This window comes from Eublepharis macularius, chromosome 18 (assembly GCF_028583425.1).
Source record: "Eublepharis macularius isolate TG4126 chromosome 18, MPM_Emac_v1.0, whole genome shotgun sequence".
Lineage (NCBI taxonomy): Eukaryota > Metazoa > Chordata > Lepidosauria > Squamata > Eublepharidae > Eublepharis > Eublepharis macularius.
The window spans coordinates 3,123,564-3,245,459 of record NC_072807.1 but is presented as its reverse complement, the minus strand read 5'-3'; the positions used below and the strand labels follow the sequence as shown (position 1 = coordinate 3,245,459).

The window sequence follows — 121,896 nt, the reverse complement described above, 5'->3', positions numbered from 1 at the left end:
CAGCTGAAATACTTAAAACAATCCCTGCTTTAAATTATTGGGGTTAAATGATCAGATTAATAAATCAGATTTTTTTTTTTTGCTTAGGCAAGGGTTTGAAAAGCGGAAGGGATGATGTTGCCTGCCTCCTCTTTAGCTAGGGTGGACTGAAATGGGGAGGGGAGATGTGTGTGGTGGGGTGTGTGTGCTGGCTTCTAGTAGCAGATGAAGCTTGGAGGGCATTTAATACAAGGACAGAAATAGCCTTGCTTTGAAGAAATTATTCCCTTTAAATACCGGCAAACTAACCACATTTAACCCTGATAAATCAGCCAGTGAAGTATTCTCATGTCTGGCCCTTTCACCAACATACTTTTAAGTAGTTAAGTTAGTGCAGTAGTTTTGTGCTGGGTCAACAGCTATCCTAATAAACCGGAGTGAAAAAGGCCAAATGTCTTAGCACCTCAACTGTCACATATCTAAATAACTGCAAAAACTTTTCTAATAATAAGACTTTTTGTTTGTTTAATTCAAAAGTCTAGCAAGACAAAACATGTACACAATTCCTGTTACATATAACAATAGTAATAATCTTGTTTTTAAATAATAAAGCCATTGAGTAAGACTGTCGAAGGGCCTCCCTTCACTCTGTCCTGTGTGGCTTCTGGCTTTGGGAGAAAAATAAATTATTATTCTGTGGGGAGAGCAAGGGCAACGCAAGCGCCCAACAGGAGCTGGGGGGGGGCAGCTATGAAGACGGCCAGCAGCAACACCTTAGCTGAGGTGGCCGGCAGAAGTCTGATGCGAGCCGAGGACCTCGAAGCACCAGAACGGTGCCCAATACCGTCAGTACCAGGAGCCCTCCTTTTCCCTTTGGGGACAGAAGCAAAGGCTGGTCTGTATGATGCAAAATGACCTTTAGTCTTTACATATTTAAGCAGGTTTCAGATGGCAACACAGCAGGCGCGTTACTGGGGAGTATCTGGGCTGGAAAAGCCCTTTCTGAAGTCTGTTTTCTGCAGCCTGCTCTCCAACTTGGCAGCTCTCATAGGTGAAGAATTTTTTCCAGCACCAAGACAAATTATTTGCCAGCCTGAGCTGGCTCTGGAAGTGCTTCAGGTGTCTTGTGGGAGAAGTTCTAATGCAAACTCCAGGTGAGTAGCCATGCTGGTCTGTAGCAGCAAAGGGGCATCTTGAAGGTGAACAAAACTGAGCCGCAGCGCAAGCTTTCATGAGTCGGGAGTGCCCGTCTGATGAAGCGACCTCTGGTACACAGGAACATATGGCCGAATAAATGATGTTAGTTTTAAGGGTGAGCCGAGACTTCTGTTTGTTTTTCCAGTGTAACCTAATGCTGACTAATCAAGCAGGAGGAAGCAAAAAAGGGCAACAGCGTTCACTGTCCATTCAGGCTGAAGAATCCACAATCAAGCTCCACATCCCGGCTGGACCAGACATCCCTGTCTGCTTGTCCGGTAGGTGGGACTGCTTGAAATCATCCTCCTGTTGCTCTTTCCAGGGCAGTGAAAGCTGTTCCTAGTCCCACCACCGTCCTCCAAGATGGGACGCCGCAACCAGAGGATCTACACCTCGCCAGGGCTCCTCTCGCCTCCAGATTTTGTGCTAGAATCTTGACCTTTGGTCTGAACCGGCCAGTGGCGAGAAGGAGATTCCGTTTCTCTGTTTGGTTTTTTTTTTAAACTTCAGAGTGGCTTCCAGTGATGCTGCCCAGGGGGAGCCAGTTCTGTCTACGGTGACAGATTTGTTTTCCACTGGTGGCACAAACTGGCAACTTTCCAAGGTTTCAGGAGCAGCATGGAAGGTCTTTACTCTCCTTCTCCCATGGCTTAGAAGACAGGGATCCTGTCTCTCCGCACAGAATCCAAGTCATCATCGAGAGTCAGCAGGACCTGGAATGAGCAAGGCAGAAATAAAGGTTAATCCTCAAAACAAAAGAAAACCAGAAAAGATTATTTCATGAACCTGAAGGACTATCCAGGGCAAGACAGCATTAAGATGGTTGCCCTCTTTGTGGCATTCCAGCTTTAATAGTCCTTGCATATTTAGGCCGGTCTCAGGTGCTAATGGAGCCCTCTTTTTTACTAAAACAAGCTTGTGTACGCCAGAATAAAATTCAGTGCCCCAAAACTTGTTTGTTGTAGTACTGGGTGTTTTGTCTTTATAGGTATGGCTATACTGCAAGCATGATCCTAACTCTTAACAGGTGCAAGAAGAACTCTCTCCCAGGGGAACGGCGCAGGGGCTTCAGTTTGGCTGAAGCATGTTCAAGATCGAAACAGGATTCAGGCCTGCACCTCTGTTGCTTGAGGGCACTTCCAGCTCTCCGGGAGAATGCAAAACGGTGAAAGCAAAGGGAGCGCACGGAGAGGGGTTGCACCTGCTCCTTTTTGTGCTCAAAATGCAACACGTTTCCACCCAGCCCCACCTTATGCTTGCATAGAACTGCCTCTATCATACTTGCCTTGGCTGCCGGCACCTATGGATGAATATTATGAATGTGGGTCAGAAAAGGAGAGAGTAATCTTGAGCCTGATTGGAACTGTAGCGAGTGAGGAATCTGCCCCCACTGCCCTCACACACACCTGCTGCCTCTAGTGGAAGAAAGTTATGATGACAAAGGGGGTATTCAGATAAATCTCGGCTTGGCTGATGCTTTTTTTCCTTCCACAGTTGTTGTGCAGATTCCCAGTCACTGCAAACCACCGGATGGACGGGCAAGCCAGCAAATCAAATACTGATACAATCAGGGCTTTTTTACGGCAGTACTCACTCGTCCTGAATACCAGCACCTTTGGGAGGAGCTCTCCCAAGTCGTGAGGAGGTGCATCCGTATCCATGAGTACCAACTCCTTCCTTCCTTTTTCACAACGAACGGCACTGGACATAATGGGCTACCTTGACCCCCCACCCTGCATTGGACAGGCTGTTTTCTTTCTAAAATTATTTTTAAATACCGTTATGTATATTTGCTCAATTAAATGTACATTTGTTCTGCCTCACTTCCCCCCCCCCCTTAAAGTGGAAGCAATATTTTGTAAGTGTGGCAGTGGGAGGGCCGGGCTTTAGTTCTTTGCTGTGCTTCTTTTCTTTAAAAAAAAAAAGAGGTGCCAGTACTACATGTCGGCATGCGCCACTAGGAAAAAAGCCCCCGTTCTTAGTCAAACCCTGCTGTGCTTATCCGTTTCCGCTGAGAGCAGTAAGAACAGGGCCCAAGTCATAGCAGGGCCAGTTCCAGGTTTTGAAGACTCCTGGGCAGAGAGTGCCCTGGGCCGCCCTCCTCTCCTCTGCTTGCCACTGTGCTCCCCCCCCCCCGCACACCTCCCTGTCCACATTCTCTTCCCCACTATCTCCCCCACTCACTTGCTCATTTGCCAGCCCTCCCAGCGCTCTCTCACCCTTCCCAAACTATGCTGTAGCTGAAAGTGAGGCTGGACGGAGGGCTCACTACAAGGGGGTGGGTGGGTGGGTGGGTGGGTGGAGGAGGCAACAGTGGGTGCCACCGGAAGATCCGGGGCTCAGCAGCTGCCCCACCTCAGGGTATGCCGACGCCAGCCCTGCGTAAGTGCATAACTGCGTATTTGACCGAAACACCGTGAGTGCACTTCAACAGCAGGCTCGATCGGCAGCCAACTGCACCCCACAGCCGGAGGAACCATTCTCTGTGTTCGGTCAGGTACCTGGGAAGAAGGCTGGTGCTGCCTCCTGCTTTTCTGGGTTACCTGGGGGGAGTGAGAACTCTCCTCCCGTCTGAGATACGCCACAGGCAGCAGATCCGCTCCCTCCCATGCGCAGCTTCCCAGGAAAGCAGGAGCAGGTGGAGCAGCCTGCCTTCCTGGGGCCAAACCAGACAATACGTTTCCAACCAGGTATTGCCATGGAGTGGGGATGTTTGCGCCACTATGGGCCCCCACAGAGGGCCAAACTTGCCCTCAATGACTATTTTGCCTTGAAATGACACAGGAGGCTGAAGTTCCTCCTCCCTCCATACTGTCCTCTCAAGTCAAATTGGGCTCCGGCACACTTGGGAACATTTGTTCCCCAATGTCACCTATGACTGCAAATTGGGTTGGTTTCTTGTGACCCAACTTGTGTCCAATATATCATCTAGTTCGGCCCATCGGAAGCTGATGGAACAGGAGCAGGGCTGTGGGACACTGAGAGCCAAGCTACAAGTGACGCCTAACACAGGTTGGACGCTTGTCAGCTTCCCTCAAGTTTTGATGGGAAATGTAGGCATCCTGGTCTTGCAGCTGTAATGGAGAGCCAAGCTGTAAAACCAGGACGCCTACATTTCCCATCAAAACTTGAGGGAAGCTGACAAGTGTCCAACCTGTGTAAGGTGTCACTTGTAGCTTGGCTCTCAGTTATCCTTCCTCGGCTGGAAGAAGATGAGGCAAGGGGAAAGGTGCTACTCTTTTAAAAGAAAAGATCAGGCCCTCCTTTGCATTTGACAAAGGAGTCTAGTGGAGCAGGGTTAGGGCAGGCCCCATCTCCTCGAGGTAGCAATCCCTTCCCTTCCTAGGGAGCCAATGTTCCCATGAATCTCATTACAAAAGTGCTTTGAATGTTGCAGGAAATCGCATTGAACCTGCTGAGAGGTGCAGCTAGCAGAAGCACGCAATGGATGGCAGGAGAATGGAGATATTAGGAAAAGCCTCACCAAAAAGGAGAAGAACAAGGCCGTGGCCGAGAGGAAGTGCCAGACATCGTGGTCATCGAAGAACCCAAGGAGGATGCATGGACGGTTTTTCTCTCGGGATTCTGCAGGGGTTTCCTGGTAAGAAAGAGGACAAGGCTCATGGATTTCAGCTCTCTTTTAAAAATCCAGGCCATTGTTTGTGGCAAAGAAGTCTGTGACAGCATCAGGCCTGCGCCTTTTGAAACTTAGAATGCAGCACTGAAGAACCTTTTTACAAACTGCATCTCACGATTTCTCTGGAAGACAATCACAACTTTTTAAAGATGCCTTTGTTAATTTTTTTTTGAGTACATCCCCTTGGTACCACCAGAACTCAAAACCATTTGGGTTGAGTAGAAAGGAGCAGCCTGGCACACAGCCCTGCTCGTCACCAGGTCTCAGAAGCAGACTGGCAAGATTAATTGCTTTCTTGGGTTCCTGGGCCTTTTCTTTTTGGGTGGAAAAGAGAATGTGGGTAGCCACAATTTCTTCTGCCTACCTGCATACGTAGAACTGGACATTACCCCTCCCACTTCACATTGAAAAGGGTGGCATGTCAACTTCTGAACAACCCACAGAAAGATCTAACAGGGCCATCCTAAGCAGCTTTGAAGCCAATGGCTGCAAAGCCAAGGGTGTAACTGTGCTTAGGGTATAACTATGCGATATGTAAGCTACTGGTTTGAGAAGCTGTCTACGACCCAATTGTAAACTTCATACTGGGCCAAAGGATTACCAGGAATCAGTAAAGGGGCTGGTGATGCTCTGGCTACATAAATCATGGTGCTGGTGCCCTCAAGTCATAGCTGACTTATGGCAACCTCTGGTGGGACTTTCATGGAAAGAGACACACAGAGGTGGTTTGCCATTGCCTGCCTCTGCCAGCCCTGGTCTTCCTTGGAAGTCTCCCATCCGCTTACTAACCAAGGCCGACCCTGCTTAGCTTTTGCGACCAGGGCTCACCTGGGCTATCCAGGTCAGGGAACATAAATCATACAGCCAGCAAATTCCCACCACTGACCTTGGATTCAACGATATACAAAACAGGCACGGCTTCTATAACTGACTTAACTGGAGGTTCTGGGGAAGGCATCCTCAAATCCCCACTTAACTGTGGAAGGGCGACCTCGGGCCAGCCACACGTTCTCAGCCTGACCTACCTCACAGGGTTGTTGTGAGGATTAAATGGAAGAGAGGAGAATGATGTGAGATGCTTTGAGTCTCCAGTGGGGAGGAAGGTGGGATATAAATGAATAAATAATAATAATCTGTGTGATCTCACATTCACTTCCCACTGGCAGAAAAATTTATTGGGGGATGGATGCAGATGGGTGGAGTAGATGTGCAAATTCAGGTGCAACAGGAACACACAACTGAATGTGCACCAGACTCAAGGCAAATGACAGCGTCACCCCTGGAGATGCACTCCACTCACTGCATTTCACACTCTGTTTGTGCCCTCCACTCCTAAAACTAAGGATATCCAATACTGGAGCTTTCTCATGCTTCTCAGAGTTTCTGCAGACATCTGAGCCCATGAGGCATTAAAGTAGAAATAAAAAAATATTTTACATGTACAATACAACTGAATTTTGTTTCACATTTTGAATTTTGCAGAATTTGAAATGTTAAGTTGGACGGGGGGGACAAAGAAGGGAGACCTTGAGGTCTGAACTAAGAATTCAGTCCTAGGGAGCAGGGCACAAAGGGAATGCTCTGAAGGGCAGAGGATTCTTCCCCCGTGCTTGCAAACCTTTCACTGCAGTCAGGAAGACTTGCTTTTAGAGACAGGCAAAGAGATGGAGTCTCAGGAAGCTGAAGTCCGCGCCATGCTCCATTTGTACATTTTTATCCTGCCCTTCCTCCATGGAGCTCAGGGAAGCAAACATCAGCCTCCTCCTCCATTTTACCCTCACAACAACCCTGTGAGGCAGGTTAGGCTAAGCGCATGCGACTGGCTCAAGGTCAATCAGTGCACTTCACGGCACAGTCAGGATTTGAACCCAGGTCTTCCAGATCCCAGCCCATCCCTTTAACCACTACAGCCGATCAGACAGTTTGTATAATGTGGTTTGGGGAAACGCTACTCAACTGAGAAAATCACACAATGTCACTTGGAGGCAAATGAGACCACCTAGCGGAAAACTGCCCCCTCGGCCTGCTCCTCTCTCCTCAAGCCCAGCGGTCTCTCCCAGCCCTGCTGCTCCAGATCCTTGGACTGGAGGAGCCACAGATCAGATATGGGCAGGATCTTCCGCATGCCAAGCTGATGCTCCGGCTTGCAGCCCCTTCCCCTTCGTGGAATTCTCAGCTAGGTGGCCCCCCGCATGTCCGTGACCAGGGACCTTCCCCCGCATCAGTGGCATCAAGCAAGCTCAGCAGCCTGAAACGCCAAAGGGAAAAAGGGGGCAACCTTACCTCCCAGCTGCTAAGGTTTTGGAAGAAGAAATAAAGGGCTGCAGCCCAAACGACTGCTGTGGCCACGATGCAGAATAGAGGGATAAGCAGCAGCCTCTCTGAGCTACGGAGCTGGAAAGAGAAAAAGGAAAGATGATGGAAAGGAGCTCTGAACCCCACAAGTAAATGAAATGGCAGCGGGCTCTTCCCAAGCACCCCATGGCAAGAAACTGACTATGCCTGTCCTGTTTCTTGGAGCCAAACTACATGAGACGCCCAACAAGTGTTCTTCACATGTCGGGTCCTGCAAGGTTCCCTGGGTAGTGTAGTCTTATAAAGAACAGCCGCTCTGTGCGATTCTCCGCCAGGGGAAGAGCGGTGGAGGGGGGATTCTCTCCTCTTGAAAAAGCCTCTACTTGGGTTTTCCTCCAGGAGCTCAAGGGCTGGGAGGTGGTGGATGTAACAGGAGGCAGGAAATCTAGGGCGGCTTTTTGCAAGAGAAAGGGAGAGAGAGAATCCTCCCTTTGGTGGAGAATCGTATCATGGATTCTCTGTCTCTCTTGTAAAAAGCCACCCTGGATTTCCTGCCTCCTGTTACATCCACCACCTCCCAGCCCTTGAGCTCCTGGAGGAAAACCCAAGTAGAGGCTTTTTGCAAGAATCCCCTCCACTGCTCTTCCCCTGGCTGAGAATCACATGGAGTGGCTGTTCTTTGTAAGACTATATTACCCAGAGAAGCTTGAAGGATCCGACACACGCTTGAGCGTCTTGTGTAGTTCCCCTCTTGGTCCATTCACACTTTGGTTCAGGCTTTTCTACCTAGCTAGAAGCAAAAGGAAGACTTGTCTGAGAAAGTGCCTTCAGGATGTTACTGCCACGTTTCCAGATAGATAACCAAAAGCAGATGAAATCAGACCGTATTTGCTGGAAGCTATCTTTTTTGGACTGTCAATGGGCAGACTGGGCATTTTAACACTGCAATCTGTTCAGATCTATAAAGAGCAGCCAGGGGGCATAATGGGGTGTCAGTGAGATCACAGGCTTTCTTCTCGTTTGCTCAAAACGATCCATATAGCACCCGATGACTGGTGGCCTTTCCACAAAGCACTGCAGACAGAACCCCCGAATTCCAGTGGGAATGCACGAATGTGAACAACTATTACAGGAGTAACCCATAAAGCAAGCATCTGCTCTGCCCCTTGGTTCATCTGTTCTAGCTGGATAAGTTCTATAGTTCCTATCTATGGCTCTCCAGAGCCTTCCCTGGCCCCACTACTTGAAAGCCTTCAACTGGAGATGCCGGGAGTTGAACTCAGACCTTTGACATGCAAACCATGTGATCTCACCACTGAGCCATGTCCCGTCCCTTTGTGGCACTTGGAGGACCTGTTGCTATTCTCTTGAGCTGTCTCTGGACAGGCAGGCCTAGAGAGCAAACCCTCATTTGGAGAAACAGCTTCACAAAGCCCCCTCTTCCCTGTTCTTGTTGAGAAAGGCAGGTGTTTAAAGTTTGGCAGTGCTGTTTTACCTTCATGATGACATAAAAGGCCAAGTACAGCAGAAGGTTACAGATAAAGATGCCCAGCAGGTAGGAGGCAAAGTCCTTTGGACGATACACCAGTCCAAAAATGGCACTACAAAAGTGGAAGGATAAAGACTACATAACCCAAGATGCAGGTGCAAAGCCACGCCCACATTTTTCTGGATTAATTATTCTGACTATTACTTTCTAGCTCATAATCACAACAATTGCTTTGGTTTTAAAAATTATTTTAATTGTTTCTGTTACAATCATATGTCATCTTGTGTAGCCATTTTGTCAAAAGGCAATCTAGAAGTCAACCAATATACGAATAAAATCCTCCCTTCTCCCCCAAAGGGAATGATAGAGTGAGATTCTTCTGACATTCTTCTGACACCCACATTATGAATCCTCTGGGGGGGGGGTTCAAATCGTCTTAAGAAGTGAGCACGTTCTGAGCCTGCGTGCGGGGAGAGCGGGATACAAAGGCAAATAAATAAATAAAATAATGAAGCAATCTGGAGCTTCAGTGGCAGCAGTGGAAAAGGATCTTAGCCTAGGCCCAAACTGGATCTGCTTGATGGTGGCAGCGTCGAGTCCTTGAAACAAAGGACTATGTCCCAGTCATGCCAACAGAGTCAGGGTGGGCAATCCAACTTTAAATGCCAAAAGGGGTGCATGGATACAGACGATGAAAGCCTCTCCGCCTGTCCTGACTTAGCTCCCCACAGCTCTCCTCTTTCTGCAGGCACTTTTTTCCCAGGCTAGGATTTGATCCCAGAAAGCTAAAAGTCTTTGGGAGAAGGGGCTGCGGGAAGATAAGCTGCAACAACAGGGAGGGTTTGGCCCAGAAGCCGTGTAGGACAGGCAAAAAAGGAGCAGGGTCTACATGGGTAAAATGGAAATAGCCCCACTGCTAAGGGCTGCCTGTTTGCCCCCTGAAAGAGAAGCAGGTTCTCACTCTAAGACAACCCTCTTCAAAATCCAGCAGCTCTTCCAAAATTAATCATGGGCGGGGGGGAGGGAAGGAGGAAGCAACAAAAAAGAGAAATTGGGGGTGTCAATTTCTTTAGAAAGGGGTTTCTGGCTTTCGAGGCTGCTGGGAAACAGAGGCCAGGGACAAGGGGGCACTGCTTCAGATGGAAGAAAGTACTTTTGGAATGGATATGGATTCATCTCCTATAGGGCAGCATTTATGGCACACTCCAAAGCCCCAAGAGTGCTAAAATCACACGCACACACCCCACACATGATCAGACGCTCCCTACTCACAAAGACCAGTTCACCAGGTTCCCAACTACCAGGAGGACCATTCTGTCCTAGGGAAGGGAAACAAGAACCCCCGTTAGCCACCCAGAGATACGTACAGAGTCCCAAACGGAACGTTTCATCATTGCAATTAGAGGGTCAAATGCTGAAGGCACACAAATCCAGCCATGTGGCACGTTCTGATTTTCAAGGACTGTAAACTTCAAGAATTGAAAGTTATGCAACATTTCAAGCCTGAAGGATTCCCCCTAGGAAATGGGTAAAGGCTTGTTCTCCACCGACTCTAAGGGAAGGACTCAATCGCATTGGCTTAAGTTACAGGATGAATGTCTGGAGGTTGAACAGTGGAAGCAATTAGCTCTCCTGAACTGGAGGATTTCAAGCACTGGCCACTTTGGTCAGGATGTGCTAGCACTGGATTTCCGGAATGAGCAGTGGGTTGGACTAGATGGTCTCTAAAGACCTCTTCCAATGCCTGTGCTCTGTAACAAACATGCATTTGAATCAGAAGTTTACAATGCTTAACTTTGCCCTTAAAATTTAAGGTCCCTCTGTAGAAGCTTTAGAGATTTCAGCACGTATTAATTTTTGCTTTAACAACTGTAATAACAAGTGGGGGACCTACAAGGACTTGCAAGGGGCACCTTATTTTCTCCCCCCTCACTATTTCCACTCTCCCTTCCCTGAAGGGCCCTCACAGCTTTCCCTCCTTTTTCTGCTTCCTTCACTGCTTCCCACACACCAACCAACCTACCTTTACCTCCCCCAGTTTTCCGTCCTTCACTCCCTTGGCAGTTTCTCCCTAGGAAAACCGGCTGAGTTGCATGGAACTGAGCACCAGGCCAGGATCCCACTGTGTGGTGGGGAACCCATAAAGACGTGTGGGGGCTCAACCTCACTTTCTCCTGTATCCCTTCCTTACACTATTTCCTCTTTCCTTCCTCCTGGTAACCCCCCATATCCTCATGTCACCTTGTTTCCTACTTTCCAACCCACCAAGCAAGCTACCCTTTATCTATCCCCCTACAGCAATTATTTATTTACTTAATAAATTTATACCCCACCCTTTCCCCCAATGGAGACCCAAAACAGCTTTCTTCATTCTCCTTTCCTCCATTTCATCACAACAACCCTGTGGGGTAGATTAGGCTGAGAACGTGTGACTGGCTCAAGATCACCCAGCAAGCTTCCATGGCAGAGGGGGGATTTGAACCTGGGACTCCCAGATCTTAGTCTGAAACTCTAACCACTTCACTGTGACTGCTGTTGAACAGTAGAAAGCAGCCAGGCCCAGGGAAGTCACAGAATCACATGGTAGCAAGCTGCCCGTGACTCCTGCTGGTCTGACCCAGTTGGGTCCTCCCTCAAAAACTAAGACACCCCAGGAAAGGGCCTTGCCCCCTCCAACTGCCTTTTATTGACAGAATCCTGTCAGTAAAAGACTTGCAAGCTGGCCATACTGCTGTGGTTGCCTAGCAATGGCCACTAGGGGCAGGGATTTTTTTCAGCGGGAACGCGGTGGAACGGAGTTCCAGCACCTCTTGAAAATGGCCACATGGCTGGTGGCCCCACCCCCCGATCTCCAGACAGAGGGGAGTTTAGACTGCCCTCCGCACCGCTCAGCGGCACGGAGGGCAATCTCAACTCCCCTCTGTCTGGAGATCAGGGGGCGGGGCCACCAGCTATGTGACCATTTTTGCCAAGGACAACCCACTGAATTCCACCACCTCTTTTCCCAGAAAAAAAGCCCTGACTAGGGGTATTCAATACTTAAAGCTACAGGCAGCCTATCTATTACGGGGGGGAGGGGAATTAACCTCCCTATTTATTTATTTTTTAAGATTTAGATTTTTCTGCAAACCTGGGTTTTTCTCAGGTTTGCAGAATGATATGTCCTGTCTGTTCATGGATCCAGTCTCTGGATTTAGGTATCCACAGACAAGGCTACATTAGATTAGATATATATATTAGAATTAGATATATGGATCGGGTTGCCAGGTCCCAATTACCTGCCCAGCGGGAGGGGGGACCTGGCATTTACCTTTCGGATCCTCTCACACACGCAACAGGGCGCGATAACATCACTTCCAGAAGTGGCATCATCATGCCCAGGGGCGGGCATGCTCCTGCGCTCCACAGGAGCCAATCTGGGTCCCTGCGAAGTGCCCGATCATGCCCGCCACCACTGGGAGCGATGTTATTGTGCCTGGTGGGAGCACACCTGCTGCGCGCTCGCCTGAGAAGCTGTGAGTGGAGGAGTCAGAATCTGTGAGCAATTGCTCAGTTGCTCACATTAGCAGGATACTGCCCAACCCACACTGCTAGATGGTCGAATAAAAATAACGCTACTAATTTTTGCTGACCAGTTAAGGCACAGGCACCACCTGCCCATGCGCACGTTTACCCATACTCAACTGGGAAAGGCAACTGGGGGTGAATTGAGGGAAATGCTTACCATGTACATTGGCCGGCTGCACTGCTGGATGCAATCAGTGTACAGTACCATGAACGCGCGTTGGAAGATCCCCAGATCTGCCAGAGACAAAAGCACGGATGATCTGGCAAAGGAACCACAACGTCATGGTCCACTGCCAAGGAGGCAGGCAGCAAAAGAGCACACTGAGGGCCAAACAGAGCCCTGTGAGGACAAGAGTTGCAGGTGAAACTAGGAAGGGGGATGCTAATGGCTGGCTGCTCAAGAGACGTTCACATCTCCTTTGGAACATCTGCCTGCGGGTGGGACCATTCACGTCTGCCCACCCTTGGCACACAGCCCCACTTCCTACGTTTATCATCCACTGATCTCTTTCCTGACACCTGGGCCGTTTCCAGACGGCCCCCCGCCTCGCGAAACGTCGCGCGTTGTTGCGCAGAAAACGCGAAATATCGCGTTTTCTCGCGCGAGTTTTGCGCGACGTCGCGCAAAACTCGCGCGAGAAAATGCGATATTTCGCGTTTTCTGCGCAACGACGCGCGACGACGCGCGACGTTTCGCGAGGCGGGGGGGCCGTCTGGAAACGGCCCTGTTTGCTTCTTTTCTCCAAAATATCTCTTCCCTGAAGCAAATTGCTAGGCCTGGCTTTCCTCCACTTCCCTGGAGCAGAAATCATAATTGTGTCTGCAGGGAGTGTCCATTCAAAGACAGCTGCCTTCATCATAATCGGATGCTCGGCTTGCAGAGTGCCGACATTCTGTGACTGGCCCCAGCACGCCACAGTGGCCATTTTGTGGCAGCGCCCACACCCCAGCCTCAACAGCCCAAAAGCGCCCACAGGATCAACTGTGTAGTTCAGGACCCCTGTACTACAGAACACTTCGCTATGTCTATCCTGAGAGGACATGGCCACCTGTGAGGTCCGAGCAACGGACTTTTCGCTCAAGGGCCAGGTAGGTAAAAGCTTCCTGTTCTCCCTGCTAAAGCCCCTTCGTGGTCAGCCCAAACCTTGCCCCCCCCCGGGGGGGGTTAATTCGAGATGCTTGTTACCTGAGTCAGAGACATCTGAGGCCAAGTGGAGCAGGAAAGAAAGGAGAAAAGAAACTTATGAGGGGGTTTTCAGGCGGGTATCTGGGTTGGTCTGCAGTCGATGGGTAAGATCTGGGGCCAACAGCGCCTTGAAGACCAACTAGATTTCCAAGGTCTGAGCTTTCAAGAGTCAAAGCTCCCTTTGCCAGCTTGGCAACATGGGACTGGACTGTGCTGGTCGCTGAGGGTGGCTGGATTCCTACAGGACGCAAATGTGCGTGGGTGCACACCCCACCCAGTCCTTCCCTGAAATCCGACACCACCCGGAGGAAGGTAAGCCACGTTAGACATGCAGTGGGATTCTCCCACGAGGATCAAAAGGCCTGGAAGGAGGAGGAAGAGCCAGGCAGAGGAGCTCTGAGAGGCCTGATGGCAAATATGCTTTTGGCTCTGCATAATGTGAGAAAGGGCCATGAAATACAGTACATCGATAGATCAGGTACTCTGTGTTTATAAATACTTGACAGAAACAATAAAATATAAACCTGTTCAATGTGAATTGAGGTGAGAAGCCTGTTTTATTGTTTGGGAGGGAGGGAGGTAGCAAAGAGTTATTTGGTAAGAAGGTCCCGAAAAGCAGAGTAAGCTAGAAGCGAATCTCACTTCCCAAAGTCTGAGAGCCACTGCTTGGGCAGAGATGACAGCAGCATCTGTGGGGGGGCAAGGTGCTCTTCTCTAGGGCTAAAGCTCAGGACCTGGCAAGAAACCCTCAGGAAAGCTGACATGAGGCCTTCAGGTGCCATGTATAAAACAGAGGAGGCAGCAGGAACGGAGCGGGTTCTGTTCTCTCTCTTAACAACGGCTCTCCTACATGGGAGAAGCGTTCCATCGATGTGCATTTGGTTCACAAGATTTACTCAAATGCCAGAACAGGTTTTTTCACAGGTATGCAATCAAGAAAAAGGAGGCTGTCTTACATTTGCACACAAGTATCAGTTATCCTGAATAATATTTTTTTCTGTGTATGTATAACATGTTCAAGGAGATCATCTTACTTTCAGATTTGCCTTCAAGTAAATATGGTACCTCCAAGAGAGATGAGGGGTCCATTGCCAGTCAACCCTTACCAATTTTGAAACGGCCCATGTAGTAAATCTGGGTGCTAAGACCAAGCGAGGCCACCACGTGGACGATTGAGAAGAGGACCCAAAACCACACTGCATTTTTACCAAAAACCTGCAAGCAATCAACAAAAATAAAGACATTATTGCGTCCAGCACTAGAACGTGTTTTTCAGGTGTAAAAAAAGTTCTCTCTCCCCACCGCCAAATCATTAAAGGCAGTTCAAGTTTTCTAGACTTAGATTCTTTCAAAAACTGACTTGCTTAAGGAATGGGTTGGTTTCAGTGGGTTGGATTCAGCAGGCAACGTTGCTGTCCTCAAACGCAAGAGCCTGTGGCACCAAAGGAAGGCTCCTTGCACGAGAAATGAAGACTCGGGAGGAGGTTTGGATGTGCAGCCAAAACAGTCGCATGTATTCAACTATCTTCTTTTCTGATCATTCGAAAATAGTCTAGAGCTACTGTGGTGCAGTGCTAAGCCTGTCAGACTGGGAGCTGAGAGATTTAGCTTTGAATCCACACTCCGTCTGGAAGCTTGCTGGGTGACCTTGGGCTAGTCACACTCTCTCAGCCTCATTTACCTCACAGGGAAGTTGTGAGCATACAAACAGGAGGAGAGAATAATTTCGTAAGCTGCTTTGGGACTCCTTTGGGGAGGAAAGCAATGAAGATCATCATCATCATAACAACATTTGATTTATATACCGCCCTTCAGGACAACTTAACGCCCACTCAGAGCGGTTTACAAAGTGTGTCATTATTATCTCCACAACAATCACCCTGTGAGGTGGGTGGGGCTGAGAGAGCTCCTAGAAGCTGTGACTGACCCAAGGTCACCCAGCTGGCTCCAAGCGGAGGAGTGGGGAATCAAACCCCTTGCACATTTTGGGGGAAACAAAACATTTGTAATGCTGCCTCCTGAAATGACACATATTCTCATTCCAGAAGTTTTCATTCTATTGAAGTAAAACTTCTGGCAGTTAAAATCTTACAACCACGAGTTTAGAAGATCACAGTTGCAGCGTATCAAAATGATGTCGTGTGGTAGGCCTTCCTCCAGTCTATCCCACATGGAGGGGGCATATAATGGTGGTACCAAGATGGGCACCTATCTGCACAACAGCTCTGATGCGCAGCCCATCTCCGTCTCCAGTGTGTCCCCAGATCCTGGCCCCCGATTCTAATCATGCCACCACGCTGACTCTGGTGTGCTTCTTCCTGCTGAGCGAACGCAGCATTATTTTCTTTAGCCTGCTATTACTTGAGAGGAAAGGATGATCCACCTAAGTCTGCCAGACTGAGCTAGTCTTCAAGGCCACAACTGCAGAGCTGTGGTGAGCCAGGGACAAGGGCAGCCAGAGTCATAACCTAGTTAAGATAAACTAGCCACACATAATCCAAGGTGGGCTCCCTTTGACTTCTGCCTGAGCTGGTGGCTTTCCTGGCTTTTACCACTCAGCAGCTGCCGAATGAAGCCCGCCCCAGACGCTTGAAGAGGGCTGAGAGAGCCTCGTGGAGATTACGCACGAGTGTTGCCCCCCAGCTCTGCTCTCCATGATCCTCCCACATGCCCACCCCAGGCAAGGTGCAGTGCGTGTAAAAGGCAGCCATACCACTCCAAGGACAGCCAGGCAGATGACCACCGCGAAGGACGCATAGGCAGAATAGGCGCTGGCGTTGATGTCCGGGTGGCGGGTCTGGTACAGCTTCAGCATGCAAAGCCCTGCGATCATGTACATGAAGGAGGTGTCTGTCGAAGAAGCAGAAAAGAGCGTCTGCCGCCTGCCTTCTCCAACCCTGAAAACGTCATGCATGGGGATGGCGCCAGGGCAATAAATAATGAAGGAAGAGAAACACAGCAATCCCCAGTCATGATTCTCCTGGGAGAGAAAGCCTTTTCCCCACGCTAGATGGTGCTCTTGCTACTGCTATTATCAGTAGCCTTAAAGTGAAGATTCTTAGACAGTTGGAAGCACAGGTCTGTTCTGGATCTCTGAATGAAGCAATAAATCATACAGCAAGCGAGGGGGATACTGCTGTGAGCGCACATCAAATCAGGGGGACGCTGCTGTGTGTGTATGTGGGGGTGTGCACAGCTCTGCACCTGTAGGCAGGGTCTGGTGGGAGGGAATCCAGTTTCTGGGGAAGCAGAAGGAAAGGTGAGGCAGGAAGCTAAATCATCCCCAAGAATCTGTGGCATATGGGAGATGGAATGCCTAATGTTGTATGGGCCAAAGTCGACATCAATGGTTGTTTCTTCCAACAGGGGCAATTAAGGTTAGCAAACAAAGTAGGTGAAGCCATGAAGCAGAAGTGTGGGGTTTTAAAGAAGTTAGTAATGAAGTAATCCTAATTCTCAGATTAAAATCAGAGCCCTATTTGGTAGCAGACAAACTCTCTACCGGGTCTGCAATCTCAACACTTTGTAGGAACAGGAAAGGAGAGAAAGAGAGAGAACGTCCACATCACACACACACAGAACAAGTTCTCAAAGCAGAATTTTTTCCAAGTCACAACAGCAGGAGAACTTCCATATTGACTAAACATGAAGAGATGATTCCGAGGTGTTTGCCTCAAGCGCCATAAAAACTGAGGAGGGCCACTGAAACAAGAATCCTGGTGACCCTGCCCGGGAGACTGGATGACAAAAGCCCCCGCACCAGATGTGCACGGTCTAAGGACATCCCTACCTCCTGAGGCTGAAGGAGACCATTCACTTACCGAACTGGAAGTTGGAGTAGTTAGGGCAGACGTGATAGCAAGCACTGAGAACGCCTTCCATCATCAAAGCAATTCCCATGGCGTAGAAGAGGCCGAAATGCTTGGGGATCCCGTACTCCTGAAAAGGAGGCAGGCAGGCAGGAATAAAAGCGTTCATTCACCTGTTCATCCATTCGTGCGTATGGTAAGCCTGGACAGGGTCTCCTCAGGGGTCCATTAAACCCTTGCAGGCCATTAAAAGCCTGTCAAACTGAAACCTTCGGCAAAGCCCTAATTAAAAAAGAAACCCAAGCTCTTTTGCAATGTCAGCCCTCGTTTGAAGAAGGCTCCGAGTTGCAGTCTGTGGATGCCAGCGTGCCAGCGTTGCTGTTCAAAACACGCAAAAAGTTTCTACAGCAGAAAGGACCACGGTGTTAAATGCAAAGCTAACAAAAACTACAACTGTGTAATGAGAAAACTTACAAACAATGCACAGGGTAAGTAATCATATAATTGCCTAGTAACAATCCTGTCCTTAATTCATAGAAGCACATGTAATCCACTGTGTACGCAATCAATGCAACTGGTCATATGCAATCCAAAATAAATACAATTTATTGGCAAAATTCACATCCAGTGTAAAGTCTTATATCCAATCCAATCCACAACAACACAAAATCAACGTGCTTCTGGTTATAAACCACATTTCGATGGAAACATCTTCTTCAAGTAAGGATTGATCAAAATTGTGATGGTTACATGCAGGGCTTTTTTTCAGCGGGAACACGGTGGAACGGAGTTCCAGCACCTCTTAAAAATGGTCACATGGCCAGTGGCCCTGCACTCTGATCTCCACACAGAAGGGAGTTTAGATTGCCCTCTACACTGCCGAGCGGGCAATCTAAACTCCACACCCCCCCCAATCTGGAGATCAGGGGGTGGGGCCACCGGCCATGTGACCATTTTCGCCAAGGGCAATTTAAACTTTAAAAATCTCCCCCCTTATTCCAGCTGACCCAAAGTGACATAATTGCGCAGTCTTGAGTTCCACCGCCTCTTTTCCCAGAAAAAAAGCCCTGGTTACATGTATTTCTTCAACTCACAGTTAAGTAGACTGTGCTACGAAAGTGTGAAAACAGCAGTGAGTAAACTGTTTCCCTAGTCAAGTTTAATAATTAATTACAAACATAGGATATTAAATAGCCCTTACCACTAGTTCTCAATTTGTACATTCAAGAAAGAAGCAGCTTACTGTATACAAATAGTAAAAAGTCCAGCAGCACCTTTAAGACTAACCAACTTTACTGTAGCATAAACTTTCGAGAGTCACACCTCTTTTCATCAGATGCATCTGACGAAGAGAGCTGTGGCTCTTGAAAGCTTATGCTGCAATAAAGTTGGTTAGTCTTAAAGGTGCTACTGGACTTTTCACTATTTTGCTACTACAGACTAACATGGCTAACTCCTTTGTATACAAATAAGTTCTGATCTGGCCACATGGTGGATTGAGATGACTGCTATCCATTCGACAGTTGTTAAAAAGCTCTCTGTGTGGCATGGACGGGCAGCTCTTAGTGACACTCTGGCCATGTGGCCAAGATGAACACAGAACGATCTCACATTGCTGCCTGGAATCCAGTGTGGCAGGGAGGGCAGCATCTGTCATCTCACGACTTGACTACAGTGGTCCAAGCAATGGTCACCTCTAGACTGGACTACTGTAACGCACTCTACGCTGGGCTTCCCTTGAGCCTGATACGGCAGTTACAACTGGTGCAGAATGCAGCGGCGCGAGTTATTACCAGAACACCAATATGGGAACATATAACACCGGTACTGCGCCAGCTGCATTGGCTACCGGTGGAGTACTGAATCAGGTTCAAGGTTTTGGTGCTAACCTATAAAGCCCTAAGTGGACTGGGACCGTTGTACCTGCGGGACCGCCTCTCCCCATATGAGCCCCAGAGCGACAAAATCTGTTAAAGATCCCTGGCCCTAGGGAGGCCCGCCTAGCATCGACCAGGGCCAGGGCATTTTCGGCCCTGGCCCCAACCTGGTGGAACGCTCTGTCTTGCGAGACCAGGGCCCGGCAGGACTTGTTATAATTTCGCCGGGCCTGCAAGATGGAGCTGTTCCGCCAGGCATATGGGTGGTGCTGGGCGGTGCCCCTCCCCCCTAATGGGGGGGTGAGATTCTGTGCCCTCCCGCCCAAAGTCATCTCACATCTTTATATGATCGCTGTAATCTGCTCTATAGACGGTGATAGGTGAATGTATAACGTGCTGCTATGTTTTTATTTTTGATAGCTGTATTTACATGGTGCTAATATACGTTTTAAATGAATATGTATTATTTATATTTTCAATGGCTACTGCTGGTGATTGTGTAGTGTGTTTTAAATTGTTGTGATCCACCCTGAGCCCACTTGGTTGGGGAGGGCGGACTATAAATTTAAGTAAATAAATAAAAAAAGATCTTGAGCCACTTGCTTCAGGGATGGCGGAATCAGATCCCTGTCCCTCCACAGGGTCAAAATGACCACATGTAAACTTTTGAACAGCTGTCAGTCTTGTGTTTAGCAGTTCTCTGAATCCACCCTGAAGGACTACCTGTGCTGAAGTTCTAGGAAGAAGCATGTCCCTTGAAGCTTGACAGTGCGGACAGGAGTTGGCATAGAACTAGAATAGTCGGTTCCTGTACATTTTCTCGATGGCCCCTCAGAGTCCTGAGCCCTGGAGATAGGGCCAACGAGATGCTCCTGGAATGCCTCCTAACGGCGCAGGTCTCACCCCCAGCATTTGTTGTCCCTGAACAGGCCTTTGGGGGGAGGGAGAGCCTGTGCACTTTTCACAAGACATTACAGCATATATGGGATCCCCACAAGGCATCTGCCGTTTAGGGACAAAGTTCCAAACTACACCTCTAATTTTTTAACAAGTCAGATTTGATTCTCTGCAGCTACACGGAAACAGCAGGGATCTGTTTTTTTAGAGGACCGCAGGGGCCCGATTCAGCTTGGGATTGTCGTGTGGGGTGAGAAGGGGCTTCTGCCTCTCCCGCTGCGCTGTTCTCATGAGTTGAAACTATTGATAATTATAGCTGGCCCGAAACCTATTAAAAGGCATGTGTAACTGGGCCTTAGCAGAGTAGCCTCAATTGCAGAGAAAACATGATGGGTGTTGTGAGCGTGGGGGCTGGTGTGAATGTGTGAGAGAAAATAACAAACTTACACTCAACTGATTTAGAAAAGAAATAAGAGTTCTTTATTATAGGAACTCCAATACAAAAGAGATAGGATTCCTATCTACCTATCTAGTCTAAGGATGGGCGTGGATTGCAGGACAAGTCCTGCATCCATGGTGCAAGATGGAGAGAAGAGATAGTAGTATGACAAAGGGAGGAAGAGAAGGATGTCACAAGGATGTCACAAATCCTGAGATTAGCAATCTACACATCAAAGGATAGTTTAGGGCAGCAAGGAGTGAACAGATGCCCTGACCACTCTATCTTTCTAACTTTCTGGTTTTTCCCCCTCTAAAACCTGAGGAAAGGGACAGCATTATCCGTTGCTTTGAATATAATAATAATAATTCGATTTATATACCACCCTTCAGGACAACTTAATGACCACTCAGAGTGGTTTACAAATTATGTCATATTATCCCCAAAACAAAACACCCTGTGAGGTGGGTGGGGCTGAGAGAGCTCCAGAGAGCCGTGATTAGCCCAAGGTCACTCAGCTGGCTTCAAGTGGAGGAGTGGGGAATCAAACCCGGCTCTCCAGATTAGAGTCCTGTCGCTCTTAACCACTACACCAAACTCGCTCTCTGTACTCGTATATATTGCTTGTGCTTCATGTTGTCTAATGTCAAGTGCAGAATTAGATCCAGTGGAATTAGCCATGTTAGTCTGTAGTAGCAAAATAGTAAAGAGTTCAGTAGCACCTTTAAGATTAACCAACTTTACTGTAGCATAAGCTTTCGAGAACCAGTTCTCTTCAACAGATGCATCATCAGCTTTCAAGAACCACAGCTCTCTTTATCAGATGCATCTGATGAAGAGAACTGTGGTTCTTGAAAGCTTATGCTACAGTAAAGTTGGTTAATCCTAGAGTTGCTTATGTTCTGTTTCAGCAATCCTTCAACCCTGTACTGGATCCTTGCTAATGCTCTGTCTCTGTAAACTTGTATTTATCGACCCTGTGACATGGTTTATGGAAATGTTCCTGATACTGTATGGAAATGCCTGCCCTTGTCGTTGCTACTGATTGTACTCATCTCACACTATGTAATCCGCCTTGAGCCTCAGTGAGAAAGGCAGACTATGAATGACATAAATAAAATAAATAAAGTCCTCCTCTTCTAACAGAAACAGTCCCCTGGGGGGTGGAGGTATTAGCCCCTTTTTGGAGCAGTGATTTCTAAAACAAATGCACAGCAACCAGAGAAGAGCTCTTTGCTCTTTCCCCTCTCTCAGTTCCTTGCATTTGTCTGTAAAGTCAGAGGCGGAAAAGAGCGGACGCTCACGACCCACAGGCCTTGCCTGCCTGCTTGGTCCAAGCCAGGGCACCTGCCGTACCATCGTGCAGAGGTCTTTGGTTTCCAGGGAGCGTCGATGGAGAACGTCTCGGCGCAGCACAATCAGCAGGAAGAGGAAGCCCAGCAGCACGTGGCCCACATTGCTGAGGATGTTGTTAAAAGCACTGGAAAGGAGGAGGAAGGGCCCATCCATAAGGGGAAAGGAGGCTCCCGCACCCCAACCCTGGAAGTAAGCCAGGCGGAAAGAAGCGCGGGAAAAACCTGCACATGGTGGTCATTTAAACTGAGTTTAAATACTCTAGGCATAAAAACCTCATCCAATTCAAGCCAGAGGCAAGAGTCAGTCAGTGTCTTGGCCACACAAAAGGTGGGATCCTGTGGATCCATTATGCTAGCAGAGGTGCTTTCCTTGAAGTCGGGTGCCAGACCTTGATTGGCAGATGGCTGCGGACCCAGAGGGAGCAGAGACAGGAGGGAACGGTGTCATTCAACACTCCTTCTGGCTGTGTAACTAGAAACGATGTCACCGCATTTTGTGATGCTCTAGATTTCCTCTGAAACTCTATGGCAAAAATCTCAGAGGAAGGACAGGAAGCAGCCAGGCAAACCTCTGCCCTGCCCACATCCAGTCCAGCTGAGAATATCTTCCCTGAGACATTCCCTGCACTGAATGTTGGGTCATTTGTATTGCATCTAGTGACTTCCATGGGTGTGTTTTTATGGTAGAAGGAAGAGATCTGCAATTGGAGACCATTGTACTAGGGTTGCCAACTCCAGGATGGGAAAATCCTGGAGATCTGGGGGTGGAGCTTGGGGAGGGTTTGGAGAAGGGAGGGAGCCTCAGCAGGGAGTCCACCCTAGGGGAACTGATCTTGGTCGCCTGAAGAGTTGTTGTAATTCAAGGAGGTCACCAGGACCCTCCTGGAGGCTGGCAACCCTATCCCAGTCTCTCGTGATACTTTCATACAACTATTGTGATAACCCAATGTCTATGCCGAAAGCTCCCCTCAGTGCAATCCCAAGAAGAGTTACTCCAGTCTAAGGCAACTGAAATCAATGGGCTTAGACTGACATAACTCTGCTTAGGATTGCACTGCCTGTTACCTTTATTACCAAATCAGAACTCCCAAACCAAGCATGTGCCCTCACTTACAAATCTGCATACAGAAGGACAAAATGCCCCACCTTCTGAGCACACCCCTTCACCATTTTCAGCTTCCAAAAAAAGAAGAACGATTATAAAGCTCATGTGACATCCCAGGAGACACCCACACATACCTCAGGACTCCCAAGGGATGAGCGCAAAGGAAGTTATAATAGCAGATGTCTTGATTCCCCGTCACATTCACCACCTAGAAAAGGAGGGGAGAGAACAGCACAAGCCAAGGCAGTCGCTCTGCATCCTTTCTACAGCATCTCAGCTGTGATGGCCAGTGAAAAGAGAAGCAGAGTGCTGCAGTATCATAGTGAGAAAAAAAACCGGCAAGCCAAAAAGCCACTGGCTGTTTTCACACTGCTTACTGGCCATGGAACATGGTGCTGAGCTCCCAGAACGATGAGAACTGCAAAATCGTGCCAGGAAGATGCTGTCATTCTGGGAGTTCGGCACCATGTCCCATGGCCAGTAAGCAGTGTGAAAACGGTGTCTCAAAATGAACACAGCCCTTGAAAGACACAGTAGACTCGATTTCTAGTCCAGATAATATAATTCTGCTTCTGCAGACAATTATTTGGAACCATCCTTATATTCAATTCTATCTGATATTTTTTCTATTGAAAAAAATTAAGCTGAATTTGCAAGTTCTAGTCCAAGGGAGAAAAACAAGGTCTGTATGGAGAAACTCTTGCATAGGCTAGCCATGGGGTTTAAGATGCATGGAGTACACATTCAAATGCACATATAAATGAGCATTCAAATATACTTCCCGATGAAAACAGTCGGATGGACAAACAGCATCCTCTTTTAGATGTGCATTCTATTTATGCTTGCAGAAAGGAAATCTCAAATGTTCTGCAGTTTTTCTGTAGACCATGAAAACAGAAAGCTGGAAAAATAGAGAGGTTTTACACATTCTTCCAAAGCAAAACTAGTGCAAACATGGAATTTGGGGGTCTGGCAGTCATGCCGGAGTTCTTGAGTATCCTGCTCTTTTTTCTAATGCAAGGGAGAACAGAGGAGCTAAAAAATAGAAACAAAAACAGAAGACGTGAAACTGAAAAGCACATAGAAAAGGAACGAGGCCGAGTGAGAGTCCGAGAGAACGGGGTAACTTGCCCGAGAGAACGGGGTAACTTACTGTCTGGTATGTGATCACCAGCTGGATCACGGGCAGGGCGTAGAAGACAGCAATGGTGATGATGTTCCTGCAAGGCCAGGAGACCATAAGTGGGTTAGCTGTTCAGAAGAGGAACATCCTTTGAGCTTCAGAGGGCTCTAGTCTTACTGAAATGCCCTTAGAAAAACAAAACATACCCGTGGAGAAATGCCAGCGGCAGAAGGGCACAAGCACTGCCCACATCCGAGAAAATACACCCATCCCTAAGAGCTATGCTGGGAGGGTTTATAGAGCAATTCTGAGGTGGACACACCTTTGGAGGGTCAGGCAAACCGTGTTCGTGTTCCTCAAGATATCTCTTAAAATGCTGTGTGTCTGAAGGCTTGGGGACTTTGATGGTGTGTATGGAAGTCTCTTCATCGCTGGGGCTGGACTTGGTACTGCCAGAATGGCAGTCCTTGGAAGTATGACCAGACTCAATATCTATTGAAATTAATGGAAGCGTAGAGGTAGGGGGAATTTCCCTGGCACTCAGCTCCAAGAGTGCTGTCCTCAATTGCACCCATCTATCAGTAATAGCTTGCTGATCAGCAATGCCCACATTCAATCCTATTTATCCTTCTATGGGATAAATGTATCACCATCATATCCTTCAACTTCTAGGCCATCCATCCACCTCTGTGTTGCACTAGGAAGATCATCCCTACCTTAAAGCTAAACCAAGACAAAGCAAAAACATGCAGGACTTAACCCACCCACCCCCACCCAAGCCCCTGTATTAATCTCCCTCAAAACCCATACATTTACCTCAGCACAAAATGTAGACCATGTTGACAGTTTCTCATATACTTCCCCTCCTAAGACTTAGGAGCAACTGAATTCTCTCTCTCTCTCTCTCTCTCTCTCTCTCTCTCTCTCTCTCTCTCTCTCACACACACACACACACACACATACTCACACACACACAACCACCCAACTGCAATTCACAATTGTCTTGCCCAATCTGAGGTGAATGGGCCTGAAACACATGAAGAGAAATTGGTTCAACCGTCCACTTGTTGGCACTGTGTTCATCATAAGCCTCCCCTTGGTTACGTGGTGTGAAACCAGCCCACTCCCTCGAAACTATTTTGAGACATTAAGTAGTTCACAGATGGTGTAAAGGCCTCCGCAGCTCTTCATTTTCAAGTCACATCAACCTCGTGGCCAGGGATGCGTAACTGCTAAAGTAGTGATGATATGCAACAGTTTATAGTACAGCGTGGGTGTCAGAGCTGTAGAAGAGGAATTGGGAGACTCGTGTTCAAATCCCCACTCAGACATGAAGCATGCTGGGTAATCCAGGGCTGACCGTCTGACAGCGCTTCTTCACACATTTCACAGGATGGATCTGAGGCCCCCACCCTGTCTCAGATGCAACACAAGCAGGCATGAGTTGCATGCTCTCAATTCTCGTGCATGCTGCGTGCCCCGTTTGGGTCAGAAGCTTGGTGCACAGAGAAAATGCATTTTAACCTTCCATCCTAGGTCCATTTCCTTGACTTAACAGGCCCAGGCCTATTTGGAGAAAAACCCAGGTTCCCTGGGACACACACAGATTACCCCAGCAGGCCCAATAGTGGCCCCTCTGACTCTTTCAGGCTCGGAAAACAGTGTGTACGTGGCGGGGGGGGGGGGGAGACTGAAGCCCTCGTGGTCCTAACTGGGCACCTCATGCACAGAAACTGAGGAGAACCTACAACTTGTGTGCGATTGTGTTGTCTGACAAGGGGGGGGACCCCTGATCCAGCCTGTATAACGTGTGAGGAAACCATCCACACAGGTTTCTTGTGAGGACAAAATCTAGAAGGGGAGGACCATGTATGCTGCCTTGAGCTCCCAGGGAAAAGGAAAGAGCAGGACAAAAATGGACAGACGGGCTTTTCAAAGTGTATTTTGGACAGGGTATTAGACATTAAACAGAGGCAGGTTTTTTATTGACTGAGAATATACTGGCCTCGTTATATGGAGAAAAAGCATATTAGGATTATGTGCTTCAGTATTATGTGTTAAGTAGAAATGGTGCATTTGGGTTATCCCTGTGTGAATTTTTTGAACAATCATGTCAATGCTGGCTACTCATCAGAAGAATCTGAAGGAGCGGGCTGCGACTCACGAGAGCTCCTACCCGACCACAAATGTTGTTAGTCTTATAGGTGCCACTGGACTCTTGATCTTTTCTACTGGATACCCATGTTATTGTTAAAAGCTTTCTTGACCTACCTGGAGACGTGGTAAAGTGCAGTCAGGTTCCAAGTCAAACTATTCCTGGAACCATGCATTAACTATCACTCTAGGATTAGATCCAAATCTTAGAAGGAGATCGGCCCCAATTGAATCTCAGAGAACACGGGATGGTTCTAACCAAAGTAGATATTTGCCATATGAGTTTGCTCCTTGTTGTTTGACAATGTGACATTCTCTTCTCAGTTATCACACTGGTTCCCAAGAAACTGTGTTTTCTTCACACTCACACTGCATATATTGAATTGCAATTTCAACTATTCTAATAACATTTTGAAAAGCAACATATAATAAATGCAGTATTTTAAGAAGGGCTGAGCCCCGAGGGATCTTAGCCGGAGGTGGCTGTCAAGTACTCACCAGAAATAAATTTTATACTTTTTGCTGACAATTCTCCGGTCTTTCCTGGATAAATCCGAGAGATAGAGGAATACCTAGAAAGAGACAGACGTTCGTATAATTTGTGATGCTTTTAAGGAATGGTAAACTGCCTTGAGAAATGCCCAAGACCAGGAGGACAGCAGGGACTTTTTAGCTGAGAAGTCCCCCAAGATGCATGTGGGAGGTAGAATCGCCTTCCTCTAAGGAAGGGGACGTGATACCAACCGCAAGGTTCAAGAAAGCTCCTGGTCTGTGCAGGTGCAGACGCTACGAAGAAGCTCAGCTTAAGGCCTACACTTGCCCCAATCACTTCTTGAATGGATTTACTGCTTTCCAGTCTTTGGTAACTGACATTTCCTGGGGGAGTCATTCAGGAAAATCATCTGGCCTTTGAAGTCCTTTATGGAACGCACCCATCTAAATTAGTGGCCTTCAGTCCATGAGACAGGCCCTCAAAGGACCGCCATCTGCTGGGTTGGGAGTCCCTCTAGACACACCTTTTTGCTGCCTTTGGGAAAGACCTCCACCCAACTAAGCCCAAGGCAGCGGCACCAGCCAGGCCAAGAAAACCAGGAAAGAAAACTGCAAGCCACTGCTGACTAGACATCCAAAAAAAAATTCCGATTCAGCCGTTCGTGGATCTGGGCTGCTGCCGAACGCAGGCCACCGATTCTAAACGATCAACTCTCGTTTCCGGTCCACAATCGGGAATCGGGGAGGCCAGCGCCCAGGGCAACCGTAGTCAGGCTCTTGCGCACGCATGCACGTGCTCCTGAATCACCCCCACCCACGCAGCAAGCAGGCTGTCTCAGTGCGCTGCAGAGCTGGTGGCAGCGCAAGTGGCTCGGAGGCTGCCCGCGCCGTTCACCTGCCCTGCAAGACAAGGGGCGGCCGGCTTGCCCGCACGCCCCTTGTCCTGGGGAAAGGCGAACGGCGCAGGCGGCCTCCCAGCCTCCCGCGCTGCCTTTTGCCTTTCTTTTGTGCCCATCCCCTTCCCCCTCCCTCCCCTGGGTTGCTGCTCCGTGGTTGGAAGGAAGCCTGCTAATCAAGGAAAGCTGGGCTTCCATTCGTGTTTCGAGGGCGACAGGAGGGCAAACACAGCTCATTTCCCTGACTCCGTTGCCCCGGAATAAATTACAACGCCAGAGTGTCTGCAATTCCGAACAGAAGCTGACCCATCCGATCAAGTCCTGAACAAGCAAACTCCCGACCGTTGGATCGGTTGCCATGGACAGAACCGATTAGCTGAGTCACAATGGCGAAAACGCCAAAATCGGGGGGGTTCTTGAAATCGTAATTCAGATCGTGCCCATCCCTACTGCTGACACCACACCAGGTGCCAGGGGGCTTCTTCGGATGCCCCCTCTGGCGCCTTGCAGGCCGCCTGTGGTTTGTCAAGCAGGGAGAGGGGGGGGTGTGCTCCCTCCATCTCTGTCCAGGAGCAAAAATTCATTCTTGACTGGCCCTAAATCACAAAAAGCAATCCAATGAAACAAAAACAGGAAATCAAATCAATAAAGCATTCTATACAAAATAAAACTAAATAACAAGCATGTGAAACAAAAGGCAAAGGTTCAATTAATACCTTGTTGAAACAGAAATGGTTTCGCTTGCTGCCTGAAAGCTACTAGGGAGGCTGCAAAGGAGCTCCCTAAAGAGCCACCCTGAAGATTATTCTGGATGCTTCAAACCATGAGGGAACTTGGACAATCCCCAGGATTGGGGAATGGAGTGGGGTGGAACATGAGAGAGGTTCCTAACACAAGCATTACCTTCGTGCGGATGACGTTCTTATCACTTTCAATTTCAGGCATGGTGTCGAAATCGCTTTCCTCTTCCACCGAGCTGTCCGTGTCAGAGCCACATGTGGCCTTGTGGCCCAGTGAAGATAACTGCTGCCCCCCACTGGGGCTTGACTCATCTGGAAATAAGGCAGGGATGTCTGAAGTCCAACCTGACTTGGGAGAATACCGAGCGGCTTACACTGAACCGAAACCCATACAATCATGGCAGGTGGGCTGGGGGGTATTTTTGCTGTGTCTGGGTGGCCCACCTGAGTAGCAGGCTTGAGGGCTACACCAGGTACTCTTGCAGACCCCCTTCTCTTAACACTGTGTACACAGTTGCTCTCAGGCACGTGTGGTGAAAAGCAGGCACACGCAGCGCTATCGTGAGGGCTGGCCTCTGAAATGGGCTCTGTTCACGTGACTGAACTGCGCCTGAAGGTTTAATCCAGGCTCTCCCCCTCTAGTCTGAAAACTCGCACCAAAATTGGGAGAAAATTTATAATCCTGTGCCTGGCATATAGCAAGAAAACCTGTCGCACGGGACATCTTGAGGCAGAAAGCTTTCTGGCCCTCAACAAAGCCTTTCACCATTCCACCTCTGGCTGACCCCTATTAGCAGCAGCTCTCAAACATGAACCCATACTGTCAGTCCCAGCTACACAGGCCGTGCAGCTTTATCCACCAGGGTCTCTGCGATTCTGTTCTGTACCTATAGCTCCATAGCTGCTTCCCTCAGTGGTGTTGACAGTGATCGGATGCGAAGATGTCACTGTCCCAGTCCCTGCAACAGAAACAGAGGAGGGCACGGCTTCCAGCTGCCATGTAACTGCTCTGAACCCCACCCCCACCCCAAGAAACCGATGTGGATGCACAGAGAGCTCCAGAATAAGCTAAGGGAGAAAAAGGAAATGTTCAGGAAATGGAGAGAAGGACAGACCTCTAAAGAGGAATATGTGAGGGTTACCAGGTACTGCAGATCAGCCATCAGAGAGGCCAAAGCTCAGTACGAGCTGGGTCTGGCCAGGAGGGCTCGCTACAATAAGAAAAACTTCTACAGATATGTGAGAAGCAAACACAAGGTAAAAGAGGCAATTGGACCACTGTTGGGAGTGGAAGGAGAAACTCTGATGCAGGACAGAGAAAAAGCAGACAGGCTTAATGACTTTTTTGCCTCTGTTTTCTCCCTGAAGAACTCAGGCACATCTAGAGATAGTAGAAAATGTGGCAGGACACCTGAGTGGCTAATTGACATTGACAGAGAGGTAGTGGAGAGGCATCTGGCTGCACTGGATGAATACAAATCCCCTGGGCCGGATGGGGTGCACCCAAAAGTGCTGAAAGAACTTTCCAGAGAACTTGCAGAACCCCTGTCCGTCATCTTCAAGGCCTCTTGGAGGACTGGGGATGTGCCACAAGATTGGAGAAGAGCGAATGTTATCCCAGTCTTTAAGAAAGGGAGGAAGGATGACCCGGGAAACTACAGGCCGGTCAGTCTGACTTCTGTTGCTGGGAAGATATTAGAGCAGATTTTAAAGGGATCAATCGGTAAGCATCTGAAGGACCGCTCAGTGATCCGGGGAAGTCAGCATGGTTTTGTTCCTAACAGATCTTGCCAGACCAACCTGGTTTCCTTCTTTGATCGAGTGACCAGCTTACTGGATCGGGGGAACTCTGTTGACGTGATTGATCTGGATTTCAGTAAAGCTTTTGATAAGGTCCCCCATGACATTCTGATGGGCAAACTGGAAGACTGTGGACTGGACTATAGGACAGTTCGGTGGATAGGGAACTGGTTGGAGGACCGCACTCAAAGAGTGGTGGTCAACGGCGTTTCATCAGATTGGAGGGAGGTGTCCAGTGGGGTGCCGCAGGGCTCGGTTTTGGGCCCAGTACTTTTCAATATTTTTATCAATGATCTGGATGAAGGAGTGGAAGGGCTGCTCATTAAATTTGCTGATGATACCAAATTGGGAGGGGTAGCAAACACCCAAGAAGATAGAATTAAAATTCAACAAGACCTGAATACTCTGGAGAAGTGGGCAGCTGTGAATAGGATGCAATTCAACAAAGACAAGTGCACAGTATTACATCTGGGCCACAAAAATGAGAAGCGCAAATACTGGATGGAGGATACACTTCTGGGCAGTAGTATATGTGAAAGGGATCTTGGGGTAAGAGTGGACTGTAAACTGAATATGAGCAGTCAGTGTGATGCGGTGGCAAAAAAGGCTAATTCAATCCTGGGTTGTATCAAACGGGCCATAGTGTCGAAATCGCAGGAGGTCATAGCCCCTCTCTATACTGCCTTGGTCAGGCCGCACCTGGAGTATTGTGTGCAGTTCGGGAGGCCTCACTTCAAAAAGGATGTGGACAAAATCGAGAGGGTGCAGAGGAGAGCGACAAGAATGATCAGGGGTCTGGAGACTGAGCCTTACGAGGAAAGGCTGAGGGCCTTGGGAATATTTAGTTTGGAGAAAAGGAGGTTGAGGGGGGACATGATTGCTCTCTTTAAATATCTGAAAGGCTGTCATTTGGAGGAGGGCAAAGAGCTGTTCCAGTTGGCAGCAGAGGGTAGGACGTGAAACAATGGGCTAAAACTACATGCACAAAGGAAAAACCTTTTCACGGTCAGAGTAGTTCAAAAGTGGAATCAGCTGCCTAGGGAGGTGGTGAGCTCCCCTTCACTGGCAGTTTTCAAGAAGAGGCTGGATGAATACTTGTCAGAGATGCTTTATGCTGATCCTGCACTGGGCAGGGGGTTGGACTAGATGGTCTGTATGGCCCCTTCCAACTCTATGATTCTATGATTCTACCCCCAGCACAACAAACAACCCAAACTGACCAAGACGCCTGAAAGGGGTCCAAGGTGGGAGGAACTCCGCCATTTCTCAGGAGAAGCACATGATATGGCGAGTAGGGTCACATGTCAAAAACTCATAATTTGTAAGCATCCTGCAGTTGCCTACAAATTTCCTCGTGGTACATAAGTTGGTCCACCGCCCCATCCTTGTCCGCCTGCTTGATAACACCAGACTTATCCTGACCCAAGGTATTCAAAGCCTTCCACTCCTCTGCAGTAAGATAACAATCCCTATATTGTCGTGATTGTTCCAATCGTTCAGTATCTTTAAAAATCCGTTTTTCGAACACCACCATATTCGGATCATTTACAGTCAGAGTGAACGTGAACAAACTGCTGTGCAGATCTTTCAGGCGAGTCCCTGAAGAAACGTCTAAGTTTCAATTGACTTATCATTTTAAATAAGTCTATACATGTTTGAAAAGGGCCATATTTAGGGAGGGGGACATAAATCTAATCCTAAATTAAGGACAGGTTGTTCTATGGCTGTTAATGGTCTCTTTGATAGGTTGACCACTATGTCTTCCGTTTTCCTCTGTGTGGAGGATCCTCTAATGTGGTGCCCCCCCCCTCTTTTTTTGTCCTGAGAAATGTCTAATTTCTCAGAAGAAGCCTTGAGAGTAGCTTCCAAAAGGCAGAGAAGGGGAACAGCTGAGGAAACCCCCTGCAGCTCAGCTCCAAAGTGAAGGAAGGAGACAACTGCTGTCTGACGCTCCGGTCCATCCATAGGGTGCCACAGGGGGCTGCTATAAGGTCTGGACAACAAGCCCATGGCTTCCAGTCCCACTGTCACCCCCTCTGTGGTGCACACACATGAACTGGCTCACAGGGTCATACAGATCAGCAGCTGGCCCTCAGATAGTATATTCTGGAGTAAGGGTGTGCTTTGGAAGGGCAGCTGTGAGACAGAGAACTAGTTGAAGCGTTCTGCATCTGGTTCTCCTAGTTATTTCTGCCCAGCTTTCTTGACTCCTAAGGTGTATGTATGAGTCACTCCTGAACAGCCAGCAGGCCACGTCACCACTGTTTGCTTAGCAAGGTGTGATAGAACAAACCTGGTTTCTTCCTCACAGCAAAGTCAGATGGAGGGAAACCGAAGAGGATGCTCAGCAACCACTCCTGAGAGGAGGGCTCTGTCTAGGGCTGGCAGGTTCCTGGCAGGGAGAGGGGGAGGGGGCTGGCACCTACCTCGTGCCTTGTGGAGTCTTCTTTTTGAGCCATCATGCAAGCACTGGGAGCACGTACATACTTTGCACGTGTACTCCCAGTGCTTGTGCGATGATGTCACTTCTGGGAAGTGACATCATCATGCTGGTTACTGCCATGCTCCTGTGGTTTGTACAGGGCAAATCTAGCCCATTTGGGCCAAAATTGGCCTCAGTGAAGCATGGGAGTATGCCACCCTAGCTGTGGCCTTGAAGAGATGGCAGCTATGGTAGCAACAGAACCTGAAGTGTCTTGGGACGGGTGTGATGGCTAGCTTTTTAAACAAAGTTCAGGAGTAGGCTGGAGAAAGGACAGGGGGCTGTTTTGTTTCTTCAAGAAAGGTACTGAAAGTATTTCTGCTTTTTGGCTGGTGGCTGAAGGTAGGAAGTCTCTTCTATCATTATATGCTATTAGGACAATGCATTCGAATTGTAGTTACCGTCATCAGGACTGACGCTTCCACTGGAACTCTTCTTCCGACTCCTAAAATGAATCACAAACAAGGCTAACTACCTATCAAATTACCCAGCATACACCATCCTCTGAACAGAGCAAAGGGTTGCTGCCCGTCAATGCTTTAGAAGGTTGGTTCAGGCTGAGTCAGACATTACGAAGTCCACACGTAGGCACCAAGAGGACTTGCAGTCAGACATGCATCTGGAGTGCCGTGCTGGGAGCTCAGTTCTCAGGCCCCAAATGGATTTGGACCACAGCTTGCAAGCAGAAGAGGTTCTAGCTCCCTTCCACCATACTGTTTTCCCAAATCTGAAACGGCTTCCAAGAGCCAGTATTTGACCTATTGAAGAAATTTACATGTCATTACATGTAAATTTCCCGGATGAGCAACTAGCAGCTCTCTGGGGTAATTTGTGTTGGGATAACAGTGCAGAGGAGGTGGTGGGCAGGGTAAAGACCCTTCTCACATGCCGTGGGCCTGGCCTGCACCTGGAAACTGAGTTCTCAACTGGGAATTCCCACAGCATCTCTGACCAAGGCTTACGTGAGAGACAAATGGACTTTGTATTGAGCAAATTAGCTCTCAAGAGAATAACAGTTTGGACTGGATTCAGAAACATCTCGCAATACACAGTCCGGACATAGGAGGAGGATTCTAGAATGTTATTTGCTGAAGGCTCACCCTGAAGCCCACCTTCCTCATGTGCAGGGAAGCCAGCGAGTGTGCTTTGGGGGCTCTGTGTTTCTGGGCTCTACCTAGAATCAGCATTGGCTGAAAAAATGTAAATTACCCTAGAGAGAAATGAAGTGACAGTTTTTCCAAAGGCTCCTCTTTTCCATTCAGAAGAGTGCCAAACCTATTGAGGCTGATCTTGTTCAGCCCTCTTCTCTAGAATGACTCCAGTAATGGAAGGCCAAGGCAAAGAACTCTCTTCAGTAAATGGAGACTGAGGTAACTTCCATGCAGGGATGGACTTCTGTGGTTTCCCTGTTGCCGGTGCAGCTGCAGATAAAGGCCGTTTCCACACGGCTCCCGGCTGCTCGTAACAACCTGGAAGATCGCACAAAAACACGGAAGATTGCGTTTTCTCACGCGAGATTTGCGTGACATCATGTGACATCGCGCAAATCTCGCACAAGAAAACGCGATCTTCCGCGTTTTTGCGCGATCTTCCGGGTTGTTACGAGCAGCCGGGAGCCGTGTGGAAACGGCCAATGTGCAGGAGCAACAAGGCTTCCCCGTGGCCGGTTTCCCAGCAGTTTCCCTGCCCCAGTCCCCCAGAAGTAGCTGTCTCCCTCACCCTGGGGCCACCAGGGCTTTCACAATTTTTTCAAAAAAAATTATATAATAGACAAAGATAATCCTCCAGCTTTTATTTTTTTTAAAGTAAGTTTCCAGTCCCTTCCCTTCTGAAGATATTCCTTTTTCCGTATATCTCAACACGGGAAGGGGTTAGAGCTTTACTTTTTTAGAAAATGAAAGCTGAGAATTCAGGGAACCTGCTACACTTGTGGTTACAATAGTATATTGATATAATAAAATTCTAGAGCTGATTTTTTAAAAAAAGCTCCCAGTGGCAGGAGAAGGAAACGGCTGCTGCGGAGACATGATCAGGGAAAACGGCAGTGATGTGGGCCAGGAAGTTCAAACTTTCCCACCCTTGCAGCAGCCATCCAGGTTTTACTGTGATCTTTCCCAAAACTGCAGAGAAAATCAGGTTTGAGATAGATCTAAGAAAGCCAGGGGAACACCTGGAGGTGCACCAATGCAGCATGAGCCCGTGGAGAAGCGGGGGGGGGGGCGGGGAATCTGCTTCCCAAAAGCACAGAACCTGGAGCATGCAACCCATGTGGAAATGGCGCCAGGCAAAAGACTCCTATCAGGAAACTCAGTACATGGAGACTGAGTCACAAGCAGGCCCAAGGCCGAGGCCGAGGCCTTTTGTCAGCTTACGGGAGGTTCTCCTAATCACTCCACCACCTCCTTGGACCTGCCACTGGCTGGGACCAAGCCAAGCTCCTGGGCAATGGTGCAGGATATCAGTCACCTGCTGTGTCACCAATGGCTGGGAGTCAGCCAAGCCCCTACGGGGACACCTCCTCGTTGTACCCCCCCCAAGTACCCCCACTGACTGCCTGAGCAGCTTGGCTGGAGAACCAGCCCTCCGCTGCCTCTGATGCCGCGCAGAGAAGCCTCACCCACCTGACATAGTGCACAAAGGCAACCACCAGTGAGCCCAAGTAGAACGAGAAGAAACTCAGGAAGCTGAAGAGGATGGCGTTCACATAAACAGACTCTGGGGGAAGGAGAAGGGACATTCTGTAAGCCCACCGGGAGGAAACTGGGCGGCCCTTACGAGGACAGAAAGAGGCAGAGGAGCTTTTGCTCTGGCAAGAACGAACGCTCTTCCCTCAGTAGTTTCGGAGGGTAGATACAAGGAAGTACCGTATGCTAACTGATTATAGAGCGTCCCGTATTTAATGAGTTGAGGGCTAGCTTAATCATCCCTCCACTTAAAAATATGGAGCTATCTAATACGAGAGCGCAGGTGACATGGTTATTATCGGATACAAATAACTCCATTATTCTTTCTGTGGCAAAATATATATGGGCAATAATTAAACAGCAGAGAAATGCCATTAAGTCAGGTTCTTCCCATTTTAATTTCTGCTTAAGGCAATAGCTGTATGAGCACAGACAGATGGACGGATGGACAGACGGATGAAAGTTCTGTTAAATAAATAAATAACAGAGATGACTGAGAAGTGATAATAACCATCTTTAAGTACTTAGCATCATAGAATCATAGGACTGGAAGGGACCTCTAGGGTCATCTAGCCCAACCCCCTGCACAATGCAGGAAATTCACAAATACCTCCCCCCCCACACACACACACTCAGTGACCCTTACTCCATGCCCAGATGATGGCAAAACACTGGAAGGGCTGTCATGTAAAGGATGGCGCTGAGTTGTTTTCCGCTGCCTCAGAAAGTCAGACCAGAACCAACAGGTTGGAATTAAATCAAAAGACTTTTCGGCTAAACATTAGGAAGAACTTCCTGACACGTAGAGTGGTCCCTCAGTGGAACAGGCTTCCTCGGGAGGTGGTGGGCTCTCCTTCTTTGGAGGTTTTTAAGCAGAGGCTAGATGGCCATCTGACAGCAATGCTGTCTCTGTGAACCTGGGCAGATCGTGAGAGGGAGGGCAGGAAGGGTTACATCAGTGCTTAGTTCTTGGGTCCCCTTCTTACATGCCCAGGGTAAGGCCAATCGCCACTTTGTGGTCAGGAAGCAATTTTTCCCAGGCCAGTTTGGCTAGGGATCCTGGAGGTGTGTTGCCATCTTCTGGGCATGGAGCAGGGGTCACTGGGTATGTGGGAGGAGGCAGGGGAGGTAGTTGTGAATTTCCAACATTGTGAAGGGGGTTGGACTAGATGACCCTGGAGGTCCTTCCAATCCTATGATTCTATGGAACCAACACTGATCTTTCTGCCTCTGTTTTCTGCTCCTAAAGCATCCCCCAAAGCCTCATCTCCTTAGGCAAGAACAATGTGTGCTTTTATTTCTGTCCTGGCTCTGAATGAGATCAGCAGGGAGCAGATGCAGCGGATACTACACCACATAGTTCCATGCTCGGCAGCCATTTTCTACTGACTGCACGGCCTCCATACTTATGGGGACCCCCTCTCCCAAACACGTTGCTCCTCTTTATCAGGCTACTCTTGAGGCACTGGGCCAAAAACATGAACCTTGAATCGAAGGCACAACTGTCACTTCAAGGGTCTTCATCCGCTGGAGGTTCCAGGTATGGTTTGCTTTATCTGTAACAAAGAGAATGGGGGGGGGGGGAATGACTCCCTGGCTTTTGTCATCTAACAGCCTTCCAAGCAGCCACACTCTTTCCCATGCCTCCACGCAGCTTTTCTTTGGACTTTGTGAATGACCATTTTACAGAAAAAAGCAGGATATACATACATAAATAAGTCAATCAACAAATGCTTGAATTAGCTAGAGAAGATCCTTAAAGATAAAGATGTCTCTCTGGGAACCAAGATCAAGATAATCCAAACACAGTAATACATTACTATGTATGGATGTGAAAGTTGGAAGTGAAGAAAGCCGACAGGAAAAAAACTGATTCATTTGAAATGTGCTGGAGGAGAGTTTTGCGGATACCATGAACAGCCAAAAAGACAAAAAGTGGGTACTGGATCAAATCAAGCCTGAATTCTCTCTAGAAGCTAAAATGACAAAACTGAGACTATCGTACTTTAGTTACATCATGAGAAGACAAAATTATCTGGAAAAGTCAATAATGCTAGGAAAAGTGGAAAGCAGCAGGAAAAGAAGACCTAAAACGAGATGGCTGGACTCAACAAAAGATGCCACGTCCTCCAGTTTGCAGGACGTAAGCAAGTCTGTTAATGATCGGATGTTTTGGAGGTCTTTTCTTCATAGGGTCACCATGGGTTGGAGGCGACTTGACGGCACATCATACACACACAACAGCCACAGGAACTTCTGTGAAATCATTTTTCAAAGCTCAGGTGCATGCACATCATGTGTTAATTTCCAAAATTCAAACTGAGCAATGGCCTACTATTGTGCCGATAGTTGCCAGGGGAGCAGGAGCATGCCAGTGACTGCAAATACCCTACTGAGGAGGAGGGCTTCCTCTCCGTTCTTCCATACATATGTTTGTGCCTACAGTATGTGCAGCCACCATTGGTCTGGTGTATTCCACCTTCAAACACAGAAAAGAGGCCACATCCTTGGGGATGAAGCAGGAGAGCCCAAACTTCCTTGTGCTGTGATGCAACATCAATTTAGCATCCCACTGGAATTTGTGTAGCGCAGGGGAATAACACGACTATCTGGATGTAGACCTGGACTCCCTCTCTTGTTTCACATTTCCCTCTGCCCATTTTTGCATGGTAAGACCTGCATGCAGAAGTTACTGCTAACCTTTTATAAGAGCTCAGTGAATTCCAGGAGCTGAGCAACCGTCAGTTCTTATCAAGCTCCCCTACTATAAGTTTGGGTTTACATTTCTGAGAACAGTTGGATTCCATTCTTTTTCATCTGTATTTTATGGCCTGCATTCCACCTGATTTCCGTTTTATGTTCTCTGCTAGGAGCCTTGTCTCTTTATTGCTAGTTTTATTACTGATTTATGTCCTCTTTGTGGTGGTTTTAATGCCAACCTTACTACTAATGAGGTTAATGTTTTGTATTGTTTTATGATATTATCTTTGATTTGCAGTATTACAAATTTCCCTTTTTTCCCCAAACTTTGTCTGGAGTCTGGTCACTTTGTCACAGAACCCCAAAACACAGGGCAGTGCTGGACACAGCTCTCTAGTTTGGGCATTAGAATGTATCTTCTACTTCCACCCAGGACAGGGCAGAGGAGAGATTTTCTTACCTAAGCTAGGCTCTTTGTGTGATCTTTGGGTTCAGTTTGGGAGGCAGGCTCATTCACTCGTGAACATGTACTCATTATACAATGTGTACACACCACACATGGTAAGTATGGGTGTACATATCAAAAATGATCGCTTTAATTCCATATCAGAATGCTGGGAAGGGCCTGATTATCACTTTCATTAAGTAATGGAAAAGTGTTGGAAACCCGTGCTGCAAAAAAATTCAGTTTTAATTACTATCAGCTATCTTCCCATTATTTCCTATAATAATCATCCTGCTCTTTCTGAAATTAACAAAACAAGATAAAAAAGATAATTTTTGAAGGATCTGCACTGCCTCCCCCCCCCCAAGTCAGCAGGAGTGGGAAAGGAGAGAGAGGGGGGAAGCGAGTTTCAGCCGGGTCCATGGAACATCAGGCCTTTAAAGGATAAATATTGTCAATAGTGGAAGACCTGGCCTCCGGATTCAAGTAATGGCCATTTTCAGCACTTTTCTAGGATCTCTAATAAGCTTGGCCCAAACGTGTTTGCCTTTCTCAGCCCTTAATATATAATAATAATAATATTTGATTTATATACCACCCTTCAGAATGACAACACCCACTCAGAGCAGTTTACAAAGTATGTTATTATTATCCCCACAACAAAACACCCTGTGAGGTGGGTGGGGCTGAAAGAGCTCTGAGAAGCTGTGATTGACCCAAAGTCGCCCAGCTGGCTTCAAGTGGAGGAGTGGGGAATCAAACCTGGTTCTCCAGATTAGAGTCCTGCCGCTCTTAACCACTACACCAAACTGGCTCTCTTTGTGATCCACCTTACCTTGAATGGAGGAAGGCACTGAACCACCACAGGCATAATCCTCAGGTTTTATGACAAAGACAACGAAGAATTGTTCACCCAGAAAGTCCTTTTTCTGCATAAAACAGAAACAAGATTCTCCCTGAAGGCTGAGTCTTCAGAAATAACTGTGGCCATCCTGGTCAACTTACAGTGCAGTCCTATGCATACCTACCCCGAGCCTAAGCCCAACAACTAAAGGACCACATAAGTGAATCACTGAGGTCTATTGTAAATCAATCACTAACTCAGGCAGGGCTTTTCTTCAGCAGGAACGCAATGGAACAGAGTTCCGGAACCTCTTCAAAATGGTCACATGGCTGGTGGCCCCGCCCCTTGATCTCCAGACAGAGGGGAGTTGAGATTGCGAGGGCAACCCACTGAGTTCCACCATCTTTTCCCCCAGAAAAAAAGCCCTGAACTCAGGGCATCTTTTCCAGCCGCTCAAACAGGCAGTTATCCGTCCACTAATTAAATAAACATCCCTAGACAAAAATGATGTGGTCAATTATTACCCAGTCTCTAATCTGCTCTTTCTGGGCAAAGTGATTGAGAGAGAAGTAGCTGACCAACTCCAGGCCTTCTTGGAAAACTCTAGCACCCTAGACCCTTTCCAATCTGGATTCAGACCAGGGCATGGGAGAAAGGCTGCTTCCACAAACATTGGATAATGCACTTTCAATGCTCTTTAGTGGTTATTTAGAACTGGGTTTTCATGTGTAAAACAAAAAATCCACTTGCTAAAGTGCATTGAAAGAGCATTATTCAACGTGTGTGGAAATGGCCAGAGACAGCACTAGTAGTGTTAGTGGATGACCTCCGGCTAAATACAGACAAAGGCCGTGCCTCCTCCTCATTGCTCCTCCTGGATCTCTCTGCAGCCTTTGACACAGTAGCCCATGCCATCCTGTTGAGGCATCTGGAGACAGAAGTGGGCATCAAAGGATGAGCCTTGGACTGGTTTAAATTGGTTCTCATAGGACAGACCAAAAGGGTTGCTGTTGGAGATCAGCTGTCTCCAGAATCGGAGCTATCTTGCGGGGTTCCACAGGGCCACCGGGATCCATGCTATGGTAACATCAAGACTTGACTATTGTAATGCACTATACATTGGTCTCCCATCCAAATTAACTAGGAGACTCCAATTGGTGCAAAACACTGCAGTGCGACTGCTATCAGGAGGAAGCAGAAGCATGAACATCACCCCCATCCTGCACTCACTCCATTGGCTACCCATCAGCTACCGTGCTCAGTTCAAGGCATTGTTTATCACATATAAAGCTCTTCACGGCCTTTGCCCAGCATATCTACAGAACCGCCTCCCTCCCTGTGTCCCTCCACGGCAGCTTCGCTCATCTGAACAGGGTCTCCTGCAGGCGCCTCCTTGCACATGGGTGAAATCAACAGCAGCCTGTACGTAGGCTTTCTCTGTGGTGGCCCCTACCCGGTGGAACGGCCTGCCTGAGGAGGTCAGGAGAGCCCCCAGTCTTCTGGCTTTCCGTGAACAATAGAAAACCAAATTATTCAAAAAGGTTTTTGTATTGTAGGGAGGGGCCCTCAGATGCTTCGCTAATGAGTTAAGGACCATAGACTTCACCACTGTTGCCTTATGTACTACCTGTTGTCTTAAATATGTGCTCCTATGAGCTGCTTGTGCTTCATGTGGTCTAATGTCAGCCCTAGAACTGCTTATGTTCTGTTTCAGCATTTCTTCCACTCTGTATTGGATTCTTGCTAATGCTATGTCTTTGTAAAATTGTGTTTATTTACCCTATACCATTGTTTATGGAAATGACCTTGAAATGGACTGTACTAATCTCACACTCTGTAATATGCCTTGAGTTTCAGTGAGAAAGGCGGACCATAAATGACATAAAGATAAATAAACTTCAAGGGACTTGGCCTAGAATAACTCTGCAGAGGACTGCAAATCAGCTGTCTGTAAAATTCAAAGCTCCTGGAGACCGACAGTTTAACCACAGGTTGCAAAGCATCTCTGTTCGACTACTGACCTCTTTGGGGGCATTAGATCAGAAAGGGATGTTATGGAGATTGGGGCTATAAAAGGAAAGGTCATCATGATGGAACAGGTGGTAGCTAGTGGAGAGATGGAGGAGGGAGGCAGAGGAGACCACAGGTACAGAAGAGGAGAGTCAGTGCCCCAAAGGCATCGGAGAAGGAGAGGCAGGAGACGAGCCAGAAGGTTGGCTCAAGTCTTTCTCAAGGCCCCAGGGGTCTGAATGAAGAGGCAGGGGGCAGACTTCAGGCCCAGGGGACCGATGCCATAGAGAGCCGGGGGAGAGGGGTTGAAGGAAACGATGCTCTGAACTTGCGTAGCAAAAAAGCCTTGAGCAGCATATGCTGTGATGAGTTTTCACTGCAGGGGAAACGGGGTGGAGGTGGGAATGGTGTACCATGTCCCCATCCTTCCTGACAACTCCATACACAGGCATGGTGCAAATATCAGAAGGCCAGCCCTCTGCCTAGTCCAGGGGTATTATATTCTGCCTGCAGCACTCAAGGACCTGATCCCAGCAACCAAAAGGAGGGACTTTCAACTAGATAATGCCCATCCTGTGTCTAGATCCCATCTGTGTCCCCCCACCAGGCCTGATCCTAAAAAGACATTGTCTTCATCTACAACTCTACCACCCCACCCCCCAATAGTCACACTTGGGCCAAATTGTTATAAAAAGCGCACAGGTCAGAAAGGTGTGCAGGATACAAATACCAGCAGACGCCACAGCAAAAGAAATGGTTCCAAACAGCTTGTCCAAAACTCACCTGCACGGTGATGGCTGCCTGTTTCGTCATGGATTGGTAAACCCCATTAAATTCCACATTATGGTCCAGATCATAAACTGGGCACTGAAACGGGCAGAGAGGCTGGTTAGAAGGCAGACTTCCCAGAGCTCAGAGAGTTCCCATTCAATCCAATGCAGAGGGACTCCAGTCCAAGCCCACTGACTTCTGCATGCAGGATTGCACCCTTAGTCTGCCCAAAGCATTTTGGGAACAGCCACTGTACAATCACGTTGACACAGATCTGCAGCAGTTAGAATTCACTTTACAAGTAATAATTTTGCAGTCTGGATGTCTTCCCTCCTGCCAGTACTTAAATGCGGCAGTTATACATCCTCAGACTCAACTAGTTTTGGAACACCAGCACTGGCGTCTGGGTCAACCAACTTTTCAGGCCTTGGTACTGCAAACAACTCTGTACGTGCTCAGAGGAATCTGCTACAACCTAGGCAAAGTTAGACCAATATTATTGCTTTATTTGAGAGACTGTGTGCTGTGTGACAGTGTGCTCTTCCCTGTGTTTTGGATTTCGTCCTCTTTCCTATCCCTTTTGAATCAACCCACTGTTTCCCCTTTCCTATAATAAACTTTTTTATAAAGACAACTTTGGCTTCCTTAGTACAATACATTTAATAATAATAATATAATAACAACATTTGATTTATATACTGCCCCTTCAGGACAACTTAATGCCCACTCAGAGCGGTTTACAAAGTATTTCTCTGGGATATTTCTCTGAATCTCTTCCCTACATGCCAGACTGCTTGGGTGCAACATAGTTTGCTCTAAGGTATCTTCCAGGTTTTCCACCCTGTTTTTTTGTTATTTTGCTGGAAGGGCACCGTCTCAAATGGGTCAGTCTAGATGTTCTCATGAGGACTCTGAGTGGGGGCAGCCGATTACCAGGGTGCTTTCCAGGGAAACTTTGGTCTAAGGGAGTTCCCAGCAAGGAAGCCACTTTCCCCTCTTTCCTAGCCATAATAGATGTGTTTTGGTCTGGCGCCTAAAAGAAAATCAAGTAAAGTTAAGCAAGCCTCAAGGAAGTGGGCGTTCCAAAAGTGAGGGGCCACCACAAAAAATGCCCTATCTCTAGTCACCACCCACCTCACCTCTGATGGCCGGGGCACAGCAAGCAGTTTGAGAGACAGATCTTAACTGGCAGTCTGGATAGGCTAACAAATAATGATAAATAATAAAAACGTATATGGTTTTAAAAAGTAAATTGCATGTCCGTTGAAGGTTAGGGTTAGATAAGAAAGGGTAACCACAGAGTCTCTCTACACGAGATGCTTTGGCGCATGTTTGTCAAGTGTAGGGAGATGCAATGTTAGCTGGGAAGCGTTTTAAAAGACAGAGCCGCCCAAGATCGCTCCTCAGAGAGTTTGTTAATTTCATCCTCACCTCCCTGAACGCTCTGTCAATTTCTCCTCTCCAGTCTAAAACTGTGTGGGATTGCAAGCAGAGGGCAGCCAGCAATGGAAATGGGCTGTAGCTGCCTTCCAGAGCCGGGCTTGGACCTGGAGAAGTTATAATGGGCTGAAGTTTCCCTTCTGGACTTCACAGCCCCCTCACACAGCTCCAGAGTATAGCAAAGCCTTTGCACTGCCTCTGGCTCTGTCTTTTTAAACTACCCTTCCCAGCTAACATTGCATCTGAGAGCCAGTTTGGTGTAGCAGTTAAGAGCGCGGGACTCTAATCTGGAGAGCCGGGTTTGATTCCCCACTCTTCCACTTGAAGCCAGCTGATCTTGAGCTAGTCACGGCTCTCTGGAGCTCTCTCAGCCCCACGCTCCTCACAGGGTGTTTTGTTGTGAGGATAATAATGACATTCTTTGTAAACCGCTCTGAGTGGGCATTAAGTTGTCCTGAAGGGCGGAATATAAATTGTTATTATCTCCCAACACGCATTCTTCATGTGTCAGATGTCTTGTGTAGAGACTCATAGTGTCAACATCAAAAAGAGTCCAGTAGCACCTTTAAGACTAACCAATTTTATTGTAGCATAAGCTTTCGAGAATCAAGTTCTCTTCGTCAGATGCATGGTACGGAGACTGGTCAAATATAGAAGAGGAGGGAGGAGAAGAGGAGGAGGGAGAAGAGGCAATTAGGGGGGGGAGGGGGAGGGAGCAACCAAAACATTCCTTTGCTAGTATATGTAAACATCTCCTTTTGGTGTGTGGATCAGTTGGCTTCAAAGGAGTTTCCCCGTTAGTTTGTAGCAGCCAACAGTAGCTGGCAAAGAAGTGAACAGCTGACCTTCATGACTGAGGAAGAGGATGGGTCAGCTCACAAGAGTTAACCTCCCAGCCCAAGAAACATCTTACACAAGGGAGAGGAAGGAATCTATTCAACCAATCCAATTAAATAAGACAATCCAGTGCCTCAAATAATCATGGATGAAGTGCCATGCCAAGCCACCCAACATGGACCTGAAATGTAGGTTCTCTGCCCGCCCCCCGCCCCCCAAAGCTTACCACAATATCCTGGATGGAGACAACAGAACAGGGGTAGACAGCCTCAGAAACCACTTTGATTACAACAGAATCCACATCTGGAGGGAACTTGTAGAGAAAATACTATGGAAAGAGGAGAGGCTGTTTGGATTCTTCATGCATAACACTATGAAGGCATCCTTAAGAAATCAGAATGAGCCTCGTGTAATAGTGGGGTTACAAGCTCGGGGAAACTCCTGGAGATTTGGAGGTGGAGCCTGGGGGTGGCAGGGTTTGGGGAGAGAATGGGTTAGGGTGGGATATAATGCAATAGAGCCCACTCTCCGAAGCATCCATTTTTCAAGGGGAACTGATCTCTAGTCCGGAGATGAATTGCAATTCCAGGAGACCTCAAGGTCTCACCAAATGGTGGGCAACCCCATGTATCACGGAAGTCACATACAGGAGCTTTCTCAACTGAGGGTGGTCCATAGCACAGGCACAGGATGCAACAGCCTTGCTGAAGTGAAGCAAGTCTGAATCTCTGGGAACCCACAGTGCTTTAACATGTTCATTTTTATACCATCCTTCCGCCAAGAAGCTCAGCATGTTGGGCGTGATTCTGCCTTTTGCCATTTTAGCTTTAGAACCACACTGGAATGCAATTTAGGTGGAAGTGGCTGGCTCAGGGTCACACCCAGAAAGTTCACATCTGTGTGGGACATGAATCTGGGTTTTCCCTTCCAACACAATAATTTCTGAAAACTCCCTGCATGCAGACAACTAGCACATTGCAGAGAAAGCCATGCTAAACCTCCCCCCGCCACTAATACATAGGGAAGTTTTTACAAGAGACAGGAAAAGCACGGCAACCTCCACTCTTATCACCATCTGAAGTGTTACCAGGGCTTTTTTTCTGGGGAAAGAGGTGGTGGAACTCTGTGGGTTGCCCTCAGAGAAAATGGTCACATGGCTGGTGGCCCCGCCCCCTGATCTCCAGACAGATGGGAGTTGAGATTGCCCTCCGCACCACTGAGCAGCATGGAGGGCAATCTCAACTCCCCTCTGTCTGGAGATCAGGGGTCGGGGCCACCAGCCATGTGACCATTTTCAAGAGGTTCCGGAACTCCGTTCCCCCGTGTTCCTGCTGAAAAAAAGCCCTGAGCGTTACAGGCCAGAATTCTGCCACTTCATTCTGTTTGAATACACAAAGCTGCTCCTCGTCCTGCTCTCGGGAACTGTGTGCCATCAGTTCAGTGGGGTCCATAATCTGTCGGAATGATCTCGAGCACCCCGGAGGTCTTTACCGTACACACCCCACTTACCTCTAAACCAGTTTTTTTTTCTTCAAACACCTTCAGGCACTATCAGAATTAGGCCTAAAGTTAAACTAACAGGCAGTGTTTCTCAAGTGCATTTTCAAGTGATAAAATAAGCTCTGTCTAAATTATAGATGTGGCCCTTTAGTAAGTTCTATTTTATACAACGAGCTGTGCCTTTCCTATGCCTTCGTTTGCTAACATTTCCCATTTCCAGGAGATTCCAGCCTGGGCACATGAGCTGGTTAGTCTGTGTGAGTTTTAATTTTAAAACCTCTTCAGATTTACCCTAACGCTTTTGCACGTATTCATGAAGGAAAGGTCTAGCAGTGGTTGCTAGCCGTGGTGGTGACGAAAGGGAGGACATTCGGACACAGCCACCCTCCGAATCCAGTGCCAGGACGCAACACTGGGGAAGGCCCCAGCCTCCGTGCCCTCATTGGAGTAACAGGGTTGGCCGCTGGGTGAGACAGGATGCTGAACCAGATGGACCACCAGTCTGATCTAGCAGGGCTCTTCCCAAGTTCTTAACTCCATGCATTTAGCTTTCTTTTTTCCCCTCGCCAGTCCAGGCTGGCTATAGAAATGGCAAACTGGTGGTCTGAACTGACTGCCTGGCTCTCTGATTACGTAGCCATGTGCCAGGAGCTGTTTGGACGTACCTAATGCTGCACTCTTGTGATTTTGCTCATGGAAGTTGGTCCGTAGGACTGCTTGGTTCTGCACAGAGTAAAGTCTGTACTCTTCAATCTGCACAGAGTAAAGTCTGTACAGGCCAGAAATTAAAAAGCAGTCAAGTACACTGGATTTTAGGCCAATTCACAAGTTATGAGATGACAAAGGAATGACTTGCTTCCACATGGACACATGGCTGAGAGCTGCCACTGATCCCAGAGCCCAGCATATATCCCTGCCACACATGCAGTTGAACATATGGTCATCGTTACATAACGTGTGCTTTTTTAGTGCACACACAGAATGTTTTAGAATTTAACTTGTGCTGCCGCCATTCAATTGTTTAGTTCCAACCAAGATCCAAACTATAGAGGTTACCCCCCTAAACAACTATCACTAATCCACATTTATACACAAAATTTTCCAATTTTATGAAATATTATATTAACTAGTGCAGTAAAGAATAATAGAGTGCTGATGTGCTCCCAATAAATTTGTAACAATCAAAAATATTCCTCTAAATCAATCCTCTACTAATATCCAATTAATATATAAATATCACATATCCAAGAAAGACAAGAAAGACAATAAATAGTGGCCGTATAGTTCCTATGTTTAAAATGCGGCTCTGTTTCTTATTTGTTGCAGATAAGCCATTCAATTGCTGCCAGTGTGGTATAAAGGTTATAATGTCAGGCTAAGATCAGGGAGCTCCAGGTTCGAATCTCAACTCTGCCATGAAAGCTCGCTGGGTGACCTTGGATCAATCACAGACATTCAGCCAAACCTACCTCAAAGAGTTATTGTGGGGATAATATGGAGGGGAAGAGAATAATCTAAGTTGCTTTGGTTCCCCATTGGGGAGAAGGGTGTGATACAAAATAAACAAAAAAATAACATAAATAAACTAATTTGTATTCACATTTCTGTACTCATTTTCACAGGCTCAGAAAGTTTGCATTCAATGGAAAATGAAACAATCCATCTATGTTCTGGCCCAAATCCCAGCAAACATCATTTTGAGAACCAGTAAAACCTGTTTCTCAAAAGATTCCCATTAATGTGGCCAAAGAATGGATAAGTTGACACTGCAGAGGTGTCCTGTTTCCCCTTCCTGTTCGTCAGCAGGGAAAGGAATGACAAATAAATTACCTTTCCAAGTAAATGACCTTTCCATCTATTTATATTACCTTCCTCCTCTACCAAAAAGGACCAAGCCAATATTATAATGCAATACAGAAAACAACAGTATTAGCCCAAGGAAGAATGCTGAATTGTCTCCATTATACCATAAAATGGCTCACTTCCTTTTGTGAACTCCCTCCATGACAGAAGGAACCACATTTTAAATAGTCACCCCCTCCCCGCCATTCTCCCATAACCTGTCGTATTACCACAAAATAAACAGCTTCTGCATCCTAGTATATCAAGCACAAATTGGGCCTTGCTAATTTTTAAAAATCTTCAGTTGCCACAGCATTTCAAAGAGAACCCATCTCCCTACAGAACACAACGGCATTTGTTTACAAGATGAAAAAGACTTTTTCTCTCCTGCCTGTAACCATCTGCAATAGTCATTGACTCTGATTCAAAACGTTGCAGGGGTGTGAAACAGGAGGGGGGCTGTAAAGAATCCGTGGTCTGATGCAGCAACCAGGCTCCAGGGCCTCACTTCCTGTGGAAGAGAAATTCCATGTCTGCCCAGGGAACTGCAGACTGAGCTCTGCTCCGGGAAGGGCTATGCAGGCAACACAACAAGCCTTGCCAGGCAAATCAGGTGAACGAGAGAGAGCCCCCCGAGTCTGTAAAGCCCCTACCGTGGGAGTGCTTGTTTGTCCAAGTGCTCACTGTGTCTGCCTGCTAGCCTCCCACACTGCACAGTGCACAAAGCAAATGGCATCTGGCACCCGCCACTCCTCAGCTTGCGCATGTCTCTTCCACATGTGGTGGCTGAAAAGGAGACTCCATTGTGATCTGAAGTCTCTCCAACCTCCACGCACAAAAAAATTCATTATCAACCCTTTCTCTCGGCAAAGCTCTCCGCACATGTCAGAAGCCCAAAGGAAAGGAAGGTGGCAGCCACAAACAGGGAGTGTCAAGTAAGCCAAACCACATTTGGGGACTCCATATCTGGTGCCCTTCCTGGAGGAATGACATGCTTCTTGCTTACCAATAAGGCACAGCACACCTAGTGCTCCCTGTAGGATACCTATTAGCAGGGCCTCCTCTTCCAGGCAGTTAGTGGGTGTAGAGCTTAGACTAGAATTTAAGAGCCTTGACTGCTCAATTACACCTGACACTGGGACTTTCCACTGCCTTTTGCCCTTTGAAAATAACTGGGGAGGGGTCAATTCCATTAGAAGAGAAGGACTGTACAATATTTCTTTGTAGAGAGCATACTGTTGTTTTAAAAGGAGGCAGCAGAGCTAGCATGGCTAGATAGGACAGTTCCTGTATCCTGCCCTTTTCCACTCTGTTTCTGTTCATCCGGAATGTTACTCTGAAGAGTTCCTTCCTTCCATCTAACCCCTTTTCTTCTTGCTTCTGTCTTTAACCACCATGAGGGCAAGACATTCTCTCTGCAATCTCTAGCCATCCCAGCTCAGATAGCTAGATAGAACATTTTACTCTACCTTCCTTATTCAGTAGGGAATTTTTCTACTATCAAGAATTTCCATTTCCCTCCTTTAAAATCACCTCAATTTCCTGCATTCTCAGTTTCTTCTTGTAATGTTGTAGAACTTGGTCTCTTACAGTTTTTTTTTAACAAAGTGCATTATAATATTTTGGTAGCTTATTCTGCGTTGCATACCTGTTGGAGACTCTGTATACTTTATTCAATTCTAAGTCAACTCTTGGAATGTCCAATTGGAAAAATTCTGCCAAGGCCTCTACCACCCTATGTCGAATATCTTCATCTTGTTTCTCCCTAACACCTCGTAGTCTCAGAGCATATTCTTTCTCTCTTAATTCCAATAAGGCTAAATTGTCTTGATGTTTCTCTATCTTTCTATCAAACACTGTTCTTCTGCTATCCAGGGTCTCGATCGTTCAACCTCTTTACATCCTCAGAGGTTTTTTTAACAGCACCTTCAATATTTTTGATTTATTCAGTTAAATCTTACTAAAAACAACATGCATTATGTGAACTTAATTCCTTTATTCCTAACCTAGCTTCCCCTGTCCACAGTGCAAACTAAGCTAACAGCTTTGCCAACAAATTCTTTTGGAGGCTCTGGTGGGAGTGGGGTTGAAGGATTTCCCTGTGCCATTTTGGGATCTAAAATTTCCTCTGGGAACTACGAAAATTATGCATGGAGGGAGCCCTTTGATGTGTAAGTTTTAAAGGAAATAACACCTGGAGCTCTGGAAACAGAACTCTTGGTGTCACCTGTGGATCCGCCCTGAGCCATGTAGATTGGTGTGACCTTGGACTAGCCACTCTCTCAGCCTAGCCCACCTTACAGGGTTGTTGTGAGCCTACATCTCCACCAAAATGCAATTCCCAGAAATCTTTATGGGTGCTTCTCCCTATATGAACTCTCAGAATATCTCAGAAGGAGGCTCTGCTTTGGCCAACATCTATGTTCTATGGACCTCCTGTGATTCCTAAAACCAACACCTGTTCAAATTATTTCCAAAGCCCACAACAAGCATCACCTGAGAGCTCCAGATACATCCTAGCTATGCTGTGACAGGTTGGTGGCACCAGCTCATATCCATTCAGCCATATTTGCAGCTGACTTCTGGCCTATGGAGCATTCCTCCAATGAAAGCGGTTCAGAGCTGCTTCTATTGGCAGAAGGCTGCTTAGGTAGGAGGACAGCTTCTGATGTGGCCGAGCAGAGTGGCAGACTACGAGTCTATCCCAAACCTTGTGCCACACACATCAGCCTCCTACAAAGAGTCTGAGTATGATCCTACTTCTTAGGACTCTCACGAAACTCATTTGCTCCTGGAAAGAGCTATGCAACTGATTTCCCAGAGGGCCATTGCTTACCTGGGGCTCAGAAGGGCTGGCCTTGAACTTGAAAGGAGAGTTTGTCCTGAAAAGAGAGGAAGAAAAAGAAAGACACGCTGAATGAAGCAGCTTTTTTCAAGTCCTTTCAGATTTCAGTGGTGCTCTTCAAGTATCCAGGACTGGCTGAATCTTGTCAGATTTTCTGATTCTAATATGTGATGTGAGCCTAGGAGTGGTAGAGATGTGGCAGGTGTCAAAGCGCAACTGAAGAGAAGCAGTGTGGCAAAAGCACCTCCTGCCTGAATCAGAGGCCCTGGTCTCAGAACAATGGTTGCCCCCTGTGGGAGACACAGAACTTGGGGTCTCTTCACATAAGGAGAAGGTCAGGCAGTGTGAGGGAGGGAATTGGCCCCTACAAAACATGAAAGCATACCTGCTGCTAGGTGCCATGATGTCACTTGAGGAAGTGATGTTGTTGCACCTGCTGGGACCACATCCGCTGTGCGCTTGCCTGGAAGGTTCCTTGCCTCCCAGGCCCATTCCCTGTGCCTTTTCCCCCTACCGGCCAGGTAAATGGTGGCAGGGGGCAAAGGCTGGAAGCAGGGGATCCCCTGTCCCCACCAGGGGACTAGCAGCCCTAGTCTGAGGCCATGAAATGTGACAGCCACAGGAGGCAATATTGGGCTCAATGTGCTGCTGTGGCAGACCTCTTATTGCTGAGGAAATTATTTTTCACAGGGACAAATAATAAGGGGCTAAGGCCCAGAGATAAGTGAGAAGACTTCTTTTGCTAATATATACTACCCACAAAAATCTGTATTCACAGGGGAGGGGCTGTGGTGTTTGTAATGAAGATGTAAAGGTGCTGGGAAGGGATCCCTCACCTGTGAAAAGCTCTAGGATTATGCCACTGTTGCCTGACTTGGAAAACAATCCTACTCACAGCCTGTTTCTATGTGTATTATTTATCTACTTTATTTGCAGCCCGTCTTTCTCAATGAGACTCAAGGCACACAATGAGACTTTTAATAAGCAATGCAATGGGACTAGGATTACAAAAGTTTGAAATAGAGAAAAAATTCTTCAATATATATCTTCTTAAACAGTGCAGAAAGCTGTATTACAAAGCAATGCAGAAAGAGTGGGATAATACATTCTGCCCACAGATAATATTTAGCATACAGTGATAAAGTCCACAGTCATGTTCCCCTTATGAAAGCACCTTTCTGAACCAATCAGTTATAGTATGGCCCATTTAACTATACAGAAAATCTTTCCTGAACAATTCTGCTTTACAGCTTGCAGAATGACAGAAGCAGGGGAGCCTTCCTGACTTCTTCAGGCAGCCCATTCTACAAGGTGGGGCCACAACAGAAAATGCATCTATATGGGTAGTTGTTGATCTTATCCATCTGCAGGGATAAGATCAAAAGGCCTTAAGTTAGTGATTTAGTTCTGTCAGTCCTTGGCAAGTAAATCCCCAAGTTCTCCACATCAATCACACAGGTGTTTTGGTTGAAGTAACTTTTATTAGAGATCTATCAGGTTCAAGGTGCTCAGACAGTGGACTTGGCAGAAGTGGTGTGTTGAGGGAAAGCATGGTTAGTTATAGGTTAAAGTCCTGCCCCATGTTAGTAGCCCGTTGGGATTCTGGCACGAATGCCAGAGACAAAAAGTATCAGACTTTAGACTACGATAGGCAACAACAGCAAGTAGGGAATGAAATCATCCCCTGTTCTCAGGGAAGATACAATTCAGACTAGCTGCACCTGGCCGCAAGGCCATTGGCTACAGAAGTGAAAATGTTTAACTTCAAAGGGGAGATAACACACTGAACTTCCAAATGACAGGCACTGGCAGTTATTCAGAACTCTCGATAGGGTCAGAGGATGAATAGGTTGCCCATAACATACCCATGGCAGGTACTGTAGGCAGGCATACATGACAAGTTCTGTGTTCAATTTCTGATCCATTTAAATAGTTTTTACAATTCTGACTTGCATATTGAGTGTGTCACTTGTCATTAATTTAATGACTTCTGTATTATCTTGTCCAAAAGTGGGTACGTTCATAACTAGGACATGCATCTGATGAAGAGAGCTGTGGCTCTCGAAAGCTTATGCTAAAATAAAGTTGGTTAGTCTTAAAGGTGCTACTGGATTCTTTGCTATATAACTAGGACTGGACACCAAGAATTGCTTGATTTCAAGTGTAGAACTGCAGTAGAGTTTTCTGAGAAGTGAAGCAATTTGTCCTCTTCCAGAACCCCTTCAAGACTTTAGCTTCCAAATTACCCCAAAACAAAATTTGGTTGCATCAAGAAGAGTGCTCCTTTGCCCCCCCCCCCAACAAATATTTTCTGGCGACGGGCCTGGATCTCCCTCTCGCCCCACATCTTTCTCCTTTGTAAAGAAGAAGCTATCCATTTACTTCATACATTCTTAAAGCTATCAATTTACTTCAGCTAAGCCCTAAAACTTATCAACTAAAAAACAAGAGAAAGCAAATGACAGTCAAAATTGGAAGGTGGCCCAGAGGCCCTTGATGCCGTCCCCTAAATTTCCCTTGCAAACATCTGTCCCTGGCTGGCAGGCTGTTCGGTCTCCAAAAGATCTGACTGTGGAGATAAGGTTTCTCTACCAGAACATCTTGTATGACCTTCCCATATCTGAAAGCCTGCCCTTCTAGCACAGTAATTATATGCAACTAACAACAGTCTTGACCTATGCAAAAATGATAACCGCCACTAACACCTGCAGGCACGAAATGTTGACTACTCACCCAAGTTCGAAGCTCTTCAGCCTGGTAACTTCAAGTGAATAGTGGGCACCATAAGGGGCCATGGACGCCACATCTACATATATGACCTGCTCTGTAGGTTCGCTCTCAGGCACAGGTTCAGATGGACAGAGGGTACGGCTCACTTCCTGGTAGTTGTAACTTCTTTGGTAACTGCAGACACAAAACCAGAACCACACCTATTGATCTTCACATATATCAAAGACAGTTGTGCTAAGAATTCCATGAGGACAGGAGAAATTACTAAGCTTGTAACCCAGACCGTGGGTTTCTCTTCTGCGACAGGTGTGAAAACTAGCATAAATCAGCAAAACTAAGGAAGTTATCTTGCAACAAATTACTGCTCTTGTAAATGGTCACCATTCTTAGCCTGAACATTCAAGTATTGCACTTGCCTTTGTCCCTGTGTGTGCTGGGTTTGTATTAGACTGTATACACATACGTCTGCCAGGTGAGGACAACATTTCACGTATCTAACGAGGTGGGCTTTCCTTCACAAAACCCAGTGTGACAGTAAGCCAGTTCATTGTTTCAGATGTCACAAGAGTTTGTAATTCAAGCCTAGAGACACTGGTGTTTCCCTCCCAGGAACAGGCTTGTGCTGTTTCCCTGTCATTGCCGTGGTTGTTAATAAAGTGCACCAGCAATGGGGTTTCTATACAGCAAATTTCTGTTTTTTTTTTAAAAACTGGACCTTGAATAGCATTATATCCAGGGCTTTTTTTCTGGAAAAAGAGGTGGTGGAACTCAGTGGGTTGCCCACAGAGAAAATGGTCACATGGTGGTGGCTCCGCCCCCTGATCTCCAGATAGAGGGGAGTTTAGATTGCCCTCCGCGCCGCTCGGCAGTGTGGAGGGCAATCTAAACTCCCCTCTGTCTGGAGATCAGGGGGCGGGGCCACCAGCCATGTGACCATTTTCAAGAGGTTCCAGAACTCCGTTCCACCGCATTCCCGCTGAAAAAAAGCCCTGATTATATCAATATACCAAAATATGTATCAGGTTCTCTGAATTACCAGCTTTCATTTTTTTAAAAAAAGTCCCTAGCCCCTTTTGTTGTAGAGATGAGCTTTTTTCCTTCCATCTCTGCAATGAAAGGGGCTAGAGACTTACTTTTTTAAAAATGACAGTTGGGAATTTAGAACCCTGATACACATACTGGTTATAATGGTATATTGATATAACACCATTGAATCACTGTTTTTTAAAAAAGAAAAAAGCCCCAGTAACACAGAGAAGAAACAGTTATTGCGGGGAAACTCTGCTGTGACAGCGGGACCAGGAAAATCTGAACTCTTCCACCCAAAGGGCAGCCACCCAGGTTTTGCAGCAATATTTCCCAAAACTGAGCAAAGCAGGTTTGGGAAAGATTTTGGCAGGGGGGATGGGGAAAATCCAGGAAGTGCCTGATTGTGCCAAGATGCTGTGGGGAAGCAGAGAAAAAAACCTTGCTTTTAGGATATATATGAAGGAATAATTTAACTTCTGAATACAGATATGTATTTGAGAACTCTGAGCACTTTGCACTTTAGGTATGAATATTTAAGAAAAATATAAAAAATAATATACTTATTATTGTTGACTATTTCCTATTGATATTTTTAATAGACTTTGTATGGCATTATTTTCATAGCCCGGTGGGGTTAGTTCCGTTGGTTGGCATTTTGGTCCTTAGGGCTGCCTCTCTCTTTGTTTTCCAAATCACAATTCTGCCATGAATTTGCAGAGTGGCCTGTGGCACTCCACTTCCTCCTGCCCTCCCAACTGTAATGCAGTGAAAACAATGCAGACCTGCCTTGAAGGGTGGTTGAAAAGATTCTATCAATGTGACGTACATGAAGTGCTTTGAATGTTAGAAAGAGCTGCCCATTTGAGGTGGTCTTCAATAATTGATACTTTTAATTATTCTGTCATTTTATGATGCTCAGATCAGGCCTATAAGCTCCCTTTCCTAGACGCAGCTTGCAGACATGAAGCCCAGCACTGGCCAGTTACATCCATCACAACCACAGATAAGGGTCTTTGAGCCCCACACCCACCTTTCAGTTGTATTTGTTTCCTGGCTCTGCCATCCCTGTAGGATTGCCAGATCCCTATACCTTCTTGGCGGAGGGGAGGAGGTTGGCACTTACCCTGTGCCTTGCACCTGCTTTTTTCATGCGTGCACAAAGAGCATGTGTGCTCACAGTGCTTGCATAATCATGTCACTTCCTGAAGTGACGGCATCATGCCAGCCACGGGTGTGCTCCTGCGCTTTGTGTGCGCACTTTCCAGGGTTGCCTATCAGGGGCAAGCGATCTCCGGGGAGGTTTGCCACCTCCAGCTGCAATGAGATAAATCCCTGGGAGACTGCCTGCCACCAGCGGGCAACTGGGAAGCCTCCCCGCCCCCGGCTTCAGAGCAATGGCAATGAAACCACCATTAGTTAAGACAAACCAGGATTTGAGCAATCATCTGCAAGCCAAACCCTTATTTCACAAAATAACCTTGGTTATAATAAATCATGATGTCAGTTAAGTCTGAACTGAGTCTCTGTCCTCTTTTCCCCTAGCCCCAGTTAGTGTTGTGTGTGTTATGTACCGTCAAAATGCTTCTAACTTACGGTGACCCATATGAATGAAAGACCTCCAAAATGTCCTATCGTTAACAGCCCTGCTCCGATCTTGCAAACTAGAGGGCGTGGCCTCCGTTAGTGAGTCACAGTTAGAGTTACAGTCACGTTATCAGACTAGTCGCGGTCTTGCATGTGCTTCATCTGGATTACCATGCATGGGTTGTCATCAGATGACAATACAAAAAACTGAAAAAAGTAAAAATGTTATGCTGTCCTAAGTAAGACGGATTAAAAGAATTGCCTATTCTAAGGTTATTTCTAGGGAAGGAGGGCTATGATGCAGTTTTGTACCAGCTGAAGATACCAAATCTGGGACATTCTTACCACCACAGCGCCAAATCTCTCAAGGTGGGCAGCAGCAACCTGTGAGGCTTGACAAATGCAAACATTGTTACTTACAGGCCTCGAAAAATAAGAGGAACCTGCCAGGATAGCACCCCCTTCTGCTGCCGAACTACAAATAAGACTGGATACTGAAGATCCTCCGAGTCACTCCGTACGTTCACCCGGACTGCATCCACCTGTGGAGACAGAACAGAGAGGGATAAAGGTATTCACTCACGGCAAACATCATCCTATCTCATTCAAAACATGGTAGGCTGTCATGGAGGTTTTTTCCATTCTGCTGCTGCTGCTGCCCTTCACAATGCTATCCACAATGACAAGGCAACCACACCAAAACATCTGCCTGTGGAGAAATGCTTTTATTTGTAGGTTTAGACTGTGTCAAAACTTTCACTCCCAGTTTAAAAGGTACCTCTTAGCTGAGAACAAGCAGGAGCGGGGAGGGAAAGCTGGACACTTTCTAAGCTGCACCCAGCCTTGGGCTTTAGTCACGCAGATGTGGCCAGAAGTCCTTCTGATAGAAGCTGACCCTCCCGGTGTGTGTATTGGGGGGGACGGAGACTTGGAGGACTAAAATGCCAGAAAGGTTTGACCTGTGCAGGGGATGGGGAAAGGAAGAGAATAAAACCTCCTGGCACAGGAAGGAGGGTCTCTTTGGCCGACTTGAGCTGAAGGAGCTGAGAGCTGACCTGTTATAGGTGTTGGGCAGCCAGCCACTGACCATGTGGAGGCTGGAGGCCTGAACCACGAGGACATCTCAGTATGCCAGAGCTTTCTCAGACAGAGAGCCTGCCTAAACAGAAGATCGAAATTAGGCATAGGGTTGCCAGGTCCCCTTCTCCTCTTGATGGGAGCGGGGGGATACCTGGCACTTACCTTATGAAACTTCCCCAGCACGCACTCCTGGCGCAGTGTGATGACATCACTCCTGGAAGTGATGTCATCGTGCAGGCTCCGAGAATGCTCCTGTGCTTCGCACCAGGCTGATAAGGCCTGTTTGGGGCCCAAAGTGGCCCATCACAAAGCAAAGGAGCACTCCTGGGGCCCGTGCAATGACATCAGTCCCGGGAGTGACGTCGTTGTGCCACGCCAGGAGCACACCCTGGAGGCCCATTCCCTCACCTTTTCTCCCCAATGGCCAGGGGAGTGGGGGTGGGGGGTGGTGACTGGGGGCGGGGGATCCCCCACCCCTACCGGGGGACCGGCAACCCTAGTTAGGCATGTACAAAGGGAGGGACAGAGGAACTGTATTATTACTCATTTCTTTGAGTTCCCTTGCTTGCTTTGGTGCTGTGCTCAAAAGTGTGTGAACATTTCCCCCGCTTTTCATTAATAAATGCTTTTAAAACTCTTAAATGCCAGTAGCTGTTTTCTGTACTACACAGACTCCCATTGCTCAACCACGCTACCTAAAACCGATGCCACAGGAAGGTCGTGGTCTGTTGGCAATTGGCTAATCCCCCAGTGGTGCACAGGTGTAGTAAACCATCCCTCCAGAAACCTTGTGCTGAGTAGCAGGAAAAAGAGGGCACGAGGCAGGGCTCAGAGTAGCAAGCCTGCCCAGGGGGGAATGGGGTCTCTGGACCCCAGAGGCAATTCCCACAAAGGCAAAGTGATGGCATAGGGTGAACAGAGCAAAAGCTCTGAGGGTTGTGGGGGCACCATGTGGGTGGCGCGTGCCAGGAGGAGACTTGAACTGCCACTGGTAAACCCCAGACACCCCAGTGGACAAGAAGGGGCAGTGCTCATGGATCAGTGATGCTGTTCTGCCACACTACCCTGTAAACTTTCTAGAATAGAGGTTGGATCCCATAGAGCTGTTCCACCAGGGTAGCCTGCGAAAGGCTCCTTCCACTGGAGGTGTTGGAAGTGAAAGACGGCACAATGGCTCTTTGTACCAAGCACACAAGTCCTCCAAAGGGGGCAGGTGGTACTAATCAGGTAGATAGGCCAGTTTCGTCTGTATCTTGTCTGCTCTGCTGCGGTCTCTGTTTATTCAGTGCTAGCTAAACATCCTTCCTTCCAGCTAACCCCCTCCTCTTCCTGCTTCGTCTAACCCCCGTGAGATCAAGACGTGCTTGCAGCATCTCTCCCCATCCAAGCTCCCAGAAATTGCCAGAACATTTGCACTTCCTTTCCTAACATAGTAGAGCAGTCTTTAACAATAAAGGGCATCAATTTCTTTTCTAAAGCAACCAGCCTTTGGAGGACTCTACTCCTGCCATCAGCACTCTCATATTGCTGCGCAAATCAGCTCCGACGCTAACAGGGGCCAAGTGCCTCTACTGACAGAACAAACCCAAATGGTCCATCCCCAAAGCGGTTAGAGGAGAATTTGTGCTACTCAATGCATGGCTGTATTCCAGGGACCCTCAATTTGGTGCCCATGGGTGCCCACCCACACCATTCCTGGAGCCTACCAAATATGTTTCGAACATGGGTGGGACTTTTGCCCAGTAGAACTTCTGAATGGCCATCAGAGATCTGATTGGCTGTGCAGATTTTTAAAAATATTGCTTCAATGGCAGATGCTACAATAGCACAAGGATTCACTGCATGACTGAAAGGAAGCTGTGTGAGTGTGAGAAAATGATTTTTAAACAACATGTTTGTTTTAAAAGGAATCCTGGTAAACAGCTTCTGGCTGAAATGCTGGAAAGTTAATATTCGAGTTACGCCTACTCTTTGATATTGGCTGGTTGGCTCCATCTCCTGCGGCAGCCATTTTGTAGCTGCGCTCCCCCGCCAGGGGTCAAAACTCTAAAGGCCCAAAAGGTTGGGAGGCTTTGCCTTATTCAGAAGGTGAACTGGAAAATTAATACTGAATATTAAAATGTTATTAAATATTAATAACAATATTAAAATGTTGAATATAAAATATTGAGCATAATGTTAACTATAAAATGCTGAGCATAAAGTAAATAGGAGATGGAAAGGAGCAATATTTTCTAGCTTAAATGTGCTGTTATATATTCTGCTATTGTTTTGTTCTTTTATGTATTGCTGTCTTTTTCTTTTCCAATAAACTTTAAAAAAAACCCAGACAGAACCGATCGAGGCACCCCTGAAGTGTATCCACTTCCAGCCACTGGACGACAGAAGCCAGACCCAAAGACCACCTTTTCCTCTCACTATGAAACCAAAGAAGTCACCGGGCCCGTGAGGTGGACCACACAGAAACACAAAAGCAGCCTCCATGTTTCAACAGAAAAGAGCAAGAGTCCAGTAGCACCTAAAAGACTAACAAAATTTGTGGCAGGGTAGCAGCGTTGGTGAGCCACAGCTCACTTCTTCAGATACCACGTGTGCTGGGACTCACGAAAGCTCCTACCCTACCACAAATTTTGTTTGTCTTATAGGTACTACTGGACTCTTGCTCTTTCCTACTGCTACAGAGAGACTAACACAGCTACCCATCTCTATCTATCTCCATGTTTCAAGCCATCTTTCCCCCTCCACCTCCCACAATCTGGTCAACAGACATCTAGTCAGAAGTAAAGGCAGCTGCTGCCGCAAGCTGTGTGGGTAGACTGAGGCTGGACAGCTTTGCCAGAGCCAAGTCTCTGCCACTGTTCTGAGAGCCAAGCAAGGCTATGCTTAGGGTCAGGCACGCCACTTCCATCTCGGCTCCACCGGCTGCTGCTGTTGCTTAGGAACACCACGTAGCAGTGTAGAAGTCTGGAAAGGTCTCCCGTGGCCGATCAGCCTCATAAATCTCACTGCAGTGCTTAAAACAGAGTGCAGGATCTATTTCCGAGGGCCATTTTGTGGGCTTTGTTGTGTCCCATTGAGCACCGATAGGTAAAAGGTTTTTCAGTACATGCATTGCACATGCACATGCACACACACACACACACCCTCATTTTCCTTCAGATAATCAGAAACAAGCACTGTTAAAGAGGGTGACTGGAGGGGACATGGGCCCCAAGAGAGATGCCTGCCCAGTTCCCACACTGACCGAGACGGCAATTCCATGCAAGTAGAAGAATTGGGCTTCCCTGTTGCCCACCAATCGCTGGCAGTCAGCGGGAAGTGGCAAGACCCCAGAGATCGCCCGCTACTAGTAGGCAACCTGGGAAAACGCACACCCGACACGTCCCACTTCCTGAAGTGACGTCAATGAGCTGGCTGCGGGCATGCTCCTGTGCTTCGCTGGGTCCAATTTTGGCCCCAAACAGGCTGAATTTGCCCTGCGCAAAGTGCATGCATGAAAAGAAGCATGTAAAAGGCACGAGGTAAATGTCCCCCCTCCCACCAGGAGGGACTTGACAACCCAAAGGAGAATACTTGCTACTTACGTGTTCATTTGTTGTTGCACCTGCACAATACTGGCTTCACCTGTACCTCTGGAAATAGGGCTGCTGTTCCCCCGCCACGGGCGGGGGATCCCTAGATCCAACCCTCCCCCCCGTGCCCACTTACCTGGCTGGTGGGGGGTGCGCTTCCTGGGGAGCCCCCTCCCCAGGTGGCGTGGCGCATCCCCAGTCAGGGGGCATGCTCCCGAACCGCAAGAGCAGGCCACGGTGGCGGCTGTAGCAAGAGCAGGCTCTCGCCGAGAGTGTGTCTGCTCATTCTCACTGCTGCCACTGCCATCGGCTCTTGCTGCCACCGCCGCTGCTTCTCACCGCTGCGGCCCCTGTGCGCCAAATGAGAGCAAGCAAGTGAGTGAGCGGGTAGCGGCAGTGAGTGGCTGCGTTCACAGCAAGAGCCAGTGATGGCAGCAGCAACAAGGGCCCCCTTTGACCCAGGGGCACCCTTTGATCCCGTGTGATGACGTCACTCACGGAAGTGACATCATCACGCAAGCCGGGAGCATGCGCACGCTACGCACACGCACAGAGATAGGAAGTCGGGGTGAGTACCGGCTCCCAATCCCCTGCTGGAAGACTACAGGGACCTGGGGATCCCCTGTCGAGGGAATCCAGGTCCCTGGCAACTCTATCTGGAAACCAAATAAATTACTCCAAAGAAATCCACCATCTCTAGAGCTCTTTCTTTTATAAGAACCCCCCCCCTTGTAAAGATCGTCTTGATCTCGCCATCCTGTGAGGGGGGAGCATTGTTTCCACCTAAGCCTAAGCCCCCATTTCTACTGTTTTACCTCCTTACTGGTTCTCTTGTAACCTACATGGTTCAACTTCCCTTTAGATAGATAAACGCTTTAAAGTGGCAACTAAAATGTGAAAGGTTTTTCAGTCAATCAATCAATCAATCAATCAATCAATCAATCAATCAATCAATCAATCAATCAATCAATCAATCAATCAATCAATCAATCAATCAATCAGGACTTTCAATAGCATAACAGCATACAGAATAGGCTAATACAAATTACAGGATTGTTACAATAAAAGGATAAAAACATATACAGATAAAATTCTATTATAACATCGGATCATCATTGTGTCTTATCTTGACGAATCTTAATGGCATATTGAAGAAACAAAGCAACCTCGGTTGTACCGGGAGAGGTGTCCTTTAAGATATATTGGGCCTTAATATGATCAGACAGACCCACCTTAGTTCCAAGAATAGGATCAAGATACTTAAAACGAATATTTGCGTAAAAGGGACAATAAAAGAGGATATGTTGGACTGTTTCAGTACATTTCAATTTACACAGAAGGAGTCGAGCAGAATAGGCTATTTTTTGGAATCTGCTATATAAAAGTGCTGAAGGCATGACATTGAATCTAGCCAGAGAGAAGGCTCTACGCTACTGGGGGTTTTGCAAATAATAAAAGTAAGGAGCGATGTGTCCCCTAACCTAAAGGGAGAGCAAGTTTTGTTAGCAGCACTATAAAGGTTTTGTAGTACAATATCCAGAACTCTGCACTTGATCATTCCAAAAGCCTCTGCTTGCAAAAACATAAATAGTGAGTCTAAGGATAAGCCAATGGCACCGAGCTTGCTTTTTCTCAATGCAGGCTAGCCAATTAGAAGATCTGGATTCCAAGAGCACATGGAAAACAAGGCGATGGGGGTGGGATTATAGAGTATTTGCAGCCAATACTTGATGCTTAAGAGCCATGCCCTCGTTTCGACCAGGGCTTGTCCTGTTTCCAGGCACAGGGCAGAAAAGCCTTCCCTGAGTGAACTCCTCCATTACTTCGGTGCTGGAATACTGTCGGTGCATAGGTAGCGCCTACAGCAAACCCCGTCACCAAGCTCAGCCGCCATGCCAAACTATGTGACGTAATCATTATAATGTAGAACCCAAACCATAGTTTGAGATGCAAATATATAGGTCAGGGGTCAGCAAACTTTTATAATTAAAAAGCCAAGCTATGGCAAAAAGTCAGAACAAGAGATCAGCAAAAAGCTCATTTGCATAACCAGAAACCTTCAGCTTGAACATTACTGAACACTGACACATTGATAATTATCCATAAAGTTTCTGCAGCCCAAACCCTAGTTGTTGCAACTTCCTTACTAGGAAATGGCACACACAAGATCTCACAATAAGTAAGAAACATACATAGAAGCACTAGAATAAATGTTTCAATCCAAGAAGGCAATTTTTTTAAAGCTATGAGAAAATTGTTGTAGTATATAAATATAGTGGTAACCATGTTTGGAACCACCACTACAAAAAACTAACATCTAACCCTAACTTAACTTCTCCCCAATTTCTCACAACTTCATTACTGCCTTAAAATGCTCCATTTAATTGAATACAGAATATCAGAGCCAGTCTAGAAAAAACAGGGTTAACATACCTGTAACTTATGTTCATCGAGTTCTTCTGTGCTGACATACATGGGGACTGCGCAGGCGCAGGCCAGCCGCCGGAGAATTTTCTAGAGCTTCCATGGCTCCGAAGGGGCCGTTTGTCGCGCGCCTCAGCGACCGTCTTCCCGCCCAAACGGTCACGTGCTCCTTCAGCGACCAACGGCCCCTTCCCTCAGTTCTCCTTTGCCGCCGCTTGACCAACACACTTAGCCGTAACACCTTAAAACACATCAGATTCAGTTACAGCCACCACATCTTGTGCATTGGAATTCACAGCGGGGTAGGAGGGAGGGTTGTGTGTCAGCACAGAAGAACTCGATGAACATAAGTTACAGGTATGTTAACCCTGTTTTCATCTTCGTTCTTCTGTGCCTCCACACATGGGAGTGTACCAAGCTTCACACAATAAGGAAGGCGGGGGTGAAGTCCAACACAATTTTATTGAACAAACAAGCGCAACAACAAATAGGTATGCATATATACATCTATGTAAAACTGTGCAGTGATACATCAGTACCCAATATTTACACATATATACACCCAAATATACCTATATATACACTCATTCACTCAAGGGTACCTAGCAGGTACGCCAAGAAAATCTTCCCCAGACTCCCTCAGGAAAAAAGGGAGTGTAGGACAGCCCTGGCCACAGATACATCCTGCTCCGCATTGACATCAATGGCGTAATGCCTGACAAAGGTGTCTGCAGAGGACCACGTGGCTGCTTTACAAATGTTAACCAGGGGCACCCCCCTGAGGAGTGCCGAAGAGGATGCTTGGGACCGCGTGGAGTGGGCCCGAACATGAAGCGGGCAAGCTACCCCTGCCAGGGAATAGGCCCTGCTAATGGCCGCCACAATCCACCTAGACAGGGTCTGCGAGGAAGCCCTGTTACCCTTGTCCTTGGCCCCAAAACATACAAACAGGTGAGGACTGGAACGGAATCCCTTCGTCCTATCCAGGTAATAGGCTAGGGCCCTCTTCAAGTCTAGGGAATGGAGGGCCTTTTCCCCCTTAGAGGAAGGTTGAGGAAAAAATGCAGGCAGTGAAATATCCTGCGAGAGGTGGAAGGCGGACACCACCTTGGGCAGAAACCCGAGGCAGGGACACAGGACCACCTTGTTGGGATGAAACACAAGAAAGGGAGGGTCAGACCGCAGTGCAGACAGCTCACTGGCCCTTCTGGCTGATGTTGCAGCCACCAAGAATGCCACCTTGTAGGATAGCCAAGGGGCAGGTAGCCATAGGTTCAAAAGGAGGCAACATGAGACGTGAGAGTACCAAGGACAGTGACCACTGAGGCACTGGCGCCGACACAGATGGGTAAAGATTGTACATGCCCTTAAGGAACTGGCGGGATTGTGGGTGAGAAAACAGTGTAGCACCCTCAACTCGGGTGTGAGCAGCTGATATCACTGCCAGGTGGACCTTGAGGGAGGAAACCTTCAAGCCCAGGCCACGCAAGTGGCACAAATACTCGAATACAACCCCCAAGGGACAGCTGTCAGGCACCACTCCTTTAGCAAGTGCCCAAAGCTCAAACCTGCGCCACTTGGCCGCATAAGCGCGCCTAGTGGATGGCCGATGAGCATTCAGGAGGACCCGCTGTACCTCGTCAGTAAAGCCTACAGGGGAGGAACGATCCGCCAAGCCGTCAGGTGCAGCTTCCTGGGATCGTGGTGGACTAGGCTCCCGTTCAGGAGAAGGTCTTGCCGAGGGGGCAGACTGACATATGTCCGTTGGGACATCCGCAGGAGCTTCAGGAACCAAACCTGCCGTGGCCAAAAGGGGGCCACCAGGATGTAGTCCGTCCCGTCCTCCTCTATCTTGCACAGGACCCTGGGAATCAAGGGGAATGGAGGAAACATGTAGTGCAAGCCCTGCGTCCACGTAAACTGGAAGGCATCCCCAATAGAGAGGGGGTCGCTTCCTGCCCTGGAACAGAACGTGTGGGCCTTGGTGGTCGCCGCAGTGGCGAACACGTCTATCACTGGATGACCCCACATCTGGAAGATCGGCCCAACGCACTCTACGTTCAGTTCCCACTCGTGGTCCAGCAAAGGGACCCTGCTGAGGGCATCTGCCCGGGCATTGTCTGACCCAGCCACGTGTATAGCACGGAGCGACACGCCGTTCCTGATAGCCCACTGCCAAGTGAGCGTGGCTTCCCGGCACAGGGCCATGGACACTGTGCCCCCCTGCTGATTCACGTAGTACATGGCAGTCGTGTTGTCCGACTGCACCAAGACCTGACGATTTCTCAGCAGTGCTGTAAGAGACACAAGTGCGAAACGAATGGCCCTTAGTTCAAGCACATTGATATGGAGTGTCTTTTCCCTCTCAGACCAGACATCTTGCACAGACACATCACCACAGTAAGCCCCCCATCCCAACAGAGAGGCATCAGTGGTAACCGTGACGTCATGGTGCTGATACCCAAAGGGGGTCCCTTTAAACAAGTTGTCATCAGACAGCCACCAGTCCAAGGAGGAGAGGATGACCCTCGGGATAGAGAATTTGAGGGATGGAGGGTGCAGCAGAGCATCATACCTCCGCACAAACCAGTTCTGGAGCGGGCACATACGCAGCCTAGCAAAGGGCACCACAGAGGTGGCCGCTGCCATATGCCCTAGTAAGCACTGGATAGTGCGCACAGACTGGAACCGGTTCCTCTTGAACATGGACACTAGACCCCTTAGGGACCGAGCCCTCTCCAAGGGGAGCAGGGCCTTACCCTCCACAGAGTCTAACAGTGCACCAATATAGGACACCTTGCAGTTGGGCACCAGTTTGGATTTCTCAAAGTTCACCAGGAGCCCCAGGCGTTGGCAAGTGCTAAGTACCAAGCCAATGTCCTGCATCAGCCTAGACTCCGATTCAGCCACGATGAGCCAGTCATTGAGGTACGGAAAGATGGTACAGCCTTCTTCCCGCAGGAAGGAAACCACAGGGGCCACACATTTCGTGAACACTCGTGGGGCAGTGGACAGGCCAAAGGGGAGCACCTTATACCGGAAAACCCTTTGCCGGTAAACGAAGCTCAGGTATTTCCTGTGCTCCTCCCGTATCCCCACGTGAAAATATGCGTCCTTTAAGTCAAGGACCGCAAACCAATCCCCCTGTTTCAGCAAGGCGATCACAGCCGCCAATGTAACCATTTTGAATTTGGTCACCTTGAGGAAGGCATTAAGGCCCCTCAGATCTAAAATGGGACGTAAGCCCCCATCCTTCTTAGGGACCAGGAAGAACCTAGAGAAGAAACCCTTTACAGAGTCCTCATAGGGCAATTCTTCCACAGCACCCTTGGCCAAGAGCGACACGATCTCCGCATCCAGCTCGGCCATAGTGTTATTGACAGCTGTCAGGGGTGAACTGCATCTAGGCAGCTCAACGAACTCCAGCCCGTATCCCAGTTCAACAATAGTTAAGACCCATGAGTCAGATGTTATTGACTCCCACTCAGAGAGGAGTGGACTCAGTCTGTCCGAAAAGTTCGGGGATACGGCTGGCGTGACCCGTCAGTACTGCCTCCCGGCGCCCTGCTGATCTCTCTGCTGGGCCGGTTGCTGTGACGGACGAGGCTTGAAGGGCCTACGCCTCCTCTGCTGTTGTGTGGGAGGGTAGGACCGTTGCTGGTAGGCAGGGTACTGGTGGAAACCCGGCCGCTGTTGCTGGTACCTGCCCTGGAAGTGGTAAGGGCCAGACCGGGGAGCGTACCGTGGCCTGGAGGCGGGTTTGTCCGAAGGAGCCAGACCCAAGGACCGTGCCGTCTGTCTGTCCTCCTTTTTCTTTTTCAGGGTCTCGTCGGTGGACTTGGAGAACAGCGAGTCCCCTTCAAAGGGCATGCTCTCCACCCTGGAACGCACCTCCTGAGACAGGGCGGTCGACCGCAACCAGGAATGGCGCCTAAGGACCACCGCCGAAGCCATCCCTCTAGCAGCAGTGTCAGCAGCGTGGCTCCCAGCATTCATTTGCTGTTTAGACAGCCGGACAGCCTCTGTTTGCAGCAGGGACACCACAGCCTTCTGCTCAGGTGGGAGGTCCCGGGTATAGGACGCCAACTTCTCCCAGAGGTACAGCTGGTACCCTGCCATGATGGTCTGGTAGTTGGCAATCCTCAGACCCAGCGAAGCGACGATGTACTGGCGCCTGCCCATGGCATCAAGCTTTCTGCCCTCTTTATTGGCAGGCACCGAGGAGTGACCCGATCGTCGGGGGTTGAATTCCTCCGTGACTAAGGAGGAAGGTGGAGGGTGCTTCACCAACGCCGGCCAGGTGCCCTGCTTGATCTTATAAAGCTGCTCGATCCTCTTAGATGTTGGAGGCTGGTCACAGGGCACCTTCCACACCTTCTCCACGATCTCCTCAATACCCTCGAGCATGGGAAAACCAATGGATGCCGGGTTGTCACCATATATCCGCTTGAGCAGCTTGTCTTTGGTCTGTGGGGTCGCCGAGGAGATGTCCATCTCGAGGGCCTGGGCCATCCTCGCCATCTGGTCGGCGTAGATGCGGAGGTCCTCGTACGGGGAGCCCGTAGATGGCACCAGATCATCAGCCGGCGATGGTTCAGACCAGGATTCCGACTGGTACTCGGCCAGGCTCTCCACTTCTCCTTCCTCGGAACCGTGCTGGGAGTCCTCACCCTGGACTGGAGGGGGAAACCACGATCGTCTCGACGTCGATGGACCCGGTTCCAACTCGGAGAAACCAGCAGGTGCCCCTTCCCACTGGCAATGGTATGGTGAGGGAAGGTAGGAGGCTTGACGATGCCGGGATGCAGTGGACCGGGCGGATCGAATGCTGTCCCCGGACCGACGTCGCTCACGACCGACAGCAGGCGGAGATGGACGGGCAGGAGATGGGCGGCTCCGATGAGGAGACGGGCTCGGTTCCAACCTCGGCGACCGAAGGGTAGGCGATGGTCGGCTCCGACGGCGCGGGCTCGGCTCCGGCCCCGACGAAAACTCTGCGGGCACCGTTTCGAAGGCCATCGGATCCGGCACCGGCACGGAGATTTCCTCTGGTTTGGGGGAACCCAGATGAGGGGAAGGCGTGTGAGGAAGCACGATGACTTCTTCCTGGGGAGCGGGATGCGGCGACCGATGATGTTTGGTCTTCTTCTTCTTTTTTGCCGGTTCTGAAGAAGACCTCGGAACCGACGCGCTCCTCGCCTTCGAAGGGGACCTCGGTTTCGACCTCTTAGATTTTATAGGGATCGAACCGGTCGTCGGTTCCGACCGGGGACTCGGCACCAGGATCCTCGGTTCCGATGTCGGTCTCAGATCTGACCTGGTGGATGACGCGCTGCGGGGCGGCCGCGCCGGACCCTGCGCTGGGGAGGCCGCTCTCGACGCCGAGGCACTCGGGGGACGCGGTTTCGACCCCGACCTCGCGGAGGCCACAGAGCCAGCTCTTGAGCGCCTTTCGGCAGAGGGGCTAGGGCCGGCCTTAGGTAACGGGGTCCCCTCGGACATGACCGACTGCCACAGTGACGAATTCAGTCGGGCCCTCCGATCCTGCCGGGCCTTGTTGGTGAAGCCCTGGCAGATCCTGCAGGCCGACACGTTGTGGGTCTCCCCCAAACAAAAGAGGCACAGCTCATGGCCGTCGGTTTTGGCCATCTTGGTGTGGCATTGGAGACAATGCTTGAAGAGAGCCGTTGAGGCCATCTTCAGGGGCACGCGAAAGAAGGGTCAAAAACAGTCCGAGTCAAATTACCGAGTATTTCATCAAAGTCCAGAGGGAGATCCGATAGAATAGTCGAGGTCCGAAGCCCGAAGTCCAAAAGCCAAGATTAATCAGTCAGAAAAGCACGAAGCACAAGCACAGAGCGCGAAGCTCAAACGTTCTCTCCAAGCGGCGGCAAGAAGAGAACTGAGGGAAGGGGCCGTTGGTCGCTGAAGGAGCACGTGACCGTTTTGGGCGGGAAGACGGTCGCTGAGGCGCGCGACAAACGGCCCCTTCGGAGCCATGGAAGCTCTAGAAAATTCTCCGGCGGCTGGCCTGCGCCTGCGCAGTCCCCATGTGTGGAGGCACAGAAGAACGAAGATGAACAGCTGGTTAAGGAACACATTCATCGTCCACAACAGGCAGCTCAATCCTAAGAGGGGGGAAGTGCACAGGGAAAGGCTTGCACGGGGGTAAACGGCTCTTACGTCGACGTAAACCCCTCTCCACTAGCACCCACCCAAGGCGCACTACTGCAGATGGGTTGCTGCCTGCAGGCACACTTGGCGGCCAGACAGAGTATGACGCAAGTACCCATGCCGGCGCTAGAGGGGGCAGGGCGGGGCAGGAGTTAGTCCGCTTCCAAAGGCGCTCCTAGGATAACCCTATGGGGTTAAGATTGAGCTGCAAATGGTGTAAAGTTAACATATAAACAAGAAAAGACAAGAACTTCAAGCATGTGTATTTTTAATGTCATACAACACAGCATACTCTCACATGAAATGATAAGTCTGTACTTTTCCCAGGGATCGCTGAGAGATACTGAGAGAGAGTTAAAGACATTGCTGAAAATACAAGATGCCATAAAGAAATTTCGAGGGACCAGGCCATCTGTGTCTGGGATTTGTCGTGCTGTCAGATACACCCCTCTATATCTGCCATGATTGGGTCTATGCATAATGCTCTGATCCTCTGAGAATGTGCAAAGGGATCTTAATTGCTACTTGGCTGCTAGCTGCTTATCTTGCAGGTGTTTTGCTTTTGTTTTCCCAGCCGGTTTGAGAATGTGGCCTGGGAGTGCCGGCTGGAGCCAGTCCTTCCTGAAAACTGTGACGAGCCCATTCCTCCCTGCTCCCTTCTCTCCCGGGCCTGGACCCTTCGTGCCAAAACCCTGACGGTCTCCCGTTCCCAGGGGCGGGAACGTTCCCCGATAATTAACACTGCTTACCCACCTTGCGTCACTTCTGCCAATGACCCTGTCTGAGTACCTTGATACTGATACATCTCTAATGAAGCAACTTTAACTTTTACACAAGTGTCTGAAGTGAAGTGCTTGGGGGACTTATCTGGCAAGACCTGACACGTGCCCTGGTTTGTGTGTTTTGTTCAATTGTTATTTTAATTGGTTTTAAAATATGTAGTTTTAAAGGCTGTTTTAATGGTTCAAGTTGTTCGCTGCTTTGGGGACCCTATATTGGGTGGAAAGGCAGCATAAAAATCTCCTAAATAAATAAATTACATAAATACAGGGCTTTTTTTCAGCTGGAACGCGGTGGAACGGAGTTCCGGAACCTCTTGAAAATGGTCACATGGCTGGTGGCCCCGCCCCCTGATCTCCAGACAGAGGGGAGTTTAGGTTGCCCTCCATGCCGTGGCGTGGAGGGCCATCTAAACTTTCCTCTGTCTGGAGATCAGGGGGCGGGGCCACCAGCCATGTGACCATTTTCACCGAGGGTGATTTAAACTTTTAAAAACTCCCCCCTTGTTCCAGATGACCCAAAGTGACATCATTGGTCCTGAGAGCATGTGCGCACTTTGCGCGTGCACATGTGGTACCAGGGGCACCACCGCCCACCAAGAGTTGCCCGCTGTGCTGGCAACCCACTCAGTTCCACCACCTGTCTCCTCAGAAAAAAAAGCCCTGCATAAATATCTATAAATGATAAATGGTCATTGCTAACATCCTGGAGGATGTGCAAAGATTTGATTGGGCTGCAGCTTCTTGGCTAACTCTTCTTAAGATTGTACTGTAAGAGCATTTGCAGCCTCCTCTTACTGTTTATGTGAGCATCCGGCTCGTGCTTTGCCTGGAACAGGAAGCAGAGGACAAGCATTTGTGCTGTGGCACAGGGGGGGCAGAAGAGGAGGAGCAGGTGAGCCTGGGCGGAGCTGGAAAAGAACTCGCTGGGGAGGTGGGGAGCGGGAGGGGAAGTGCCATTTCCCATTCCCTGTGAGCCCTGGGGCTCTCCCCCTTATTCATTCTTGACAAGGAAGAGGAAGCCGAGGAGAAGCACTTGTGCTGTGAACAAGGATTCTGGCCAATACAAACACCATGTTCCTGTCACAAGCTGACTGAAGCAAGAATCACTGCAAGCCTTGAGCGTCAAAACACTGCAAGGGCAATGCAGTTTGCACCACACCACGGAGTCTGCCACAGTTTCCTGCTCCCTTACACACACTTTGATATAGCTGGCTATTGACTTGTGTTGCTTTGTTCTTATTTATTTCTGTCATTTATTTATTTCTGTCATTTATAGTCCGCCTTTCTCACTGAGACTCAAGGCAGATTATGTAGTGTGAGATTAGTACAATTAGTGGCAAGGACAAGGGCAGGCGTTTTCATACAGTGTCGAGAACATTTCCATAAACAATGTCATAGGGTAAATGGATACAAGTTTACAAAGAAGACATAGCATTAGCAAGGCTCCAATATGGGGCTGAAGAATTGCTGAAACAGAACATAATCAGTTCTAGGACTTACATTGAACAACATGAAGCACAGGTAGTACATAGGAGTACATACTTAAAGCAACAGATAGTACATAAGGCAACACAGTGGTGAAGTTTATGGTCCCTAACTCATTAGCAAAACATCTGAGACCCCCTCCCTACAATATCGCCCTCCTATCTGAGTAAAAAAGCCTTTTTGAATAATTCGGTTTTGCATCGTTTGCAGAAAGCCAGGAGGGTGGGGGCTCTCCTGACCTCCTCAGGCAGGTCATTCCCTAGGGTAGGGGCCACCACAGAGAAAGCCCACGTACGGGCTGCTGTTGATTTCGCCCATGTACAGGGTGGCACCTGTTCAGATGAACAAAGCTGCCGTGGAGGCACATAGGGAGGGAGGCAGTCTTTTACCTCCAGCACTTACACAGCACTTTGGAGTTCAGTCCTTAAGCAGCTGCACCCTCCTAAGTGCACAGAAATCTGTCTAAGATTACTCATGCACAGTGGTTCTTAACTAGGGCTATACAGCCCACAAGGGAGTGACCTATAAATCTTGGACGACACTGAAAACTTCCGAGGGCAAAAGGGGGGCATTTAGGATCTTAGGCGGCCACTTCTTGCTGCTTGCAATGGCTTGTGACAGGCAATGGAAGAGAGTTGTTTTATACCGTGCTCTCCACACACTGAACATAAAATCCCTGATTCTGCCCCCAGGCCAGTAAGAAAGCAGCACTCTGTAAACAGGACTGAAACAGGTATTAAGGCGTTGGCTAAGGGCTGCGTTGAACGTACGCTTCAGACCTGTGTCAGAAATCACCCTGCATAAACAAAGTCGCCCTTTGTCTGGAATGCTGTTTTAAGGTCCTTCTTAACCAGCCTTTCCACTTCCACCAATCACTCAGGGACTTGTTCTCGATTGAACTGTTCTCTCAGCTGTCCACTGTAAGGCTGTTCTTTTTAACCTTTTGCAGTAAATCTCATAAGGAAGGTATGAATTTGTGGGGGAGTTCTATAGCTGTGTTCTTCTTGTCTTTTGTTTGTTTTAATTGTCTATTCCTGCAAATCTTTGGGTTTGGGGTTTTTTGAGTCACTATGATTGGTGGGAAAGGTGGCACATAAATATTTTAATACATAAATTGGAGAGGGTTTTCGTGTTACCCTAAACGCTGGATTAGTCTGGATCAGTACAAAATAAAAAAGGGAGAAGGGGAATTTTTTTCCAGGAATATAAAAAAATCCCCAAGACTGCAGTTTTAAAAACAAACAAACAGATAAATATAACAACAACAACAACCAATTTATATACCGCTCTTCAGGACAACTTAACACCCACTCAGAGCGGTTTACAAAGTGTGTTATTATTTTAAGTAGTCTTACAACAGAGTACTGGAAATGCCATGGACTCATTACCGAATTCAGAGGGAAAGGATTAAAAGACGCCCGGTGCAACGGAGCACCACCACTTGAGCCTGCCAGCCCCAACTGCCTCCCGATGCCACTGCTACCTGCTGCTTCTCACCATACAAGCCTCCGTCTGGATTTAAGGAAATATTTCCTGAAGTATCAGGCCAAAAGTGACTTTGGAGATAAGATTCCTGGTGGTCATGATCCATTAGCACATCCTCCTACACAAATCCCACAGAAATGAATGGGAAATGCTCCAGTACATGGTAAATGCCCTCATCTGTCTTAAGTCTCAGGGAGAAAGGTGGGCTATAAATGAAGTAAGTAAACAACTGAAACATATTGTTTAATCTAGTTCTGACCGCTAAAGTTAGATGAACAACCTGCAGCACCCCCCCCCAAATGAACGTTTTATCCTCCTAGATCCCAACAGTGAACAAAAACTAAAGGAACACGGCTTTGCCAGGTTTATGGCTGTGAATCAATGGCAAAGATGTTACTGCATAATGAACGATGCTGAGCTTGAGGCGTCCTCTGTCAGCCGCTGCCATCTGCAGTGTGCAAATTCAATTCCAAACAGCTTGTAAAACCAGGAACTCAAGTGAAAACCATCACAGCCTGTTAGTAACAGGCAACAGATATCTGCAGGACAGGGGTCCAGACATCCCTCATGCCAGATGCTTGCTGGCATCACCACGGCAACACCAGCTGCATGCCAGGCAGGCCTCTTGCCTGCTAAAGCGTCATTCAAACTGCAGAGACCCTTGGAGTCCAGGTGCCCTGCGGGGCCATGGGACACATCTCTCAGCATGGGTTGATAGATAACAAAAAACAGAGGACAGCAAAGGAAGATGGACTGCAAAAGTTAACCACAAGCTGTATATGGGAATTAACCATGCTCCCGTGATCACTCTGACAACACATTATTTAAAGGATATGATGTAATGCAACCTGCTTCCCGGCCCCTGGAAAACAGGGATGGAACTGGGCTTATAACAAAAATGCAGAACAGACCACAGAACATTTTTCCTTCGGATGAGTCTGTGTTTGCTGTACAGCATCACATTTTGAACACCTCCCCTCAACTACGAGTACAGGCATCAGGAGTGAACTAGCATTTAAGCTTGAAACGGCCCCCCAATTGGGTGTTGGTTTATTTACTGATCCAGAGGAGCTGGCCATGTTAGTCTGTAGTTGCAAAACAGTAAAGACCCTCTCTCCCTGCACCCTCTCCCCCCTCCCCTCACCACCCATATATCTCTGGCCAGTTTCTTCATACCATCTATGCATCTGACAAAGAGAGCTGTGGTTCCCAAAAGTGTATGCTACAATAAAGTTGGTTAGTCTTAAAGGCGCTACTGGAGTCTTTATTGTTTATTTACTGCATTTGTATGACTGTATTTGTGTCCTGTCTCCCAAGGAGGACCCAAAGCAGCATACAGCATTCTCCCCATCCTCCGTTTTATCCCCCCCGCTCAAAACCTTCTGAAGTAGGTGAAGCTGAGAGCATGTGACTGGTCCAAGGTTACTCAGCGAGTTCCAGGGCAAAGGGCCTGTTTGAACCTGGATCTCCCAGATCCTTGTCAACACTCTAACCACTGTACCACACTGGCTCTGCACACCAAACTCCATGCTGATCTTTCGATCTTCAACAGAGGTAATGCATCGTCAACAATCCTGCAACTAGAAAAGCACATCAAGTTTGATCCGGACTGTATTCTTCATTAGCAAGATGGAACATTCCTGCCACCTCCCTCCCACTTATCTACACAAAGTGGATAGGGGATAGAGGACCCTGAGAAATGCCATGCAGGGAATCTCCAGCAAGAAGGGAGAACGGGCGGGAACTGCTACAATTTGGTTTAGATCGAACAAAGTATTTGAGAGGTCTTACTTAAGATGCTGCATTGCAATCTATTTTGACCTCTCCTCCCAATTGTTAAATTTAGGTAATAAAAACAATCTTTCGTTTGCTGCAATGTTGATGCTTTCTGATTTTAACTTGTCCCCTTCACCCATAGTTTCCAAGCTGCCATAAATGGATCCTTAGGAATCTTATATCAAGGTTAAAGAAGAAAGCGTCAAAGCGGGATTACACTTGAACATCAAAAAGACAAAAGTAATGACTACTGAGGAATTACACCATTTTAAAATTGAGAATGAGGAAATTGAAACTGTTCGAGATTTTCTATTCCTTGGCTCAGTCATCAGCCAAAAGGGAGACTGCAATGAAGAAATCAGAAGAAGATTGAGACTCAGAAGAGCAGCTGCGAAGGAGCTAGAAGATCCTTAAAGATAAAGATGTCTCTCTGGGATCCAAGATCAAGATAATCCAAATTATGGTATTCTCTATTACTATGTAAGGATGTGAAAGTTGGACAGTGAAGAAAGCTGACAGGAAGAAAATTGATTCATTTGAAATGTGGTGCTGGAGGGATTCGGTTTCGTTTTCGCAGCCATGTCGGACGCTCCTCTCGGCAGGTCTGAGAAGAAGTGGCCGAGCCGCCTGGCCGGGCGGCTGATCTGCAAAGGTTAGCCCCCAGACTCTCAGGCAGGGAGTCTGAGTCCGTGGCGCGGCGGGAAGAGCCCTCTGACAGATCGAGGCGGGGGTAAATTGCCCGTTTGTCCCTATGGAGGCCGGCAGACGAGCGCGGCACCTAGTGTGCTGCCGGGCTATGGAAAACGGCAAGGAACAGGATTAGGCGAAAGCCTGCAAGTAAGCGAATCCCTTCTGTTACTACAAGCGTATGTGAGGAGTGGGGGGGTCTGAAGGTTAGAAGACTCGGATTTCTCCCCCCCCATAGAGTCTCGGAAGATTGGCGGTTCCCCCCCCCCCAAATGGCAGCGAAAAAGCAGAGTCCTGCTCTTGGCAAGTCAGTTACGGCTGCCTTGCAGAGGGGCGAGACGCTTGAGGAACTGGTTAAAAGAGCGGTTATGGAAGCCATAAAACCCTTTGTTGACAAGCTGAATGAAACAGATCAAAGGGTGGGCTTAATTGAAAGCGATGTGAAAGCCATTAAAGAAGCAGCGGGGGGGGGGGGCAGAGAAGTCTGCCCGGGAAAGTGCGTCACTTACGAGAGCAACGAACAGGGAATTAAAGTTGGTGGAAAACCAGCTGATTGGACTGCAAGTGGAGCGAACACAAACCATTTTGCGTCTCCAGAATGTTAAAGAGGAGGAAAATGAGGATTTGTGGGATCTCGCCTCAGAACTTTTAGCGACACCCGCGAGGGCAACTAAAGAAGAAGTGAAAAGCGCCATTTTGGGAGTCCGTCGGGCATCTTCAAAATATGCAATGAAGCGGCAGCTGCCTCGCGAGATTGTTATCAAGTTTTCATCTAAGAGGGTCCGGGACAGTATCCTATATAATTCATACAATGCGGAATTGGACTTTCTGGGAAATAAAGTCAAGATATTGAAGGACGTTCCATTTTTAGTTCGGAAGCGAAGATTTAAGTACAAGAAGTTGGCAGCTCTTTTGAGGGAACGTGACATAAAGTACAAATGGCTACTCCCGGAAGGAATCGGGTTTAGTTATAAAGATCAAGCTCACAAGATTAATTCGGAAGATCAGCTAAGGGATTTTGTGGATAAAAATCCAGAATTTGGACCAGACACCGAGCAAAAAGAAGAGGATCCGAAGCCTGAAGGGAGGGGGGAGGCAATGAGCGCTCTGGCGGTAGCTGCGCAGAGGGAATTGCGTCCGAGGACCAGGGGAGGGAAAAAGATTTAATTTGAACTGTAATTTGTAATTTGTATGATCAACCACTCCGTCACTACTTTATTAAGATATTTTTTTTACTATGGCAGTATGAAGGGAAAGCATTGAAATGTAGCGTCTAGTGTTTGTAGGTTACTTTCCCCTTTTTTTTCCACCCCCCCTTCCCTTTCTCTTTTTTCTCCCTTTTTTCCCTTCCCTTGTGCTATTGTAGTCTTTTGTAGTTACTGTCATTGTAGTTTTGTATGTTAGATATTGAAAAATAAAAAATTATTAAAAAAAAAAAGAAATGTGGTGCTGGAGGAGAGTTTTGTGGATACCACGGACGGCCAAAAAAGACAAATAAGTGGGTACTACATCAAATCAATTCAAATGAATTCTCCCTAGAAGCTAAAATGACAAAACCGAGGCTAACATACTTTGGTCACATCATGAGAAGACAAGATTCTCTGGAAAATCAATAATGCTAGGAAAAGTAGAAGGCAGTAGGAAAAGAGGAAGACCAAAAATGAGATTGCTTGACTCAATAAAAGAAGCCACATCCTCCAGTTTGCAGGATCCGAGTAGGTCTGTTAAGGATAGGATGTTTTGGAGGTCTGTCCTTCATAGGGTTGCCATAGGTCAGAGGTGACTTGACAGCACATCACACCCACCCACACGACACAGAAGTCTGCTGCTCCATCCACAGCACTGGGTATACTTATTCAGGGCTTTTTTTCTGGAGAAAGAAGTGGGGGAACTCTCACCCAGGGCAACTCCCGGGAGGAGGTGGCGCGCTTCTCACTACATGAGTGCAGTGTGCATGTGCTCCCAGGACTTCCGGGAAGTGACATCATCACACAAGCCGTGGCCCCAAAGGGGCCCAAAACGAGCAGGATCAAGCCCATAATGGCCAGGATCAGGCCATTGTGGGGGCGGGGGAGTGTTCCCCTGCCTGTCAGAGGCCCAATCCTGGACGTTTCGGGCCCAATCCTGGCCATTTTGGGCCAGAATAGGACCCAAAATAGCCAAAAGGGGCCCAAAATGGCCAGGATTGGGCTGCTGCCAGCCGCAGAAGTGTTCCCCTGCCCAGCAGAGGCCCGATCCTGGCCGTTTCAGGCCCAATCCTGACCATTTTGGGCCCAAATCGGGCCCAAAATGGCCAGGATCAAGCCGCTGCCAGGCGAGGGAGTGTTCCCCCACTGGGCAGAGGCCCAATCCTGGCTATTTTGACCCCAATCTGGGCCATTTCAGGCCCTAAATGGACCCTAAATGGCCCAGAAACAGCCCAGATGAGGGCCCAAACGGACCAATCCTGGCTGTTTTGACCCTGATCCCAGCTGTTTCACCCCCAATCTGGGCCATTTCAGCTCCAATCTGGGCCATTTTGGGCCCTAAATGAGTCCAAAATGGCCAAAATGCCCCCAAAATGGCCCAGATCGGGGCCGGAATGGCCTGGAATGGGCCGCTGCTGGGTGGGGGAACCCTCCCCCACCCAGCAGCAGCGCAATCCAGACCCCAAATGGCCAAAACAGGCCATTTAAAAATATCCACGTCTCCAGTCACGTGGGTATTGTATAGAGATGCCGGAACACTGTTCTGGGGCATTCCGTCTCAAAAAAAGCCCTGCTTATCATTATTGTATCAATGAAACAAAGGTATCTATACTTTCCAGCTTATAAAATGGTACCATTTTATGTGTGCCTATTACATGCTGAAATTAAATTTTGATAGGATAAGTAAATAAATACTTGATATATTTCAAATTTCCTGTGTCTTCAAAATTTCTCATAATTTTACATCTCTTATGTGAAGGCCCTCCAACAGCTTTGCCAACTATGGGTTGGGAGATTTGGGGTAGAGCCTGGGAGGGTGGAGTTTAGAGATGGGAGGGAACTCAGTAAGGTATAATGCCATAGACTCTGTGAAGCAGCCACTTTCTCCAGGGAACTGATTCTGTAGTCTGGAGGCCTGTTGTTATTCCAGGAGGTCTCCAGGCCTTGCCTGGAGGTTGGCAATCCTACCTTCCAAACAGCTCAGATAAGTGAATATTAATACTGTCCTGGGAGCCACAGATCCATCTTATTATACAAATTCTTCTATGATTTCTTTGAACCTACAATATCTATCTTGAATGCCTACAACACACCTTTGTTTGTTCAAGTATTGCACAATAAAAACCTGAGCACTGGAAACCTTTCTTTTAAAAAAAAATGTCTTATAACATTACTTTCTTGTACACTGTTACTAATTCAGACCAAACATTGCCGAGCTGCCTAAAGATGGTGCTTCAGATGCATGTGTGCTATTGCTGAGAGCAGGAAGTTATCAAAGCCATTTAATGAGGCTGGGAGTGTTAATTCAGAACAACATGTCAATTCAGAAGGTAAAAGGACTTCAAACCCCAGCCCTAAAAAGGTCTATCTAGCCTCCCTAAATTCTCGTGGCTGTCACGCCCATCACCCCATCTTCTTCCTCTCCTCTAATGCCTCCTGTTGCTGACTCCTGCATTTTGTTCCTTTTCTGTAAAGTGCCCTGCACCTTTAAGTGTTAAGCCCTTCATTAGTGTATTAGGCAGCCCAAATAGCCAGAATTTGGGAGCTGAACAGCATCAGCCACAGTCAGTACTTGGATGGGAGACCACCGCCAAGGAAGACTGGGGCTGCTTTGTGGAGGAAGGCAATGGACACCCCACTCCTGCTTGCCTCTTGCTGGAGCGCCATGAGTCACTGGCAGCTTGCCAGCAAGTTCTTCTTCTTCAGTGTATTAATAGTCACGATAAAGCAAAAGGGTGCTTTTGTTACTATTTAGCTTTTATGTACATGGAAAAGCAGCTACAGCATTTCTCCAGCTTTCACCCATCTTCAGAATGTAAAAGGAAAACATGCTTAGCAGTGAGCTAAATGTTGACTCGCCTGTCAGTCTTGTCCCTCACACCTCCACTGCAAATTGCTGTTCACTCTACATGTACATGTTTTCATTTAAAAGGTCATTCGTTTTTTTATTTAATAAAGAAAAATCTATTTAGAAAGAGTTGTAAAACTACTCTGGGGGTGGGCAGTGATGTCACAAGTGCCAGCCCATCAACCCTACATCATTGCTTCTACTGCAAACCCACAGAACTGGTTTTCTGTCAGCTCCGATCTGGAAATAATACTGTTTGAACAGAACGTGATCTGTACTCCCGCTGTTCAAATACTGTTACTTTTGTACACGGCTGTATACCACTGTTTTCCCTCACCATGGAAACATGTAATTCTCATAATATTTCTGATTAGACATCGTACCACTCTGGGAAACCCTACTGCTTCCTGGAAAAACCATGTTCCTTGACTTTTTAAAGTTTGTTTTCTCATGGCAATGATAGCTTGGTTTTGGTTTTCAGATTTCATAACCAAGTGACTATTGATAAACAGCAGAAATTGATTGGGTATTTTCTGAGGTACCTGCTGGAAAGATGTTTTCTTTAGTCTTCCACACGAACTAATTAAATCAATATATGTTCCATTTTAAAAATTAGCTCTATGTGAACTCTTTGGAGTGATCTACTTGCTTCTCTAGAAGCAGTGCTGGGTCTAGTATACCCCTAGGCTCTTAACTAACAACATGGAGGATAAGACTGTGCCTTGTGAAACCACCTCAAGATACTTCACATACGGAGGATAGTTGGTTTCCAAGAGAAACTCCCTCTGAGTCCGTCCCATGAGGAATGCTTTGTCCAAGGCACATCCCTGATACCTACCTCTGCCTCCAACTGCCTCAAGAGAATGGCATGGTCTACGCTATCAATAGATACAGGAGGAGCAACAATGAAGCATGACCTTTATTTACATTCAGGCGGAGGTCATCAACTAGAGCCACTAGAGAAGTCTCTGTCCCATAGCCTGGTCTAAAACCAGATTGAAAAGGGGCCACAGCACAAGATTTGTCCAAGAAGGCCTGGAGTTGGTCAGCTACTCAATAACTTTGCCCAGAAAGAGCAGATTAGAGACAGGGCAATAATTGGCTACAACATTTTTGTTGGGAATTAAAGAATACTAGAACACAGCCACTTTGATATAGTGGTTAAGAGCAGAAGGACTCCCCACTCCTCCTCCTGAAGCCAGCTGGTGACCTTGGGTCAGTCACAGCTTTCTCAGAGCTCTCGCAGCCCCACCCACCACACAAGGTGATTATTGTTGTGGGGTTAATAATGGCATACTTTGTAAACCGCTCTGAGTGGGCATTAAGTTGTCCTAAAGGGTGGTATATAAATCAAATGTTGTTGCTGTTGTTAAAAGCTCTGGGCCAGTGCTCCCTGACAGGAGATGATCCCCTCAGTGATGACTGGCTGTTTGAAGAGTTGTATCTTGCCAACTGCTGTATGTAAGCTGTGCTTACCCATACACTCGCTAGTGACCCATCTTCCTTGAAAGACACTAGCAGCAGCTGTGAACCCAGAATTTTGCAGCCCTTCAGCTGTGCAGTTCAGTAAATTATTAATCACAGCATTACCCAAACGCAGCAAGTAAGAACAGCGTATTTCTCACCCACAAGCACAGACGCCTCTGACGCTTCATGCTTATCCAATCTGTGCAGCTGGTTCAAACTAGTGGAAGATTTTCTCCCAAAAGATGCACACTTCCACACCCTGGGCCTTCTATACCCTCAGTGTGTATCACAGCAAAATCAGAAAGAGGAAGTCAAATTTTGGCTTTGTTCTTCTGACGTCCTTCCTCCTCTTATTGAGAAATCTGAAACAAAAACCGAAGCCTAAAAAACCAGACTCAGCTTAGCAAAACCTCATCTCCTTCATCATCAAGAAAGGCCATCGCAAAAAAGAATCAGGGAGAACAAGAATTAAGCTTAATGGGGAACCAAGGCCAAGAGCCAAGATACTGTCCAAGATGGCCCAGAAGAAGGGCTCGAGCCTGGCCACCTATTGCTCAAGCAAATATATACAGGCCCGCCCTGGAAGCATTTACGGCTAGGCCTATCATGAGGAGGAACCAAAGGGCTGCCTTTGGGACTGGTGGAGCTGAGGCAAGGGCTAGAAAAGCAATCCTTTCCCTTTCTAGTTTTCCTCGGCAGCCTTGAGTCGCTTAACACTGGGGCACCACTGCAAAGACCAGGAGATCCCATATGATCCTGACACTAGCACAGTGTGAAATAATCCCCTGCAACTTATACAACACTGCCATCTGACTAGCCACTACTGGAAACAAGATGCTAGGCTAGGTGGAGAAAAAGCACAGATAACCTGGGGGAGAAATCGATTCTCCAGCTAACGCAGCCTTTCCCCACGCATAACACAAAAACATCTGGGAAGCAGTTTGAGGATTGAATCAGGGTATTTGACCATGGACAGAAACCAATGCAGTACAGGGCCAGAACCAACGAAAAAACCCAGTACAGAAAACCTCCTAGTATTTCTTCTCTCAGGACTGTAAGTTTAGGGTTAAAAAAAAGAGACTGCATTTGCACAACTGCACGAACACACTCAGATGCCTATCAGGCACTTCAATATCTTGCATAAAAAGGCAGGAAAGATACTGAAATGAGTGCTTGAATATACCCATCTAGCTTTTAGGAGAGCCAGTGCAGTTTAGTGCGTTACAGTGTCAGACCAGTATCTGGGAAACACGGGGCTGAGACCTCACTCTGCCGTGAGACTCGCTGAGTGGCCGTGAGCCACTTACTCGCTGATTCCGCACATGTTGGATAATGCATTTCCAATCCTCTTTATAGACCATTTGGAACTGAACTTTTCGTGTGTGAAACAAAAAATCCACTTCTAAACTATTGCTAAAGTGCATTGAAAGTGCATTATCCAATGTGTGCGGAACCAGCCACTGTCTCGTAGCTTGAACTACCTTATATGGCTATTGTGAGGCAAAATAGAGAAGGGAAGAGAACCACGTAACTATCCTTAGCTTCTTGGACGACAGGTGGGGTAAAAATCACTCAATAAACAAATGAATAAATTTCAAAGGAAAAATATGGAAAGACCAACTCTCCATCAGGACCATGTGAGATTTGGATAGATAAATAAATAATACGGCTTCCTCCCAAGAAAGCGTTCTTTGGTCTGCAGCCTGAGCCACCAATCTAAACATCTAAGGTGAAAGTCAGCCAGGCACAACTTTCGTTGTCCACTAGGCAACCTGTTGGGGAACTCTCAGCCTTGTGGGAACTTGGGGTGGTTTGTTCCCATTACTTTCCTTACGTGACTTGAAGTAAGCCTGGGTGAAGAAACAGCAGCTTTTGAGAGCTCTGAGTGTGGTCGACCTGTTTCGGCTCTTCAGGTGGTCTGTTTTCCTTCCTCGGGTTCACTGCCTTTGTTTTGCACACTGGAAGGGAACAGATGTCGCCGCCCAACTGCATGAGGGAGTCAAACGCCTGTTTCTGAAATGCCCAAAAGGTTGCCAAAACCTTGTGAGCAGATGAGGCCCTGTCGTGGAAATGTACTGTGTGAGAACAAGGGTTCAGTCAAGTGCTTTAATTTTCTCTGCCTTAGGCAAGAGAGCAACCTCCTTCATGTGGTGAAGCGCGCCGTCAAGTCATCGCTGACCTATGGCAACCCCTGCTCGTGTTTTCAAGGCAAAAAACTAAAAGAGGTGGTTTGCCATGGCTTCTGCATAGCAAACCTGGTCTTTCCTGGAAGTTTCCCATCCAATTACTAACCGAGACTGACCGTGCTTACAAGAGAGTATTTTACTGACCATATAGAAGACTCTTTGTGACAATAACATCTTGGAGGGTTTTTACCCCAGCAACCAAATTTTGGTGGTGGAGCAAAGAGTGAACTCTTTTAAATATACTAACAATATCAATAACTAGCAACAAAGCCCGTTGTGGGGAAAAATACAACGTGTTCTAGAAAGGGGAGGGCAAGCATGCAGGCATTCCCTCTTCCTCCATCACTGATCCCAGCTGGATGAAGGCAGGGGGTGCGGGCATTGCCACCTGCTCTGCGCCTGATCCCAGCTGGGTGATGAAGGGACAGACTTTGCCTCCTACTCTGCAACTGATTCCAGCTGGATGAAGTGTGTGTGTGTGGGGGGGCATCGCTGCCCGCTCCACTCCTGATTCCAGCAGGTTGAATGGGGGGCGGGCATTGCCTCTTGCTCTGCTCCTGATCCAGGACAGGTGAAGGGGGGTGGGCATTGCCTCATGCTCTGCTCCTGATCCCACCTGGGTGAAGGGGGCAAGCACTGTCACCTTCTCCTCACCTGATCCCATCGAGGTGAAGGGGGGCAGGCATTGCCACATTCTCCGCTCCTGATCCTAGCTGGGTGAAGGCAGAGGATGGGCACTGCCACCAGCTTTGCTCCTGATCCCAGCTGGGTGAGTGCGGGGGTCGGGCATTGCCACCTGCTCCACTTCTGATCCCAGCTGGGTGGGCAGGCGGGCATTGCTACCTGCTCCGCTTCTGATCCCAGCTGGGTGGGCAGGCAGGCATTGCTACCTGCTCCACTTCTGATCCCAGCTGGGTGGGCAGGCGGGCATTGCTACCTGCTCTGCTACGAATCCCAGCTGGGTAAAGGCAGAGGATGGGCATTGCCACCTGCTCCGCTCCTGAACCTAGCTGAGTGAAGGCGAAGTAATCAAACAGCAGGGCTCCTCCAGTAACCAGAACCAAACTACTCAGGTGACAAACCACAACTGGAAGAAGTACAGGAATCAATTTATAATATTAGCAATTTATTAAAGTGCAAAGTGACTAGTATTTGAAAATAAATATGCTATAAATAATTATGAATAAATATTTTTAATACTGTAATCAAGAAGAAGCCGTATGAAGAAAGTCTGTTAATTATCTGTACACATTGCTCTGTAAATAAAGTGCAAAAGTGTCCTTAGAATCAATTGGAAATCCACAGGTAAATCCTCTTTTGTATCTTTACAGGTGGAGTCCAGGTGGTAAGGAAGGGGAAGGGTCCTTCGAGTCCCCTTCCTTACCACCTGGACTCCACCTGTAAAGATAAAGAAGAGAATCAGTGATATATTGGCTGTATGGTGTACTTGCCTATGGAACTCCTACCTCATTGAACATGAAAGGTCTCTTGCGCTCGTCTTTGGATGAATGAAAACGTCCTGAGAATATACATATTTAAGGACTTACCTGTGGATTTCCAATTGATTCTAAGGACACTTTTAATATATTGCTAATATTATATAGTGATTTCTGTACACTTTAATATATTGCTAATATTATACATTGATTCCTGTACTTCTTCCAGTTGTGGTTTGTCCACTGAGAAGTTTGGGTGAAGGAGGAGGGCAGGCACTGCCATCTGCTCCGCTCCTGAACCCAGCTAGGTGAAGGCGGGGGATGGGCATTGCCACCTGCTCCGCTCCTGATCCCAGCTGGGTGAAGGCAGCGATGGGCATTGCCACCTGCTCCCCTCCTTATCCCAACTAGCTAGGGAAGGTGGGCGTTGCCACCTGCTCTGCTCCTGATCCCAGCTGGGTGAAGGTGGGAGGCAGACATTACCACCTGCTCCACTCCTGATTCCACCTGCGTGAAGGCGGGAGGTGGGCAAATGCCACCTACTCCGCTCCTGATCAAAGCTGTGTGAAGGTGGAGGGCAGACATTGGGCTTCCCACCATGGCACGGTCTGTGGAGTTCTGGCTGCCACATCTGGGCTTCCCTCCTCAGCATCGTCCTCTGGTGGTGCACCAGGGTAGGAAGTGAGTTGTCTTGAATACGCTTAACCTTTTTTATAGTAGGATATCTCTTGGCTCTTCAGTCCTAATTTCTTTGCTTTTTTTTGCTGTATATGCCATACTGCTGCACTGTTTCTCTAACTGTGTAAACCAGTTCTGTTGCATTGTTTAGTGTATATATTATTCTGTTTTAATAGCTATCATACTGTTAAGTGCATTCATATAATTTTATTGCATCGTTGATTGTATGTATACTACTCAGATTGCATGATTTTTAATAACATAATGTACCAAGTCTCAATGAGAAAGGCAGACTATAAATTAAATAAATAGAATAAACTCGGATGTATCTATAAATAAAAAAATAAAAATTACTTCATTTACGTATACCTCACCTTTCTCTCCAATGGGAAACCAAAGTGGCATACATCGTCCTTCTCACATCCATTCTATCCTCACAATAACCCTGCGAGGTAGATTAGGCTGAGAGGGTGTGACTGGCCCACGGTCACCTACCAAGCTTCCACAGAAAGAATGGGGATTCGAACTTGGGTCTCTCCGATGCCAATCTGCCGTTCTAACCACTATATTTCTACTTGGAAACAAGACCCATAGAGTTGAATAGAACTTAGAACCAAACAGGATTGCAGTCTCAGTATATGTCATTTGTTTTAAGGAGTTTGCAAAACAAAAAGTCTTGTTCAGGTGGGTTATGATTTTAAAAACCTAACACAGATTCTTCAATATTGGAATTAAAGCGAGTCTTATTTATGAAATCAATCCAGTTTCCATTTATAGGTGCAATACCCCTCCCCTTCCCTATTAAGATGAAATGTTTAAGTATTCACCCTTGTCCCAAATTCCAGGCACAGAGGAAAAAATATTTTCTGCTCTCACTTGCAGAACAGGCATAGAGAGTTATGAAGCAGCTCACTAAAGAGCTTTTTTCCTCCCCCATCTTTCCCAGGATCCTCAGACAGGGACGGGGGGGGGGGGCACATCTGTGTGATCCGGTTTCCTGTTTTGTTTTGGGTTTTTTTTTTTACAAAAGTGAAGTCTGCAGGTGAGAGAGACACTGTCCCCTCCCACAAGTTATCTCATTGCTTTCTGCTTTTTTCAGAGTTTCTGTCCCAGCCTCACTGATTCCTCGGCTCTGACTGTGAGACTATATGCTTCCAACAGCAGAACACAGTAAGGATATCCACGGGGGGGGGGGGTGAGGGGATCAGGGTAAGCTTCCCACTCACTCCAGTTTTGTTCAAAATAGACTTCCACCTGGCTTCACACATGAATGGGGTGCACATTGGTGCCCAGGTGGATGCTGTGCTTTTAAATGTCCAAAAGATATCAGGTCCTGAATCGGCGGTTCTCTCTTACAGAGATGGGATCTCTCAGGCTTCCCCATCAATGGTTTCCCTCCCTTCTCATCAGTGAGTGTCTTTGCCCTTTATTTTCATGCCTGCGGGGAGCCTTGTCCCCTCTGCCTCTACTCCCCACTCCCACGTCTGCAACGCAGGTTTGCCTATGATTAGGGTGCCCAGGCCAGAGTTTCTACCTGTATTTCCTCACTCTCTGCCGTCCTGACTGCTGGCAGAGTATTCAAGCAACGCCTTTTCCCCTCTACTGTAGATGGGCTCTCTGTCATGGGGGAAGGCGAAATGTGGCCTGAGGTGATATATTCTGCCTCTCTTCCATGCTGCATCCTACTATATAAAAGGCGACCTGTATTGGTGATGACTCACCTTTTATCCTGGAGCAGGCACGCTCTGAGGAGTCTGCGAGTGCGTCTGCACCAGGCCTCTGAGTGGCTGCCACCACGGGAAGGCCTGGCATGCCGATCTGGAGGAGGCTGCCGCCACCACAGGAAGACCAGCGTGCCAGCCTGGGCCAGAGGAGGCCGCTGCTGTAGGAAGGCCCAGCACAGGCAGCCCAGCCCTCCGGAGGCCGTTTTCGTGAGAAGGAGTGCTGCCGGGATGGCACAACCACTCCCGGAGTGCTCCTGTGCTTCACAGTGGGCCCATTTCGGCCCCAAACGGGCCTGATTTGGCCTTAAACAGGCCAAAATTGGCCTCCTATGTAGCACAGGAATGCTGCCAGGCCGATGCAACAGAGTCCTCCTGTGCTCTACAGTGGGCCAATTTTGGCCCTAAATGGCCAAACAGCAGACTTCTCCAGAGGGCTGCGGGACCCTCTCAAGCCCATGTAGCGGGTCAACATGTCCCTCACAAGGCCCCGCTGGAGCCGGTGTATTGTTAAGCACAACGGGCTTGGTTGCTAGTGGGTCCATATAAAGTAGGTGCTGCCTTACGCTGAATCAGACGGTTGGCCCATCAAGGTCAACACTGTCTACTCCAGGAATCCCCAACCATTTTCAGACCCCGGTCCCTTTTGGAGTTCTGGTACAGGGCAGTGGGTCCAACCACAAAATTGCTGACACAGGAGCCAGAGACAACCACAAAATGTCAGGGAGAGAGGTTATATGTAATTGTAATTGTACCTCTTCAGCATTTCAGGCAGAAACTCTGTTTAACAGATGTCTTTTAAAATGAACCTATTGTTCAAAAATATTTGGTTGCATCTACACAGCTTACCTTCAGTCATGTGCTGTGGTGGCAGCTGCTGCCAAAGCAACGTTTTAAAGATGTGCACAGCCAATCAGAAGCCCTGTGGGGGAAAACCAGATCTGGCCCCACCCACTTTCTCAAAAACCCTTGGCAGATGCCAGGAAAGGAGTTGGTGGGCACCGTGGCACTCACAGGCACCACACTAGGGACCCTGGTCTACTCTGAAGGCAGAGGCTCTCCAATGCCTCAGGCAGAGGTCTTTCACATCACCTGATCTTTTAAATGGAGAGGCCGGGGATTGAACCTGGGACCTTTCACATGCCAAGCAGATGCTCTTCCACTGAGCCTTTGTTTCTGCTTAGAACAGCCCCAAAGAACAGAACAGAATCCGAGAGCCCTCTGATGGTGCAGTTACTGGCAAAAAGTGAAAATGCTAAGCAAAAAAAAGGTCAACTGGGTCTACCCTATTTGGTGAGAAGACTGGCTAAGTGTTCTGGTTGGAGATACCCTGTCAGGCATGTATCCGCAGAGCTTCTCTCCACTAATGTGACCCCAGCTGCCTCTCAGGAAAATTAAACTAGACAGTGAGGCACTAGAATTACTGCAAGATTAGGAGGTTTCTGACTACTCCCAAATAACACAAATAATTCTGTTTGTTTGGTGTATTTACAATATTTGCCTATTGGGGTTTTATGGGTCAAAGCTTGATTAGTAACTTTCCAATTGCACATCACTACAGCTTTTGTTCACATTCATCCCTTAGAACTCCCGCTGCTTCCAATTCCCTTCTCTCCCCCCCTTTCCTCCCCCTCTGTCAATTTTTAGCTTTACAGGGCAGAACTGTGTCTTGGTGAATGTGGGGGTGGGGGTGGGGCTTATGTTAGATTGTAACAGAATGGAGTTATTAAATCATAAATAATTCTTCTATTCAACATTCTGTTCTCAGAGCCAAGATGAGATATACACAGATTGGCTCCTCAAAGGCTAACAAGCTGTGGCCTAACCTTTTTCCATACAGATGCATGATATAACCCCTCAGTGCTCACAATTTGGATCCGCCTGGAAGATGGCCTCCTACCTTGACACCGGCCACCTGGATTCATGGCACAGTAACATCTAGACTACTGTAATGCACTCTAGATAGATCTTCCCTCAAAGTTGACTCAGAGACCCAGTTGGTGCAGAATGGCACAGCTCAGGAGCATGCACATCACTCCTCTTTTGTAGTCACTCCGCTGGTTTCCCATCAGTCACCAGGCTCAATTCAAGGCTATGGCTATCGCATCCAAAGCCTTTTATGGCCTCAGCTTCTCATATCTGTGCGACTGCCTCTCCCCGTGTGTTCCACCAGGGCAGCTTCGCTCCTCTGAACAGGGCCTTCTGCAGATATCGCCCTGCAGTTGGGCAAAATCAACAGCTGCCCACACACATGCTTTTTCTGTGGGAGCCTCACTTTATCAATGGCCTGCCTGAGGGGGTCAGGAAAGCCCCCACTCTCCTGGTTTCCACAAACTATGCAAGACTGAATTGTTCAGGAGGGCTTTCTACTCAGGTTATAGGGCTGTGTCGTAAGAAATAGCTCAGAGAGACACCTGAGTAGGGGCAGGGACTATACACTGCTCTGCTGAGTGCTGTCCGCTGATGTTGACATGCGACTACTAGGGAGTTTCTGCATTGCTAAACATGCCATGTAAATTAGTTATACTTAGTTTCAGAAAGTTTTCATCTCTATGCTTGGCTTTAGGCTTGTTTTTAAATTTTTCTGCTTCTGTACCCTATCATATCTCTTTCATTGAATGTCCAAACTGCTGTTCATTATTGTACATTGCTCAGTGATTGTCCAGCTGTTGATTATATTGTATTTTCACTTGCACTGCGTAATCTGCCTTGGATCTCAGTGAGAAAGGTGGATTATAAAAAAATGTTAACAATAATAATAAATAATAATGTACATCAGTCATAAATCAAAAAGACACTTTGAGTTTCACAGCCCTTTGGGACCTACTGTTTACATACTTTTGCTTCTGTATGTATGTACATATAATGCTTCATGTGGAACATTTTCATTACCAACCAATAACTGCTTCATCCATCGGACAGTCTGAGCTCCAGTCTATGAATGCTTATTTCACAATGAATCTGCCGCATTGCATGTACTTAACTACACAGCACACAGGATACAACATACATTTTAAGTTTCCCCAAGGGATCAAACAGCAGCTCCCCAGAGCCATTTCAGGTCAGAATCATGGCAGAGCGGGAAGGCTGCTCTTTCCACAAGCCATCAGGCCCCGCAGGCATGGGAATCCCAGGCCGTGTCCACTGCCCCAACCCAAGGATGTATCCAAGGAAAAGTGCGTCATGGCTGTTTTCTATCTGGGAAATGCCACAAAACTAGACACAGTAACCCTGCCCTTTGCCTAAGGTCACCAGAGAAATGAGGAATAGCCTGTTTCTCTGAGGGCTTGTCGACGGATGAGAACTAGCTGGGAAACCTGAGTTCTCACTGAATTGAACATTTCACCACGGATGCAACCGGCAGCCAAACAGTGATAACTACTGGCGTACTCGTTGCGCTAGCACTTGCTTTCTTCATCGCCCCCCCCCCGCCTCCGTGTTTGTATTTCAAAACGGGTTGTGAGGCCAGTCAGACAAGTGCTACATCTCTTTATGCCATGGAATTGGGGGGGGGGGGAAATGGAATTGACATTCTAGCTTTGGACAGTTTCAGGTAGGCAGCCTTGTTGCTCCGCAGTAGAATAGCAGGATTTCAGTCCAGTGGCTCCTTAGAGACCAACCATATTTTCAGGACATAAACTTTTGAGAGTCAAAGCTCCCTTCTTTCGATACAGGCATAATGCATTTTGTTTGCCTCTTTTCTCCTTGGTGCCATTCCTTTTGTAAATTTCTTTCCCTCTCTACACTTTAATGACACTGATAATTAATGATAATATCGCAATCATTCCTGGCTATGCAGTTAATAAAAAAAGAATTGCCCCATGCAGAGCTCTCCTAACGAATGTTAACAGTGTGGTTAGGATGAGGCTTTGAGAGACAACAATTTAATTACTGGGGAAATGTGGTCAAAGACAAGCATGGCGTATTCTCTGCTCTGCGGCACGTTTCTTTTCTGGGGTTAACTCTGGAAAAACAAGTGCCTCGTCCCTTGGGAGTGATTCCGCTTGAATGGGGAAAGGCCAGCTCTGGATAGTGGCTACTCTTTATCTGTTTGTAAGCATACCTTTCCATCTCAACCCCATAATCTCCAGAGGAGTCTTGCAGCTTCTAAAGATGCTGGGGGGGGGAGCGTGTTAATGTAAAGCGAAGGATTAACATACATCCCAATAAATGTATGTCTCTCTCCAGCATTTGACTTGCTGGTATAATTGCAATACTAAGTCTCCTTATCTCAGTGCGCCGGAGGGGGGGGGGAGACCCGGCACTTACCTTTCCCCCCTTCTTATGCGCACATGGAGCACAGGAGCGCTTCCAGCATGGTGTGATGATGTCCCTCGCAGGAGTGGCATCATTGTGCCCCCAAGGAGCGTACACAGGAGGCCTATTCCCCCAGCCAGACAGGTGAGTGGGGGAGGACGGAGTGTGGGAGCAGGGGATATTTACTGATTCACTGATTGGGCTCCATAGGGAGAAGCCAGGCTTCTACTGTGGGCGAAGAATGCAAATCTTTCAGCTAAATCTATCCATCCACCCACCCACCTAGTGTGCTTTTATCCCGCTCTGAGAAGTCCAAGGCAGCATACATTGTTCTCCCCCACCATCACAACAGCCCTGCAAGGAAGGCTGGGCTGAGAGAGGGTGAACTGGCACCAGATAACCCTGTGAGCTTCATGGCATTGTGGGGATTGGAGCCCAGGTTTTCCACATTCAAGTTTTGGCGGGAAATGTAGGCATCCTGGTCTTGCAGCTTGGCTCTCTGACTGCTGTCCAATGGACTTTTCAACTGTCACTTGTCCAACATTCCGCCAAGCTGCCTACATTTCCCGCCAAAACTTGAGGGAAGCTGGCAAGTGTCCAATCTGTGCCTTTTGTCACTTGTGGTTCTGCTCACCACACTGGCTTCCACCTACACTAAAGGTCTCCCATCACCAAATCTCACTGCAATTTCCAGTATTACAAAGGTCACAGAGGTGTCCACTGGATAGTACCTGTGACATGACGACAGGCGATATAATCCGAAGTCCCATCATGTCGCAAACAAACATTTTGTCTTTTCATTTTGAATTTTCTGTGAACTGAGCATTCTGCCATCTTTACAGCACCAGCCAAGGAGCGCTTACTTAGCAATATATTATTTTAAAAACGGGTATGAGATAGCTTGCCGTTAGTTGCTTGTTTCCATATATTTTGTTGCTCTATTTAGCAGAAAAGACAAGCAAACAGCAATTCTTCCCAGACAAGAAGTCCTTGCAGAATGGGTGGAAAGTAAGGTGCGGGTCAGTACAGCATACTGGTAAGAAGGTGGCTACGGTGGTCTCTTCCATCTTCTTCTTCAAGACCCCCATGGGAGTCAGTACCAGTAAAAAAATTCTGCTTCCTGCCTTGCAGTAGCACAATCCCTTCCTACTCCCTCAATAACATGGAGACCAAGCACATTATTATTATTATTTGAGGAGTATCCAGTGGTGGTCAAATGACACATAAAACTTGCCCTGTGTGACCTAGGGCAAGCCATTCGCTTTTCATTCTCAGCCCCACCATATTCAATGTAAGGATAACAATATTGGCTAACTTACAAAGCTGATTTAGGGCAACCAAGATATTTAAGCCCAGAATTTTCACAGCTTAGCAGTGCTGCTCCTACTCTGATCAAAAAAGTGATAGTAGGGGCAGCCAGGCAAATAAATGCAGACTGGACCAAATCTCTAACATAATTTGCAAAGGGAGGGTTTGATTCCCCACTCCTCCGCTCGAAGCCAGCTGGGTGACCTTGGGTCAGTCACGGCTCTCTCAGGGCTCTCTGCCCCACCCACCTCACAGGGCGATTGTCGTGAAGATAATAAGAGCACACTTTGTAAACCGCTCTGAGTGGGCGTTAAGTTGTCCTGAAGGGTGGTATATAAATTGAATGTTGTTGTTATTATTTTTCAAAAACAAGTCCATTAAACTCTACTTCAGGTAAGTTTGTTGTAAGAACCAGCTGGTATGCAGCACATTTGTTTTGTCAATGACAATCCCGGGAACCTGCGCTTCAGTGGCCTCTTGCCTGGAGGCCGTGTCACTTATTTGTGGTACTAATCCAATGCACATGAACTTTTCCTGGTTCAAAAATTAACCTCATTCTTACTTAATGGCTCATCCATTTCTGATCAGCTTGACTTTTAAATCTAAATTGGAGAATGCTTTCTCCCAATTTTTAGAGGATTAAGTGAAATAAGGCTTCAAACTAAGTGCAGTCAAGCCCTTCTGGAAAGCCGACCAAGTTAGCACCTCAGAAGCACACCCAGGCCTCTTCCCCAGGGAAAAGTAAATCTCATACCCACCCCATCTAGGGAATCTCTGATCATGGGCACAGAAAAAGCACACATCTTTCTTAATTTAGCATCCTTAAATCTTAGGCTATGATTAGACAAGATAGTTTTAGGCAGGGCTTTTTTTCAGGGGGAACGCGGTGGAACGGAGTTCTGGAACCTCTTGAAAATGGTCACATGGCTGGTGGCCCCGCCCCCTGATCTCCAGACAGAGGGGAGTTGAGATTGCCCTACGCGCCGCGGGAGCGGCGCGGAGGGCAATCTCAGTTCCCCTCTGTCTGGAGATCAGGGGGCGGGGCCACCAGCCATGTGACCATTTTCTCCGAGGGCAGCCCACTGAGTTCCGCCACCTCTTTTCCCAGAAAAAAGCCCGGGTTTTAGGTGGGTAGCCGTGTTGGTACAACAGCAGGATTTGAGTCTAGTGTGACACGTTAGAGACCAACAAGATTTTCAGATTCTGAAGAAGGGAGCTCTGACTCTCAACGCTCATGCCCTGAAAATCTTGTTGGTCTCTATGGTGCCACTGGACTCAGATCCTGCAATTAGAAGAGATATGAAAGATCCTTGATTGCATCTTTTTATGTATTTTTAAGACTAAAAAGGAACCCTGGGACAGTGTGTGTCTGTGTAAATGTGCATAATTACACTATCCCTCCCACTCTCCTGTGTCACTTTCCCAGCTGAAACCATGCCCCACTCGCAGTTGGTATAATGTTAGGCACCTGACTTTTTTCCCTATTGGTGCTAATAGCTGCTTGGGAGAGCCAATTTCTATCAGGAAAAGGATAAACTATGGCCCTGATTCACACTGGAGCCTCAGTAGCTGTCTTTTAACATTAAAAATACATCTGGAGATGTGATCAGAGATCTTTCACATCTTGTCTAGGCATAGTTGTAAGGTCCTTCCTGGCAACTAGCAGAGGGTGGAATCTTACTGGTGCTTTGCGGGGGGGGGGGGGTTGTTGGTAACATCATACTGTTGCCAGCAATGTTCTGACATCACTCCCATGTGCCTAGAAGTGACATCAGTGCATCACTGGGGACACTCTGGTATTTAGACAAGACTCTATGGTTTAAACATAGAGTATTCTAAGCATAGGTTTACAAAAGCTGAAGCTGGAGATGTCTCGGAGTTGTATAAGGGACTTCTTTTCATCAGGCACTGTCAGGTTGGACATGCAGTATCTATGCCAACGTCTGAAGAGCTCATAGAGGAAATATGTCTTGTTCCCCATTCACCCATTTAATTAACTCCATCAGCGCAGTAAACGAGTGTGCCAGTTATAAAAAATGTTGTAATGAATGGGGTTAATGCTTAAAAGGGCCCTTAACTGCGCACCTGCCTGGCAACAATGTGAATATAAATCAAGGGGAGAAAAAAAAGAGTGACCAAATGCACCAAATAATTTAATTAAACTTTGAAACATGAGTCTAGCTTTTACATGGATTATGCATGGTGGTTATAAAATGTAGATTATTAGTTTTTAATTCCAAAGGGAATGAAATAGTGCCCATTTCCCTGTGTTTCCTATTTCAGGAGGCAACGCTGGAATTAGAAATAAAATTGCTGATTTCAACGGTAAAAATGGCTTCATTTTACTATATTATTAAAAAGTTTTTAGAATATCTGAAAGTTCTGTACACCATTCTTTCTGGATATAACCAATCTACCTACTTTGTGAATTTTCAGATTTTTATGATCTTTATAATACTTACAGAAGAAACTTGGTTCATGTAATCTGATATTCCAAAGATTATTAACAGGAGTCTCCTGGCTTCATAAAGACTAGCTTAAAAAAATTCGACATAAGTTTTTGTAGATTTCAATCAATCTATATTGCTACAGTCCATAAAAACTTAGCCTACAATAAAAAAAAACCTCCCAGCCTTTCAAATGCTACAAGACTCTTTAAAAAACTGCCGCAACGGACGAACACAGCTACTGCCCTGGAATCGTTTCCCCGGGGTTGTGGCACCACTAACGTATCTGAGGGTTGCCAAAAACAACGGTACCCCAATGTAAACTAAGCAAGAAGAGAAAGTATGGTTTACTGGCACTTCCACAATCATTCGAATGTTATTATTATTATTACCACAGAAAAACTGGGTCGTCCTCCAGAGATCAGATGCCAGGTCCAAAAAACGATTAACACAGAGTGGGTGTCAGTTCAATGAAGTGATGGGTGGCTGGCCACATCTGCTCTATGAAGCCAGAGGGAACTGGGCAGACCAGTGGCTGGAAGTCCCTGTTAAAAACTTGCATCTGCCGTAGCTGCTATAGGCCACTCTTTGTGATCGCTGCTCTCTTACCCACCCCACTCAAATTCTACACATGCAATCCTGGCCTAAATTTCCAGGAAGTTGGCAAGTATTATGGATTTGAATGATCTATAGGTCCTAAGTGTGGTTCCTAAAATCAACAGCCACAGTGTCCACCTTGCACTCTGCCCCACCCCCCTATTCATGGCTTGCACACTCACTGAGCCCGCTCCAGAAATAAGTGAACACTGCACTAAGCGAAGATTATGTCCCACAGCACCAGCCCTGCGAGTTCCAAGGTGAAGCTGATTTGCGTGGCACAGATCCTAAGGTTCTTTTTCCTGGGTATTTAAAAAGCAGAGCGGAAGAAACAGACGAGGAGGAGGTTGGCTGTTGTGGGTTTTCCGGGCTGTATCGCCGTGGTCTTGGCATTGTAGTTCCTGACGTTTCGCCAGCAGCTGTGGCTGGCCTCTTCAGAGGTGTAGCACCGAAAGACAGGGATCTCTCAGTGTCAAGGAGGAGGTTTTTTGGAATCTAATCTCAGCTGCTCCAATTTGAATTGATTCTTATTGAAAGGAAGTCATGCACCACCTTTGGCAAAGTGCTTTAAAAGAGACTGCTAAGGTCAGTATTTATTTATTTTTATTTTACTTCATTTATACCTCGCCTTTCTACATTGTTCTTCTCTCCTCCATTTTTTCCTCAAAACAACCCTGTGAGGTAGATTCAGCGGAGAGTGTGTGACTGGCCCAAATTCACGAAGCAAGCTTCTGTGCCCGAGCAGGGAATTGAACCCGAGTTGCCCAGATCCCAGTCCCTCTCTCTAGCTACTATGCCACACTGGCTGTCTATGAATGGAGAATGAGGATTCATTCTGAACCAAACACATTTTACAGAGGAATTGAGGTTTTTTTGTTACATGCTGGAATGATAAATATCACTACAATATACTGCTTGGTGTATGTTTTTCAATGTTATAAGTAATGGAGTATATCAGTACAATATAATTTTATGCTTTTGATTCAATGTTATCTTATATCATAATCTAAAAGTAGTAAGAAGAATACAAGATTTCAAAATAATGAATATGAATTGCAGAAAAGCAACCCACATCTTAGTGCCATAAATCTGACCCTTTGGTTGTTAGCAGCTCTGGATGGTTGAGAGCAACTTTATGAATTAAAAGCTCTCCCTTTTCATATTGTTAATAACATAACAAACAGAAAATTCTATTATAAATGGTATGTAATATGCCAATAGGTGGTTTAAATTACGTGGTTCCAAATCTCAACACCTACGCCAGCGGAAAAGGTGCTTAAAACTTATATTAATTACCAGAAATGAAACATGAATGAGCATTTATTATTATTATTATTATTATTATTATTATTATTATTATTATTATTATTTAAATTTATAGCCCGCCCTCCCCAAAGTGCACTCAGGGCGTGTTACAGCAATACATAAGAATACAAAAGATAAAAATGCTAAAATCACATGTCTACAGAGCTAACATCCCGTTATCAGGCACAACAAACACAAAGTCCAGTATCCCAGACGGGGCCCCCTTCGCCCTTCCCTGTGCACCATATACAAGAAGAAGGGTGAAGGTGTGGGTTGGCATTCTATAACTACTCATGCGTAGGGGACAGATGACTATATCCCTCCCCCCCCGCTAGTAGGAGACTCCAATGATATGATCCAAACTGTATACATACAGGCATCTGGAAAAACCAATTTTTATATGTTAAATGGAATGGGAACATACCATCTCTTAATTCTCATGGATTTGAGTCCAGCGGCACCTCAGACACCCACAATCTTGTTGGTCTCCAAGGTGCCACTGGACTCAAACCCTGCTGTTCTATTGCAGACCAACATGGCTACCCACCAAAAACTTACTCTCATGGATGCCCCTTGAGTGCCTTGGAAAGGGTGAGATATAAATGTAATTGCTTTTAAAACTAACACAATATGGTTTTTCATAAGGCCACTACTGGGCAAAGCCAACTTTGGTATACAGACCTGGGTATTTTAAATTCCATTTTAACAGTCAGACATCAGCACACCATTAACAATGAGTCTAACACAGCAGAACGCGAAAAGGTTGTACAAGGGATACAGCCACATTGTCACTCAACGGTTTTATCAATGCAGTCTCAATGAACATTGCTCTATCTATTGCATTTCTCTCCTGTCCTTCTTTTAAAGAGCCACGGACAGCGTGCATTTTTCTAGCCTTTGGGGTACGCGAGGACAGCATAAGGTCACCTAATGAGCTTCTATGGCATCTCAGTCCCACATTCTAGCCCCTACATCACCCTAGCTAGCTAGCAAGGTGTCTTTTTTTGCCCAGGGCAGATCAATTTGCTATGAACAATTAGGAGAAGGTGGTAGAACACTTTGGAGGGCTTCTGGAGTTGCAAGTTGCGCTCCAAGGGAATGGCAACAGCCACAGAAAATGGAATCAAAGAAACGGGGGGGGGAGGAATGAGCAACAACAGGGGGGACAGGCCGGCCATGGAAAGTGCAGGACTGGTCGACTGGCCCTTTTCTTTTGTAGAATTCTGAGCTACTGCAAAGGATGGATTCAAGTTAGGGTGAGCTGTCATCTGCTGATCTGCTGTCCCCAAGCACAAAGCATGCCAAATATATCCAGGGAAGTGTGAGAACGTGAGGGGCCTCACTGGATCCCATCAAAGTCCATCTAAGCCAGCAAGAGCGTCCGACAGCTGCTGGCCAGAATTATGATTATATCTTCTAAGTACTGGTACCCCACTTTTCAGATCTTAGGATTTCCAAGACAGCTGAACAATTAAAAAATGCCTCCATGGAGCTTAGAAGCAGAGCATGGTGGAGAACACTTGTCTTTCTCCTCCTCCTCCTCAGAAGAAGAGGCATCCCGCTTTTGAACAAGGTTCCACGTAGCCATGATGACTAACTACAGAAGGAAGAGCCCTTCCACTTCACCCAGAATCCCGCATTCAACAGCAACCAGTCACTCTCCATAAACAGGCCATTAAGCACCCCTGTCATTTCAGAATCGGATGGGTTCACGGTATATGGCCCCTGAACATGGAGGCTCCACTGATCTAGGGCAGCAAGCCAGCACCAGAGCACGCTGAAGCCCGGCTGACACCAAGCAGCCCCCCCTCTCCGCGGGCCCCCCGCTCCACGGCTCTGCCCCACTGGGAAAAGGCGCCCCCCGCGGAGAGGCGATTCCTTCGGCGAGTTCTGGCTTAGGCTGCCGTCCCGCCCCCCCCCCCCCCGGGCTTCCCCCCGCAGCCCTGCCCGCAGCCCCCGCGCGGCCTCACCTGGCCCGGCTTGCTGCTGCTGTAGCTGAAGGCGTAGAGGCGCTCGGCGTGCCTGCTGACCGTGCCCAGGTAGCGCCGCCCGAAGTCGGCCGTCTGCGCGGCGCTGGGGCTGCCCGGGCTCGCCGTCGGGGGCTCCGGCGGCGGCGCCTCGCGAGCCCCGGCCGCGGCCAGGAGCAGCCACGCCAGCCGGGCCCAGCCGCTCATGGTCCGCGAGCAGCAGCAGCAGCAGCAGCAGCAGCCGGGTGGAGCGGAGGCTGCGCCGCGCCGCGCCCGGCCCTGGAGGGCGCCGCCTTCAAGCCGGCCGGCGCCCGGGGCTGGCCGCGCGGGGCATTCCCAGGACGGCCGCGCCGGAGCTCAGCGGGGCGGGAAAGGCGCGATCCGAGGGGCGGCGGCGCCCGGAGACTTCGCGCCGAGCAGGACGCCCGCTGCGCCGCAGCCCCGCCGGCCGCCTGGGAGCGCGTGCGGCTGGCTGCGAGCCTCCTGCACCGCCGGGCGCCCTGCAGCGAGAGCCCAAAGGCCCGCGGCCGCCCCTGCCTGGCTGCGAGGAGGGGCCCCTGCCGCGGATGCCTTCGCGCGCCCAGGCCCGGCCCGGCCCGGCCCGCCGCCGCCGCCCGCTTTGCTTCGGAGCCACAACCCCTGCGGGCGGACACGCGCTGGTCTGGGCGCGGAGCGGCCGCCGTCCGCGTGCGAGGGGCAGCAGCAGCAGCAGCGCTCCACCTTGCAGCGCTGGCTGCGCGCACCGCCCCGGGCCGCCTTCGTTCAGCAGGGCGCCCCCCCCCCCCGCCCCTTGAAGAGGCGCTTGCCCATTTTACAGCCTGATTACCTGATCATTTTGATTATGCACTATACTGACATTCGAGAGCGTTTTGATATTGTGGAAGCCATTGGCCATATACAATAAAACGAATCTGAATCAATCATTTTACAGCCAGTCTTTACAGGCCGATCCTGGGCACGTTTACTCGGAAGGAAGTCCCCCGAGGCTGACTCTCGTGCAAGCCTGCATAAAGAGGGCAAGGTAGGAAAGGTCGGGGGGCTCGGCCCGGCGCGCCTGATTAGAAAAGCAGATCCCAAGCCCTCCCGCACCCCCTCGCGGCAGTTCCAGGCCGGCTGCTCCGAAGGAATTGGATTTTCAAGCGCCAGCCGTTGCCCTGAAGGCGCCGCGTCCCAGGAGGCACCTGATAACAGACTAGGCTTGCCAATCGCCAGGTGGTGGCTGGAGACTCCTGGAATTACAACTGATCTCCAGGCGACTGAAGTCAGCTCAGCTGGAGAGAACGGGGGCTTCAAAGGGTGGACTCTTTGGCATTATAGACTACTGAGGTCCCTCCTCTCCCCAAACTGCCGTGATACTATTGCTTTTTGGAAGGACCTGTTGCTGACGGCTAATGCGTACAGAGCAAGGGTGCTGCATTCCCTGCCTCTCTCTGCACACGCCAAGCAGCATGATGGAAAGGCAACAGCGATGCTCTTGGCCATCGGTTGGCTTTATGGACAGTACCGTGGCAACTGGGGAGCACGGCAGCCATTTTCTCACCTGCTCCCTGATCTCCCCCAGTCAGAAGATTAGGGCCTTTAGCCGGTAATTGCCTGCCCAGGCCAGGTAAACGGAAGCCCAATTCTAGGCACCTTGCATGCATATAGGATTTCTTCAAAAGAAATAGATGAGACAAAGATAAAAAGATATCGGAAAACAATGTAGTGTTTCCTTTCCATCTGAATATATTATGGCCCTTGTTATTTTGCTACGCAGAGGCATTTATTGCTCATATTGAACTGATCTCCACTTCCAATAGTTGTTAGCATCCTACCAGTAAAATTGGCAGCTTTCCTCCAGCCTCCGGAGTGGCGCTTCCCTTGCAGGAGCAGCTTCTGTAGTTGGGAAGAAGGCCTCGAACGTGCCTGAGGTGAGCAGTCAGATGTATATGTTTGTATACAACCGGTGACTGGTAGTAACCAACAGACAGCGGGTCGGGTCCAAACCAACTATGCACAGTTACTGTTTTTTCCAGCTGGGCATTGTTGGCTCCTGTCTAACCCATTTGGGGGGATTTTTTTTGTTATCAGGGTTTCCCCCCCTGTTCTTTGCAAAGTGAGCTTCCAGACTCTTTGGGGCAGCTCTTTTTGCACTGAATGCCCCCAAAGTCTGCAGAACACAGTCCTCCCTCTAAACCATTGGCCCACAGAGTATTCCATCTGTTACACTACACACTGGACACTGAAGAAAGCAAGGGTCCGCGGGTGCATATACAGCAAGAAATTGTCTTAACATTTTGTGGTTTTTCTTGCATCTTAGTCGACCTTGCATGTTCAAGGTGACCTCAAACTCTTCCAGTGTAACTGTCAGGTGATGTGGACATAGCTTCCAATACATTCAGCAGGAACTCCAGCCTATTTTTAGTGATTTTTAAAAAAAAAATATATTGCCACCTGGGACATTGGAACACGGTGATGTTTGTGGCCTACAAGTAGCTGCAAAGGGCCAGGATGGCAGCTCGTGGGTGTTGGGGTGCTCCTTCAGAGCCAGTGGGCGGGTGCAGTTCACACATCTTGTGCACAAAAAAGATCCCCTGGAGAGATTATTCATTGGTTCTATTCAAAGTGTTATCATTTTATAAACTCTCGACGTTGTTTTAATTACTGTTAAGCTTTAGAATACAATCTTGTACAATGAAAACTTTTGCTGATTCTTATTTTGACAGCACCCACTGAATCACAGTATTTCTAATCATACCATAACTGATTGGTGTACATTCAATTGATGCAATTTGATACGTTATCTCCACGAATCATTCTTTGCAGAGACAATCAGAATATAGAATTGAATCAGGCTTCATCCCATCTTTGGATTCTTAGGTGAAAGATGTCAATTTTCTGAAGGAATAATAAAATACCTGTCTTTTTGTCTGTATGTCTCCTGAAATCTCTATATGGTTTTAAAGCACTGATGCAAGTATTTAAGCCGCTCATTTTAAATTCAGCATTTTTTTTCTTTTTCAGCAAATGAAACCAATCCCAAATATATTTACAATGCTGCATTATCCCCAGTACCTGCCCCCAAATAAAGTACAACCAAATTTTGGTTTAACCACCTTATTTAATTGGCTTCTTATACGTACGCTTGTATAACAACTGGAACAAAAGAAAAAACTCAGGAATATTGACTGCATGGTGAATTACTGAGCAATCCAAACTATCAAAAGGTGACATTGACACTTTATGGGGCTCCCAACATTTTGAGAGATCAAAGCATCAACATTTGTAATTACAATATAATGCTATCCTCCCCCTTCCCCCCCACAACCCCCCCCCCACCGTTCAAGCCCATGAATGTTCATCCTACTAATTACAAACTTCACATTGGAATGGTTGATGTGGATTTTCCAGGCTGTATAGCCGTGGTCTTGGCATTGTAGTTCCTGACGTTTCGCCAGCAGCTGTGGCTGGCATCTTCAGAGGTGTAGCACCAAAAAGACAGATCTCTCAGTGTCACAGTGTGGAAAAGATCTAATCATATTAATCTGTCCTTAGGGTTTTTAATCCAATCTATAATCCAAACTAACCCGGCTGCTTCATAATATAACTTAATGTTTGGTACCACCAATCATCCTCTTCTTTTTTCTTCTTGTAATACCTTAAATCTTACTCTTGGTTTTTTGCCATTGATTTATCTGTCTTTTCAGCTTTTCAATGTCTTATCTTTTATTTGACAAGTAATATCCTATATTAGGTTTTGCTACATTGCTGTTCTGCTCTTATCTGTAATTTTAATCTTACTCTGTATGGACTTGTTTCTGTTTCTAAAATGTTCTTAACCTGACTGACTGATTACTATATTATATATATGCCAATAAAGGCTTGCTTGGAGTATTGTTTATACTGACTGGTAACATTTGAAATAAAAAGTTAATTTTTGGTAAAATATTCGTTTTGATTGCAGAACTTCGTCTCCAGGACAATTTTAATTTTGGCCACCTTTCAAGGGAACCGATTCCTGATTGTCCTCTAATGATCCCCCAGGTTTCATGAAGATTTGACCCTGAGGAACAATTTTATATGGCCCAAAGAAGGTGCCCCCCACCAACTCTCCAGTATTCCCTAAGGAGAAAATATCGGGGGGGGGGGATATCCGGAGTCTGGAGGTGGCATTTTTATGCAAACACTACCAAATTTTCAGGGGAGCTACTTCTGACTGTCCTCTAAACACACCCAAAGCTTCAAGAGCCTGGATCCTGGGGGTGAATGTTATGAACCCTTGACCAAGGAGCCCCCAGAGACTCCATTGTTTCCTAGGGGAGGAAAGTCAAAGCTGACTCCCATTAAAGAAACAAACTAAGGCAAGGCTGGGTTTTTGTATTTTTTTATTTATTATTTATGTATCACTATTTATTCTGTAGAATTGTTTGATTATTTATTCCTAACTTATGACTTTGGCACTTTGCACTTTAAATATACACTTTAAATACTTTGTATAAACAGCTTTACTGACTGTATTGATTGTTGTTCACGGGAAGGGGCTTCCCCCCCTCTTTTTTTGAGCTTTCATATCCCGTGACTGTCTTTCATGTTTGGCTGTCCTCCAAGTACTCCCAAAGTTTCAAGAGCCTGGATCCTGGGGGTGAATGTTATGAACCCTTGACCAAGGTGCTCCCAGAGACTCCATTGTTTCCTAGGGGAGGAAAGTCAAAGCTGACTCCCATTAAAGAAACAAACTAAGGCAAGGCTGCCATGGCCTGGATCCAAATGCAAGCAAAGCTCATCTCAGAGAAAGCCCAACAGAACCAAACTGATGCAGAAAAATGGAATTGCCCCACAACCAAAGTGAGGGAAGGGGACCAACACCACATCAGAGAATCACACCTGTTCCTCCCAAACCAAACTGAGGCAAGGGACATGGCTGCAAGTTAGCCATAAGCTGCATCCCTGAGCTTATGTCTCCAGAAAATTTTCAGGGACCAAGAGACATTGCTCAGTGTGAGACAAAGAGGCAGCAGCCATCAAATTGGTACTCTGTACTTGGCGTCACTGGTTGGAAGGGGCAAAGGTATCTTTCAAGGTGTGGACGTATCATAAACATCTAGAAGCCCTCTGGTCATCCCGAAAGCTGGGCACGAAACAGCTCCGATGGGCGGAATTCTTCTCAAAGTTTCACACTCAAGCAACTCCCGGGGAAATCAGACTTCCTGGCAGATGCCCTGTCCCACCTTCCACAACCCGAAAACAAGAGGGAGGAGGTTATTGACACTATGTTCACACCAGCCCAACTGGGAGGGGCAGAAATGATGCGACATCAAGCGCACGAACTTCTCTCTGCCCCGCCCAACTCCTGGCTGGAGGTTAAAGCAGAACTGGAAAAGGAGGGGAAAGAGACTTTGCTAGAACCTCTTGTGAAGGGGGAGGATGGGTGCTGGTATAGGAATGGTAAACTGTATATTCCAGAAGCCGTTCATGGAGAAGTGTTGAAAAAAATGCTGTGATTGGCAGGGTACTTTGGGTTTGTAAACTTTGCACTTAGCCCAGAGGCAATTTTGGTGGCCAGGTATGAGGAAAGACATTTCCCAATATGTGACCACTTGCCAAGTTTGCTTAATGGGTAAGGAGAGAGGGTAATGCTGCAACTGTTGCACTGCTGCAACTGTTGGAACCCCCCCCCCCTTACCCTTGGTCTACGGTTTCTATGGATTTTATCACTCATCTTCCCCCTAGCAAGGGGAAAGCTGTAATCTTAGTGGGGATGGATTTGTTTTCAAAGCAAGCCCATTTTATCCCCTGCTCTAAGCTCCCCATGCCCAAGAAATTGGCTAATCTCTTCATGCAGAATTTGGTGTGTTTACACTTGTTCCCAAATAAGATAATTTCAGATCGGGGCACTCAGTTTGTTGCCAACTTCTGTTGGGAGCTTATAAAAGGGACAGGAATTGAGCACAGACTCGGCTCCAAGTATCACCCAGAAACCAATGGAGAAACAGAACTTACAAATCAGGTATTGGAGCAATTCCTGAGATGTTATATTAATTATCAACAGGATGTTTGGGTCTGCTTCCTGCCTTATGCAGAATATTGCTACAACAACAATGTATGCAGCTCCATCGGAGCCTCTCCATTTCAGGTGACACAGGGCTTTGAAGGGAAAGCGATGCCACTGCTAGAGGCTAGGATTTGAAACCAGGAGACGCTGTTTATGAATCTAAAGAGGGAGCAACCAAGTAAAAAGCTGGGATGGAAATACCTCGGACCTTTCAAGGTGACTTATCTAATTAATGATATGACTGGTTAACTTGATTTGCCCCAAAATCTAAACAATGTACACCCTGTCTTCCACTTTTAGCCTCCTCAAGAAGTACCCCGGGCTGGACAACCTGGAACCATGAACCCCACCTCCGATTCTGGTAGAGGGACAACCACATCACAAAGTCGAATTAATCCTGGACTCTTAAGTTGGAACGGGAGGTGTTATATTACTCGATTCAATGGAAACATTTCCCCAAAAGCCAGGCTGAGTGGGTCAAAGCATCCGATGTTCAGGCTGGCTGATTGGTTAGGGCTTTTCATAAAAAAACACCCTGATAAACTGGGGGGAAGTTGAGTTTGGGGGGGCAGGATGTCAGGTGTTTGGCATCACCTGTCATACCCAGCCACACCTTGCTATTGTGCTGATAGCCTAGAGCTGCAGATATTACCTACGATGTTAAACTATGCATGGGAGTGTTTGTTCTTCCTGTTATCTGTGCTTCTCCCAACTGCACCGGGGGCCTCTGTAGTTCTCATGGAAAAGAGGGCCTACGTGACCTTGGAAACCTCATACATCATTCCTGCTGTTTTCCTGCTTAGATGCTTTCCTGCTGAAATTAGAGAACCATTAGACTGTGGGGGGAGGAGGAGTTTAAAAGGTACCCACGCTTTGAGAAACCTATATCTACTTGATGCTTGTGCGTAACCATTATTCTTGGCAAAGATGGATTTGCATGGGCAAATCCTTTTCTCATAAGGGATTTTTTAAAACTTCCCTTCAGGAACAGCTGAGGGAAGTAAATCCCATTGCATTAGTGTAAGCATTCTCCTATACTCCTGATTTGATAAATTGAAGAGATAAGGCATAGGAGTTACCCTATTAATGGGATCTAAAAGGACTCACCATTTCTCTATTCTGTTTACATCATGTTGCTTCACAATATCTAGTATCCTGTTTTACTATGTCCTTAGCTTTCTCATAACCCACAGAGCACAGATATTGTTTTGAAAGACCATATAAAGGAAATTTCTTATCCAACACCCTAAGCCATGGGGGGGAACGAAGGAATCCAGAATGATTAAACTTATCAGCCCATTGGGTAGAAATACTAGTTTTAGCTAGTACAGAATCACGGTGGTCCACAGCCTTTCCTCTACCATGATTGTACTGGTTTCAATTCGAGCAAGCACATTTGGGACGCCATGGGGCACTTGTAAGATCATTCTCAAAAATTTAGATTGAACCATTTCCAGTTTCCTTAGATTTGAGGCAATATTTTTAGGGGGCTCCATAAATAAGCCAAGTAAGGGATTTGACCTTGAATAATCTGAGGGCCACTATCACACATCTAGTGTCTTTATGCCAATAGAATTTTTGAATTGCCCCCAAGCTGCTTTTGGTATCTGAAATAACAATATTAACAGTTCTCAAGCCATTTGCCTGGAAAAAGACGCTCAAATACTTACAACATGAAACTTGTTCAATAGGAATGGAGTTTAAAGACCAAAGGTTTTTTGGGGGGGGGTTGTTTTTTGCAAAGACCATCACTTTCATTTTAGAATAATTAACCTCTAGGTTGTTTTCTCAGAAGTACTGGGCAAAAGAATTCATAGCTCTCCTAAGTCCAGTTGGAGTCCTTGAGAGTAAAACAGCATCATCTGCATATAAAAGCAGCCTTATATGTTTATCACCTAGCCTTGGGAGATGGAACTCAGGCTTATTTATATGAGTTACCAAATCATTAATATAAAAATTAAAAAGGGTGCGAGAAGACATCTTTGTTTGACCTTCCTGTTTGTTCTGATAGGGTCTGTGAGATGACCTTGGGGGATACATCTGACCCATATAGATGAATGGTTGTATAGTGCCTGAATTTAAAACCATCTATCGATACTTATGGACCTTAGTTTATCCCATAAAATAACTCTGGCTACGGAGTCAAAGGCTGATTTCAGGTCCAGAAAGGCAGCAAAAAGTGACACACTTGAATTGGAGGAATATTTTGCTATCAATGATCTAACAGCATACATTGATCTAGAGTGGAACGACCCTCCCTAAAGCCAGCCATACAATGAAGGGACATTTACTGATTATTATGTATTGACAATCTATAGTCAATTTTAAAATTCCTTTCACAATGAGCTCATACAAAAAATGTTCAATTAAAAACTTTCCTCGTAATTCAGTCAACAAACTGATCAAGAATGATTTTCCTAAGCACAGACGATTCCACTTGCATCAGAGCTAGACAGTTTAGTTTTTTTTATCTTTCAGCACACAGCATAAATAGTTTTTCACACGTTTGAGGGCAGGGAAAGAATGCTCGCCAGAAGAGTTTGTCACCGAAAGGGAAAAATATATGCGTAGACATATAAACATTCTAAATACCTGCAAGCTAATCAAAGGCTCAGCATTAGCTGTACCGGAGTTACCTTCTTTTTTGCTCTTACAATCTAGGCCTACACCCAGTTTGCGCATGTGAAATGAACAATTTCCTCAGGGAAGCTACTGTCAAGATCATTTTGGAAAATATATTATTTTTCTTTGTTTCTTCTTTCTTTAATTTTGTTTATTTTTCTCATTTTTTGCTCTCTATTCCTTTTTCTTTAATTTTTCCTTTCTCTGCCCCTCTATAGGGCTTTTAATCTTATTAATAAAATAAAAGTTATTATAAAAAATAAACATCTAAAACTTTTCAAAAATCATTTTAGAAAATGTTTACTAACTTCTTGGCCGCTATCTTCAGTTCTGACTGTTCATCATAATTCATACAAAGAATCTTGCTGAGAAAACCAAACTTGCTGGAGACAGCATCATATGCTTCAAGCTTCTTTTTAAGGGCGGTTAAAAGCTTATCTATAATGGGCAAAACCACTCCGATTTTAAAGCCTTCTTTCCCTGAAAACTCTGTGGTTTCCCTAGGACCATCATTTTGTTGGATTCTGATGCTTTTCTTTCTTTTTCTCTGAGAATTTTCTCTGTAGTTGGAATGTCCCACTTTTGTCTTTCCCATTTCTTCAAAATCATTGAAGCTGCCTCTCAAATTAGAAAAATAAGTACTTAATGATCTGAGCAGTTTAATGGCCTCATTGAGGTCAATATCTGTACTTTGAAACTTTATACTAGTCTTATGAAACCTTTCCATGACCAAAGACCAAAACACCAGTAGAATGCTGTTACCAGAATTGATCTCCTTGTGAGTAAGAGAATTTGTAGGGGAATTAGCAAGCAAGGAAGACAACTATGTGAGAGGCCGGTAACTGCCAGGATCTATCTCCAATTTTTATGGGGTCCCTTCCATTATAACAAACGAGGCTTCAGGTCAAACAACAATTTTTATTAAAGAACAAGGCTTCATGCACATACACACAGAATTATGGGGTAAAATAATTACACACAGAGAGACCTAGGAAGCTTAGTCAGAAGGTGGGAATAGAGAGAGGGAATAAGTATATCTACCTATTCTGAAGAGGAGTCCAATCCACGGGAGAAGAGAGTAACTTCAAATGCCAGCATCCTTGGCCAGGAAAGCAAGAGGCTTAAGGCAAACCTCAAGGGAACAGCGCTTTTGGATCGGGTAAGCATGTACGAAGAGAGAGAGGCTTAGGGAAGCGACCCTAAGGGAGCAGCCAAGAAGCATGCACAATTTGAATGGGCCAAGGCACTACTCTTATAGAGTAAAACGTGCCCTGAGGTGGAAGAACTCACCTAGCCGTTAGAACAAAGACTCCAATGGTCAGTTCCTGGGTATGACAAAAGGTTTGATTACCTTAATTGGTAGCTGCCAGGGCATGTGAAAGCAAATACAAAGTTTGTTCTAGCACTGCACAAAAGGGATAGTTTGTTAGTGAAGTCCACCAGAGCTGAATTGATGAATTTAGGTGGGGACTATACATTCCCAGGAACAACTGTATAAACTTATGTCATTTTATTAGCTCCTCAATCAAAGACAGGAGATCTCATCACAGAAGGAGAGAAAGGAATGTGCAAAGTGGGGATGACTCTGCTAGACCTTTGTTGCACTGGATTCCTTTGGGGCTGGAGGGACTGCAAATCCAATCACCTCTTAATCACTCTGCATTCCTGTGCGGCATTCCATTCATGCCGCGTTCTCCCGGACAGGACTCAGCAACCGTTGGAGGTTCTTTGGTTGCAGTACAAGCTGCCATTTTAAATCCAGAGGCCTGATGATATTTTAATATCACAAGCCTCCATAGTTGTCCGGGGTTCACAGCCCAGCCCCCAGACTTACCTGGAGAAGAGGATGGGAGACCTTTGGGAGACAGCTGCCCAGCTGCCCCAACAGACAGCCAGGTCCAGAACCTGCCAGCAACAGAGGAAAGGGCAGAGGCACCCAAGCCTCAGAGGGTTAGATGGGGCAGGTGGAAGCCAGCCAGCCAGCCCCACGCTCTGTTGGAAGGCTGGGAGCCCTGGAGGGGAGAGTAAGGACAGCCAAGAGGGGACCAGGGCAGAGAGAGAAGACCCAAGAGATAGGGACAGCCAGCCAGACAGCAACCTTACCAGCAGAGGAAGAAAGGCAGCAAAAGCAGCCCAGGGCCACGCCCCAGCCTGCAAACAGAAAGGAAGGGAATAATAGGGACCAGCTAGAAGCTCAGATCAAAGTAGGCTTGGCAGCCAGCCAAGAGAGCACAGCTGTAACTGCCTTGGCAGCCAGCCAGGAGAACACAGCTGTAACTGCTCAAAGCAGCCAGACTAGGTACCCCAGGTGCAGCTGCTTGAGGCAGCCAAGGCCAGGGCTAGAGGGCAAACGAGGGGTATGGCTGGCAGGTGGAGCCAGGAATAAGGGAAAGGATATAAGGGAAGTCCACCAACAGGGTGTGGTGGGTTATGTAGTAGGAGTTGTTGGAGGTAGGATGGGCTGTGTGAGTGAGGAAAGAAGGCAGCAAAGGAGATGAAGGAGGGAGGCAGACACAGGCTGGGCTAGGTTGAGTGGACTTGCTGGTGGCTTGAGAGGTTGCATGGGTGATGTATACTTCCCCTCCTTCCACAAAGCGGGACCCGGCGTAATCCCTAGCGGCATCCCGATACTGAAGTCAGGCGCCCTGGCATCCAATGCAGCAGCATCCGGGGAAAACCTGACAATAGTAAAATGGCAATTAAAGATGTCTGAGGCCAGGCTGACCGCTTACAATTATTCTCCAAACTTGTCAACTTTGAAAGAATACCTCTTGCTCCTTGCCATGTGTTACTTTTTTCTTCCATATGCTCTGCAAACAGTACCAAGGCTTCTATGATCTTTTCATATGCAAAGTTGAGTGCCTTTGTTACATTGGTGCGAGAAGACCACTGTGTATCACTGAGACGTTTAACAACAAGTAAACCGTCAAGGGGATCAAATAAAATTGCCCATTGGTGAGTTAATACACTGAAGAACCAGTAGACGTTTTCCCCCAATTCAAAGAATTCAGACATTCAGGGAATGTACAAAACATGGACTATAGTCAGCAAGTGGATTCCTTTCCCAAGTTCTTGCTTGTACACTTGTGTATTTGCCACTCATGTTTGAGGTGTTATTGTACAATTGGCCTCTGCAGTCACCCAAGTCAATGTTGTTTTTTTCCAAAAAGCAAAAGATACTTTCTGCAAGCTCTGCAGCACCATGGCCCTTCATCTCAGTGAACTGAACAAACTTTTCAACTGGCTCACTTCCAAGAACATAATGAAAGATACAACATCATTTGTCCACATGAATTATGTCTGGGGTAGAGTTGACAGAAATGGAGAAATATTTGGCTTCCTTAATTTCTTCAGTAATAGTGTTTAATATCTGATTTCTCATTATACCTATGAGTTGGCCACAAGTGAAGGAAGACAGATGGGAAACTGAACCTTCTCTTTATTAGCATACTTTTCAAAGTGAGTGGCTAGAAAGCGGGCTAAACTGGGACAGCAACTCTAATGTGCCCCAAAAGTTACCACTGATTGGCAACCCAATCACCTGGTCGTTTCCCCTAAAAGCTAATCCACATTCACCTAGAAACTTGATGGTGACAACAACTCGCTGAAGGACAGCTCTCCCATAAGCTCATTCAGCTTCACATTGCTTAACCAGAAGGGTATTTACACGGCCAGATTCCTTTGCTCTGTGGCAAAAGGTGACAGTGGCTTCTCTGTGGGCCTGGCTGGTTTCATGTGCTGACATTCGTTGTGCTGCATTTTTCCAGTTAGAGTAACCATTTGCTGCAAAGGCACTGCCATCTGCTGAAAACAGTTTACACTGAAAACAAAATGCCTTACCTTTGCTTGGTGAATAGCACAGCCACTTTCTCTTTTTCATCTCTCCATTTGGCGGGTGACAGTAAAACATGGAATTGAAAAAATACCGCTTTTGCTTTCCATCCACTTGAATTGAGTTTATGATGGTACCATTTTCATTGCGGCACTCATAACTCCCTTTCCTACACCAGTAATCCCACATCCCCTGAGTTACAGTTGGCCACAATCCAAGATCATATTCCATGATTATAGTCACAAGGAGGATCTACTGGTGGGCATGTATCCTGACTAGGCATGCTTGTGTCAAGTGGATTGAGTCTTTTGATCTCAACCACAGGTTCTGGTTCATGAACAACTTTGTCTTCGTGCAAAGAGCATTTGTCAGATCAGTGTTCTTGTCCATGTCAAATTCACAGGCGGTTTGGGAAGCAGAGCTTATGCTATCATTTATACTTCCAGTATTCACATGGACATTGATACCCAGTTGAAATAAAGTCTGCTGACCTGCTTTCTCACTGCACAATCATTCTTCCTTTTCTTTTCTCTTTTGAAATCCTGACTTGTGCTTGTACATGTTGGCTGCTGTGATGGAGGTATTTTTAAAACAATTTTATAAAAGCCAGATTAACTTTCCTTGGAATGCTGGCAGAAGGCTGCTGTATTCTGATTGGTCAGTGCCACCTGGGTGCTGTCAGGAGTTTGACAGTTGGAGAGTCAGTTTGGACAGCTGAGAGTGGGCTGTGAGGGAGAGGTGGAGGGAGTTGGAGTGATGCGATGCTCAGAGAGAAATTTATGCTGAAATGAGGGATGCTGACACCTCAGACTATCAGTTATTTAAAGAGAGAGTTAGAATTCGTTTTGGCTGGCAGAGCAAAGCAGAAAAGCGTTCAGAGAAATTAAGAGAAAACCAGGAGAGACATATTCTCAACTAGGCTGTCGTTTGGACAGAGCCTTAAATAGATGGGTTGAGGGAAGCAAAGTCAAAACCTTTGAAGAACTAAAACAGTTGATAAGATTAGAACAGTTCTACCAACAAGTCCCCACACAATTAAGACGGTTCCCAAGGGACAAAAACCTTAAAACAGTTGATGAAGTTGCCACCTTACTTGATGAATTTGTGGGCAACTTGGGGGAATCACTATTCCAACCGCCCATCAAGAAAAACCCAAACAACCTCATTTGGTGAGAAAAGATCAGTACCTTCCTGGAAAATCATACAGAACTAAGGGAATATGTGGCCCAGAATTTGAAGTGGCTTTGGCAGAACGCCTCATAATATACAAAAAATATCAAGGGAAATGGAAAACGGGAGCTTAGATGTTCCTGTTTTGAGGAAACGATTTAGCCAGACAATTTAAAACTGTAAATTATAACGACCGGGTCTAGGCCTCAGGCTTCAGAGCTGCAGACATCACAAGCTGAACAGACAGCACCAGAAGAGCACAGGGCTCGTGATTCTGATACCTTGTTGCAAGGGGAACAGACTGAAGAATTCCTTGCAGAACGAAGAGGAGCTGAATCTTTAAAGGACTTGGGGCAAAAAGCAGAAACTGCAACCCAGGAGCTATCAGCAGAGAGAACCCTTGCTTATTTAAAGTTATAGACCAGCAACTTTACAAACTGTCTATGAAGAGAAAATAACAGTGCCTTTACAAAATTGCCAGTGAGAGACTGCTCTCGCATTAGCCTCAATAGCTGCCACCAGTCCTTTTAGTCTATCCCAAGGCACAGGAGCAAAAGGACAAAACTCCAGGCCTGTCACGGAACTAAGCAAAAGGTCTACCCTGCAAGGGTGACTTGCAAGTAGAGTTTCTTGAACAAAGATTTACCTGGTGGGTGGTTCAAGGGTCAAGACACCAGTTTAGCCTTTTGAGGTTTTAGAGTTAAGAACCACACAAGATTTTAAAAATATATAATTATTTATTTATTTAAGGTGCAAAGATATTCAAAAAGATAAGATAGACAGTGGGGATAAAAATAGCAAAACCTTAGTTTTTAAACTCTAGCTATACATACCAGTAGTTCCAGACAGGAAAACACAAGTTAGGCAAAGGAGCAAATAATGGATTCTCTTGCATAGAGACAGACAGGACCTTAGTCGTTCAGATCCAAGACAGCAGACAAAAAGATGGTTACAAAGGGATAGCCATAAAAAAAACTCTTGACTCTCCATGTTGCTAACCTATTTTGTGGGTTTGAGGACTTAATTGGCTCAGACCTGTTAGCCAATCAGGACCGGACCCCAAAGATTGATGTCACTGTTGCTAGGGAGAACACGTGAGTGGGCTGAAGTGAAACTAATCTGCAGCTTTGGTCCCAGCCTCCTTCCCACAGGTGTGAGATTTGCTTAGTGTTCAGGAATGTTGATTGGCTCAAGGCTGTAACATGGAGGCTCTGTTAGCAGAGCCTAACAAGCTAACTCTTATCTCCAAGGTTGCTGTGTACTGAAGCTGCTAGCAAGCTCTGTAAACTTTCTCAGGCCTTTCTTCCTGAACCAAAGTTTCAAACATGGCTGCAGTTTGAATCAGAAAAGCCATTCTCTTTACAGGCCTCTAGTTCCAGTGGGGCCCCTCAGCTTCAGCCTAGTCTGCCTTAGGGATAATATAGCCTAGGGAGGAGGGATGGAAAGGCTGCTGCTGCCCAGACAACGCACTGTGCAGCTCCTCAGGAGGTAGTTTGGGGCTCAGGTGTCAGAACTGCCCTGCTCTCCAGATTCTGAGGCCCGTGAGGACCCCTTCAGGGAAGGACGGTGGGATGGTGGACAGATGACAGGAGTTCCCTGCCCAGCCAGAGGCACTGCAGGTTTTTTCAGTCCTTTTTCCTGCTGCCACACGTACAGAGCATCCAGAAGATGGATTGCTGCGCTTTTACTTTCCGGGACTTTGTAGGAATAACAAAGGAATGTTATTCTTGGATTACTATCTTTGGTGTAGACTGGAGGTAGCAGGTCACTTTGTTGGGGAGTCTCATTGCGGCTGGTGTTGAGGCAAGAAGACGAGTCTGCAGTATTTACTTCTAAAGGAAGGCTTGGAGCTGGGTCATTTGGAAATCATAGAATAGAATCATAGAATCACAGAGTTGGAAGGGGCCATACAGACCATCTAGTCCAACCCCCTGCCCAGTGCAGGATCAGCCTAAAGCATCTCTGACAAGTATTCATCCAGCCTCTTCTTGAAAACTGCCAGTGAGGGGGAGCTCACCACCTCCCTAGGCAGCTGATTCCACTTTTGAACTACTCTGACCATGAAAAGGTTTTTCCTAATATCCAGCCGGTACCTTTGTGCGTGTAATTTAAGCCCATTGCTTCGGGTCCTACCCTCTGCTGCCAACTGGAACAGCTCCTTGCCCTCCTCCAAATGACAGCCTTTCAAATATTTAAAGAGAGCAATCATGTCCCCTCTCAACCTCCTCTTCTCCAAACTAAATATTCCCAAGGCCCTCAGCCTTTCCTCGTAGGGCTCAGGCTCCAGACCCCTGATCATTCTCATCGCTCTCCTCTGCACCCTCTCGATTTTGTCCACATCCTTTTTGAAGTGAGGCCTCCAGAACTGCACACAATACTCCAGGTGTGGCCTGACCAAGGCAGTATAGAGAGGGGCTATGACCTCCTGCGATTTCAACATTATGGCCCGTTTGATACAACCCAGGATTGAATTAGCCTTTTTTGCCACCGCATCACACTGACTGCTCATATTTAGTTTACAGTTCACTCTTACCTCAAGATCCCTTTCACATATACTACTGCCCAGAAGTGTGTCCCCCATCAAGTATTTGTGCTTCCCATTTTTGTGGCCCAGATGTAATACTGTGCACTTGTCTTTGTTGAATTGCATCCTATTCACAGCTGCCCACTTCTCCAGAGTATTCAGGTCTTGTTGAATTTTAATTCAATCTTCTTGGGTGTTTGCTACTCCTCCCAATTTGGTATCATCAGCAAATTTAATGAGCAGCCCTTCCACTCCTTCATCCAGATCATTGATAAAAATATTGAAAAGTACTGGGCCCAAAACCGAGCCCTGCGGCACCCCACTGGACACCTCCCTCCAATCTGATGAAATGCTGTTGACCACCACTCTTTGAGTGCGGTCCTCTAACCAGTTCCCTATCCACCAGACTGTCCTATAGTCCAGTCCAGTCTTCCAGTTTGCCCATCAGAATGTCATGGGGGACCTTATCAAAAACTTTACTGAAATCCAGATAAATAACGTCAACAGAGTTCCCCCGATCCAGTAAGCTGGTCACTCGATCAAAGAAGGAAACCAGGTTGGTCTGGAAAGATCTGTTAGGAACAAAACCATGCTGACTTCCCCAGATCACTGAGCGGTCCTTCAGATGCTTACAGATTGATCCCTTTAAAATCTGTTCTAATATCTTCCCAGCAACAAAAGTCAGACTGACCGGCCTGTAGTTTCGCGGGTCATCCTTCCTCCCTTTCTTAAAGATTGGGATAACATTTGCTCTTCTCCAATCTTGTGGCACATCCCCAGTCCTCCAGGAGGCCTTGAAGATGATGGACAGGGGTTCTGCAAGTTCTCTAGAAAGTTCTTTCAGCACTCTTGGGTGCACCCCATCTGGCCCAGGGGATTTGTATTCATCCAGTGCAGCCAGATGCCTCTCCACAACCTCTCTGTCAATGTCAATTAGCCACTCAGGTGTCCTGCCACATTTTCTACCATCTCTAGATGTGGCTGAGTTCTTAAGGGAGAAAACAGAGGCAAAAAAGTCATTAAGCCTGCCTGCTTTTTCTCTGTCCTGCATCAGAGTTTCTCCATCTACTCCCAACAGCGGTCCAATTGCCTCTTTTACCTTGCGTTTGCTTCTCACATATCTGTAGAAGTTTTTCTTATTGTAGCAAGCCCTCCTGGCCAGACCCAGCTCGTACTGAGCTTTGGCCTCTCTGATGGCTGATCTGCAGTACCTAGTAACCCTCATATACTCCTCTTTAGAGGTCTGTCCTTCTCTCCATTTCCTGAACATTTCCTTTTTCTCCCTTAGCTTATTCTGGAGCTCTCTGTGCATCCACATCGGTTTCTTGGAGCCCTTACCATGTTTCCGTCTTGCTGGGATAGTGAGGGCTTGAGCTTGCAAAAGCTCGTGTTTGAGAAGGGCCTGCCCTTCACTCACTCCTTTCCCTTCCAGCACACTCCCCCATGGAATTACTCTCATCAAGCCTCTGAGTTCATCGAAGTTAGCCCTACAAAAATCTAACCCACGAGTCTGGCTATGAACTTCCTTGGCCCCCCACAGCAACTGGAATTCAAGGAGGACATGGTCACTTCCCCCTAAGGTCCCCACCACCTTCATCTCATCTACCAATTCTTCCCTGTTGGTTAATATCAAGTCTAGTATGGCCGAACCCCTTGTAGCTTCCTCCACCTTTTGAAAAAGGAAGTGATCAGCCAGGCAGGTCAGGAAATTGTGTGATTCATGACGCTTTGCTGAGCCTGTCTCCCAGCACACATCGGGGAAGTTGAAGTCACCCATAATTACAAGGTTCTGATGTCTGGATACTCTACCAATCTGTTCAAAGAGGACAGCATCTGTTTCTTCTTGCTGGTCAGGTGGTCTGTAGCAGACTCCAACAATAATACCCTTTGTCCTTCCTCCCCTTATTTCTACCCATATGCTTTCCACCGGGCTGTCCGCCCTATTCTCCATAACTTCTTGACAATCAAGCCCTCTCCTCACATAAAACGCCACTCCACCTCCTCTTCTACCTGTCCAGTTTTTCTTGAACAACTCATACCCATCCACTAGCGCATTCCAGTTATGGGAATCATCCCACCAAGTCTCAGTAATTCCTACTATATTGTAGCCCTCTGTTTGCAATAGAAGCTCAAGCTCTTCTTTCTTATTGCCCATACTTTGGGCATTGGTATATAGACACTTGTAGCCTTGTACCTTTGTTTGACCTTTCCTACCCAGGTGGGTCTCCACTGTTTTTACTTCGTCATTGAAATCACCATGTCGATCATCCCCTTCCCCTTGCGGCATCAGTTTAAAGCTCTCCTGATGAAGTTCTCCAGGTTCTTTCCAAATGTTTTCTTCCCTGCCCTTGAGAGGTGAAGCCCATCATGTGCTAGAAGGCCTTCTCTAAGAAAACCTATCCCATGGCCCCAGAACCCAAAGCGCTCCTGCCGGCACCACCAACTCAGCCAATGATTCACCTCAAGTATGGTCTGCTCCCTGCGTGTTCCTCTTCCTGTGACTGGAAGGATAGAAGAGAATATCACCTGAGCCCCCAATGTCTTCAATTGCCTTCCAAGAGCTTCATAATCCTCTTTAATTCTTGCAACAGTATGCGCAGCCGTGTCATTCATTCCCACATGAATCAGCACAAACGGGTACTTGTCAGCAGGCTTGATGAGTTTCAGCAGCCGGTCGGTAATATCCTGAATTCTGGCCCCCGGCAAGCAACACATCTCTCAGAATAGGGGATCTGGCCCAGAGACATGGCGTTCCATACCCCTGAGCAAAGAGTCCCTGACTACCACCTTCCGTTTTTTTCCACTTCCATGTAGCCCCATGTCTTCTGCACTCCCTCTTCCAGATCTTTGCGGTTCTCCTTCCACTCTCATCTCTGTCACCATCTCTAGCACTTCAAAACGATTCTTGAGCTCAAGTGGACCAGAGCATCTTCTTCGTTGACCCCTTCGGGTTTGTACTGTAGATCTGAGAGGAGGCTCAGAAGGGAGATCGGCTCTTTCTCCTCCTCCTTGACTTTCCTCTTCTTGGCTGTGCAGAGTCCCCAGACTGTTGTCAATAAAATCCTCTCCCTCCTTGATCTCCTGAAGGGTGGTGATCCTCTCCTCCAGGCTCTGAACAACTCTGACCAGCTTACACTTCTGGCAAGTGAACTCTGTCTTCTCTTCTGGGAGGAAAACAAACATGGCACACCCCATGCAGGTGACTGCGAAGGGGACTTCAGTAGACATGATTGCCTTCCAAATATATACCCAGAGTACTCTCAGCAGAGTTTCGGGTCCCTCAGGCAGATCCCCAGGCTAAGAGCCACAGGCCAAGAGCCCTTCGGCTCACACCTCTGGCGAGGAGGAGCCTTTTGTTTCAAAAGGTCACTTCCTGCCTAGCCCAGCAGGGCCCAGGACACTAGGGGGCGGGGCTTGTAACCAAGAGCAACAGCAACCAGCAGCAAACAACAGCAATTCACTCAGCCCCCAACAGCCCCACACAGAACTTAACCAGAACCACTCTCTAGCAAGCTACACAGAACCCACTCACCCTCAGCTTCTCACACAGTAGCTAGGAAAGGCAAAGGGCAAAAGGCAGAAAGACAACAACACCTTCTAGCAGCAGCTCTCCACCATGTGCTCTTGCCTCAGCCCAGGTGCTTCTGCTCTCAACCCAGGTGCTTCTGGAAGACCACACGGTCATGATGGAGAGTCGCTGCAAACATTCTCAGAACTTGACACTGAAAAAAGAGGCTTGCAAATGGCCGGCACTTGCATTGACTTATTGGTGAAGCCCGTGATCTTCTGCAGAATTGCAAGGACAATTTCCTGGACATAGTCTTTTAAACCTGATAAAGACACTAGCAGTTCCTTGGTATCCAAGAAGTCCAGCAAACAGCAGTAGGGAGTTGACAAAAACTGCCTGGAATCCTGGCCAATTAAAGATTTGTCAGTCTGCATATCTGTATGGAACTGAGATGTGATTTCATGGATTACAAAAGCTTCCAAATTGCTTAAGAAAGTTTCCATGAGCTTATTAGCCATGCCAGAAGATGCCAGGCTACGATGTACTTGGCTCAGGTTGTTATTGCTGGTTTGAGAGCGCCCAGAGGAGGTTCCTGATTCCACGGAAACCCCTCGACATTTCTGCGTCTTGCTTCTGGGGGGTGGGGTCTGAGCATCAGTTAGGGTGGCATCTGTGATCTTTGTTCCTCAGCTTGTCTGCCAAATTATTAATATCCCATTTCAAGATGGCAGCCTGGCTGTTGACTTGTACATGTCCAGTTATGGATGCTTGCTTTTTTTGACCATGTTGGACCAGAAGTGATGGAGGAAGGTTTGGCCGCAAAGGCTCTTCAAATCTGGTTGCTGAAATATGTCCAAAAGTGGCATCTAAAAGATGGTAAACCAGTTCAATGACCTGAGAGTGTTCATGCCACTGAAAGTTACCATGCATCTTTTCAAGACCTTTTCCCAAGTAGGATTTTGTTTGCCTTAGCCATACTCCAGAAATGCCTCTGGAAGTTGTGAACAACAGACCCTGCTTCTCTCTCCGGATTGCATGTCCAAATTGTAAGATCTTGCTTCCCTTGCACCTCTTCAATAGCCAAGACTGGTAGGTCATTGGTGGCAATTGTTTCTTCACTCTCTTGTTCATCTGTTAAAGATATCCTCTGGTTGCTGAAGAAGTCCAGAGTTTTCTGAACCTGTAAGGAGTCCTTTGTGTCAGACTGTGGCTTGCTAAAAGTTGCAACTCAGCCCACCTCTTGCAATAAGACATAAGTCCATTGATTTCAAAAGGCTTTACTGAAGATAGTCAACCAAGAGAGTACACATTCTAAGAGCCGAAACAGACGAGACGAGTTCCCTCAATTCAACCTGGGTTGAATTGCCTCAAGGTTTGACGGGAAATGTAGGCATTTCTCCTTCCTGTCGCTCAGAGGAGGAGGGGGGAGGAGGAGGGCTCCTCTCGCCCGGCCGCCACCGTTCCCAAGCGCGAGGGACTCGAGGAGCCTGGAAAGTGGCAGGGGGATGCTCTTAGGCTGGGGCGCGGCAGCGGTGGCGCTCTTGCTGCAGCCGCCCCCTGCCCCCCCCAGCCTCTTCCTCTCGTCCTCCTTCCTCTCGGCTTCCTTCTCCAGCGGCAAGAGAGGTGGCGGCGGCGGCCTCGCACTTGGGAACGGCGGCGGCCAGGTGAGAGGAGCCCTCCTCCTCCCTCCTCCTCTGAGCGACGGAAAGGAGAAATGCCTACATTTCCCGTCAAACCTTGAGGCAATTCAACCCAGATTGAATTGAGGGAACTCATCTCGTCTGTTTTGGCTCTAAGATACATTGATCTTAGCTGAACTGTAGAATTGTTACGAATGCCAAGCAAAGGATGAGATACAGAATAAGCAGTTCCCCTCAGGCCCCATCCTCCCCCACAGTTCTCAAAACAAACGACCCGAGGGTGAGAAAAGGAAAGTTTCTCAAGGGCGGCAGGAAGGCGGAGGTATGTAGACGATAACAATCCCTCTCCCTCTGCTAGGCTCCCAGCAGCAGTCTTCCCACCTGCAAGAAGCACACTTGATATACTGACAAAGTTAAAATGGAGTCTCTTTGGCTTAAACACAATCAGAACCTGACACTTTGTGAGTTATCTGCATGTGAGCATGGCTAAGAACATATCTCTTTTAAATATCGAAGGACCTTCATCTCAGAAAAACCAATCCAGTTCCCTCTTTTATATTATGTCCCCTGTGGCAACACTGCTGCATAAGCCTCCTTCAGATGTAAAACAGTACTTTTCATTCTAGCACACAATTCAAAATACAAGAGATACAGATGGCTAAATATAGCAAACTCCTCCAGTATCTCTGTTATAATGTCCACCATTTCCTTGCCAGTCATCTTTACCAATTCAAATGCTTTGGGACTCCAAGCTCTACAGACATCATGGAGGCAGTATCTACCTATGGGGATAGGTTTCCCCTCGGCTTTCATGCAATAACGTTTGTATTCTTAGCAGCTGTACTTGGGAAGGGTTTCTGTTTTGATCTTCTGAGTAGTAGAACATATGCTGGCAAGCACCTCTGTGATTATGGAGCAGGCCAGAAAATTGCCAGCCCTTGAGTTGGAACCGCTTTCACCAAGACCTCCAGGGTATTTGTCTAAGTGACTCACCTGCAAAGGATTCCAGAAAGCCTTCTATGAGCTTGGAGAAAGAACTCTCTAGGAAGTCCATATTTATTAATCTCCATCTTAAAATGTCCTGCAGAAGATCTTTAGTTATTTTACTTGTGGAACTGCTGGGCCTTGGAAATTGGTCTGTAAGGTACGTATAGAGCGATGCATCAACAAAAGGACCTCCGTCAGTACAACTTCTGCTGACTCCTGGTTAGCTGTGGGTGACAAAGGAAAATAGATGAGAAATGTGCTTGACTGGGGGGGACCATCACCCCCTCCCCAAGGGGCTGCTTACTGGGTCTCTTCTGTGTTTTCCCCATTTTTATTTTATTCTTAAACTGAACCCACATCTCTGATATGTTCTCCCTGCTGAGGGAGGCACAGGACTGGATTGTACTGGTGTGGGGATAGAACACTGTGGTCTTGTCCCCCCCTCCGACAACCGGCTTCTCCGATCTGCCCCCTGCTTCCCCCACTGGTGCTGGCTCCCACCTCGTTTCCTTATTTCTCCCAGACTCCTGGACCTGCTTTCCTTCACTATCACTTTCCTCCTCCTTTCTCTGGCACCATTTTGGGTTTTTATGGTAACCCAGCATGGCAGTGCAGCTCTGGGAATTTATTTTCCAACTTCTGCTCATCCAAATATGCCACCTTTAATGCTTGGGGGGTGAGTTATCCCCCTTTAAACCAATTCAGACATTTTTTCCTATGTTGGGATTCTCACATTTTAACAGAACATTCAAAATGGTGAATGAACTTGTTGATTTTTTGGATTGCGGGGGATGAGTGGCACAACTGAAGACCCAAAGTTTTACAAAAGAAATGGGCCTCACTTGAACCAAAAGGGAACCTCAGTGCTAGCACTTAATATACAAAAAGTGTCACAGCAGCTTTGAAACTCATCCCAAGTGGGAGCTCACAGGC

At 47.4% G+C, this 121,896-nt stretch overlaps 1 protein-coding gene across 3 annotated transcripts; it reads right to left on the bottom strand.

Annotated features, from left to right (window-relative positions):
• Nucleotides 1–504: 504 nt before the first annotated feature.
• Nucleotides 505–98,845, bottom strand: SIDT1 (SID1 transmembrane family member 1). Of its 3 annotated transcripts, XM_055002533.1 has the most exons (25): nt 98,653–98,845; nt 56,201–56,322; nt 53,171–53,341; nt 50,429–50,474; nt 44,477–44,578; nt 41,986–42,069; nt 39,184–39,277; nt 36,688–36,759; nt 35,141–35,234; nt 32,921–32,964; nt 29,125–29,196; nt 28,401–28,549; nt 26,608–26,681; nt 23,986–24,052; nt 22,967–23,040; nt 21,729–21,852; nt 17,172–17,289; nt 16,064–16,200; nt 14,457–14,565; nt 12,322–12,398; nt 9,870–9,916; nt 8,604–8,709; nt 7,097–7,207; nt 4,661–4,774; nt 505–1,889 (listed from the first exon to the last, which is right to left on the bottom strand). In XM_055002533.1, exons 3-25 carry the CDS (start codon nt 53,230–53,232, stop codon nt 1,827–1,829), a joined length of 2,040 nt encoding a protein of 679 aa, XP_054858508.1. In that variant the 5' UTR covers nt 53,233–53,341; nt 56,201–56,322; nt 98,653–98,845; the 3' UTR covers nt 505–1,826. The 3 variants fall into 3 exon arrangements, with proteins under 3 accessions (XP_054858508.1, XP_054858507.1, XP_054858509.1); XM_055002532.1 differs by lacking the exons at nt 7,097–7,207; nt 56,201–56,322; nt 98,653–98,845 and having other exon boundaries at nt 53,171–53,321; XM_055002534.1 differs by lacking the exons at nt 505–1,889; nt 4,661–4,774; nt 7,097–7,207; nt 56,201–56,322; nt 98,653–98,845 and having other exon boundaries at nt 8,627–8,709; nt 9,840–9,916; nt 53,171–53,321.
• Nucleotides 98,846–121,896: the final 23,051 nt, after the last annotated feature.

What these genes read in the sequence shown, in the direction of transcription:
- SIDT1 (XM_055002533.1), bottom strand. Translation starts at nt 53,232, where the DNA reads ATGGCCCCTTATGGTGCCCACTATTCACTTGAAGTTACCAGGCTGAAG. An exon ending in AGAACGTCATCCGCACGAAG is followed by an intron (nt 26,682 to 28,400) that starts GTAATGCTTGTG and finishes GTCTCTTTCTAG; the next exon opens with GTATTCCTCTATCTCTCGGA. An exon ending in AAGTATAAAATTTATTTCTG is followed by an intron (nt 24,053 to 26,607) that starts GTGAGTACTTGA and finishes CTGGCCTTGCAG; the next exon opens with GAACATCATCACCATTGCTG.